The following is a 119,333-nucleotide window of genomic DNA, read 5'->3' as shown; positions in this document are numbered from 1 at the left end:
AGTTTGGTGCATGTAAGTGCTGCTGAAGTGGAGACTTCTGGCTCAGAGTCTGAGAAAAACACTCTTTTTAAGAAAATGGCCTTTAAGTATATGTGTTGTAAAGTTCCATACATTTTTAAGATGGTGAATAGGGTAACTAATAGATATCACAATGAAACATTCCCAGTTGATTACTTACATTAAAACAATTGTTTTTGTATAGCAAGTTTTCTGATATTTTATGTTTGAATATGCAAATAATGCTAACTAGTTTTAACATTTGCTAATTAACTTTAATTTGCATAACAGAAATGTTTTTTTATTTCCGCTACTCTGAAATATGATTCGTTATGGAAGCAAAATAACCCAAAATCTCAAAAGCGCATTAAAATTTCATCCGTTATGCCTCAGCGTGCACAGGCTGGATGTCTGCAGCTCTGCTGAACAACATGTCTTTCAACTTGACTCACACGTTTGCTTCGCATTTAAATTAGTGGTTTCCTCTTTTCTTAGCAGGTCCCGTATGTGTGGTGGAGGTGGAGGAGGAGGAGGAGGTGCTGCCGGGCCCTGATGGGGCCTGATCTCCTGCTCAGACTGCAGAGTGCTCTGGGAGCTGCTCAGTGGAAACACCAGCAACAGGCAGAGAGCTGCAAGGCCCGCCATGTGGGTCATCCACCTGTACACCTACAAATGAAAAGAGAATTTTTTTTTTTAAAAATGATCAAGAAAACATGAAAATTATCTTTTTGTGAGCATTTACTTCAAAGGATTGATTATTTTTAAAGTTTGGTACATGCATGTTGTCTCCCGGATGCTAACAGGGCTAGTTAGCGAGTTTTAAAGCTCACCATAAGATTAAACAACACAGTAATTGTTTTTCACGTTACAGCTTGTTGTCAATAGTTAATCATTTTCCACTCGTAGCAAACCCAACCTGGTCCTGCTCTAAAAAAAGGCCTCTGAAACCAATAAACTTCCTATTCTACTCACACACATTCACTTTTATACAAAGGTAACATTTAAAACAGATCTTGTCAATTGTGTTTACCTGAGGTCTAAGCGAGGATGTCGTGTGTCTCTGCCGGGTGTTGGTCGTTGCCTCTCTGGCTGACTGAAGTGAGACTGCATCCAAGACAACTGGACTCCCCAGACACCCAACATCTCCACGGGGACACCTGTGAGTACTCTTCCACACAGGCATATATGTTAGGAAGTGGCTCACATAAGTGTTGAGACGGACGAAGCAGTCTTACAAAGGAGGTAAAAATAAAATGATGTGTGAATATTTTTAGCAAAGTTCTGTTCTTGCACAATGTTTTGTAAGAAGTTTGCACTGAAATCTAAAAACACTGGAGAGAGGACAGTCATGTGCTAGTAATGATTATTTAAAGATCTTTTTGAAAGGTTTTGAGCTTTCTAATATAAAAACGACAAACCAAATAGGAGCCTAAATGTTTTTGCAGAGGTCACACAACCTCCTGTAACATGACGTGTTCAGCAGAGGAAATGCTCTGACTTGAGTGCAACAGAGCTCCCTGCTGACACATAAATGTACTGCTTGAAACTCAGGCAAGTGAAAGAGTTCAGGATTTGAGTCCAAGCAACTACTATGCAAAATTATAGGATAATATGTGGATATTTTTTTATTTGAATATGAGAAATAACAGAAAACAGTGACCTGAAGGATTCTTTGGAGAGAAATGTCATTATTTATTTTATTGCCACATTTGGTAACTAGTAGTTTAACTATATTTTGCAGCAGCTTGCTGGTAGTTCAACTACATTCATATTTGTATAGTAATTCAAAAAGTTAAATTACTTTTCTTTTTTGCCTCTTTGCCATGTTAACTACTAAACCTGCAAGCAAAATTATTTTTTTTTACTTCACTGTTGCTTTTCTACTGTAATTGAAAGCTGACATTCTTTGCACTTTACTTTATGGTTTATATTTGCATATATTATATAAAAGTGGGGATTTAAGCAATAAACTCAGTTAACTGGCATGTAACGTTTTTGTAATATATTTTATCATAATTTCACATTGTCAACCAATCTTTTTCTTACAAAAGGCCTTCGTCAGGGCAAGGGCCTTTGCCCTGACGAAGGCCTTTTAGGCTGAAACGCGTTGGCATGTTTTTGTTAGACTAGCCATGTACTAATAAAGGCGTTTTAATCATTACCCTCTTGAGTGCCTCAGATCTTTCCTTATAGATTTTTTTCTCTGTTGCATACACACAAAAACTGGAACTATGCAAACAATTCTGAAAACTTTCAAGCTCGTCTATCAAAACCAAAACTCCAGACTGCCAAACTCCAAGCACAATTACAGTTGTCACTCAAATAGAAATATTAAATCAAGATTGCAAAACTCTAAATACAAATCTCATTTGTTCACCTTGAAGAAAGAAACTGGTCTTCAGATTGTCACACCCTTGTTACCAATTAGTTTCACTTACTTCTCACTGTCTCTAACTAAATTGGCAAAACACTGACCTCTACCGTGTGCTACAAAGAGCCCAATTTGAGCTCATAGGAAAGACTCGTGTATTGTATTCTATCCCCATACAATGATTGTGTCAATGCAATATTTATATTATATATTCACAGTATTGTACAGCAATTATGACAAGTTTAATGCTGTATGTACCATTAAATCCAATAACATTTAAAAAAGGTGAAAAAGGAAACAATTTATATACAATTTTATACATTTGAATATATAACATGGCCTCATGGAGCCTATATACAGTATGTAAACAGTATTTAGATGGCTGTGTTCTAAATTTAAGACATAATCATATGACCTGAACTGAACTGAACTGAAGAGGCCTCTTAGATGAGAGGTGAAACGTCGTGACGAAACTGAAACAAGTCCAGTTGCCTACAATATAGCACTTCGAATTACCATGACCTGGATGACTGAGAACCTTCATCAACAATCATATGATAGCTGAGTGTATCATTTTGCTGTAAAGAATCAGTTTTGAGGAGCAAGAACCTGCTTTTGAGTTCAGTGTCTCATTTCACAAGAGATATGTAGAGTACAAAATGGTTAGCTGTTTGAGCTGTTTGAAGAACTGAGCAAGAGATTCAGGAAACATGTTTAAACAACTGGGAAGAACTGTAAATTTATTAATTCACTCTTGTACAAGTTTTCCTGAAACTGCAGGATTATTATGAACAAAAATTGTTTTCTTTTTTAGATGCATAAAAAATGTATTATATTTTACTTTACCCTTTATTTTTTATGTTAATGAATAAACTAGAGATCTACACTGTATACAGTATAGTTATTCACCCTATCAGTCTCAGAGTTGGTGGCTTTGAAACACTTTTCAGTAAGGGCAGTGTGTTCTTTGGGCAAGGACACTAAAGCTGCTGAAGGACTGATTGATAAGAAAGAAAAACAAAGACATGTGCCGAAACTGTTTTGAAAGCTACAATACTCTAGGTCTTGATAGCTACACGCATCTTGTTTCAGGCCACCTGCACCTTTTCGACAAATACAAACTGAAATCTACCTACAATCAGTCAAAGCTGTGAAGACTTCAAAACATTTCCCAATCAGGCAGATTCAGTTTCATCCTGCCCAATCACAGGTCAGAATGAAAAGCATATCTTCATGTTGTCTTTATATACAGCTGTTCAGATGTTTACCCTGGCAGAAGTCTCAATATGCTTCAACTTTTCCCAGGAAGATAAAGTGTAGGTGGGCGCCAGCACACAGCAAGCGTGTTTAGGTAGAAAACATGAGAAGTACTCTTCACTCTGTAGAAACTGAAAGTCTCCAGGCTTTCAAATCATTTACAAAACCACCAAATGCTTCAGTGGAGACACCCTGCAGGAAAAACTAGAAAACTGTGTATTGTGTTTTCCAAGGTAGATTATAAAAAGAAAACATCACTATCTGAGGGAGCAGCTGTATGACATTCAATCAGTGTCCCACTGATCATATCTGCTGCGTCTTGACAGGAATACTTCATTGCTAAATACTCAGTTTTTGGTCAACTTTCAAGTTCTCACAACACTGAACAGGAACTATAAGCACCAGCCAGCTCCACTGTACATACCTTGAAATGTTAACATAATGCATGACAGGATACAATAAAACAACATACTGTATTTAACAAATTTATACCAAAAGGAAGGATGGAGGAAAATGAGTCATTTGTGCACTGAGTTTTAATCAAGTATTTCCTTTGTACAACTAATTTAAAATTTCAAAATAACATTTTGAATTCAGATTTAGAGCCCTTTTTGAAAGACAATAGACAAACGTCCTCAAAAAAACTTTTGGAAAATGTAAATATAGAAAAGAGAATACCGAAGAAATAAAGTCTGAGCAAGTTTAAACTGCAAGCTTGAGCTGCATTTCAAATGCTGATGTGTTGTTGGAAAAAAATAGCTAAAATATATTACATTGTGATGACATTATATTACATTTTCTTAAAAAAAAATCATTATATACACACAGACTACATACACTATTAAAAAGTGGATCTGCCAAAAGAAAAGTCTTAAAACAATACATAGTATGTTGAAATGCTTTTAACATTTTGTTCAATCAGCCTCTTTACATCTGAAGGCACTTAGTTTTGGTACATACATTTTACAGCTTTTAAGGTTGATTCATCCTTGATAGTAACCCACTGAAAATGTAAAAAACTACACTTTCAATTTCATAAAAAGGCTACGACAAAAAGACAATAGTGACCAAACAATTAAGTCTAAAAAAGAATTTACAAAATAGACACCTTAAATTTACAGCCACATAAAATCTCAAGTGAAGTACTTTGTGTTCATTGTCTGTTAAAACAAACATGCAGCTTATTTCTTCTTAAACCAAAGCTTAAAAAAACATAAAAAAAACAAAAAAACTGTCTTGCAAATTTTCAATTACATGTGTTCTTGAGTTTTTTTTTTCCTTTTTGCTTGCGCTATATACATATTTACATTAAAATAGGATTTAACCTTAATATTTGTACCATGTTGTCACTTTACAAACCAGTTCAGTAAAATCAGACAGCAGGCTGTCAACAGTCCATGTGCCTGTGAGCTCCACAATACTGCAGGAAGGATGATTTTTCCCCCCCCCTTTCGTAGCTAATGTCAGACATCACTGAAATCAACATAGTTGATGGAAACTTGATATCTTCTAACAATAAAAAGAACAGTGAAGTGAAAATCACCTCAAGACAAAACCAAAAGCTGTATTCTCAAATACAGTTCTATCAGCTGTTCGGTTTCAGGTTGGTTTGCACAGAAAAGGTTATATACCTATAAAATAAATTGTGTAGCTACACAATTCACCTGCAAACATACAGTGTAATATCAAACTGAAGAACCACAGAGACTCAGGTGTTTGTTGAGCTGTAAACATAGATGGCTTCTGTGTAGGGATAACGTTAACACTGTACCTAGTTTAAGCATAGCTGAATTAACTCGTTCCTGGTGTAACAGTCTCACACTGACATTCCGGTTTCAGGCTCAGTCTATTGTAACTCAACTCATACAGAAGAAACAATAGTAAACTGACAATTTTTGCGACATTCATTGTCAAAGTGGCATTTATGGATTATAGACATGAAGAGGTGCATCTCTAAAAGTGTAAAAAGACTGATATAAACACAGGACATTTTCCAAAAAATGGACAGGGGAACTTTTTGGACAAAACAAACAAAAAAAAAAAAGGTAGGAACATGATGTGATGTCTATGGCTTATACCAAAAACTGTGAAACATTGTTTTTGCTCATATGGAAAATGACTCTGTAACAATCAACAGTGGTTGAAAATTCTACCTCATAGTTACCACACAGAAATAAGTTATTTGTTACATATCTTCATTTATTCCATATCACAATAAAAGGACTACCCCGTGGATATGTTTGGACTTAATTTATGTTAAAATAAAAAAGTGGAAAATGTTTTTAAATATTAAAATAATGTATCTTTTATCACACATTTTGCTCCCTGTGCCACAGCTGCACTAAAAGCTGTGACATAATTGAATTGAACTGTAAATTTGACTGCTTACTGCCAGTCATTCCTGACTGTGTAACATGTCCCATTTTTAGTAAGAGGAAGCAGCAGTTCCACTCATTTGGTCCAGCTCTGACATGTCAGTCATCGGAGTTTCACACTTGTCCTCACTGTTAACAATGCTGTACTGACCAATCTCTGTATCTCTGGAGGTTTGCTTCATTCTGTCCCGCAGAACAGCGTGGATCAGAGCTACAGGGACGGGCGTCATGGCAAATATGATCAGCAGGGCCAAAACAGCCAGAGCCCAGCCAGGGTACTCCAGGTACTCCTCAGAAGCCTGAAAAAATTAAAAAAGAAGTCAATCATTCAAGAACTTAAACAACTAGAACGATTGACTGTTCTGCAGTACATATTCAGTGTGAAGTGAGAGATATTCCTCAGCAATTATTTCTTTCAAGCAGGGAAGTAGGTGTGGAGTAGGTGTTGTGGTAGTTGTTGTTTTAAATGGTGCAAAAGAGCTGTTTGCCTTACTCAAGATGCAACATGTCTTTGGCAGCTCTTGTGGTTCAAATCGTTGCTTTCAGATTTTACTATACTTAACAAACCCCGCAGACAAAAACATGTCAATGCCCAAGGCCATTTTAAAGAGATGTTTTTGTTTTCATGATTAAAACATGTTAAAGGAGTATTATTTCTGTTTAATATTGTTCCACATACCGTCTCATGGTTCCATGCCATATATGTTGGGTGTTTGATGAACATACGAATGATGGTTGCTGCCAGCAGCCCCAGCATAGCAAGCAGGCAGATGTATTTCCACAGGTACTTGTAAATCACACTGGGACGCCAGCCCAGCATTACCTCAATGTCATCAAGGAATCTTCAGAAACACAGAGTGGTCAACTTTCAGAAATGACATATGTTTGTGACAAACACTGATAAGACTGAGAGCAAAACTGATCTGTTGACATTTACATCGGATTTAAGATGAAAATATGGAAGAAGAAAAAAAAGACCTCACCTGTCAGCTCCATATAGCCAAGACACACTGAAGGTCTCAAACACCACCACAATGATGAGGGGCAGAGTGGCAGAGTAATCATCAAACATCGTAACAAAGTAGTTCCCACAGCGCTGGGTGAAGAGCAGACCAAGTAGAAAGCCAATGACGCAGCTGAAAACTGCAACAACATAGAACAAACATGTTAGGATAACACACAACTTATAGAGAGCAGATACAATCAAGCACTGAGGAGAGAAAAACATTTGTGGTTTATCCGGAATAACTGCAGCAGGTAAATGTAATAGTGTAGTACCAGGGTAGTGAAGTAAGGTGTGTATAATGAGTTAATTGCAGAATCAAAATTTTACTGCGTTGGTACACACACCATCTTGTCACAAATCTAGATAACAAACTATCTTGAGTCATGTCAGTAATGAGACTATGAGGCTTGCACAGAGACAAAATGGGTGTTTACTTGTGAGTTTGGTCTTGTTGTTGGCCAGAGTTTTGAAGCGGTCAGTGAGTGGAGCGAGGATGCCCTCCATGGTGCCAAACATGGTGCTGAGTCCTAAGTTGAGCAGCATGAGAAAGAAGAGCGCTGACCAGAAGGGGCTGCCGGGCAGGAGTGACATGGCCTCTGTGAAGGCAATAAAAGCTAGACCTGTGCCTTCCACACCCTGAACGCAAACAGGAGTGCCAGCTTTAGTTTTTATGTACAGCACATCAAATTAAAACAATTCCATTTAAGCAAATTAACAGTCTTTACCTTCTGCATCTCCTTTTCCAGGTCACACTCTGTTAAATTGCCAGGCACCATATTTCCATACTGTTTAAACCAGGCAGTGTAGTCCTCTACTGCCACAGCACTGGGATTAGAATAGTCGAAGCTTGGATTCAGGCTCGTGTCCAGATTCCCACTGTGAAGCTGGTCTGATAATGTCTTCAAATTACTAAGAAAAGAAAAAAAGACAACAGAAAATGTAAGTGAAAACATGCAGTTAATGCAACAAGTTAAAAAAAACAACAAAACGTTATATATTTGTCAAGACAAACATCCCATAGTCTATGCCAATGTGGGGGACAAAGACATATTTACACAACAGAGACTTAAATTTAAAGTCATGATTTATGAGTGTTTTGATGCATAACTCAGTCTTTGCCCTCTACTTAAAACATACCTGACAACACACTCTGTGACCTTTTGTTTGGCCCGGAAGCCGAGCACAGAAAACACCACAAGAGTAGCCAGCACAGATGTGAGGAAGTTTATGGACGACACAGTGAAGGCATCACGGTGACAGTTGTTGTTCTTGGGGTTGTAGGAGGAGTAGGCAATAATGGACCCAAAGCCAAGGCCTAAGGCAAAGAAGACCTGTGTTGCTGCCTGCCGCCACACCTGCACGTCTGCCCAGATTTCCAGCTACAAATGTGTAGAGGGAACAACAAGGGCGTCAGAGAAATATTCATATCTGCAGCCCTTCTCTACACTGCAGACATATTAAGTGCAGATACCTTGGGGTAGAACATGTAGCTGATTCCCTCTAAGGCCCCATCCAGCAGGAGTCCTCGGACAAGGAAGCAGAACAGCACCACATAGGGGAAGATGGAGGAGAAGTACATCACCTACGAAATGAGAAAAAATTATTTAATTAACAAGCTAGCAGTGAAAGCCAGTTATTTGTTTCTATCTGTATGCACAGGTACGCTGGGAGAACCTCTCTTGAGCTGGCTCCCTCTCTTTTTTGCCAAATATTTACAGGAATAAATGCACTACAAATTTCCATTTTTCTTGTTAGTAAGCTGCATCCCCACGGTCTCTTATCCTTAAATTGCTTTGTTACATTCCTTATGCTTAAGTACACTGTCTTTTAGTTTGTTCCCTTCTGAATCCTACTAATTTTGTAGCTATAACAACCAATTTTCCCCACAGAGATAATAACTGACGTTTCATCTAATCTGCTGCTTCTTAAACACTGAACATATGGCCCCTGTAATTGAGATGCCAAGTGCTTAAGGCAGTAATTGCGTGAAACACCTGATGTCAGCCTTAGTGGGATAAAACTTCAACTAAGATGTTAGCTTGAACATAAAACACAGAAAAGAATATTTTCCACATGGTATGTTTGTAGAACTTGTGTGATAGGAAAAACAAAACAACACTGTAGTTTTTTAAAAAAAAGTATGTTTACTTCTTAAAAGTACTGGGGGAAGTTGTGTAATGTGGATTGTGCCATTTGAACTGGGTCAACACCTAAGCCAGACATTCCAGAAACTCCACACGCACAGCAAACACTGAAATCTAAGCCCAACACATGACTGGGATTTGGACTGAGAACTGAGGACCCAGAATGTCCAAACAATGAAACATGCAATGCATTTTTGTGATTACGTTTTTCAGTAAAACGGGGCTTCCTTTTACGTTTTTTTCATTTAATGCTCGGTCTTCTGCTCAGCTGGTCCAAAAGTAAACACTGTTATGTGATGAAATGAACTTAACACCATGGAACATACTTATTTTTCATATCAAACCAACCTTTCCCTTTAAAAATGCATACACATCTGCATGTATGAACCGCCCTACATGAATATCATAATGTATATAACATATTTATGCCATTAATTTAAATCCAATGTTTGAAGTAATAACTCATCTATTAAAAATCTATTTAAAAATGCTTCAGTCCAGTAGTTGCAGTTTATAGCTCCTGATTATCTGACAGTTGTTAAAAATAAGCAAAAAATACCAAATTCTTTTAAAGCCACAGCTTCACTGACAGTAAAATCAACACTGAAAGCCACAACAGATCACAGTTACCTTGACAGAGGTCTTGATACCCTTGAACATTCCCAGGCACACAATGGTCCAGGCCGCCAGCAGACAGCAGACGATGTAAGGGTTGAAAGAACCTGTCTCATCAATCGAGTCTGTGATATCCAAAGCTTTGCGGTACCAGAAATACGATGTGGCGGAGCTCTTTTCACATTCTTTTACTGGTGTAAAGAGGAAAAAAATGATGATTAACTACAACTCATACATTAACAATTAAATAATTGCTCATGTCTTGTCAGTTTTGAACCTTAATGCTGCGTGTTTACCTGTTACATTCCCCTCTTTAGGACACTGCTGCCAAGGTAAAGGGTACTGGAATGAGTTCCCAAGATAGAAAAGACTCCATGCAAGGATCACATTGTAGTACAGAGCCACAAAGAAGCACACCTGAGGACAACAGGATTATCAAGTTAGTAAAAAAATTACATAATGTATTAAAGGATAGATTCAATTGGATAATACACATACAGCACTAAGAATGTGGTTTTCTAGACGGGCAAATGGAAAACAAAAAAATTACTGATTGAAGCAGAATTATAATGGCACCTGAAATGCACCTAACATCATATACTGAACGATCTAATACTATTAGAAGGTGGGTCAATCATTTAACAATCAGTTTCTTACCACACAGCTGGAGTAGCCAATCCCTGCAAGCCTGGGGGAGATGTACTTCCAGACTCCGATGCTGCCCTGTCTGATGGCCTGACCGGCTGCAAGCTCCAGGAAGAACAAGGGAATGCCCACAACCAGCATGAGCAGCACGTACAGGAAGAGAAACGCTCCTGAGGATAAAAGGTGACCAGCACTCAGTTAGTAAAGGAGCTTTGATACTCTGTAGGACGAGAACCGTTCTGATTGCAGGACAAAATGTTCTTTTGAAAATATATTATATCTATGCTTCCTATCCTCCCTAGCAGATTTGTTTTTTTATCAAGAAAATTGCAAACACAGCACCTCAACTGTTCCATAAACTTACAAAAAGCATTATTACATTATGGTTTAAACACCTTCAACTTGTGCCAGTCTGAACCCAAAATTGATTAAATTGTTATGGACTGTGTCTGTATTTTCCCTTGGAGTTTATGTTTCTCCTGGCAACAGACAAACACCAGATGTGGGAACTTTAGAGCAGCAGTGTTCAGTTTAGTTTCAGTGTTAGTTCATAGCGTACAGCTCAGATTCAGAGGCATACATTTGGTAGTTAATGCATTTATATGCATAGTTATAATATTAATGTGGTCTCTTTTTCACCACATGCACGTCCTGTGAGGATGACACTGACTACCCACTCTCATTTGAGTCAATACTGTCTATCCTGCACACACAATATTTGTGTTTGGTCCCACAGGACCCAAACTTGTAGCAGCCATCTAACACAGATGATAATAACAATAACAATAATAATCATCGGTACTCACCTCCTCCATTTTGATGGCACAAATATGGAAATCGCCAGACGTTGCCGAGCCCGACACTGAATCCCACCTGAGCCAAAAAATACTCTATTTTACTGTTCCATCCTGCTCGAGCGGCAGGCTCAGACGAGCCCTGCTGGTTCTCCTCACCAACGTAGCCGTCAATCCTGGACTCTGCAGTTCCTGTCGTGTCATCATCAGTTGGCAAAGGCTGCTTCTCCATCTAAGACAGTAGGGGACAAAAGAAAAAAACTGGTCAAAATGTTAAGCAGTACTTTACCACTGCACTGGTGAAGTAGGACTAAAGACTGTGGCTGATTATCCACGATGGTCAACCCAGCTATGATTTTTGTACAGATTTATGAGGACTTTTCTGCCACTAAACAGTTGTTTTGGGGAAGCTCCAGAGTCATTTGTGGCCTTTATTTGTTGTGTACCACAAATAGACCTCCTGCTCTAACTCCAGCCAGAAATTATAGTATTGTATTTGCTTTGGTGGTGTGCATACTTGCTAACCCTCCCGATTTATCCATGAGACTCCCGTGTTTTATTGCCCTCTCCTGGATTCCTCCCAAGGTCACAATTCTCCTGTATTTCTCCCAATTTATGACAAATTATTGCACCTGTCCCCTCTTTTAGTTATCACAACCTGTCTTGACACTGCACAGCATGTAGACTCACTGTTCTGTTGCGCCTCGTCCAGCTCAATGAGTGAGAAAGAGACGGGGAAATGGAGAATCGGAAGAAATAAGCAAATTTCAGACACCCTGGGAAGACGAATTTGCGGTTCTTATTGAAAAATTTTAAAGAAAGGGACATAGATTTTGTAAAATCTTCCACATCATTTTTTTCCTGCGGATCACTGAGGTTGCACTGACGTCAGTCACTAGCAAGAGGCTGATAAACACAGGCAGTGGCATGCATGGACTCTCTAAGGGTCAGCAGCATAAAATGGATGAAAACTGATGAATATCTGTTTACGCCAGATTCATGCAAGTTCATGCCAGAGGGGCAAATTATTCTGAATATTCTGTAGAGTTAAAAGTAAAAGTATTTAACATAGAAATGCTGTTGCAGTGGCCTTATGTTGGTATGTTAATTCTTCAGAAGTCACCAGAATGCATGAAACAAACTTCAGACAGATTTTTCTCAGGGAAGTTCCCAGTTCCCACACTTTTGTTTTCATTCCACATTCAGCTGCCAATATATTACATACTACTATGTAGTTCTGCAATATATCCTACCTTCATGTGTGTCTTCAAATTCTGCTTTTAATTGTTTTGAAGAGGTGTTCGTTCAACTATATGGCCATTTTGGAGTCTTTCCAATACCGTTTCATGAACGAGGGTAGGACTTGTTGCAGGTTAGCTTTAGCTTGGCAGATGGACACTGGAGCATCTGACAGTAAGCTGCCCAGGTATCACACCAGGTGGTTAATCATTGCACTAATGATATCCCTCTTATAACACAGGTGTAAAATAAACCCTACTGAGACCAAATGGGTCCAATAAACATATATATTTACATTACTTACAGCCCTTGGAGCCTAACACATGTTCATATCATCGTTTTTAACTGATAAAGTCTTCTGCACTCCTACTACACAAGGCAGTGTGAGCTCCAGCATGGCCAAGGCTGGATTAACCCGACCGTCTGTCTTTGTCTGGACTGTAAACAAAGGCACGACCGATAAAAAAAGACAAACTGACCTGTTCACCGGCTAGTGTCATCAACGAAGAGGTAGAAGAAACACCGAGGGAGGCAGGAAATGAAGAATTTGGAGCGAATATTTTTGTTCTTCGGTCCGTTCAGCGGAAACGAGCACGTGCAGCCGCGGCTGGGACCCTCTGTGATGTCAAACAGCGCGAGCTAACTTATTCTGCTGTTTCTGCTCCTCAGATGACACCAAACACACGAGACACTCCGATGGCGATATTTAACTCTACAGACATGTAATATAAATCCGATGCAGGCGATCGGCGTGCTAGTTCCGCCACAGACCGCGCTTTCTCGTGGTTGGTGAATCTGTGGGCTCGTTTCTTCCGCGTGATGCAACACAATGAACCCCACCCCACCTACTACACAATGGTGACTTCAGGGACTGTACGAAATCTGGCCACCCTGTTAGCACGGGCACTAGTACACAAATACAGAGCACACCAGAGGAGTGCAACATGTGGCGACTAATAGTTAGGGCCCGAGCACGAATCTCGATTTTCGTCACATCATCATCATCACTTTACATTTAAATGACTGATTGTTGAAAATAACCAATGATCAAAATTGTTGAATATTAGATTATTGTTTTGCCCAGATTAAATAATAATGATCATTTGCAGCCAACATTTGAAGCTCCAATTAACTTTATTTTGAAAGCTGGCAGTGAATCTAATGGCTCATTGTAATGCAGTGGTGGAAGAGGTTTCAGGTCATTTCTGTGGGCCTATAAGTAAAAAATAAAGTAGTGATACCACACGGTGTAAAAAAGACTCCATCCTGCCAGTATTATCAGCAAAATATACTTGTAGTAGCCTATTATCAAGAAAAATAAGAGTATAATATTCATTACAGTCATAGAAAAGAGGCGTTTGACAATATTTATTTTTTTACAATGCATTTCTTATAACTGGCTTATTACCGGTGTGCTAATTTAATCTACTTGATACACTATTATATTTGACAATAAAGAACTGATAGCCTGATTTTAGCTCTCAATTAAATATGGTGCAGTTAAAAATACAATATCTTTCTCTGAAATATACCTCAAAGTACTTCTGTACAGTACTCAAATATATGTAGTTAGTTGTTTTCCAGCACTGCTGTATTTTTTGTTTTGTTTTGTTTTAATGAAAGGGTTGCCGGGGAAGTTGACATTTTGCGGTCAAACTCGACATTTGCAACTTGTAGCTCAATTTAAATGGTCTGCATGACTGAGTCCCGATGGCTCTCATACACACACACCGGGGGCCTTGAACGCCGCATAACCCTAACACTGATCCTCTTAGGATTTTATTTTCCAACACGTGCGACATGCCAGGTTAAACACGCAGTTCAAAAGCGGAAGTAGATACACCACGAGCCCATAATTAGGCATATGTATGTCAGAACAGGAGCTGTCAAAATAATAAGTTTACCAAAGTTGAAGGAATAAAGTTGAAATCACTTGATCTCCTTTGATTCCACGTTTCTAGTGTCAAACGTTAACACGTGGCATGTGTGCACCTTCTCCACCTCACCTGAGACAGTTTCTTATCAGATAACAACTCTGTTTTAGATCATGTTAGTTTATGGGGAAAAAAAAGGAAAAATCATCGGCTGATGCAACAGTCTCCTCCTGTCATCACCGTTTTCTGGCAGACTAGAACAAAGTGTCGTTTAGTGGCTACAACAGTATTAATGTTCAGTTTATGCAAAAATGTCCTTTTCTTTAGTCCAACAGGATTCACTGTCCATTTATCCGGTCGCACTGACCTGGCACACTGACATTTCTCTGGACCTCACCGCGCGCGCGCGCACACACACACACACACCCACACACACACACACATACACACACACACACACACACACATTGACACACGCTGTATGCCACGTATGCTTGTGTTGGAGTCAAAACACACAAGTCTCCTGCCACGACTTAATCAAACACAACAGTATGCTCCTACGCGCTTGGAAATAATGTCATGCATCTATAATAACGTATAAATACCTTGTGACACAAAAAGCAGAGATCCCTGGAAAATGATCCCAAACGTCCTCAAACTCAAAGTCAAGTGAGGAATGGAAACCCCCGCTTGTCCAGCTTCACCTGACTCCGCCTATCTCCTCTATTGGAGGATAAAATGGGGCCTTGTCTACCTCCTGTTTAGGACTGTTGTGAAATGTGACACCCCACTTTCCCATTTTTTCACCTCCATGTATGGATGCCAGAGATTGCCCCTGTCAGCACTTGCTGAAACTGGTTAGAAAAGTGTTTTCTGTTGTTTTTTATTTTATTTCTTGACATTAAGGCTTAAAAACGCTGATCAAAACCCTTCTCCACACTGCTGGAATAATATTCTGGAAAGTAAATGGTTCATCTTTATTATTCTATTTGTTAAAAAGTCTAAAAGAAAATATTAGGATCAGCCTTTATTCATTAAATGTAAGGTTTAAACTCTCTCCGGGTTGCTAAAAATCAATCACAAATTCCAAGAGAGAGAACACAAAAGACATGACCTCAGCCTTGACATTTTTCCCCAATGTGTCCCAACAGGTGAGAGACTGAGTAAATATTTTTATCTCTAAGGTGGAGTGGTAGAGGGCAGGGCTGTGCAAGGTGACACACCTCTGCTCTGTAAAAGGTTTCAATAGAAGAGAGAGAAAAGTGAGGAGGGAGATACCTGCAGCTCTGCTGAGACACAGGACAGGTTTAACTGTCAGTGGAGACACACATAGACAGCTGTTAACATCCGGAATAAAGTATCAGAAGCCTATCAATCCCGGTAAGTTGAATTAACATCCATTTTTTACTAATCAGAGTCTGTAGTAGTCAGAACTCGTAACATTTAAGACTACTTAAAATACTTGAAGGAATTTGGACATGACCATGAATCAGAACTCAAAGACATGTCAGATATATTTTTTTATATATATTTTTGTATGCTGCTAGTTATGTTTATAGCTATTTCAAGAAATATGTAGCTACTGTTAATTAATGCTTTTTGTCCATTATTGAATTTCAAAAGTCTAATGTGGATTTACTGACGTCCAAAACATCTGTACACTTAACTGAATCATGGTGCATGTCCCTATTGTAACACATTTTTTTGTATTTTGCAAAATTATGACTAAAACATGACCTTTTTTCCTCCCAAGTTGCGTTGTAATATAAATATGACCTATGAAGAGTACATGGAGTACGTTATAAGAATACTGCATGGCTGATACTGGGTGTTATGTAATAGTTATCAATAGGTGGCTGAGGTCTACTTTTCATTACAGTTTTGTAGGACATTAATTCTCAGTATGCTGAATATCTTAAAATATACTTTCACTTTTTCATTTCAGAATATTGTGCACAAATTGCCACGACAATTGCTCTGTCTTACACTTTTATTTTGAAATGCTATACCACATATGAGTACAACACCAATTTGGCACTGACTGTATGAACAAGTAAGATGGTAACAAGTCATTTTGAATGAAACCAGTCTTAACGAAGTGTAATTGACACGTTCGCCCCGTTGATACCAGTGATCCCAGTATTGAAGGGCGCTGAGGAGTTGAATGGTGAGACACACTGTATGGTCGTCAGACTGGTTGGGCGACCTGCTCACGCACATAATCCCAGGTTACTGAAGCAGAGGCTGACGTCAACTCAAACAGGGGAAAAGTAAATTTGATTGATGGTGTTTCTTTAGCAGGCGCTTGCTACGACGTCTTAGTTTAAAGAAAGACTTGAGCAGCAAGTGTCTACATATGAGTGGATCAAGTTCCTTTATAGCTCCACCTAAAATGTTTTCTGATCTCCTCTCCCCAGCTGTGTATTCATAGAAAGCTGTTCTAACTTAAACTTTTTCTCACTCCAGAGCAGCTGACAAGGTGGCCAAAGAATGACAAACATCTCACGATTTCTCGTAAATGTAAGTCTTCTCAACTCTTTTCCTCAAATTTATTTTAAGATGCATTTTTCCTCACTTCCTCACTGTTTTCACTTCTCTCTCTCCTTGTTTCTCAGCACCTGCTGACGTTCTCACTCCAGGACGGGGATGTGCAGGGTGTGGAGGAGGCCCAGGCACGTCTCTCCTTCCTGGCACAGAACAAGAAGCTGTGGAGCCAACAGATGTACCTGGATGTCGGAGAAGAAGCTATTCATCTCAGAGACATAAAGAGCCAGGTGAGAACAGATACATGTCAACAGAGATTGTAGGATGTGAACGGAAGTAAACAAAGATGTGATTTATGCCATCCATAATGACCTTATATTCATCTATCTATTCAGGACGAGCTGGAGAGATACTCTTTCAAATCCATCTACCGCTGCGATGCCGTGAACACAGAAAAACACTTCCCATCCCTCCTCCTGCTGGTCTGCCAAAGTTCAGAGCAAAAGAAGCCAGACATCCACTTCTTTAACTGCGAGACTGTGAAGGTGAGTAATAACAATAGAATGAACATCCCATTGACAAATCATCAGACTGGTTCCAGTTTTACAAGTGATGCCACTTCCATATTCCTATTCTTTCAGGCTGAGGAAATCTGTGAGGACATCTCACATGCAGTGTCTGATACCTCTAAAAGAAAGAATAAGGAGCTCCCCGAAGTCTTGAGGTACAGTGAAAGTCATGGTCACAAACTCCAAAATACAATCTGTTAAAAATAAGTAAAATGATGCTCATTAAAACTGAAGTATCTATTTGATGTTAGTTCTTCCTGAAATTCTAGCTTTTAAGTGCTCAATTTCCAGGTCATAATGGAGGAAACTGTGTTTCTATTGTGTGTGTTTGTGCTCATATTGTATCAGAGGAGGACGGCCTTATAATAGCAGACAATAAGCTAAACAAAAAGACAGACACAGATAATACAGTTTGCCTTTCTCCTCTTTTATTGCCATTATGTATAATTTTTCCACTGAATCAAAGCAGCCGTCATCCACCTGCCTGAGAGGGAGGGAGGGAGGGAGAGAGACAGAGAGGACAGTGTAAACAGCTGAGAGAGGGAGAGAAAGACTCGTTTTACCGGTTTCCACATAACTTAGGAAGGTGTGACAGAGATAACACAGCCATTGTGACAGAAAGGCAGAGAGAGAGCAGAGGAGGGACGACGGCGGCGGCAGTGTGCAGGCTCAAGATCGGGCCCCTGACAGGATTACCTGATTTTAAGATACACTTCTATTTAAAGGACGTGTGAAGGACAGACATATGTGGTAAGACAGACAGACAGACAGACAGGAAAAGGGAAAGATAATGCTTCAATTAAACAATGGTTTTAGTCAGAACTATTTGCATTTAGCTTCAGGGACCGCAAGAGTTGGAGAAGATACAAAAGTTTTCACCGACAGTGATTCACATCTTTGTATTTTGCTTTTAAAAACTGTCTTGTTGCTTGCTGAGAATTTCAATTTAAGTCTATTGTTATGTGAAATCCAGGGTGTAGTCATGAGAAAGCACAGTCAGACTGTTTACTATACTTTCACAGTGGAATAAGGGCTGCAGGATTGAATTTCAGAGGCATCAAATTAAGTCTGTTGATAGAGGACTGTCTTGTCTCGCTGGATCAAAGATGTCCTCCAACGCTAGAATGAGGATGTCTGTAATAAAATGTCTTGTTTATGAATGCATGTTTGACTTCTTTAAGGGTGTTAATGCTGCCAACATCAACAGGAAGAACATGACCCTGAGAACAAATGTTGTGAGTGTACCAGGGTTTGAATGTCTCTTCTTGTTCCTTCAGGCTCCCTCAGAGTGGGGGAGAGATGATTGACCCCTATGAAATCCCGAGCCCCCCGATCCAACATGCTCCAAACCCGCCACCAGCCAACCCTCCACCTTACCCAGGACTCAGAGGTAAGAAAAAAGACTTAATTCACATGATGGGAAAGTTAGAAGAGGGGAAAGAGAGAAGTAAGAGGTATGTAGGAGCACAGAGATTGCTTTGTGTGTGTAAGAGGGGTGGGTTTCAAGGGTAAAGGGAGCAGGAAATGCAGCAAAGACCAGGACCATGAGTGAAAATGGATTACCTGAATCCTCTCGTCTTGTCTGCAACAGCGAACGGCTTGAACGGCGGGCCTGACATCTCCTTCCTGCGAGCGGAGAGAGAAGTGGTATGTCACCTCGTCACCTATTTTTGAGTTCCTGTTCGGTCATCTCTGGCCGCAATTCATATTACGAGCAGCATGACTGCTGGGTAACTGGGTTCTCTCTCCCTCAGGGGATCCTCAATCACTGTTTCGACGACATCGAGAACTTCATGGGCAAGCTGCAGCAGACAGCAGAGGCCGCAACGGTGCTGAACCAGAGGAAGAAGAAGAAGAAGAAAAGTAAAAAGCAAAGTGCTGAAGGTAAGAAGAGAGGCTGTTGAAGAGTATGTCTTCAAGTTAACAAAACACAGCTGTAGGCCTGCAACAATGATTTCTTTTGTCACAATTAATTGATTAATCATCCAGTCTATACTGCCCTTGTAACTGCAGAAAGGCTAATGTTGAGAAAAATTTTTTTAAGCTGACTGGGGAAACTGTAACCTCACTTTATGTATTTTTGTATTGTGGTCCTACTATTTTACCACAAGAACGTAATTTTATAAACCTTCGGGAAAAAAAACATTAATTTACACCTTCATATGTTTAAATCAGTGATTAAAAAGTAGCTTAAAGAGTTAAAAACTGGTCCAACAGTTACTGCTACTCTGCTAAGCTAGCTTGGCTTTTAAGCGGGACTAGTTTAGCTATTTGTATTCTTCATGACTGGATTTAGCTTCTTCCTTATTTATGTGGGATGATAAATTGATTGACCCAGATGTTAGTGACAACGAAAAGCAGCAAATCCTTACATCAAAGAAGCAGGAACCAGCAATTGTTCGACATGTTTTTTTGAAAAATGAAATGATTAATCGTTTATCAAACTAGTAGCCAATTAATTTAATTTAAATTGACCAATCAACTAATCAACTAATCAATGCAGCTATATCTAGGTCCTGATAAGACTGTTGGTGACTTGTTTCCTTTCCATGCCACTATTTCAGAGGATATACTCACTGCAAAAGCCCGCCCGCCACCAGAGGAGGAGTTCATCGATATTTTCCAGAAATTCAAATATTGCTTCAGCCTGCTGGTGTGTATTCAGTCAGATCACATTTTATTTGTTATAGTTATTTTACTGTGCTCCATAGTTAGTTCCCCTATTTGTTTCTTTACAGGCCCGTCTGAAATCATCCATCTCCAACCCTTCATCAGAGGAGCTTGTTCACCACGTATTCAAACCTTTGGATATGGTGAGTGAGCGAGCGTTATAACATCTACGTTTCCGTCAGCATGGCTTGTGGAGGCAACGCCTGTTGTTGCTATTGCTGTAAACACACAGCCTCGTCTTTTATAGCAGCACAGATAAAAAGCACGAGTCGGACATGACGAACATCTTAAAATAAATCTAGTGTCCTTGTGTTAACGATGTCACATCAGTTGTTATTTCAATGAGTTACCTAAAGGTAATGGTTTAAACCTAGGATTATAGCGAGTGATGTTTGTCCCTGAGCTGAGCTGAGTGTGTGTCATGTCAAAATAATGGAATCGTCAGTGTAGTTGAGTAAGTCAGTATTTACACAAGGTAGTTCCCTGTGTATCAGCCTGATTGAAACTCCAAACATTTGATAAATGCAGCATTTGTATGATCTGGTTCGAATGTCAGTGTTTGTATGCGGGCATGGGTTCTTCTCGGTCTAGAAGACGTTTGGTTTGGATTTGGGTTTGACTTGTTGTCCCCTGACTGCTGCTTTGAATTACGAAGCTATAAAAAATGATTCTTATGTTACTTTATTTAAAATCATATGCATTCAGATTTATAAAATATGATAAAATATTAGTTCTAAAAACATTTATCTACTACAATAATGTAGTCTTCACTCTAAACTATTACAGAAAATGAAAGAATTCAAAAATAAACAGCATTTGATTAATTTCAAATAAAATGTAAAGCATCAGACATGGAATTTCAGGTGTGTCAGGTTGATGTTTGATGCCTGGCCTCCTCTATTCAGACATGAATCAGTCCTCACTAACAGAATCAAAGGGTGGAATGGGTGTGTTTGATTTGTGCATATTGACACGCCTGAATGGAATCACACGACCTCATATCTCTGGGTCTTTGTGCGTCACTTTTTGTGTGTGGGTGTCTGCACTTTGATCGTCAGTGCGCTAACAGAAGAAAAAAATGTGTTTAGCTGAATTCCTAATGTGCACAAACTGCTATCAGCAGGAATCTCCTCAACTTTCTAACACACCAGTGATTGTTAGACCTTCAGTATCATGCCAGTTGTTGCAGACTGAGTGCACTGGTTTTGTCTTACGGTATCTGTATGTGTGTACAGATGGTGAAGACAACTGGGGGACCAGCTATGGGAGCCTCAGTGTCCAGCCCTGCCATGACCAACTCTGCCATCACCCTGCTACAAGACAATCTGAGTGAGGAGGAGAGGCAGCTGTGGACGTCTCTGGGTCCCAACTGGACACTCCCACGGTCAGTACCGACAACACTGGATCAGACAGTGTAATGGCGGTATTTTTCAAAGAAACACGAGATACATTTGTCAAGAATAATAATCAAGTGTTACTTTATTTTGCCTGGCTTCTCCTGATCTTTATACTTGTATATACACTCATGGTGTAATTAAGGTGTTTTTGTCTTCTTATCTTACTGGACTCATTTTTTCTGACAGTGGTGGAAAGTATCTAAGTACATTTACTGTACAAGTACTGTACTTAAGTACATTATTTAGGTTCTTGTCCTACATTATTCTGCTACTTTCTATTTCTACTCATTTCAGAGGCAAATATACTACAAATATTTGACGACTTTAGTTACAAATTACTTTACTAATAATTCAAAAAATAATCAAAAATTCAATTATGATATTATATTATAAAGGTAAGACTTTTAATTAAGTACGGATTTAAATGCATGGCTACTGGTAACACTTTACAAAAAGAGACTTTTGAGTCATTTTGAGTAGTTATGTGGAACAAATGAGGAACTAACTGCTAATCTCATATGTGATTCTTCACATCTCTGAAGCTGCATGAGAACATAAAACTTACAGTGAAATTTTATTTGATTAATTGTTTTTTAAAGATCTGCTCCAAACCATAAAGTTTTAATGGGGAATTTTAGTGAAATAAATCTTTCCACCCAGCCAACAATATAAATAGTGTGGCCACATTCACCATGTCCTGTATTTTAGAGAGATTTCTCAGGCATGAAAATGGTCCAGTGTGAAAATATTTAGTAACACCACAGAATAGTGGCTACTGGCAGCTTTTAAACCAAACTGTCAGCTTTGGTATTAACTTCCCAGAACTAGATGGAACCCTGTTTGAAAGTCATCATAGTTGTGGTCACACTGTAAAGTTGAGCCCAAGTTCAATGAGGACTAATGTAAGTGACTCTTTGTGCTTTCTCAGCTCTCAGCTCAGAGGGCCCGTAGCGCCATACACCCCAGTGTTCTTGGATGGTTGGAAGCCGGAAGCATTGAGGGCGGACGGGCAGGTTTGGGAGGATCCAGTTGAGTCAGAGCACAAACATGAGGACCTCCGTGTAAAACAGGAGGTATGGAATACCTGCATGTGATTTGGGCTAGACACTCACTCCTTTGTGTGTCAGATGATCCGTCAATCTTCAGGGCTCCATGGTTAGGGTGTCTTTTTCAAGTTGGAGAGGTGTTTTGCAGATGAAATGACTTGCAATTCAAGCATCAGAAAAGGAGGATTTCTTTACTCATCTTTACTCTGTTAGTTGCCTAATTTTCTTTTGAAAGCTTCCTCATAAAAGAGGAAATTCTCAAAACTCAAACTTTGAGTCTTTTATTTTGGTAACCACCCACATCCCCTCTGTATGATGACACCTTACCCATTTTGTTGATAGCTGTGTGAGCTGTAAAGTCATGAATGTCTATCTTTTCTCGCATTGCAGCAACAACCACCTCAGCCAGTCGGACCTCCCTCCCACATCAGTGATGAAACGTAGGTCACCTTTAACAAGCAAACCACTTAGCCCCAACAATTTACCCCTGACTGTGTGAATAACAGTGTCTGTCTCCTTTTTCCTTCAGAGATAGCAGCTCACTCCCACCAGAGTCTGAGAGACTCTACAGCTGCTCATACGACTTCATAGCCAGGAACAGCACTGAGCTTTCAGTGCAGCAGGGGGAGACACTCGAGGTAATGAAAATCACACAGCTCTCATGGTGCATTCAGGAACCCACGGTGAAGCGTGTATAAAAGTGTACGTCATGTATCATTTGCATAATGATGTCTCCTACGTCTGACAGGTGATCGAATCATCCAAGCGCTGGTGGAAGGTCCGTAATCGCTTCAACCAGATCGGGTTTGTACCCTTCAACATCCTGGAACCTGTGACTCACATAGACAGCCCCGTCACCAACAGACCCCCCAGTGTAAGACACAAAAACACACACACACAGGCACACACACACGCACAACTCTTACAAGCACAAAAGTATTATCTCACCTGCAGGAGTACCTGAGTTAATTCCAGTGTTGTCTTCTCTCCGCTCCACCAGGCTCCAGCTCCGCCGCCCCTCGCCAAGACTTTCTCCACAATCCCGCCCAGCCCTCCTGCTCCACACCAGGCCCACTCTCCCTACCCCTCCCCCTCCCAGCAGCGCCCGCACAGCTTACCAGCATACAACCAACATATACCATCTCGAGATGACACAGATAATAAAGGTACTGAACAATATGTTTGTGTAAGGTGTATGGGTGTGTCCTATAAATGCTGTTATAAGATGGGTTGAATATATGGAGCTTTAAAGTCCAAGACTGTTTCTGGAACAGTCATTGTGTATGTGTGAGTCAGAGAAGACAAATATTGGATGGACAGGAGTGGAGATGATGCCTGAATTCCCTAATTAAGTGGTATTTTCTTAAAAATGAAAAAGATCATTTGTTTTTTGTTCATGTTACTGAAGGGATCTGTCCAAAACAGTTAAAGAATGAGAAAACTGAGCTTAAATTAGTTTATTTAACATAGAAAATAACCAAATCTCTCCAAATAAATGATAAAAGTTGGCAAAAGCCGCTAGATGTTCCAAAGAAAATGTTCTTAAGACTTAAAGGTCTGTCAATGTGTAATGTCACCACAGCCGGCCTATTAAGAAAGTGACATAAGCAAAAATAAAAAGATTAACAAAAAAAAAATAGTACTAAAAAAAAAAAACTACACATAAACTAGTACTTAATTATGTATTATGTAAGTAAAATTCACATGAATATAGTGTACAGTGTTTACAGGTAAAAGTCTTGCATTAAAAATGTTACTCATATATATGTATATAGAAAACAGAAAATAGAAATAATAAAGTAGAGTAACTAAACTTCAGTAAATGTATTTAGTTACTTTCCACCACTGACTTCTGCTGTGGGAATGAAATGCTTGTCTTTAGTTTTTCCCTCTCAGTCATGTAGCTAAGTTACCATTTGGTCATGTAAAGGCTTAAATGTTAAAATTCTTTCTGTCACTGTGAATCTTTTCAGTCATGTTGGTGAATGACGAGCTGCTCCACAGGCTGACAAACGGAAAGGCCAATCTGAACAAACCTCTGGTCATCCCTCGCTCCTCGGAGACCTCTGTTCCTCTGGACTACCACTCTCCTCCAGACGAGGTGGCCGAGTGGCTCCGAGGGAAGGGCTTCAGTGAACCGTGAGTGACGAAACAACTGCTGACTTCAGACCTGTTTACACACCGGGAGTGCTGCCCGTACAATGTCATGCATTTTTTAAAAGGTCCTTCCTTTAACACTGATAGCTTAAAAGGAAAAAGGTTTCCTTTATCAGTGTACATTTCCTGGTTATGCTTGGATAGATAATATTGTTATGGGACGCTTAGAAAACGCTCAAAACTCGTTGAGAAGCTCAACGAGTTTTGATTGTCTAGATTCTGACTCTGAGGTCTTTTTGTATGTTTTGTCCCTCAGGACGGTGACATGTTTGGGAGTGCTGACAGGTGCCCAGCTCTTTTCCCTCAACAAGGAGGAGCTACGAGCTGTGATTCCAGATGAGGGCGCCAGAGTGTACAGCCAGCTCACAGTGCAGAAAGCACTGCTGGAGGTAATTTAAAGGAAAATTACAGCCACTTTATAGCCTGACCTTATTTCCCAGTTTTATCGGCTTATCAGTGACAAAGGTATTGAGTAAGCACAAAACAAATATCAGTCAATATTTGAGTGTGGGGAAGAATCAGGAAAAGTGTAGAACAACTTTTCTCAGCAAGCACAGACAGACAAAATGGTGAATAATAAATAAGCTTGCAAATTTTAAGCTTAATTGGTGTTGCTGAGTGTTTTTTCATGTTAATCATATCAAACCTCTTTTGGCAGTTGATTTCAGAGTCATGAACTCACAGTAAAATGCATCCAGGCTTCTTGGGAGAAGAGTGCATCAATTATGGTTTTTAGATATGTTATTCTAAATTGGAAAATGAACTATTGACATGACTTTCATATAAATCTTTCATGAGAAAAGAATCCTTGGCATAATTTACTGATCACCAAAGACAGAATTTACTTTCAGAAACTTTGAATAAGGTCTTTGCTAAGAAGCTGTTTCATCAAAGAAGAGGTCTGTAGCCAGTCTTGTAGGCCACATCAACACCACATGGACCTAATTTGGTTCTTCTTTCACCAGGATGCCCGCAGAGCCACAGAGTTGGAGGCTGTCATGGAGAAACAGAAAATGAAGGTTGATCTGAAACTGGAGAGCAGCACATTGTGAGCAGCAGGCATTAAACATGAAGAGTGTCAGATGAAGGATTGAGTTCTTCTGGTGGTGTCGTCACTGAATAATTAATTAAATTCACACGAGAGCAAACGTGACAGCGACTCGACTCTCCATCATGCTACATAAGTGTCATTATGATGTAATTACTTCATCTTAAAACTGAAGTATTTGGCAGCGAATCAGAACTTTAGGATTTTACTCGAAGCAGATGCTGTTCAAATGAAATATATTCACACTGAAGTACACTATTTGTAATGTGTGTTGTTGATGTTCATGTTAATAGTTTTCTGTCTCATTTCTGCCGTGTATACTTACTGTATTTATCTTTGTAAAATACTTCATCCATGATAAACATGACATGACCTTGGCAAGAAAGACCAGCAGACAATAAAGATTAAAATGGTGGGATTTTTTATTTTATTTGAGACTTTAAAGAAAGATTTCCAGCAAGACATAAACAGATGACTTCACACACGAGGTCAAAGCAATGCATCCATAAAAATCTGTTTTCAATTATAAATCTATTCACAAGGGAATTTGTCCAAATTGGGCTAAAATCAAGATAGAAACAAATTATGAGACAAGATTCAGCCACCAAATTACAGATGTAGGTATTATAATACACTCTACTACTGATCAATAACTAATCCCCCAATCCAATCTTCTCATATATCTGGATGCTAGAAAATTGAATCCATACGATATTTCAATGACACTCTGGCTCGGCTGCATTAAATGGTGCAGAACCACGGGGTCAAGGCAAAGGACTGTGAAACATTAATAAAAAAAAAATGCATGGAGTGCTGCTTGGGTGTAGAAAAACTGTAGACTGTGAAACATTATCTTATTTTAAATGGACAGACAGGTGAGGGAGACAGGAGGATGTTGTGCGTCTTGATTGATGGGAGTGTGGTCTTCAGTTGTCCCCCATGACCCTGTTGTCTCCCCGGCGAGAGTCCGACCTGCCATTCATTCCGTCCCGCCTATCTTGCTCCCGTCACCTGTCTCTGGATGGGAGTTCTTGGTCCCTGGACAACCTGGGGGACGGGACAGTAGGAGATACAGAAAAAAGTAGAAAGCAAGAGTGTATAAAGAACCAAATAAAACACTCCAACAGTATGAAGGAGTTTATTTAGATTCTGTATATGACAACAAGAGAGTGAAATATCCTGCATATCTACTAAAAACAATGAGATTATGTAGTTGAATAACTTCAAGCTTCTGCCAAAATTTACACAGAAGATTGGAAGGTTGGAGCTGTTTCTGTGTAGTTACATACTGTGTGGGCTTTGTGTGAACTGTGTAAGTTCTTTTCATGCATTTACTTGTGTCTGGAGGTTTGCTCACGGCTGTGACGGCGTCCTCGGCTGCTTCCTTGGATGACCTGGGTGATGAGACAATATAAGATTATGAGGGGAGTAACAAGTACGAGCGTACAGAAGAAAGAAGAATGCATGACATATACTACCAACTTTGAGTCCAACATCCTGCTTATCAATCTGCTAAAACCAAAGACCCTTGCAAAAAACTTCTGCTTCTGTCAAAATATAGACAGAATATGAGATGTGTCGCCAATTAAAGGTGCAATATGTGAGATTTTTAGTTTACAAAAATCTAGAAAAAACCAAACTGATCAACAAAATGATCAAAAGAAACAAGAGTTTTGGCGTTATTTGCAGAGGTGTCTACTTAAGTTAGCATGCTAACCAGCTAGCCCCGGGCTGTCCTGTCTTGAAATACCATTCTGAGCTCCCATTCTAGACCACTGCTGCTAACTGCAGTGGTCGTTAGCTAGTTAGCTCAGTTTGCCATGCGGCTAGCGGTTACTATAATATGTTTGCCCCGTATTTGTTTGGAGTATGAATTCAAAAGGTTGCCAATTCTTTTTTCTTCTTTCTTTAAAGTGAAGTTTTACTGCTATGTGACATGATTAAATATGAAAAAGCTGCCTTTCAAAATAAAAGTCAAGGACATGCCAGTATAAACTGTGCAAATGCACACAAGGGGAACTTAAAGTCACCCTGACCATTGCAATACAGGCCTCTCAATACAATAGCTTACAGTAATTACATGCTGTGTGGGTGTCGTGTGAACTGTGTAAGCTGTTTTCCTGCATTTACTTGGGTTTGGAGCGGTGATGGCGTCCTCGGCTGCGAGAGCGGGATCGGCTGCGATCCCTCCTCCTCCTCTCCCTGGAGCGTGAGCGAGAACGCGAGCGGCTCCTGCTGCGGTCACGAGAACGGGACCTGATAAAAAACAGAAAATAACATATAATAACATATAAATTATAACTCACATCAAATAGTCCCTTTATTCAGAAAAGAATGGTTGATTTAAATGTAGATAGATAGAGCAGCTTTCTTACCTGCTATGCTCTCTGCTCCGTGATCTGCTCCTGTGAGATAAGTGGATGCCAAAACCATTTGTTTAAACAGTGAACACACATTGTTTTTCCAACAGATGAACTTTTATAAATGTCTGCACTCACCTCTTCCTCTTCTTTTCCTCTTTCTCCTTCTCTTCTCCTCTCTTAAGTTGCTCCTGGTCCATTTTCTCCTGCTTGTCGACCACAGTTTTCTGATCAAATAAAAATGCACTACCTAATTAGAAGTGAAGCTCTTTATCCTCATCCTAAAGATCCTACATATATTTATATTTCATTTAGGCTTGTTGTAGTCATAGCTTTAACATGCTCACGGTGGGAAGAGTTGGCGCCTACCTTAAGTTGGTCCAGCTTGTCTCTGATCTGGATGAAGCCCAGGTGAAGGTGAAAGTGTATAGAGTGAGCACAACTCTAATGTGAGTCAATATTTGAGTGTGCAGAGAGATAAGTAAAAGTGTAGGACAACTTTTTAAAGCAAGCAAAGACAAAACTGAGAGTGTAATTGACGTCTGAAGTTGCAAAATGGATGCTTTATTGATCATGGTGGGAATCTTTTCAACATAAATCATATGTAGTAAAAAAACAAAGCAAGTTATGAATGTCAAACCTCTCATCATTTCAGAATAAAACACTCACAGTAAAATGCATCCAGGTTTCTTTGCAGAAAAGTGCAGCAATAATATTTTAGATGTTATTTTATTTATTATTTTATCTATTTTATTTTAACCAGAATTGAGGAATTGGAAAGATGATTTTGCATAATTTATTATAAATCTTTCTATAAATGCTACCTGGTGACTGGGAAAACAATCATTTGCATTATATCCTATGTCAGCAAATATGACCTCAAATAGTTGAGGAAAGTTCTCAATATGTTTAATATGGAAATAATGGCAGTATAAAGTGTCTAGAAAAGAGCAATACTGCATTAAAGTATAAAAATATATAAATATAATCCATAGAGCAATATTCAAGTGGGCATACTGTATTATCTTTAAGGTGCACTATGTACTTTTGCAGAAGAGATTTTAATCAGAAGAGAAAGATCTTCATTGACTGATTTTTACATTTTTTTTATGCCTAAACAAACTAAATAAACAAACTCTTCATTTTCATGACTGAATAAACTGAATAAACAAACTGACCTTAAAGGACAACACAGTTTCATATTGTTTTACTTTGTTTATATGTGGCGGACCCTGCCAGCTTTCTAGCTTCAAACAGTGTTCTGGGGTCCTTATTTTCCTCTGAGAACAGCTTGTTTATTCAGTTATGGAAAAAATAATATTTCTGAGTGTGTGTCATTACCTCATTTATTGTAAATATTAAAATTCTGAGTTTGAATTTCTTCTCCAAAACTACAGTGCCCCTTTAATTTAACTCACCCAAAAAGTAACACTGATTTGACCCTCTATCATGCAACATAAGGGTCCAACTTAAATTAAATGTATTTATCTTTGTAAAAAATATATATATAATCTAATAATTCAACCATGATAAACATGACATGACCTTGGCAAGAAAGACCAGCAGACAATAAAGATTAAAATGGTGGGATTTTTTATTTTATTTGAGACTTTAAAGAAAGATTTCCAGCAGAACATAAACAGATGACTTCACACATGAGGTCAAAGCAATGCATCCATTAAAATCTGTTTTCAATTATAAATCTATTCACAAGGGAATTTGTCCAAATTGGGCTAAAATTTGAATTTCGTGACTTGACTAATAAAAGGTATGTACAGTTATAGCACTGAATGTCAGATGTATCACTTCTGAACCTTCTGCTTCACGTGCCGACACTATCTTTGCAGTTACCATTTATTTTCTTTATTTTAAATAAAAGAAATCAAGATAGAAACAAATTATGAGACAAGATACTTCAAACAAGCACTCACTTATACTGGCCAAACTCTCAATCAATAGAGTCCCTTCACTACTGTCAACATAAAATAAAACTTGATTAAAGAAAAAAGTGGACGAGAGAAATACGTTTTATACTAATTCTCGCAACTTTAAAACCTTTTGGTTTTGAACTGTGTTCCTAAAACTTTAGCTGGGCTTTATCAAACTAAGTAAATGTGGACATTCAAGAACTGCACTCTGTACGACAACAAATGTCGATTACCAGGAGAGAAGAATCTTTAGGAGATTTTTTAAAAAAAAGAAGAACTTGATAGGACGAAAGGTTTTCAGACCATGACAATCAGTAGGCCCAAAACATATTTACAGACAGATTCTGTATCAAAAGACCAGTAATCAATAAAAGAATATGGATTAGTTACATTTACGCTTCAGTCCAGCAGACCATCAGTTTACTTTCTCTGGTAGAATCATTATAGGGTAGTTTATAACAAGACATGAGATGTATTGGATACAGACGGCCACCAAATTACAGATGTAGGTATTACAATACGCTCCACTACTGATCAATAACTAATCCCCCCATCCAATACAATCTTCTCATATATCTGGATGCTAGAAAAATTTAATCCATACAATATTTCAGGTACACTCTGGCTCGGCTGCATCAACTGTAAAAGCAAAAAAAGGAGGCAGGCGGGAGAACAAAGGGGTCAAGGCAAAGGACTGTGGAACATTATGTTATTATAAATGGACAGACAGGTGAGGGAGACAGGAGGAGGTTGTGTGTCGTGATTGATGGGAGTGTGGTCTTCAGAGGTCCCCTGCGTCCCTGTCATCTCCCCGGCGGGAGTCTGACCTGCCGTTCATACCGTCCCTTCTGTCTCGCTCCCGTGACCTGTCTCTGGAGGAGCGCTCTCGGTCCCTGGACGACCTGGGGGACGAGATAGAGTGAGATAATCAGAGAAGTAACACATGTATGAGCAGACAGAAGAAAGTAGAAAGCAAGAGATATACTACCAACTTACAGTACAATATATTGCTTATCTTGAAAACCAAAGACCCTTGCAAAAAACTTAGGGCTTCTGCCAAAATACAAACAGAATATGAGATGTGTCACCAGTTAAAGTGAAGTTCGACTGCTGAGTTATATAATCAAATATGAAAAAGCTGCACTCATGACAAATGTGTTGGATCCGTTCCTTGGTAGTTACATACTGTGTGGGTGTTGTGTGAACTGTGTAAGCTGTTTTCCTGCATTTACTTGTGTTTGGAGCTCTGCTCGTGGCTGTGACGGTGTCCTCGGCTGCGAGAGCGGGATCGGCTGCGATGCCGCCTCCTCCTCTCCCTAGAGCGTGAGCGAGAACGGCGCCTTTCTCGTGATGCGGAGCGTGAGCGTCTCCTTCTGCGGTCACGAGAACGGGACCTGATAAAAACAGAATGAGATACATCAGTTATAATTTATATCAGATAGTCCCTTTAATCAGAAATACTAGTTGATTTAAAATGTAGATCGATGGGAGCATCTTTCTTACCTTCTATGCTCTCTGCTCCGTGATCTGGTCCTGTGACATAAATGGATGCCAAAACCATTAGTTTGACGATAAACAAAGCTATTCCACAGATAAACTTCCATTACTGTCACCGGGATTTTAAACGTTAGACTCACCTCTTCTTCATCCTTTCCTCTTTCTCCCTCTCTTCTCGTCTCTTTAGTCGCTCCTGGTTCCTTTTTTCCTGCTTGTCGACCACAGTTTTCTGAACAAATAAAAACGTAGAATCCAATTAAAAATGAAATTATCTTTATTAAAATTTTAAAGACAGTTTATGACCTACTCCTCCTACCTTTAATTGGTCCAGTTTCTCTCTGATCTGGATGAAGCCCAGGTGAAGTTTCCCGCCAAAATGGTCGGCCAAACGACGGTCATTGTCATGGAGACCGAGGTAAGCAGAGCACACCTCACACACCCGAAGCTTCTGCTGCTGGAAGCTGGAAGCCGGCATGGAGTTTCTGTACTCTTCCTGAGAGGAGAAAAGAAAAAAGGGGTCATTAAAGCATGATAGGAGGGAATCATTAATATAAGAAAATCACCACACCACATTAAGCTGGAAGCACCGCCATAATACCCCTTCCTTACCTCTGCATCCTTCTTCCTAGTGCGGACCTTCTCCACCTCCTGCAAGACCTTCTGTGCCTCATCAACGTTGCCCTCGGCTCCAAGCTGCTCAGCCTTGGCCAGGAGCTTCCCGATTTCCTCATTCAACTCGTGAACCTTCTCTGCCTGCAACACAGCACAAAAAAAACACAACTTACATCTGATATGTCTGTCACAAAACTATTGATGTGTATGATGCGGCTCATACAATCCAAATATGTGTACGTAATACACAGATATCACTATGCCTGTGTTTAAAAAAAAACTTTTGTCACTCACCTTTGCTGCCACCTCAGCACTGATCTCTTCTTGGGTCTCAGCCAGGCGTTTCTTGGCTAGTTCTGTCCTCCGGTCACAGTCGGCGATGAATGACTCCAGGTGATCGACCGCCTTTAGGAGTGAGAACATTTGTTAGCAGTTAAACCAACTCTGTAGATTTGTGTACATGTTTACAACAAGCCATGGGGCGCTTGAGTAACTGTACTTTACAGTTAATTTAGTTGTAGCCTTACCCTACACCAACAGTTAATCTTGAGTTTTATTATCGTGACTGACAACTCTATGTTCTGCACACCTGTGTTACTTAGTCTGAAATCACTTACGTCAAGCTCAAAGAACAGATCTCTCTCCTTAGAGGCAATTTCATAATCTGCCCGCAGTGCCAGGTCATGGATCTTCGTGCACTCTCCCAGGTCCATACGCTGTCACGAAAACACAAGCAGACGTGACTCAAACTGCACAAATTCAAAAATGAATGAACTTATATTGATATACTGTGAAAAATAGACACTGGAATAGTTTCTAGCTGGTCAAGCCAAGCCTTGTGGGACACTTACAGTTCCAGACAGGATGTCATGCGGACAGCAGTTTAGAAGATGACTTTTGCAGACTCGCTCATCAGTGAACTTGACCCTCTGTCGCGTCTCATCCCCTGAAACAGTCCAAAAAAACAACCAGTGAGAAAGACCTCACATACTTGTGAGCAGGGGCGAGGTCTCCAGTGCTTTAATATACATTACTATAAATACACTACAATCACGTGTTACTATGACTGGATTCAAGCATTTTGTGCCCGCCTAAATGAATGAAAACCAACTTTTATTTTTATGATTGTCAAAGTTTTGCATATACTTTATTGGTGTGACATAAAAAAATAAAAGTGCCTCTGATGGACTATGTTCTTAGAAGTAAAACTTAGATGTGTGCATGTATGTGGTACTTCCTCTTGTTCTTGGTGCTTACCTTACCAAACCTCAATAAAAAAAAGTGACGATGTCAAAGCCTCACCTCAGTTTAACTTGTGAGAAGGCTTAATGTCCACTCTGTTAATGTGGAGCATGAGATTATGCAAATGGGGCACACAACTGTTAAATAACTAAATTCTTGTTGCCTCAATTTACCAGTGTGAACAGAACTAACTTGTGTTCATTACATTTCAATACACTTGGCTATACAGAAAAGACTGCTATCAAGACTGTGATAAGAAATGTAAACGGTTCAGACAAATGTTCCAGCCAAACCTTTTACAAATATGAAACACAAATTGAAACAAAAAACACAAAAGAAATCCAAGAAAAAAATGTAGGTTATACACACTGCGATCTGCACCACATACTGTACCCTTCTGCATCTTCAAGACCTCAGCAGCAGAATTTTAAACCCGCTGTAGAAAAGTATAAATGGGAACAGTTTTCTTGCCCATACCTGTAGTAAGAAGTTGGGAGTCATACACAAGTCAGATTGTAAATGATGTGTGCAAAGGTTTTGTTTCGATGACTGCTAAAATTGCCTTCTGAAAACAGACGTCTAATGGACAACTGCTCGTTTGGATTCAGCGCGACCAGACGTCTTAGCTCAAGCTGCATATCACTACTCCAAATTGCAATTCTATTGCCACTGAAGATATACCCATTTGTGTGATTACAAAAAGGCTACAATAACTTCCGGAAGGCAAACAAATTGTTTGGATATTCATCATAACAGCTTTAAAAATTATGTGTGACTCACGGCTCGATGAACATGAGGCTTTTCTGCAACTCCTTTGCAGATTGATGTAGGCTGGCATAGATACACTGAACCTTAATGAATAAAATAAAGGGGCCACAATTGTTCAGTTTGTATGCAACAAATGTATGGGAAGAATTTGATATCAATCTCATCACACATACACCCACAAACTCACAACATAAATGTACTCTAACTGTACAGATCGAATTATCAACTTGGTAAAAGATAATCCACAGGGCTGTAATTCTATTCAATCAACCTCTGATTTGTAAAATGGCAGGGCAGCAATAAGCTGTCAATTTCTGCTCATCACAATCAGACTTGACAGCTGATTTACCTGCTAATGTTTGTATCCATACGGCTGAAGGAAAATCACTAAAACTGTATTTAAGCAGGTGAAAAACCTCCATACAGCAGTAATTATATTATCAGTATGATATTCATTGTCCAATTCATTTAAAAGGCTTATATATTTATTTAAATACCTAGCATAAATGCTTGTACAGTTTGTTCTACATCCAGGAACAACCAATCAAAATAAAATTCTGACCTATAATTAAATCAGATTGTTCAGTACAATTTAAGGTAACATTACTTGTGCATTTCTATTTTGCGCTACTTAATACTTCTACTAAATTTCTGAGGCAAATATAGTACTTGTTTCTCACTATATTTATCTGGAAGCTGCAGTTACACGTGACCTCCTTGACCTAGTTACATAAATAATTCAACAGTATAAAGTGGCTCGAACAAACCCCACCTTGAACCAGCTACAACATTATTATTATTGGTAATAACAATGCAAAAATCCAAGTAACACTGACAGGAGCCACTCTGTCACATAAGAGTTTTTACTTTTGATACTTTCAATATATTTTGATGATCGTACCTGGATGTTTACATTAATAACATCAAGAAAAGGGTAAATAACTTTTTATTTAACTTAATTATTTTAACTTTAAAAAGGACATGGGTGCTTAAATCAAGAGTTATTAAGCTTTACTAGGTTAAATGGTTGTTATTATCCCTTTGCTTTTGCCACAGGCACTTCTCACATTATGATGTTAGCAATAAATTGGGTAATTCATCAGTTAAATAGCCAGATCCATGAAGCCTACTGTTAATTCAGCAGTGAACATGTGACCGAGTAGAGTTATCAATCTCAGTAGTTTTAGTTGAATATTTGCCAGAGACGTGTATATTGTTAAATATAGCTCAATGCTAGGTAGCATGGCGCCTCAAGCTTCCATAAGTTCACAATAAACAGTAGCGTTAGCTTACGTTAGCTTTGCTAACAGCTAGGATTTCGGTTGACGCTAAAAGTGTTAAAGCCGAAACTAAAACGTGGCGGCTCCTCACGTTAAAATGAGCCGAAATGGATACAAACATTAAGTCCTTAAATTAATCCGTATAGGCTGCTGCACTCTTATGTTACTGTATTTTACACAGCCCTCTGCAGTAACGTTACATCCATTCATGCAGGTCTGTCCATCACACACCAACACAAGCCAGCCTCAGCAGTGGCTCCATCTTGGCTAGCTAGCTAGCTCAGCTAGCATGCTACGGCAACTCACCATCCCTAGCTGTTCCCATTAGCTGGTCGAGCAAAGCTCTCATTTGAGCTTGGGCAGACATTGTTGTTGAACTCCAGTCGATAGCGCTATAAAAAAATGAGCAACTGAAAGAAACTCCTTAGTGTTTTTGTTAGGTTAATTGATTATTTATTCGTCCAAGCATCACCGCTCGCAGCTTTTCTCAATTTCGTGGACGAGCCAGTTTCCGTTTTATATCAGGGAAATGACGACAGGGCCTGTTGTTTGAAAGTTCCGTTTAGGGAGGGTCACTGGTGTGACAATGACCAATCGTAGCGCTTGAGAACAAGCGGGTTAGCCAATCACAGCGGGTTGAGCCGAACTGTGTATTCCGTGGACTGTGGTGCCCTGAGCTTAGCCTCTCAGGCAGTAGCTATACCAGTATGTCGAGCACTGGTAGCTCCCCTAACTAGTTATATTTAGGTTTCAGTTAAAGACGGCTACTGCTGGTGATAGTGTCATAGTTGGATGTGTCAACCTCGTTTACGCCGTAAATTCGTCAACATAGGCAGAGAGAAAGCGCTACCCGGAAGACAAACTTAAGGCAATGAGCCTCTCGACAATAGTGGGCTTGCCTTTGATTTGTTTACGTAGCTGAGGTTGACAGGCACTGACAGGCCTACTACCGTCAGTTAGCAGTACCAGCGACCACTTTGGACGAGAGTGGACAGTGAAGTAAGAAACTTTTCTCTAGTTGGTGTAAATTCTTCATTTAACTTCAAGTGACGAGACTTCCGGGGTAACTTTACCCCGTGTTCCTGCTCTTGAAGGGCCTGGCTTTGTTCAACAAGTTAGCGACTTAACCAGGTGTTAACCGTGAACTTTGTAAAGCTGGCTAATAATGTTAGCTATCCGACATTGAACTGCTCGGATTAAGCCTTCTTCGAGGGCTGCTTAGCTAACACTACACGGTAATTTCACGGTTTTTTAATAACTCTGACACGAGATATGCTGCTAACGTACACACCTACTTTTAAGAGTAATAAACCTTTGGCTAGGGAGCCAATAACAGGATATGTTTGCCCGGGGGATGATTGTTCATTATGGGTTTGTTGTTTTTGTGCTGAGAAATCTCTGGAGTCAGTGCTGGCACGTCTGAATAGGCTCAGACCCACAAAGGTTGATGCAGCAGAAATAGCTGGACTGATTGACACTGCTGCCTTCAGTATTTTTTCATGTGCTATATCTGTGAATGCCAGAGAGTTTTGTCTGTTATCACTGCTGGCTACTTTGACACATGCAGGTTTGTAGTTGATTCCACACTGGGACAGATACAGGAGAAACCTGTAAGCAATGATGGGAGTATTCACTGTGTGTGATCAAATCAATCTCAATCAATATATTGAGGTTTTACTGTATGCTTCCCCCCCATGTGAGTAGATCTGTGGGCCGGTGATGCATTGAGGCGACCATGGAGACCACAGGCAGTGCCACCGAGGGCGACCCACTGAAGAGGGGAGAGGATGGTGCAGAGACGGGAACAGCGCCGTCAGCAACAGAGCTGAAGAAGAAGAGTTGCAAGGAAGTCTTGGGGTTTGCCAAATTGACACATTGGCGTACCGCAGTCTTCTTCCTCTCCTTGTTCCTGTGCCTCACCATAGTGTTTGCCTTCTCCTTCATCATCCCCTGTCCTGTCAGACCACAGTATCTCTCCTCCTGGAACAGGACTTTCACTGATGCAGGTGTGTAAAATTGTGGGCTTTTGACCGCTTGATAGTGTTTTAAATGCAGAACTAACCACTATGCTCTCTTTATTTACCACAGTAACCTATGACTTCTTGGCTATTGAAGATACAAGCAAGGACAAGGTGATGGATGTCCTGTTTGTTTTCAAAGACACAGAAGGCAGTCAGAACAATACGTGTGCTGGTGCAGGTATAAAGTGTTCTCCAATTTTGATAAAAAGGAAACGAGAGTTGGATTGCTCTGTATTGTATGTTTGTTCTGTGTAATTCAGCCACACACTGTGTGTTTTTTTTCCAGGTCTGCCCTCGCCATGTGTGTTTGTGTCAGCAGTGGATGGGACAGGTGGAGAGACGCTGTGGGAGCGTCCACTGGATCCTGAGTACCACTGGGCCCAGTGTGGTCTGGACGAAGAAACAAGCAGAAACTGGGACTGTCTGCTGTCCCATTCTGACCAGCTCACAGCCGTTGACAAATACACTGGTTAGTGACTCTGTCTATGTATTGTTTATGGTACAAATGACATAAATTTACTTTAAAAAAAAAAAAAGTATATTTCTATGCAACCTTTACAAATCTATGCATTCATACCATCAAAAACAACTTCTACATCGAGAGTAAGTCATTTTAGGGCTGCCAAAAGCAATTATTTTCATTGTTGATTAATCTTGACATTTATTTTCTCAATAAATCCATTAGTTTATGAGTCTTTAAAATATCAGAAAATGGTGAAAAATGTCAATCAGTCTTTCCCAAAGCCCAAGATGATCATATATATTTTTTTTTTAGTCTACAACCCAAAGATACTCAGTTTACTTTCATAGAGTAGTAAAGAAGCCAGGAAATAATCACAGTTATAAAGCTGGAATCAGAAAACAACGCTGAACACCTGAGTTGTTTTGTCTCTTGTCTATTCATTCTTTATTCTCTAGACAGGCATAACATATTTAAGCCCTGTGTAGAAGTTTTTGTGATTATACTTTACTGGTAATAAGAAAGTTGTGGTTTGCTCACTGAACAAAATTCTAACACCGATGATCCTTAAGATGCAGTTAAAAGCTCAGAGAAAAATTAGTCAGTGGGCCTTGAGTTAAGAGTTTTTATATGTACAATTTTTTTAACGCTACTTATTAAGATGTATTGTATTAAGTGTTTGTCTTCTGGGTGTGGTTTTCAAACAGGAATTACAGGTTTCTACTACACCCATACTTTTTGTTTGTTACCCCAAAGTAAAGAATGAACTTTAATGCTTAGAAAAAAGCTGTAGTTTTTGTTATAAAATTAGATCAACTCAGTCAGATTGAGAGTTCCTGTGTCATGTGTGTGTGTACAGGTGACATCAGGTGGCAGCAGCCTCAGCCTTCTGGTCTGCGCAGCACTGTGCCTGTTCTCAGTGTCCCAGATCTGGATGGGGACGAGGTCAGCGATGTGGCTCTGGTGGCGTCTGACAACACACAGGTAAACATCAGTGATGTTATTTCGCACTGCTGCTGCATTCATTTCCTTGCTTTGCTCATGTCTTACAGGGTGGGGATCGAGTCCTGTTTTTTAAAATTTTTTTCCTCTATAATATCTGGCTGTAACAGGACACAAATATGCAAATAATGAGCACTGGCAATGAAATCTCCCATTAATGTTTCAGCAAAATAGAATTCACCTCATTTTAATGTCTGCCATCACATTTGCAGACTCAGCTGGTATTCCTCTCAGGGAAGACGGGTGTCCAGATCGGTTCTACAGTGGTTCTTGACTCTCCAGAGATGACCAATCATCTTCTCCATTGCACTAAAGCAGGTTCTCACTATGTACTACTCCAAAAAGGTTTGTATCTAAAACCAGATATCGGTGGGGGGAAAACCAGAGGGGCCTAAGTGACGTTTGACCAACTTAAATGGAGAGCTTAAACAAAAACTGAACACAGTAGTTCCTACATTTTTGGAAAGGAAATTCAGTCTTTGATATTAAAACTTCTTAAACATGTGGACGACAGTACACCTGAACAAACTTACTTGGAAAAAAACAACATTTTTATTACATCACATTACAACTGCACTTGCGTCCTTCTGACCCCAAATAGTTGTGTTCTGTGTTAGGTCTTTTGGTTTTTGATTATTAATTTTGGATTGGCTAAGAATTCTCAAGAACACCACGAGCTTCCATTTGATATATATATATACATATATATATATATATATATATATATATATATATAACTCATTGTAGCCCAAATGTCACTTACACCCCTCTGCCTATCTGCAGCCAGACCAGCTAAGTCTTTCTTAACAGAGCAGTGCAGCACTGAATCAAAGTAGTTAAGAAGTGTCTGAAATTAGAAGCAGGTCAGCTGCTAAAAGAGAAAACAGCCCGAGGATATAAAGAATTTTAAAAGCTGCTATTATGTATGTAGAAACCAATGGGATTTGTCTTAAAACTGTCCTCAGGGCGTGTGCTACTTTTGTCAGGAATTGTTCTTATGTAGAAAATGGTGACACTTGATCAGAGACTAGAGAACATCTCATCATGAACTTTTGGTGTAGCTTAGTAGTCCGCTATTAAAATATAAATAAAAGTTTAGACACACTGTTTTACACTGATGTATACACTTGGTTGTACTGTCCTCTTGATGGCAGCAGTGAGTAATGTTGTGCTCCTTCACAGACACTGGCTTGTATGGACTGGCACTGTGGAGGATTGCTGCCAAGGCTAAAGCAGGTGTGGAGGCAGGCCTCAAGAAAGACAAACACTGGGAGAAAAATGCCGATCCAACGTCTGGCCTCGTAACTGTCTACGAGTAAGAAGCGGCCCACGTTCACCTGTTGATGAAAACTTCAGCAACACACATTTCTCCTAAGCCGCCTGTCCTCATTGTGCCTGCAGCTAGAGACTTTGGCTAGTATTTATTTTTCACATTGCAGGTCTGACTCCATGAGAAAAGTGCTAAGAGCAGGAGAAACAGATGAACCACCCAACCTGCTGCTTGTGATGGCGAAGGAGGTGGCGTTAGTCGACGGAAAGAATTTGCAGCTACTGTGGAGGTTCAATACAAGCTCAGTCCTCAGGTAACCCTTCTGTTTGTTTTAATACTGCATGTAAAAATTAGTTGTAGATAAAACAATGACTTGATTAAGAGACAAAGAAAAAATAATTTGGCAACCATTTTGAGCAAAAATGCCAAAAATAATACACTAGTTCTGGCTTCTCAAATGTGAATCTTAATAGTAATCTGGTCCAGTTGGAATATGTTGTCAGCTTGCTTTTTTTTTTGCTGGGAATTAAATTATGCCGCGATGAGTCATTTTTATTGATCAGCAACCCTTTAAGAACCCAATATAGTTACATTATGGTCATTATTGTTATTATTATTGAGGCCATATACTGTCATTATAAGTGTTCTCCTCTGGGTTCTCATTCGTTCAGTGAGCCCTCCTTTGGTCACTTTAACAAAGACGAAGTACTTGACGTCGTGGTCGAGGAGGATATTGGCAACCACACAAAGAGGGTATGTTGACCCTTAACCTTTCTTACACTCAGTCCAGCATCTCTCACTGGTGATGGATTTGAAACATATATTAACCGGACCTCTGTCTGTCTTGTATGTAGGTTATAATTCTTGATGGGAAGTCCGGTGGCGTGCTGTGGGAAGTCAACCTCTTGGCTGCTCCTAACTCGCCGAGACCCGCTTCAATACACACCACCAACTACTTCTCGATCTTCATGTTTTGGGGCATGATGCCTTCAGAGACCAACTCCTCTGTGAGTGCTCCGCCTTTATTAAAAGATGTGTGTTAACAGATTCCTCATAAAATGCTAATCGGACTCAAATGTTTCCTTCCAGGTACCGTTAATTAGTGACCGACGCTCTTACCTGCTCCATCCTCTCTACTCTAAAGTTCTCCTTGAGTCGACCACCTCCATGGAACACATCATAACATTTAAAGGTGCTTTTTGCTCTTCGATGTCCTATGTTTCAACAAAATGATCATTTAGAGCTATTTGTGTGACCTGTATTGCTGTGTTTATCTTAGCCACTCTGTTGGAGCGTGGACGCCATGCCGCCTACATCATGCTGTCAGGTCCTGAGAAGGAGGGAGCTGAAGGCACTGTGGTCCTCAGCAAGCGAAAGCTGAAGCAGGACGTCCCGTACAGCAACGTGCTCCGTATCGGCACAGGCGGCGGTTCAGAGAGCAACGACGACATCAAAGAGGCCTTCAACCGTCTCCGCTTCAGCGACTGGTGAAAGGACCAACTGTAATATGCACAGTACATTGATTTGTGGCGTAGCTAAACTCTAAAAACCAAAGTGTGTACACTAGCTATCACTTTCCAACTGCTGACAACCAAAAAAATCTTTTACGTTTAGAGACATGACAGAGTTCTTCCATTAATCTCCATTGGACAAACCGGGCATTAACTGTTTTCAGACTTAACTGCAGCATGAGTTTGATCTCACCTAGTGTCCAAAGAGCTGCTGTTCTCTGACAATCACGTAGTTCAGATGGTTGTTCTCCTGCTGATAAACCCAAATTGAAGACCTTCCTTGCTGTATTTCTAGCACTTTCATGTATCAATGCAATGCTCCTTTTTTAATTGCAGAGGCTGGATTATTATTTAGATCTATGCAACTTAATGTCGCACTGGGCTTTAAAGGCAGCAGCTGGTGTATTTCAAACTATAGTAGCCTTAAAGGAACGTTAACACAGTCATAGGGCTTTGTTTCTTTTGGTACTATTCCTCAAACTGAACAGCAAAACAGACGTACCTTAAGGTGTACTATGTGGTTACATTTTTGTTACGTGTTCTGTGGTATTGGTATGGCAGTGTTTTAGTCAGTGGTACTGTTGGCAATAATCAAAACATGTGTGTCTCGTACGTACTCAATCCAAGATGCTGTAACTAGTGATGCTCTTGAACGCACACTGACTTAACCTTTAAGGCACTCAATGCTGGGTCTCAAAGGTTTTCCATAATATTGAGTTGTTGCTGTGGGTTTACGGCTCCTATTTTAAAAGCTGTTCTGTCAGATTAGTTCATTCAGTGAAAATGAGGTTCTTGTCTTTGCTGTACATTAATATATTGAACCTGTGGGACGTGCCTTTGTTCGAGCTCTTATCTTTTTTTTCTGACTTGATATGTTTTGAATTTGAGCAATATTAAACTATTTTAAAATAACTGCGTTTTTGTTTAGTCTTCATGATGTCTCACTATAGGAGCAAATACAATGAAGGTAAACGATACCTGCTGGGGCAGCTTTATAATCGTAGCGACTGAGGATGAAGCCCTCTTTGCATAACCAAAGAAACTGAGTTATCTTCGATCAGCGTACAGTCGATTTCATGAGGGACATCGTCTGAGGATGATTTCTTTTGCCTGTTTACTCGCAGTGGAATTCAGGAACAGAGCGAGAATTGTGCGATTTGTTAAGCAGTTTTAGACGCTTTCAATTATTTCACACTGGAACAAGCTGAACTACAGCAAAGCATCCCCAGGGAAACTACTTGGTAGAAACCTGACAGTCTTACCCAAAAGTCACATGCCAGAAAACCAAAAATAAAATAAAATAGCCCACTGTTCATGGACAAGTTCAACGAATGTCAGCTTTGAATTACAGTTGAAAATCATTATCAAAATTAAAAATAGAAAAGCATTCATTTACTTTTATGCCTTTTATGTGTTGCTTTAAAACTGTTGCATCAGGCAGTGAAACCCTGCCCAGTCATCTCCTGTAACAGAGAACAGAGAGGTTTGTTAATCAGTTACATGAAATCACGTTTTTGCTGCCCTCTTGTGCTGTAGACACTAGTTTAATGCATTGCAACACAGCACCGCAGCCATGCGCACTATGTCCTGTCTGTCCATGGATGTATCGACTCCAGTCACGTATCACAGGGCTGTACAGTACACTTTACTCGCTCAATCATTACCGCGCGTTGTTTGGTCACCATGACGCACAGCTGCTGTCGGGCCCTGCCCTCCTGAATAACCACGGGAAAGGAAAGTCGCTCCATGTAGGGAAATAATTGGAGCATGAAACACGAAGCCCGGCGCACCTGACGTTTTTAAGAAAACGTTGCACGGCAGGAAAAACAGGCGCTGAGACGTGGCTGGAGGGGAGGCGCGGAAACAGGACGCTGCGGGGTCGGGATGAGGATACAGGATGGAGCACCTGATCGGAAAAGAGAGACTCATGTGGAGCAACACGGCCCAGCTTTTTACCACTTTTAGAGTCAGTCCTGACCTGTTACCCAGCTTAACAAATGCCATTATGATCGCGCAGCAGCCACGCTGATAAGGACTGCGCTCTCCGACGTGACTCGCACAGTATCGCCTCCGTGTCCTCACATGACCGGACAGCTGCAATTCCTAGACAGAGTTTCTGATCTGGACAAAAATGAACTGAACACACGAGTTCAAGACACGTGGAGCACAAAAACACAAACTCCGAGAAAAAACACCTGAAATACCTTAAAACAGAAAACTCAGTCCAAAACATCTGTAAATGAGTAACAGGCAGAATACTTCCGCCTGTGGAGAAAAGTTCACATCTGTAAGGAACATGATATTAAAGCGCTTATAAGACAAAGAGACGCCTCTTCCTCTGGAGTTTTATTTAAACTTCCACATCACCTGAGCCTTCATATCACTCTCTCTCTCACACACACACACGCACACACACATTCACACACAGACACATACGTGCGTCTGTCATCTCAATGTGACCTGCAGCCGCCATACCGCCCTGATCGGACCGCACGGCAACATCTCCGAGCTGGAGCGCGCGCGTGTGGCGCACGCTGCTTATCAGAGGAGCGACTGAGTCTCACCGCCCCGCGCAAAAGTCACTTTGAGCTCGAGCCAGCTGACTGCCACTGAAGGTAACGTTAAAACTGCATTATTCCTTCAAGCTTCTTTCTCTCGAGAGACAAACAAACGTGTGTTTTAAACGCATCCTGAGGGATTAGTTATCCAAAAAAAAAAAAAATTAAAAAATGCTCAGCTTCCGTCTGAAAGATGACACTAATGTGATCGTGCTCGTGGATTACTTTAACCCATTAACTCAAACTGTATTTCACTTTGTAATAGAAATGAATCACCTTGGTTGATCGAGTGTTTCGTGTGTGTATGAAAAAGAAAGAGAAACTGGGTTATGTTAGGAGGAAATGCTCGAGCAGGCCTGGCAGGCAAGGATATTGATAAGCTGTCTGCCAATATCCTTCGATCATGGCGTTTTCGGACATTAAACCTCTCATTAGAAGCTTGTTTGATAGTCGACGGGTAATATGTCGTGTTTTGTACGATGGTTTTGGTCTTTGGGAGGAGAAGTCGGAGAAAATGTTGCATTTCTAGAAACATCTTGAAGGTGCCGCATGCAGCACCCCGAAATCTCCCAAAAATAGTCCTCGGCTGAGGCTGCAGTCGGTGCACAGCCTCCAGCTGAACAGCTCTCATATGAGTCAGTACATGAGCTGCACTGTACAGGACACAGATATAGGTGCGTTTATCTGTCTGACACATGAAGGGTTAATGTAGTCGAAGTGTTTTTCTTTTCGCCTTCATCCTAAAATGCCCATTGATCGTGTGATCGTCTTGACAGACGTGAAGATGGCTGAGGACATTCAGGCCAAACTTGAGAAGTACCGCACTGCCCCCTTCGATGCCAGATTCCCCAACCAGAACCAGACCAGGAACTGCTGGTCCAACTACCTGGGTGAGACTGCAAGCAGGTCAAGGTCAAAGCAGTCAGCTGTGGATCCGCACATGAAACATTCTTCTTACAGTTCAAATTAGTTAAATAAATCCCCCCTCCTGATTTCTAGAGGGTCACTGACATTCGCCTTGAACCTGGATCGAGGCCATGTGCTTTTTTTAATATTCATTGTTGTTATTGTTTCTCTATTAATAGACTATCACCGCTGCCAGAAAGCTCTGGATGCTAAAGGAGTGGACACGGCCCCATGTGACTGGTACAAAAGGGTCTACAAATCCCTCTGCCCCATTTCCTGGGTAAATTCATTTTTCACATCTCAACTTCTGTTTTTAATCTCCTAAAGTTGTTGCTGGCAGAATACACATGTTTGGTACATCTCCCCTGTGTGGGCTGAGTTTGTTTAGCAGGGGTCACGCAACTTTATAGTTCCTCACATTCCTGTGAGTCTGTGCTCCTTGAGAATCAAAACAACATGAAGAGTTGAGGCCAAAATTAGACATTTGAGATTCTCCACCCAGTGAGAGCACGTCTCGCTTTATGTCCTTAAAAATAAGTTTCCCTCTGATTTCATCCGTGTAGATCCAGAAATGGGACGACCAAAGAGAAGAGGGAACCTTTCCGGGAAAGATCTAGCGATGCCATCTCAAAAGGTGTAATCTTCTCAGCTGAATGTGTGTTGTAGTGGTGGAAGACCACACGGCTCCATCGCCACCTTTTCCAGTGCTGATGCTCTGTCCTAGGAGCACTCTGTAAATGACTGGTCATTCCTTATAAATGTGATGAAATGTAGAATCTGCATTAAAGTGTCTCAGGATGTATTTAAGTATCTTGGTTGTCCCTGTTTTTTTTCTCTTCAATGTTCATCCCCTCAGTATTTATAGATGTGTTGTGTTAATTCATAAGCAGTGTCAAATGAGGCCATGAAAATCTAAACATACAGGCCAGTAGTACAAAGTTAAGATCAGGTCATTCACCCACATGTTGATCTGTTGAGCAGCTCCTCGTGGCCCTGACATGCTTTCACGCTGACAGTCTTAAAAAAAAGGACTACAAATGTAAACAAACAGATTTTGAACATTTTTATTCATTCAAATAAACCTACATCAAATATACATATTTAATCAAGATTAGAAAAATAATTAAATATTTCAAAACACTAAATGTCACACATACAATAATAGCCACCACCCTACAGAGCAGGACTGAGATACAGAGTGATGACTATTGTTGCTGTCGGACGCACTGAAATTAAATACATAAAACTGCATTTCATATACATTTACTCCTGAGTAAGGAGTGTGAAGTAGTTTATATACTGGGGCTCGATGAAGCAGTAAAAACTCCTCCAAACAAAAGTATCTAACATTTAAGGATGATAACAGCAGCTAGCGCTGGAGAGACTTTCCCATGCAACAAGTTAGTACAGTAAATATTGAATGAGTGAAGAGAACGACACCAACTACTAAGTATTATAGTGAAGGTAGAATTAGATAAATCCCTTTTTAAAGATCATTCGTCTCAATTTGAGGTAAAGTTATAGTATTTGCATATTTAGAAGTTGCCTGTTACTGAATCTACTCAACATCTAAACTGGCAAATGTATTTTTTTTGTGTTTTTTTTCTATTTCCAACCAAATTACTAAAACGGCTCAACTGGCTCAAGAAATGTTTGCCTCCGAAACAGTCTTCTTTCTTTAGCAACTTCGATAAAAGGTCACTTGGATTGGACACGTTTTTTTTTCTACCTGGTGCTATGCAGAAAAAATATACAGACCAAATTTTGTGAAGCCAAATATATGAAGGTTCAAGTGTGGAGTGTGAAGCTTCAGTTTTCATTTTATCCAAGTTGAAATGTACAAAAATCTGACTACTGTGCTGTTATTTTAACTCCTTAGTGTATGGAGGACTGAAACTGCCAAAATACATAAAAAATAAAGAAATGACTCAATAAATAAATAAACACGCCATTAAATGCACAAAAAATCTAAAAAAATAAATGCAGGCATCAATGAATTTCAAAAAATGTGATATAAATAAATATTTGTTTTAGTTTGCTTCTGTATTTATTTACCTTTGTATTAATAATATAATTACTTCCCCATTTAATTTTCCACTTTATTTTTCAATTAATTCATTTTCTGGTGAGCTTGAGACCGTCTACTGTGGGAGCAATAGTTGATCAATGCATTCCGATGTTGACAAATCAATAAGTGAAAAGTTAACCCCATGACGTACTCTGGAGGACAGCCCCCTCAATTTCATAAAGAAGCAGAAATGCACAAAGAAATGTAAAAAGAAAATGAGGAAATACATAATTTTCGGAAAGAAATAGGGCGAAAAATGCAAAGGGAAATAATATATAAACAAATATATGAATTTAAAAAATACATTTAATAATGAATAAATAAATGAGATGGACAATTACACAGGAAAGTAAGTAAATACATACATAAATACAAAGGTAAACAAATAGAGAAGCAAATTAAAAACAAATACCAATTTATGGCACATTTTACAAATGAATGCCTACATTTATTTTTTAACTAATTTTTGTGCATTTAATTGCATATTAATGTATTTATTGAGTCATTTATTTATGTATTTTGGCAGCTTCTGTCCACCATATCAGTGTTCCACTTGAGCCATCGATATAAATCTTCCAAAAGTGAAAACCTCTCTGGAAGTACCTTCCCATGTAAAACCATCAGGCTTTGAATATATAGTAGCCAACAGATATAAATTATTATTTGATATAAATTAGTGTCTGCATAGCATTACGACTTGTTGGTGCACTGGTGGGAGTGTCAGTCGGAGAGCTGACTGTCTCGGCTCATCAGTAGAGAAAAGTAGTTAATAAATGTAGCAATGGCCACATCCTGGTGTGAGAGTGTATTCATGTGGCTTTGGAACTTTCTTTTTTTTAGTATTTACAAGCCACAAGCAGCATTTAAATATGCAGCACGAAGTCACAATAGCAGCCACAGATATAGTGTTTAGTACTAGGCACAATAATAGGGCTGATAAAAATACAGCCTCACAGGTTTATCCTGGCACTGTGTGTGGGGACAACCGGGGCAACCTTACAGTACGTGTTCAGGATAACATGGATCTGGGTGGGCGCGTTTTCACAGCAAGGGGAAGGGGAGTAATCCAACCATAAAGTGGAATCCTGTGTGTGTACGTGTGTGTGTGTGTGTGTGTGCAAAGCCATTGTTTTCTGTGCAAGCTCCATCCTCTTCAGTCTAGACCGCGGCTGGGTGGCTCTGCTCTGGGGAGATTTTTCAAAAGTCGCCCACCAAAAAGTGGTATTAAAAAGTCAGCCACGGTTCCTCCCTTTATGTTGTGCTCTCATTGTATGAGCACTGAATCCACGTCTGTCATCACCTGTCTGTCAGTACCTCCTCTTTCCGTGCTTCCCTCCATCAGTCATGCAGGTTTTAGGCCGAAGAGCTGCAATTAGGCGGAACAATTAAGGTAAAAATTAGTGCATTAAAACTGGACTTAATCTGAGCTGCAATGAATCATCGATTAGGTATCAACTATTAAATTAATCCCCAAATATTCTAATAATCAATTAAAGGGTTTTGAGTCATTTTAAAAGAGAAAAAAAAGTAATTCCAGCTTCTTAAATGTGAATGTTTTGACATTTGAGGACGCCATCTTGGGCTTTTGGGAAACACTGATGAATGTTTTTCACCTTTTTCTGACATTTTTTTAAACCAAAAAACTGCAAATTAATCTAAAATTAAAATAATTGTTCCTTGCACCCCATATACTCCATATTTCATCACCTTCGCCAAAGAGGTTATGTTTGTTTGTTGGTTGGTTTGTCCGCAGGATTACACAAAAACTACTGAATGGATTTGTACAAAACTTGGATGGAGAATGGGTCTTTGCCCTGAAAAGACCCCACCAACTGACTGATGAATGACAGTTTCAAACTGTTGTGTGTTAAAAAAGCCACAAATGTCCAGGTGTGTGGAAGAAATCTGTGATCATGTTAGATTCCCTCTCATAAGAACATTTTACTTATGCATTGATGAGGTTACCCACTGTCCTTCACACTTGGCATACCTATGTTAGTAGACTCTGGGTGTCTGTAGGTACAGATAAAGATGAACCTTGAAGAGATTCCAGACTCCCCCAGTGAAGAAAATACATTTCTGATTTAAATTTGTGATCATGTTTGATTCCCTCTGGTTGTTTCCCTGACTCACCTGGATCAGCTGTCTGCTTCTTCTTGTTGTGATGCACTATCTGATTCTCATTGGTCATCTTCACATCCTGATCCTCGACGTAATTACTGCAAAAAAAATGAATGAAAACACAACAAAAACAAGTGAATTCATTGCGTTTGAGGGAAAACTGTGATCAAGGAACGACATAAAATGGAGGGCTGACTGATAACAAAGCTTGAAGCCAGCAGGTCCAGGCCTTGAGACCAAAGATGGGTCTGGAGAGGTAACGAAGGAGAGAGAAGGGGGAGAGAGGAGGCATCACAAGTCAAGCATGTGGTACGGAGGGTGTGGGATGGCTGGGGGACATTTGAGGTCACTGGAGGAATCTTCAATACAGGGATTGACCACAGGGGGGTGCTGACACGAGGCTTTCAGGGGCTCTGTTACTCACTGTTGGTGGTGTCTTCTGCCACGGGGGCTGAAGTGGAGAAGAGCACATCTCTGTTCAAAACAACTCACCAATTTTGGGACATTGCGGTTGAATCTAACCTTCTCAATCCATTAGTTTCTCTGTTTTAGACTCTGAATTGTCTAAAGTCTACATCCTAAAAATCCAGTTACCTGATGACGGTGTTCCTCTCTCGGTGTGCGATGTAGGCGTTGTCTGTGAACAAGATGGTGTGGTAGGGCACCACTGGGTCGCAGGTGGGCAGAATGCCTCGTGCCACATGGCTTACACTGTCCAAGATGCCGTTATACACCAGGAGGTCGTCCACCAGCAGCTGAACACACACACACAGACAAATACATTAGAGTTTGAGTGTGCAAAACTACAACAGCTCACAGCAGATAGAGATGCTTACCCCAAACTCCTTCACTCCTCTGTGTGGTGTCTTTGAGTAGTTCCACAGTTTGATCATGGAAACAGTCACTGGCTGATCAAAGATGACGTACACGCGGTTCACCTACGGGGAAACAATCAGTACACTTAAACAAATGTACTCTCTTCAGAGTGTTGACTGAATTTCACTCTCTCTCATCCTCACCAGTCCAGGGAGCACCGGGGCTAACCACATATGCCTTCCATCATGGGTGCTGCTGACTCCATCTATTAATTTATCCGGAGTCCTCACATCACCACTCACACTGTCCAGGACATTAACACTGTCTGGAAATGCAGCAATGTCTGATGGACATAATGTTGAGGAACAGACGCTAATTGACACCTACAAATAATCCTCCAACAGCTTTTGCTAATTTAGCACCTGGGTCAATTATTTACTATGTGCATCCTCTCTGGATATGATCTAAAAATAGGACCAATTGTGTAGCAGTGAGGACTTTTCAAGGTTGTTTGACTTTTAATGCATCTCCTCTTTAAACATTTTTGTTGGCAATGACTAAGCCTATTTCTACAAATACCTCATGGTATTAGAGAAGGTTTCAATATTCATATCCCAGGATAAGAGACAAAAGGGGGAATAATCAGAATGTATACATAAATTATGAACTGCACAAGAGTGATAAGATTATATGGATATATTCTAGCTTGAGTTTAGGTTAGTGAAGGAAGGATACTGTTGTCGCTGAGAGTGATCTTCTCGTGGTTCTGGTCATAAAATTCGAGGCCGTTGAGGCCGATGTAGTACGGGTCTCCCCAGGTTGTTAACAGCTGCAGCTGAAAAATGACTGACGGATGAAGGTCAAGGAATAAACAACATGTACGGCGCACATCAGACCTGGGCTGTGGCTAAAGTCACTCCCTATTTACAATAGAGTACACTTCATCTACCTTCTGCTTTAGAAATCTAAATTTACTGTGCTCATTGTAGTGATTATCAAACAGGGAGTAGGGAATGATGGAGTGATTTCTAACAGCCCTTATCTTTAAAAACACCAGAACAGATCCTTAATTTGACATGAATTCATGATGGCACACAGGATGTGTGTTCATGCTGACCGTCCCAATCAACATTTGGCAGAATATAAAATCAAAAATGATTTAAAATATTAAAAAATCAAATCTATCCTGGTCAGAGAAACAATATGAAGATGTAAAAATTGGGCTCTGTGTAATTGTGTTGTGCATTTTTCATTAAAAACGGGAATTGGCAGATTGATAAAACATTAAAGAATTGCTGCAGCCTTAACATTGCCTGTTTGAACTGACAACACACACAGCAGTAGTAAACACAACTGTCCACACGTCCATGTCAGAAGGATACATCCACAAGGCATGATGGGAGCTTCATAGTCCATGCTGGCCTGTTCTTGTCTCTTCGAGCTTCCTCTGAATTACAGACAACATCAAAAATGAGGAAATGCGGTTTTCAAACTTTCTCGTGAGATAACAGCTTGTGCTAATTAAATTTCTGGCTCCTACTTGTGGTAGTCCTCTGCACTCTTGTTTTCAGTGGGCGTCTGGAGGAAGTCTATGAAGAGGAGCTCCTGGGCAAAGTCGAAGTGACAGTTGCCTGGTCCTTTCCTGATCAGAAATCCCTCCGATGGGGAGATGGCAACATCGTCCACGAACACATGGATCAGCTTCACCTGGAACGAAGATGTAGAGATTTGTGTGTTTTTGTTGATAGACCTGTACTGTTAAATGTAAAAATGTATCATACCTAATTGTTTCAAAGCTTACTGCTTTATATAAACGGTTCACAATGATTATTTCACAGGACTGAAGTGACAGAAAAGTGTCTCACCCCTCTATAAGAGTCCTCAGGGGACTTGTTGTAATTCCAGATACGGAGTCCAGCGATGGTCTGGGCCTTGTTGAACGTCACATTCAAGGTGTGCGGCTCTCCATAGGAGAAAGGGATCAGCCACATGTGCTGGTCATCAGTGGTGATGTTGTTGCAATCTATAAGTCTGGGTAAAGACAACAGACCCCAATGACTGCACCAAACGAAATAATGATCTGTTCTAAGTATGGATTGTGATATTCGATATTTTTCTTGTGACCAGGGTACTGGAAGTAAGAAATCAAGCACAGTAAGGAAACCCATACAAAGGAGATGGAATATTCACAAAAAGTAAGGTTATTTTACATCAACTGTTGTGTGGTGAAAAAAAAGACTGTCAAATGTCACATATGCTGTCCGACATACTTATCGAGCGTGCGCAGGTCGTGTCCGTACTCAGGCAGGTCGTTGAGGTCTCTGGGGGAGGCAGCCATCATACTGAGGTCTAAAGGCAAACTCTCTCCATCCTTCCCCACCACCTCCATTCCTGTCAGGCCCATGTAGTGGGAGTCCCCCCACGTCATCACCAGCTCTAGTCTAAGGCCTGTCGGAGTGGAAGGAGTCACTTATTTTAAGTATCTAAACAGCAAAAAATAGAACTGAACATGCGAGGAGAGGATGCTGATGGTCTACTCACACTTTCCAGTGTACATCCCAGGAATGAGCTCCATGTTCTCTTCAGACTGGCTCACAGTGGGGTTGAGATGGAGTTTCAGCTAGAACAACACATGAACACATTAAAACTATAATTGCTTTACCCTGTCCTGTTGATGACGTGCAAATAACTAGGGATGAACGAGGACACTATTATACGTGTCCATATCCATACTTTGAAGCTGAAGTAGTTTTAATTTAAGCCTGAAAATGATCTGGGTTGATCAGGCGTTGCTATATTCATTATTTATTAAAAACCTATTTACAGAAAAACCTCAGATTCAAACTTCAGATGAAGATTTTTGATCCCCAGAATAACAAAACTATTTAAAGAACAAGTTTTTTTATAGACATGAATGGATAAACTTTAGTCAGAAAGGCAGAGGAAGATCTGAGAGTTCTTGATGGAACATAAAATAAGAGACAGTTGCTGATATATGAAGGTGCTAGATTGCGTAAGGCTTTGTAGGTAAGTAAAAGGACTTTAAAATCAATTCTAAAAAATAAAGGTAGCCAGTGAATGTAATTACTTTGAGGTCTTCCTCTCGGAAACCGGCCTGGGTGAAGGGTCTTTCCTCTCCCTCTCCATCAGCGGTGCGCGGTCTCTGCAGCTCCTCCTCGTGAACCAGGCCCTCAGGACCCTCACCTTCACCCAGGAAGGTTTCATCGTAACGAGACATAGCCTCCAGGATCTCATCGTCAGTAGTGAACAGGATAGTATCACCAAATTGGTCCAGCCCTGAAGTGACAGCAGATTGAGAAAAAAGGAATAAAATGTATCAAAGGTAACACACAAAGGAGTCAAAATTTGTGAGGTTGTTCTGTTCAGCTACCTCCAGACAGGGTCCCAGAGGCTTTGGCAATCTCGCCCCTGAAGATGCACCTCCCATCCAGCAGCATCTCCACCTCCTTCACCCCTCGGAAGGAGTGAATGCGCGACTTGTTGTAGTTCCACACTCGGATCATGGCCACCTGGTAGGGGGCTCCGAACTCCAGGAAGATGGTGTGGCTACGACCAGGGGTAAAGGGTGCTAACCAAAGATGCATGTCATCCTGGGTACGATTGGCGCCATCAATCAAGTTGGTGACCACGCGTGGATCCTTGCCGTATGCAGGGAGAATGTTGATGTCTGGGGGGTCAGCACGGATATGAGCAGGTTGTAGGGGCTCTCCGCTGGAGCTGAACACCTCCAGGCCGTTGAGGCCCACATAGTGGCGGTCTCCCCAGGTGGACAGGATGTTGATGACCAGTCTTTGGCCCTGGGGCAGCACCGGGATCTCAAACTCCTCCTCCCGCTCCATGGATGGATCATCATCAGGGCCTTCACACAGTGCCCCTCCCTGCGTGCTCAAGGAAGAAAGTGGGCTCCTGGGTGCTGTGGTGGAGTTGACTGGGACTGTGGGTGGACCGCGGCCCTGCCGCTGGAGGAACTCATCAAAAATGTCGCCTTCGAAGCCCATGTTGGAGATTCGTCCACGTTGGCATTGGTTGAACTTTGTGAGGGAGTCCCAGGACTCCATGAGGGTGTCGTCCTGTTGGCTGTGCAGCTTGGACAGAGAGGTGCACTGCCTCCTGCTGCTGCTCACCAGTGACAATGGCTCCTCTGGAGAATACACAAAGATTATCTATTAATACTAGCAATTCACAGGAAAAAAGATAATACTTTTATGAGTGTAAACTGCCTTTACATTTAGCATCACACAAGAAAAAAAACTAGTCTAGTTATACATTTCATCAATTGACCCATTTCAACAAAAAATTCCCTTCCACAGTATCCCTGGGATTTACATTTCAAAGTACAGCCTCTTAAATCATGTTGTTTATTCATCTGTAGTCGGGGAGATTGAGGGATTATAATAGAAGAGGCGGTCAGCTTTATGCAGTGACATCTCCCCCTTTCCACAATCGTATTTAAGTTCACAAAAACATCTGTAGAAATGACGATTCCCATCAAATATCAAAGGGTATACTTTTGATGATGACAAAACTTAATCAGCAACAAAAGGAAAACATACAGGAATCAATTTAAGCTTACATTCTGTTAGGAAACAAACATTTTAATGGCATCACAGATAGGACACACATCTTTTTTTAAATCAAAGAATCTCAAATAAGTTATCATAAATTATAAGGTCTTCCTGCACAAATAAAGGATAAATGAATGGTGGTATCATAACTTTAAAGATGGGAGGTAGTAATCTTTCCTACCTGTATTTGACAGCACAGCAGCTCTGAGGTGCTGCTCCTCTGTCTGCCTGCTGGTGACTGCAGTGTTTCTGAACGAGCTCCTGCGTCCGCTGACGGGCCTGTCTGTCTTTGGCTCACCAAGCTCCTCCAGCAGGTCGCAGCTCATATCCAGAGAGTTTGCTTTCCATTGACTCCCATTCACCGTCCTCTCCACCCCCCTACAAACTCGGCCCGGGTTGCACGGCAGCTCCGGGAGCATTGAGGAGGAGGAGGCTGTCGGAGATTTGGGCTCTGTGGAGTGCTGAGGCACCAGCCAGCGGGGCCTCTCTCTGCTGGCCTCGCAGCCCTCTGGAGCTCCTCTGTTGAGGGGCTGCAGCCACTGGGGGGCCACCCGTGAGGAGGACGGCTGGGTGGTGACTGTCTGTTCCATGGGCGCCGGCTGCTCCACCTGCTGTCTGAGAGAGAGAGGCTCTTCAGAGGCTGACAGATCAAAAGAGTTTCTTTGTGTGGAGGAGCGACGAGCAGAGGATGAAGGAGTGATGGGTGGGAGCAGTGTATGGGATTTCTCCTGCATTTCCATCATGGCCTGGCCTGCTGCATCTAATGGCTGCTGATTCGAACTGTGGTGTCGCTCCACACTCTTCCTGTCCTCATGGCGCTGGGGGCTGGCACCCCGCAAATTGTGTCCTGATGACACGGGACTGGAGAACACAGAGTCTGACACCTGGAAATCTTGGAGGTCGATCGTGGTGCTGTAGTCAAAGACCTGGTTGCCACAGCCCTTCGCCAGCTCACCCTCAAACACCAATGTGCTGTTAAGGTACAGCTTTATATGGCGTGCACCGATGTCAAGGTCCTACAAAAACAAACAGAGTTCCTGTTTAAATCAATATACAACCATGTTCAACAGTTTGCTAGAGCTACAACGATTAGTCGATGAACTGGTTGGTCGATCGGGAGAAAATAAGTTGTCAACTATTTTGATAATAGATTAACTGTTTCAATTATTTTAAAAATATCAAAAATTTGCTGGTTCCAGCTTCTTAAATGTGAGGATTGGCTGCTTTTCGTCATTATTTATGACAGTAAATGAAGAGTTTTGGTTTCAGACAAAAAAAAAACAATTTGAAGACGTCACTTTTTCACACTTTTTCAATGTTTTATAGACAAAATAATTAAGTTAGAAAATAATTGTCTCATAAATCGATGAATGAAAATAATCGTTAGTTGCATCCATACAGTTTGCACGTTATTTGACTTTCGGCACCCAGTTAATTTGAGATTTTAATATCTGACATCTACACAAAATAATTCTACACATTTAATTTGAGATATAAGGCGTCACGTGGTATTAAATAGTAACACAGGAAAATATTAAGCATTTCATATTATGTTTTTGAATACTGAACAATATTTTGAGTGCATAATTATTCAAATTCAAAGCAACACAAGCGGCAAATACATAAAGTCTAAAAAAGTAAAAACTTTGGTGATTCATCTATTTCTTTCATGCACAATAAGTGCTCTCCAAGCTAGCAGTAATTAGCGCTCTCACAGACGCCAAGACATGGCTGCCATGTAGAAATGGCTAAAGCCCAACTCAAATCTGCTCGATCGGCCACACAGTAAACCACTATATACCGAGATTAAACCAGAACATTTCTCCCACCAACAGCTCCTTACCTTCCAGGCTCAAGACATCAAGTGATTCTAGATAAGTGTAGTAACATAAAAAGAGATACAACGGGGTCTTGTACCCCCTCAATGAGCAGCAGTGAGGTGGAGAGGCAGAAGCCCACGTTTCCCCTAACACTAATCCTCCGGGGCTAATCTCTTGCTGTTCCACATTTGGACAGTCTGACTGGCAGCTCAGCCAGCCACTGCTAAAAGAGAGCCACACCCCCGACATAATCACTCCAATACAGTCCTCCCGTATTACACTGACAACACACAAGCATGTTGGATCTATGAACTCTACTGTAGTGCTACGGACGGCTAAATAAATAATCTCTGAACTGGAGAGAGGAATAAATCAAAATATGTGATCTTACAATTCAACTTCTTATTAACTGTGATGGCACATAATAATAAAAAAAAAATTACATTGAGGCTTCTGTTGTAGTTCCAGATTTTGATGCGAGATATTCCAAAATCCGAGGAGCGCTCCGTGTTCCTGATGATGAAGTAGAGCTGGACGGGAGGGTGGAACGGGCACGTCCACATGTGACGCTCTTTGGTGGTCTGTCAACCAAAGATAACAGATGAAATCAGCAAATACTTTGTCCATGGAAATAGTGAGATTGATTCAGAAATGCTGAGAACCACCTTAAACTTGTATGTAAAATAACAGGCCTTTTACACAACAGACGATTGGGATTAATAACATTAATAATAGCTGCATCCTATTTAGGTGTTCAAGCTTCATGATCCTGTTATTGAGCACGCTTGTTTAACGTCATGGCTTACCGGGACAATTAAATAGAAGAGATTTATAATTAACGTCTTTATTTACACCAGAACTTTTCCTGCCAAGGCCCTAATGACACCCAGGCTTGTCACTGCAGGCGTGGCCGCTTTTAAAAACACCTTGGAAAGGGGCGTTGGGCAACAATAGTTTTGCTGGATGACATGTTTTTACTGATGAGTCTTGGTGTGATCGGCCGTTGAGACAGGTTAAAATGTTTGCTGTGAGAACAGGTTTCAATAAAAATGCAGGTTATACACGCACTGTTACTAATTTATGATGTCTACGTTCAGATATGCGTTGCTGAAATCATTCAAACAGAATGCTGAGACAGGCCGCATTGACTCACCTTCACCTTTCCGCTGACAAGTGCCCCCAGATTCCCGGGGTAGTCTGCGTTCCTGATGTCTAAGTCGTGAGGCGACACGTATAGTCTCTTGTTTCTAAGGCAGAAAAACTGCAACTCAGTCAGCCCGACCTGCAACGCGTTCCCCCAGTTTGACAGGATCTCCATGGTAACATACAATGCAGGGGTGACCTCTGCTGAGGAGTGCCTTCTCTGCAACGACAACACAAAACATTCACGAGTGCTTCGGTGTGCTTCTGTCTCAATCACACCATCTGAACCACTAGACGTGTTACTGACTCACCGGCTGCTTGCCATGGTCTGTTTTGACAGACTGAGTGATGTCGTAGCTGGGTCCTGCTTCCAGTTTCTCCAAGGCTTTCAGCAGTTTCTGTTGTTGCCTGAACAGAAGGATGACACCCTCAGCTCTGCTGATTTGTCTAGTGTCCCTGACCTTCATCCTATTAGCAGGGAGTGATTGCTGAGCACAGCAACACTAATAAATAATTCCTCAAGGTCAGAGGGTGTATACACCATAAATCTTTGTTAGTATTAGTGTCTATAAAACAATATCAAGTTTACACTGACACTGCAGGATGTACAGGATTACCAGGTGTGTGTTTAAGAGCCATATTCAGTCAGCATACCCGGGGCCCATGAGGGTGATTCTCTGCATAGCCAAAGTGACACTGTTCTCATCCTTGTCGCGGCTGTTGTGGCGCACTAAGCCATTCATCATCTGGTGTCCCCTGCCCTGGATAAAAAGGAAGCAAAATTAAAGAGTCAGAGAGACATAAGCTTTAGGGGCAGAGTTTACATGTAAGCCAAATCCAGCACACTGTTACTGTATTAAAATCACGAGCACATAAAGGACACGTGTAGTGTCATAGGTGGAGAAAACTGGTACTACTGTCATTTTATTTAACATTTGAGCTTCTATAGAGGTTTTTGACTGAAGCGTTGAATGTCTGTTGTCATATTTTATGATGACATCATCTGACAAAAGCTAGAGGTGGAGTTACAGGGAATGTTTGGATCACACGAGAGGGAAACAAGCCACACACAGCCACCACTGGAATCTCATTCACTCAATAGTGTAATACTAATAATATTAGTGTTGCCTAATCTCTATCTGCAACTGTGCTGAAATCCTGGGTTCAAACAGAAAACAAACAATGTTGATTAGAATCTGAATGTCCACCTTCTGATTAAAGCTTCAAAGCTTAAAACTATTTATTACAGTGCTAGTTAACAGGATGTTTTTAAGAAGTGGTGGTTTAAGTTGAGGAGAGGTGGGACATGCACAGTGTGGGGCAGGCTGACCGTGTTACGGCTGAAGATCTCAGGACTCTGCACAGGGTCATTTTCTCTCTGGATGGCCTGGCGCACCCTGCATGCCATCTCCTCTGTGTCCCGCTCCTCAAGAGAAGCCTTTCTGGCTGCTGACAGGGGCCTCTCCACTCGACTCCTCGGCCCTAAAGCAAGAAGCACAGGTCTTTAAAACAACAGGCATGCACCATGCTTTCCAACAGATCTTTCAACAGAAACATTTCTAAAAAGGGCCTGTATTAAGAGGTTTCTATCAAAATAGCGAAGCTGCCACTTGTATACTGCATACTTTAAATTTCATAGATTGTTTATCATAAATCTCAGTTTAGCAATTTTAAAAAAACATTATAAGACTTACTCTGCCCATCCCAGCTCTCTTTGGAAGGTGGTCTATCTAATGTTTTGCTCTTCACCAACATAGGCTTGGTAGGTATAAAGGTGTCAATGGATTCTTTCCTTTTTGCAGACAGTGAGCGTTCAATCTTACGACCTGGAATAATAGATAAAGGTGAGGAAAATTTTCAGATTACAAGAATATAATGTGATATTGGGAGTTTGTTGGCACAAAAGGACCAATGTCCTTCTGCATCCCAGAGGCTGGCTAGTATACCACTTGAACTGTGCAAAGACTGCTAATGTACTCGCCTACTCTCCATCTGTATAGGTCATTGCTGATGAAGCAGGGTTAGGGATGAGGGAGATGGAATCACTCTGGACAATTAAGACTCACCCTAAAAATCAATACTAAATTTACATATGAAAGTGGACACTAAAGCATACCTTTCAGTGAGGGTCCAAAGTCCAGGACAATGAGGTTTGCTGAGTCCAGATGGCTGTGCGTTCCGCTTGGCCGGGGGTTGGAGGAGGACTTGGAGGAAGAGAGAGGCAGCCCCAGTTCGTCCAGACTCTCAGTACTCTCGTCCCTCTCAATCTGCTCCTCCACCCACTCCTCATCCGACTCCTCCCCCGCTGAACCACGGCTGCTCCGCCGCATGCTAACCTCCAGGCTCCGACGCAGGACCTAGTTTACAAATGTCAGCGTTTACGTATGCATCCGTAAACACAGTCATCAGTGTAAGCACTCACAGGCGCAAAAATGCATGCTGACAGTTTAAGTATCCCCTTGATTTAGGTGACAAACACTGAAAACCGTCATAAATTTACACCCAGGAGCATAAATCAAATTTCGACGATTCACAACATCTCATGCCACCATGACAAGATGAAATGAAACGGCGTACATATTTCTTCTTCCGCTCACCTTCACTTCCTCAAGGTTGAGAAGAACCTTCTCACTGTGCTCCTGATTTGCTTGGCCCCCTTGGCTCTCAGGCCTGGAGCTGAAGGAGCGCGACACCTTGGAGGTGTCCCTCTGGGAGCAGGGACTTCGAGGCGAGCGCGGGCTGGAGCTCTGGATGCAACAAGGTGATTGGGTGAAGGGGAAATGGCAGAGATGGAGAGATGCTAAGTAGCACAGACAGCTGCATCTGACACATAGCCCCTCCCCTGGAAAAAAACACCCACACACACAGGCTTAGTAGGCATTGTCATGTCTTCACTCTACCTCCATGTCTACGCTTTCATAGGGCTCAAAATCCTCAGAGTAGCGCTTTTCTGGGCAGATCAGCAAACTTAGTCCTTCCTCTGTTCGAATTCTGACAGAATCCTGTAAACATGAAAAGAGAGGAACATATAAACATGTGCACTTTCATTGGAAAATATTTATTTTTGATGCACCACAATTAAAGATTTGAATATTAACCAATTAGCAGCCTCTACCTGCACCCATTCTTTCCTCTGGACCTTTCCTGGGGCAGTGTGGCTCCTCTTCCTGTGAGCCTGCTCCAGATTAGGGCTATCTTCAGTTAGCTGGTGGGCGCTTCTACAGACATCTGCAGATGAGTAAGAGCACAGACGGGAACATGAGCAGCTTGCAGCAGACTACTGCCTCAGAGGAGACGGAACGTACAGTCACTTACGCAGATGGTCCAGCGCATAGAGGAAGAGGGAAAAAACTGGCTGCCAGCTACAACTGTCACTATCGTTTATTCACTGAGACTGGGCGTGGGATCATGCCACGCAAACTACAAGCTGAGGAGTGGTGGCTATTAGCTGGTGTTCCATATGGTTCAGGGAATGACAGGAGCAACAAGAATAGAATATGAGATGCCGCCTTCAATTTCAGTGTAAAAATGACTGAATATTTCCTCTTGCACAAAACAGGTGTTTAAAAAATGATGAGATCTTATTTAAGGGGGAGTGTCTGTAGGTTTATTTTGGTCCAGCAGCTGCATACCTGCTGTACGTGCGGGCCTCCAAGCAGGTGAGGAGGTGACAGACTTGTGGTTGGAGCTCTTTGGCTGCTTCCTACTGGCTTCAGCATTGGCTCCGTTGAGATAAATGGAGAAACCTTGCTCAAGCTGCTCCAACTCAATCTCCCTGGGGTCTTTGACTTTAAGGCGCTTTAGGATCCTGAGGAGCAAAGAAAACCGGTGACAACCTTGACAATTATGAATAAACATAGGGCAAGCTGTCTGTCACAGCAGCTTCCCGCTTTCCCACATTTCACAAACTAATCCTGTGCATCTCAAAGCAAGGAACCAATCAGTGCTCCTATTAGGCAGCACTGAAAGTCATGGAGGAGTTGTGCACCTCCTCTGTGAAATCCAATCTGTCTCTCCCCCAGCAGCCTGTGCTCACACTTCACCTGTTTTTGTGCTGGAGGGCGATTAAATATTCATCCAGAGTGTCATCCACAGCAGAGGCAAGCTTCTCTCCTTGGCACGTCTTACTCTCCTTCAAGAACACGAGCATGAGTATACACACGGACACACACACACACACACACGAACACACACGATGCAGAGTCAGAAAAGCATACATCAGCTGTTTAAGAAAAACAGACTGTCACAATACAGCTCATTGTTGCACGGGTATTCACATTCACGGGTGACAATCAATATCCACTTTATTCTGTACATCACAAAATGTATGCAAACAGCTTGCTCCTCTGGTGTTGAGTAAACAAAGCATCAATACAGCACATGCAATGTGAAGACAACATTCAGTCAGTGTCATCCTGAGGTTAAAAGGTGTGATGGGAACACATTCAGGCCATAATAAGAAATTATCATCCCTTTCACATCGTTGCTAATGTTAAATTGTTGGGAGTGCATTAGCATCCATCTGTGAACAGTTTATAATCATACAGCATTTGTCTCATCAGGTTTTCAGGATCATGACAATATCTAGTTAACCCTAAATGCCTGTAGACTTTCAATTTTGAGATGGAGTAGCAGAATAGCGAAATCACGGCTGAAATATATGCATCAACTGAGTCAGATTACTGAGTCAGCATGGGCCGAGATCCCTGTGGAATAACTCCAGCACTTTTATAAAACCATGCCTTGTCAGATTCAGGCTCTTCTTCAAAAGGTGGTCCTGCCCTGTATTCATTAGGTGTGAGCACAACAAAGTGACTGAAACAAGAGCCATTACATCTCACCATAATGTGTCCCTGCATAATACATCTTGCATTAACAATACATGTCACAAATCTATGATGATCACTTAACACGTCATGTAACTGGAGGGTGATAACAAGTGATCGTTTGTTCAAAAGCCAAATTGACAAGATATTTTATTGCAAAAATACATCTGTCAGATCAACCTAAATCTCAAATTGAGGATCGAACAGCAGGGTCTACAATCCTCTCCATATGAAAGTCCATTCATCCTCATTAAAATGTGCCTGCTTCAGTCTTTAAATATTGGCCTTGATTCTCAGCCAGTGCTACATTAAGTGTGTCTTGGAAGGAGCATCAGCTGTTCACATAACACAGCCATTTACAGCCTCATGCCACACAATTTTGTTTGAACGATCATGCAAGACGAGCAAAGAAATCACAAAGCCCTTACTCAGTTTCTACAAGTCAACTAGGCTACAGCATCTGTCAGTGTCAGAAGAGAAGGAAATACATTTGGAGAAAAGAACAGAGAGTACTTGTTAGTGAAACAAAGAGACAGCCGAGGCGCTGATGTAAAATATGGCATGCAATGTTGCGATCAATGCCCAGAAAATCAGAGATCGTCCTGACAATGCCTCATGTATAGAAAGATGACAGATTATGGTGAAGTTAGAAGTACTGACAGAGCAGATGGGTCGTTGAATAAGGCGATATTTGCTTACCTCGTTATCCATCGTGTGGCTGCAGATGATGGCTGTTCACATAACCCCTCTACCAGATTTTAGAGAGGGTCGATGATCCTTGAGAAATATCATTGAGATGTGTGTTGTGTTTTGATCATCGCCACTGCAGACACAGATGACAACCCCAAGGTTACCTGTGACATGATCTTAAATTACCTTGAATACAGTTGGTGTAAAATGTCGCCCCACCCGCTGGACGACTCAGCAGAACAAACACATGATATCCGCTGTTTCCAATCCAAACCTATGCTTATTTTATTCAATTTAACCAGGTTTTCGTTAACACCCATTTAAAACAGCATGACGCCTCGTTAACCCGAGTTAACAGATGTGTGGTAACGGATGCTACATTGACTTGTGTGGCATTAATAGCTAACGCGCAAACCATTTCGGACTATATTAGTGTTACACGGGCAGCTGACGCTGTCTCCCCCAGTGCCCGAGCCCACTGCGCGTTAACGGCTTATCGCACACATTAACTCGTGGGGTTACTGGCAGAGACAGCGTTAGCAAACAGCCAGTTAGCATTGACGCTAATAACAAACTGAAAAGCTAACTAGTTAGCGTTAGCACGTCTCGAGCCAACGTTAAATATCACAAAAACTGGCTTTAGCTGTCATATTTGTGTGCAGCCTTCACTCCGGTTCCAACAAATATTAGAAAAATACTTACTCTCTGCGTGAGATAGTACTTTGTTAGCCATTAGCTTTGAAATTAGCGAGTTTTTCTGTGTTTTCTCATGTGCCCAGTGTTGGTTGGTAACCAGGATAGCTGTCCACCAATGGCGAGAGCCGCATCCGTGTCAGACACGCCCCCAAGCCTGTCCGCTCTCTGCCAGCTGCTCCAACATCCACACAAGCATCCACAATGCTGCAAAAGCCCACTTCAGGACCATTGAAGACATGTAGGTGTGTCATTCAGCATTGCTTAGCACAAAAAAACAAGTAAATACATTTAAGAAAAAAAAAAAGAAGAAGATCTTGGAAGTAATTTGACAGAGATTTTCATGGTCAACAGTCAAAAGTTCAACACTGTTTTTATTTATTATAAATCAATACATTTTATATAAAAAAAGGACAAAGGGGTCTGAAATAAAACCATTGTAGATGTAAACCAAACAGCTCAGGTTATGGCCACCCTCTTACCACACTGGACCCATATTACAGACTCTTGATTAGCCAGAATGTCAAGTTGACACTCATCCACTCATCCCAAAACACGCCTAGGCTATACTTAAGATCAATCTACAGTTTGGAAAAAGTTTTTAAATGGAAATAATGTGGTTGACATCAATCTCTCTGCAAAGCATTGCGAGTATAGCAACTAAGCATGCCATTGGTTTTTTGTGCAATCCGTTACAACCATCACCAGCAGCGGTCGATGTTATTTGTGAAGTGTGCGCACACGTTTTGCGTCTTCTGTCGAGAAATGACCAAGACCTAGCTTTAGCCAATTTGTTGTGTTTACAGACTTCCCTAAAATTAGAAGAATCTGATAAAAAAGCCAGCATCATTGTGTTGTATACACTTAACTGCTTCTTGAAAATAGGTGGACATCAAAATGGTACATGCTAGAGGTCAAAGGGGGAGCGCAGCCAGCTGCTTAAACAAGCTAAGCTGCTCACTGCACTAGTAGCACTCAAAAAACACTCAACGCAGAAGAGAGGGTGGGCCTGTTACTGTGGAAACCAAGTTGGATTTTCAAATGGATGTTACAACTTTGCATCGTTTTTAAAAATAAAATGCCCTTGTGACAGAATTGTAATCCATTACCGTCTGCCATGTAATTGCAGGCAGACACTTGTGAAGGCAAAACAAGTGCAACCAATTTATCCTCACAGCACTGCAAGATAAAAGCATACAATCTAACTAGATTAGTCCAATAAAGATGATTTCACTGACCATGACCCTTATGGTAAATCTTGTGTTTTGGTAGTAAGGAGTTATTCGTAGACCAGTTGCCTAATTTTTCCCTTCTTCTTTATTATTAATTATTTCCTTGTACAAAACATATCAGCAATGTTACCAGGCCAAAAATAAACACTGTCTACGTGATAATTGTGGGTAAATGTTATGGCTTTCTGTTGCCTGTTTTTAAAACCAAGCCTTTACTGAGCTATATCTGCTGGGTTATGGTAGGTAGGTGCAGGTTAAAATGGACCACATGTCCAATTACTAAAAAACACTCATGGGAGGAGAGAAAAGTAAAACAATAACTTAAATAGAAGTGCTTAAAACATAACGGTTCTTAGAGCCCTTTCAGAAACCAAAAAATAAGGTTGCAAAGCAGGAATCCCACCCCAACAGAAAAGGAGAGCGAAATGAACAGCCGTAATGGTAATACTAATATTCATCCAATGATTCACAGATGTACAGTTCACGCGCAGGTCATATCCTTCCCTTCCTTTCAAATATTTCTTGTTTCCCGGTCAGTGGCCCCCCCACGTCTGTGAGCCGCGGCTTCCCTCTGTTTCAAGTCTGTCTGTGCTGGGAGAACACTCTGTCTCAGTACACCTCCCCTCTTCCTCCTTTGTCATCAGTGCCTGTTCCTCCTCTTTTTTCCTGCGCTCCAGCTCCCACTCCACAAAGGTGTCGAAGAGGCTGGGCCACGCCTCGTCCTCGCTGTAGTTGCTCAGGTCAGGCCCGATAGCCTGGGTGAAGTTGAGGAACATGTTCCACGTGTCCCTTGAGATGCCCCGAATACCTGAGGGGTTCTCCCCCAGGAAGTCCAGCCAGTGCTCCAAGATCGCAGGCATGTCCTGGGTGAAAACCAGGCGCCATAGGGCGATGGCGATTTCGCGCTGCAACGAGCGCTGGCCCTCCTCAGCGTCCAGGCCAAACTGGAAGGTGAAGCGGTACAAGTCCTTGAAGTTCTCCTCTCCCTGGGCGTCCACCAGCATGCAGGGGAAACGTGAGCAGATACCCTCGAGGCTGTCTGCCTGGATGGCCTTGCAGCCCTCAACAAACTCCTTCCTGGTGACACAAAGTAAACAGAACCGGACATCAGAATAAAACTCAACTAATTCGGTAAGGATAGTGAGGGCCTAAATTTCACGAGTATACTCTTCAACAAAGCAAAATTAACAGCACCACAGCTAATTAATAGCTAATAGATACAAATTACAAATCGCTTTTTGCAGTTTAAAAGGGGAATTGTGGTATTTTTAAACCCCTGGGCCATATATTTACATTTTTGGATGTATAAATGATTCGTACTTAAAAGTTTCGGAATCGGTCAAGTAGATCTTCTCAACTGGCAGCCACGACACAGCTGCAATGGCTGCTAATGTATTTCTTAGGGGCAACTCCGACCATCACAGTTACATCCACTAAAACCTGAGGTTGTTATTGCGTGTCTGACAACATTATAGAAAAGAATCCTCCAGAGATGGACCTTTTGGTTTACTTGTAAGATCCCCATCTAGATTGTCAAAATCTGTCAATAAGTCAGCCGTGACTTGACTTTGAAATTTATTCTTGCCGGCAGTTCCTCTAGGTAAACTCCAAACCCCTCTCCCCAAGTCATCTTCCTGGAAAAACTCACTTCTCGCAAGATTTCAGAGTGAGACTTGTGTTTCTGGTTATAAGAAGGATCTTCCTCTTTAACAAAACGGTCGATCTCCGTAGGAATTGTTTCTGTAATGTTGTCAGACATATAGAATAACAACCTAACAACAAGAAGTTTCAGTGGACCTAACTTTGATGGTCAGAGTTGCCCCAATGCAGCCATTGCAGCTGTGTCGGTGCTGCCAGTTGATCTACTGGGCAGATTCCCAAACTTTTGTAAAGTATGCACGATTTACATACCAAAACATGTAACTGGCTGGGTTTAAAAATACCACAATTACCATTTAGGGAATACATTTAAAAAGTGTACTTAAAACTGTTCATTCATTCAATGAGACATTGACAAACATCATTTCACTTCAGCACTTTGGGCCTCAACCCGGGCAGATATACAACATAATAGGCTTTCAAAGTCAAATGTAATATAAACAGCTTCAGTAAGCATCAGGTGACAATGAAACATGTTGGTAACCAGAGTGCGGTGTTGTCCAAAGCCTGTGGATAGAAAAGTGCTGAGTTAAAAATCAGAGAGGGGGAGCAGCGACAAGCGACCCGGCCAGCGGGCAGCCCTATTCATCTCCGACACTGACTGCAGAGTGGGAGTGCACAGCAGGATCCATTTCCTGTGTGCCCCCTACCTGACAGTGGGAAACGGGTGCGTGTGAATGTGTGTTTGTGTGTGTTTAGTTGAGCAGCTGGGTGTTTGAGGTGGGAGCGATGGACCACAGACTAGAAGGTTAAACAGGCAGGAAGTTGCTTCTGTGGCTAGAGGTTTAGTTATAAAGACATCAAGCTAGTTATTAGTGGTGGATGATATTTAGTAAGCAGTATTTTGGGATTAACTGTCTGAAACATATGATCAATAACCAAAACAAGACAAAATATTATTTGATAAAAAAGGTGATTTGTCAGTTAACTGCAAGTGCCATTAATTACAGCTACAATATACTTTCTCCTTAGATGTGGCCAATTTAAAAATGACTGACTTGCAACTGTACATAGTGCCGGTCATGTGCCATCAGTCCGTCCTTACAATATGCAGGGAGTTGCCCGTACACTGCCTATAATAAAAGGAATAATGCCAATGTACTTTCGAAATGTGTTTCTGGCTGATACCTTTGCATTCAAACACACTTTGTGGCAGGAAGTTTTGGACCGCCTCACTTAATCCCATGCATGAACAAGATACTCAAGTTCAATCATAGCTCTCAGCCAAAGGCAACACTTAAGAGGCGTGGCGTTCCAGTTAAATGTCACTCGAAGTGAAACACGAAGTGCATTGAGGAGTTTTTGAGTGAATGGTGTTACAATAAACAAAAAGGGTCTGACATGGATCAGGCTGTAACCAATAATCAAAAATGCCTCGATTGACCCCAATCTCACAGTTTTACTTGAGAATCCCGGGTAATGTTTTCACTTCAGCCAACATAGTTGACAGCATGTTACAGGGAAGAGAAGGATGAGTGTCATGGAGCAGGTTTCCAGGTCTTTTTACATGACATAATGTTAAAGATTTGAGGAGGGGATTTTTTGGGGGAAGATTTTCACCTTCATTGGATAGACTGACAGCGAAGGTGAAAAACAGAAAACATGAGAAAAGAGACATGTAGGAGATGCAACAGAGGAATGGGCCACCAGGACACTTTTACCCCTTTTCCACAAGTTCTCTTCTGGTTTGTGAAAAAAATAGCAGGTTTGCCTGGACCTGAAATGCTAACCGGGTGTGTCATATTAGACAGGCTGCTGTACATTGTGTAATGTCCTCTGTTAATGACACATCCTTGATTACAATGGTTCCACTCAAAACTGGTGGGAATGTGGGCTGGTTCACTAGATAAATCTCATGTTCCAGGAATCCTGACAGAATGTTTCAAGAACCAGAGCTAATTTGTTGGAACAGGCCCCATTGAGAAATGGCAAATGTAATACCAAAATATATGCAATGTTTTATGCAAGTGACTTAAAGTAGTCTGTGTTCCATGAGTGTTTGTAGATACAGGGTCTTACTGGGTAATTAAATCAGGGGAGGCACTAATGACACTATACTCTTTCGTCAACTCATACTACTGTGCAGTAGTTATGCTCGTTTATCCTGATCAACAAATACCAGACAACAACACACCTCATTCCCCAAAACTCCACCTTACCTTGTAAACTTGCACATGGTAGCTGCTTGAAACTTCCAGGCAAGAACAAGCACACGAAACTCTGCTGGGTCCACACACAGGTCATTACAAAACCTCTCCATGCCTTCCTCCAAGATGGCGTCTTCGTGTTCATCTTTGTAGCAGCAGAACAGCTCATCAATGCGCAGCATAGACAGCCCATCTCCATCCAGACACTCGTCCTTGCGTGGTTCCCCCATCACTGCAGGGATGACCGGTGTCTCCACTGTAACCTCCAACGCCTTGGTGCCATTCGACAGCTCGCTGGTGGCTTTGCTACATGGGGCGCTGGGCTCTTCCTTGTGGCCCCCACCAGCACTGCCTCCTTTCTTGTGGTGGGACTTGGAGCCGCTCTCCTTGTCTCCACTCTTGCTGCCGAGTGAGGACGTTGGATTCTTACACTTGGTGACACACTGGCCCATGTCGTTCTCCCTGGTCCCTCGTCTGGCTTTCCTCCGCACCTTCAATCCCCGTCCGAACCGCCTAGACGCCTCTGCTGTGACCTGGCGAGACGTCTCAACATACCCTCAGGCCTGAGGTGGAAAACAATTTGAAAAATGTTAATCGGCATGGAGTGGAGATCACAATCAAAAGATCCACATTTGTGTGGCTGTTGGTAGGAGAAAATCTGGGATTTTTTAACACTGAGGGTCAAGAAGTTAAGCTACCTGTGCCAAAGCTGCCACGATCCAGGTCTTGCACTGCCAGACTTTAAACCCCTAAAAAGTGATTATGAGAGAAAACAACAGTCTGTTTGAATACATACACACATGGCAGATAATTATAGAAACCTTTACAAATACATTAAGAAAAACATGCCTGGTAACAACAGAAACCTACTATGGTAGAACGGCTTTTGTTTTTCACAGAGCCACTACATAACTTTTAGTTTCTTTACTCCCTTTAGCTTTATCCTGTCACATTTAATTTCATGATAACCCTTTACTGTATCCACATAAAAAGCTTGTGTACAACTGTGTGTTTATCTTTGCTTGGTGTCAGGAGTTAAAATATAGTGTCAGACATTTGACAGGAGTTTTACCATGTTCTACAATGAGCAGTGAATGCAGTGTTGCTGCCATACTACATCCCTGGGAGCAGATGAAAACAAAGCAATCACAGACACGATTCATTTGCTAAAATAGCAACCATGGACCAAGACTGTGGAGTTACTTTGCTGAAAAATGACACAGAAAAGATCTTGCAGTTTTCATTGGCAATCATTGTGTGTAATTGACTTTAGCGTGATTGTTCCCAATCTTTGGTAGCAAGAAGTCAATGTAAAGCACATTCCTCTTTGAGATTAAGAAACACTAAGGGAAACAGGATTACTTGGTCATCTGCGCCCCTTTACAGATTTTTTTGAGAGAGGACATAAACGCATGGAAAAGATAAAGGATGTCCAGCTCATAAGGAACATCGCTGTAGGGAACTCTTACTTGTGGCTGGCAAGTAAAATCTCTAATAATGAGGATGAAAACGTATGTGCAGAACATGCAAAAAGCAGGAAGTGACATGTGATGCTTTCATGGAGAGGAGGGAGAAAATCTGCTTACTGACTGAACAGCGGCAATCAAACTAACGCAACGCAAATACAAGCAATATCTCTTTTCTAATTACCCAATTAATCTCAAAGTACCTTATTTAATTTTTGTGTTAATGCGATGAATCATTCCTCCATCACATCCGCACATAAAATGCAAGACTCGGTCAGGTGTTAAATAACTAATAAAGTAGCTGGTCGGGGGAAATTACTTACAGACGGTCCCTCAGATGGCATTGGCCACAGACCAAAGTGTCGTCCTATTCTGCTCCATCATTGTGACCTTGACATCCGCAATGCTGAAAAGACACATTATCTTGTCATCATAAGCAGAAAGTGATAGCTCATCATACCCAAACCTGCAGGACTATTTTTGTCAACATGCAATGAATATGGTAATTAGAGTACAATAAAACTGTTCTCCTTATTGCAGGATTATTCCACTACTGATTAATAGCTACAAAGAACATTATGTACGGAGACTATACTGTATAGTGTGGACAAGACTTTATATCTTTGGTGCTGGGCTTGAAAATCTCTGATAGGTGTCCAGTGAGAGACCTCTCACAGGGGCACAGCTAGGCTTTGTTGTGAGTTGAAGCTCATGGGCTCTGTTGTCAAATCCACAACTTACTTCTGAAACAAACTTTTACTTTGTGTTGTGATCAGTGATTGTCAAGCCACGATTCTTGGTCTCACATTAGCTAATACAGTGTATACGTGCATATAATCATCATCGGGGCAAATCAAACTGTACTGATCACTGCACTGGGCATGTTGAGGCAAATGTCTCACTAGCCAATCCAGGCTTACTTCACCCAACATCTGATGGACGTCTACAGGTCTGCTTATTAATCAGAATTTTGAATCATCATCCTCAACAAGCTAGCATGCTGCGTTAGCCGAACACTTCAGTATACAGTAATTACTTTATCTAACATAGATTATTACTGCTGAAACTACCAGATAACAAAGTTGAGCTAGAAGACAAATGCGTGATAGCTGCCAACACTGTTGTCAAAGCACATCCTCAGTTAAATTACGTAGCTGACCTTAAGTAACGTTATTTTTTTTACCAAGTTATGTTCATTGGGAAGTGCCGAGCACAAACAGGATCAAGTGAGCTTAACAGGACACGCACACCACCCAAAAATGTCAGCGTTTCTATGTCAATTCACACCTGGCAAATTAAACCATTTACTATTTCAGGTAGTGCTCGTTATGAAGCAGTTATCGATTAACGAGACATCACCGCCGCCGGGCCATTTACATTAAAACTGCCTGGCCCTGACGACGTCGCCATAGCTAGCTAGCATCAGCTCGGTTAACTAAAAGTTAGCTATCGGCTAAGCTAGGTCTTTCGATTAAGACACCGAGAAATACCACGATTATCCCCGGAAAGAAACTTACCTTTCTGGGAGATTCTATTGTGTGGAATTGGATGTACATCACTTCGGGAATGCCAGCACAAATGAAGTAGTTGGTAAGTTGGCCAGGGTTAGGGTATACGATCAGAAGCGAACTGAGGCAAACTCGTCGCGTTAACTCAGATTGCTATAGCTAACTAGTTAGCCGCCAGCTGACAAAAACTTCCACATCAATATCGAATTATATTCCGCTTTTTTAAAAGGAAATAAGTAAAGAGCTGGCATCCAGCGTGTGCCTTTGAATCCGTTTTCAATTATGCTCGCTCTTTGGAGAGAGTTAAAAGACCATCTCGGACTAAAGCAGCCAATTTCTTTGTGCTTCCCCCTTTTAGTCATTGAGTGTAGCTACATTGTGGGCATTTTCCTGCATCACTTCCTCTCTGCTTACAAGCAACCAACAGCTGATCCTCCTCTCAGCGATGGCAACGATACTATAAATTTTTTAATTGTAACACAATTCTGTGCTTACGAAAACAAACTTACACCCACATGTAAAAAAAATAAATACTGAAGGATGTGTTTATAATGACATATTACCGAGACAATTGAGAGAATAATATTGAATGCTGGAAAATGTGTCAAAACCCTTTATAACTTATCCGAAATTCCTTATACTTGTAATAATATACATTTTATTAACAGAAATGTTGTTTCCACTTTGAATAGGTAAGACATCTCCAACTTTGTGAACGACGAAAATTAGAGACACTCGTTTAAATGTGTCTTTTTTAAATTCCTTCTTTGCGACCTCCCTGTTTAGAAGCCAGCTTGGGAAACACGTCATCATCAGGCGACAAATGTGTTTCTGCTGTCCTAGCAAGCTACTGCCAAACTACCCTCAGACACAGTCGGTAGGTCAAGTTCTGCAATATTAACGTAAATTGTCAAACATAATGAGCGATAGCGCTGATGTAAGGTGTTAATTTAAATGGCACTCAACTCGACAGTGATCTCTTTTCTTTAACAGCAGGCAGGCCTACATTATTAGAGCTGTCAGGAGAAGGCTCAAGCAGAGCTAGCTTCATGTTGACAAGTGATGAAGTGTTGCCTCATGCTCTCCGTTTGGGAAACGAGAATAAATTCAATGGCGCTAATAGCATTATACTTATTAGAAGACTTACTTTAATCGGAACACGTATCAGATTGGATTAATACCTCAGTCAGTCATGTAACAGTTACTTAAGGCTGTGTTTGGATAAAAGCCCTGTGTTGGTTTTAGTGACATCTAGTGTTAAATGATGGAAACAATTTGATAACAATTTGCTCAAGGTCCCAGGTGACTGCCTGTGAACAGGGCTTGATAATTTAAATAAATAGCATATTTGTTGGGACATTTGCACAGCTAAGATACATCTCCAATTAAGGCAGGTCTTGCATTATTAACTATTCTTGTGGGGATCTCTTTGTCATTTTATTTTAGATTGTTTTGTCACATGATGTATACAAATTAAAAAAATAAGTTTTGTTTAATCAAATCACCACGAACCGTTAAACTCTGGTGTGTTTTGGTGTTATTCCAGCATAGTACTGGTTAGTTTCTTAGTCTCTTGGCAAATAATGACACTCCCACATTTAGTGTGCTGTTTTCATAATAATTAATGGGAACTTTAGAGCACCCTACCAGATTAATTAGACTCTGGGAACACTAGAAAGGCTTTTTTTCTATTCTCCGGTTACTTTGTCATTCATGAAAGTGATTTCCAGGTAAATTAGTATCAAACTAGGGGGCCTGTTGTGTGATACAGTGTCCTCAAGTACAGACCGATTAATTAACAAGGCTGTGAGCATTATACACAGTATGAACACGTTTTGTGATGACATTGTTCTCTTCTATCCAATTTAAAACCCGTTTATTGTGAAGTTAAACTTCTGTTTTGGAGCCCCGATGACGGCCTCCACTCACAGGACGGTGTTGTCGCTGTACATGCGGGTGTTTCGCATCGCCCGAACCTGGCAGGCACAGAGCGGGGTAACGAGTGAAACGGAGACTGAGAGAAAGTACATACTTCAGGAGGCCCGCACTCTCTTCAGACAGAACCAGCAGGTGTGAACAACAATGCACTTTTACACACCCACTGAAATGAAAAAGCAGTAGTTTTATAGCTGTTTATATGACTAATCCTTTCTTCTGTGTGCTTCTTCTCAGCTCGCAGATCAAGAATCAATAAAGAGGTGTATAGAAGAATGTGAAGCAAGGATAGAAATAGGTAAGAGGGATGCCACAGGTTTCCTTACATAAGTCTTGAATAAGTCTTATCTTATTTGGATGAGGACCACAGTAACAACACAGTAAGACTGTAAAATGATGTGATAGATACTGTATTGCCACAGTATTTGTAACTGAGTGACTAAACAAGTTCAGCTGACAGTCTTCAGTGTTTCAGCATGAGTAAGATGACGAGTAAACATTGACTGAGTGGTTTGCCAAAGAATGATCCGTTTTAGCCGCAGTAAAAGCAGAACCATCAGCATGAGCAGGGTTTATATTATCATCAGTTACTAAACTGGCTGTTATGAATAGCTCACATAAGTTCAGAAAAGTATTATGCTCTTGCATGCTTGATGATTTGTTTTTTTTGTTTTCATATATGAGTATTTTATTTGCGAGCAAAGAGCAGGGTTTGTACAAAGTCTTAATAAATGCTTAATTTTTAAACAGTTTTCGAGGTGAGAATATGCTTGAATATAATCCTTGAAACATGCTTGATTTTCAACATAATCTGGTGTTTCATCGCCACAATCATTCACGTAAATCAAAAGTCTTTTAATAAAGACGAGACATGATCTGATGATGAAATTAGCAAAAATTAAATACTCATGATCAAAACATGCAATCAAAGTGAATATAAACAGCTGGTAGAAGGAAGTAGGAAGAGTGATATTTCGTAGCCACTGCTTTTGTAGTTTTTATATAATGTCAACTATCAACACTGACATTCATTTTTCTCACAGGTCTACATTACAGGAACCCATATCCAAGGGCTGTAAGTAATAACCATAATTTATACAGATTAGATTGTTTTTCTCTGTGTTGTTGACAACTTTTATTCACATATTTTGTTTTCTGAACATCCCCATAGACCTACCTACCACCACTGGGACTGGCGACTCAGAAAGGCAGGAAGCTGCGAACACAGCAGCGCCTGAGGAAGCAGGCCAAGCCAATTTACTTACAGTCACAAGATGAGACTTGATGCTCGATATCCCCGCTCCTCGCCAAGAGTTCAAGTTACCAAGGACAGGAAACTAGAGTGTAGTCACATGCTGATCTCATGGGCTGAGTAGTTTGTGAGGCGCTCGATGATGCTTGAATATCCGTCATTCAGGAAAAAGCCATTTTTTTCATCGGCATTGTTTTTTGTTTTTTTTTACTGTGAACTGCGTAAACATGAGTCATAACCGTAGGTTTGAGAGTGGCCTGTAATATAAGATCAAGTTGTATTTTGTATTTATTTTTCTGTTTAAAAATGTTGTTATAAACTCTTCACACGTTCTTTCTGTATCAAATAGAATGTGAAAATACATGTTCGTGTTAAAATTGTGTAAGAATACAAATACACTTTCATTTCAGTGAAGTCCGACAGTAAAGTCTTAGATTCTAGTCAAAAATTTGTGGTCTTCTCTCTTCTCCAGAATGCACCTCGTTTTAGAAACCTTCTGATGTTGACCCTATTCCTCAGCTTTTCCATGTAGGTAGCCTGTTTTGTTAATGTTGAAAATGTGAAATGAACCCCAGAAATGTTGGTGACAGCACAGAGGAAGTTGGGAAACAAGTCATTTTTCACTTACGCAAGACTTTAATCCATTGTAGTGTACGCAGATGGTGTACTTCCTATGAAGTTCTGAAAAATTAAAGAGGCCAAAAGACTCACAGGAGGAGGGCCGTTTACAGCTTAGTATATGCAATAATGACAGCATGTTCGGAGGTCAATAGGTTTATACTGTGTATATGTCTTTTTTTGTGCAATTACAAAGTTTTATCAAATATAATGAAGGTGATTTATAAAGTGCTTTTCAGGAACGCACTGAAACAGAAAAAGAAACGGGATAAAAAATGTAAATGAAAAATGGGTTAAAGGTGAGAAATATCATTTAAAGTGCGATACGATAAAAAAAAGTCGACTTTTCCGTCTATTCAATATGTTTGTTTTAAAAGAGAAAAATGCTTTAGGGTGAATCTAAAAGGCTTCTTTATTTGATCAGTCTGACATGTTTTTGTTAAGGACAGGTTTAAAAATAAAAAAGGTATCTACTTCATCAAGCTCTTAGGAGGCTGCATTAAAATAATAATAAACAATAAAAATAAAAGCAATATACATATAATATGCAGTATTTATAATATATAAAATAACTATCCATGATTTTGTCATTGAAGAGATATTCTACACTTAAATTCTAAACATCTCATATTTGAACATTCGGTCTATCTTACAATAGATCTGTTGTGTTTTCTTCAGGTAGTGAAGAAACAATAAATAGCCTGCTTTTTGAAATGACATGCATACATGTTCAAGGACATGTTAACATGAATGACACAGATATGATGGGTTTGTAGCGTTTGCAAATTAAAAGTTTAAACTAATATAAGGTGCCAAAGACTTTAAGCAGTGTTTTGAAAGTCACTTTTCTATAGATGCTATTAAGAATACAAGATTATTCTTGAACTAACAGACCTAACAGGCTCTCCATTGTGCAGAATCTAATGTTAAGCCGGATTGGTTTATTGGATTAGTAGAAATTAAATGTTTTAAGCTCAGTTTTCAGTTATTTTGGATGGTAATTTAAAAAACTGTATTACTCTTTGTGTGTGAAATAGTGCCATTATACTCCAATATTTCTGGAGATGCATTTTAAATCTAATTACAAGAAGAATATCTGTTTTGCTTAGTATGCATTTTGTCTTTTCCGCTGTTTCTCCAGAATAATGACACCCGTGTGGTGAAAGTTTGGTTTGTACATTACTGTCAATTCTACTTCCACAGAAGAGAAAGAAAGTTTTTTTTGTGAACCTGTTGACTCATTCAGATATTAATGGTCACTGACAGATGGGGTTGAGAATTCGCTTTCAGTGTGACTCATTACAATTTACTGAATGCTGAGCTCAGTGTTCGCTGGTACAGACTACTGACCATTTACTCATACTTCTGTAATGTACAAAACTGCCGTTAGGTTAATCATTTAATTATTCTCTCTTTGTTTGACCACAAACCACATTCATTTGTCATTTTGCGTATACTCCTGTTTGTTTTTTTTACTGATGGCAGGTAGTAGCACGTGTATTATAAACGGGGACTTACTCGTATGTGCAGTAAATGTGTGCGTTGAACATATAAGACGTACAGTTAAATTAATATTTCAAGAGAAACAATTAAGAGGCTGAAATTCACATGCTCTTACAGTAAAAAATTTTTTCCATACATTAATCATTATTGAAACAATCAAAGAGCAACTTCATCATAAGGGTTAAACCAGCTTGCAAGAATGATAGGTTTTAATAATGTGGTTCATTTCAGTGAGTCGGCCACAGTACAAATGTACTTGAAAAGCCCTCTGTAGCTGATGTATTCTGTGGGGACTGAAGTATATTTTATGTTCTGCTCCACTTTCCAGCAGAGAGTGGAAAATCAAAAATGTGGATCAGCAAACACGACTTCTGATAATCTCAGAGGGTCACGTATTTACAGTTCAGTATTGTTGATACAGCGCTGTATATCACTGAGCCGTAACACCCCAGAGCTCATAACGTAGACTTTATCAGAACATTGCATTTCACACTCTGGATAGAGTCACCTTGGCAGGCACAGTCTCCTCTATTCGAGGACTTTTTGGGGCCATTTTCTTTGTCCTCCGGCACCACATTGGCCTGCATAGACCATATGATGGAGCCCAGTGGACACATAGTGAAGGAAAAAGTGCATGTTTTACTGGGTGACGTCAGTCCAGGGGCTGACACACTAGACTCCAGCCTCAAGCTGTGGTGTCTTCAGAAGTGAACAGTGTCCTGGTAAAAACGAATGGTCCCTGACACTAACATGTCCTATATTGAGGTTAGTATGTCCTCAGACAGATCCTACACAACGCTACAGAACCTAATGAGTGACGCACACAGAAAATAAGGTTTGTAAAGGAACACTTGAGGCTGACTGTAAAGTAATCTCCTGAAGACAAGGGGTCAGACTAGGAAACTAAGTGGGAAGACGAGCCTGCAGCAACATCAGAATAAGCTAAACTAGGTTGTCTACAAAAGTAGACCTATAAACCAGTATGACGAAAGAGTAATTCTGGACATCAACTGTTTCTGCCTGACTAACTGTCTGATTGATGTCTTAACTGACATCAAGACTGACTGGATAAACTCACTTATTCATGTGCATCTCTGATGAATACAAGCTGTAGGTGATTTGTTCATTTTTAAAAGGGTGGTGGCCAAAACACTAACCCAACTAAAGACTAACTCTAACCTTATAGTAAAAACTATGTCAGTAGTCATGTCTCCTCTAAAAGGCTGGGTTTGAGGGTCTATTTTTAGCAGATGCTACTGAGTGATCATAGAAATATTATAGGAACACTACAGGCAGCAGTGTGTCTCTATGATCCTCTCGCCCTTCCAGAAGTGACACTACTCTATAGGATAAAATATAGTATAGAATTAAGTATTTATAGTTCGTCGTTTAGGGAATATTGCCAATGCTCATCACAATTTTCCAGAGCCCATAGTGACGTCTTCAAATTGCTACTTTTGTTCAACAAATAGTCCAAAACCCAAAGACTCTCACACTCAAAAGAAAATCAGCAAATCCTCACATTTAAGAAGCAGGAACAAGAAATATTTTGGACATCTTTGCTTTGAAATGACTAAAACGATTAATCAATTGTCAAAACAGTTAGCAATTAATTTTTCTTTTGTTCGATTAAATGATTAATTGGCTAAATGTTACAGTTCTACCTTGCATTTTCTCTGCTACCAGGCAGGTAACAAGGGGGGGTGGCTTCCTCCCTCATGTATTCCTGAATATAAGCATCTGGACTGAGTAAACATATATATGACTTTGAGTTTGACTGACCAAAACATTTTAAAAAGATTAAATACAGCCATGGGTTTCAGAATAAAAATTGTTAGATGATCAAGTGAACTTTGGGCAAATAAAGATGTAAGAAATGGTTAAAACCTTACACTCTTTAGCCACCAGGGGTCAGCCCATACTCAGTACTGAGGCCTCATGTAGTTCAGTGAGTTCATCCCTCAGGATCATGACCCAACTTTACTAGAATGAGTGGACCACAGGCTTTGATGTGCATCTGCCATACCTGTGGCAAATCATTTCAGGTGACACAAACCTGACAGTGTACAAACGATGTCTCTTGATTAGGAGGCAAAACAAACAGCTAATGAACCTCTTCATATAAACTCAAAAAAGTCATCTGAGTCCTCACATTTATTACCACACCAGACTTAAAAAATAATTGTCTGATTCACGGTAAACACACTGTTAAATTGCGGGGTGCTTGCTGCTCTCTCTGTTCTCTTTCTGGAGACTACATTACCTCAGTGATAAATGACTGTCCTCAGTATAATTGACTGCTGATGGGAGAGCAGCGGCAGCAGTAGCCGGCTGTTTTAACATTAATGGCGCGTAGTGACTCACTCTATGCATTCATATAGAGCATATCTGTTGAACAATGACTCTTCTTTTTTTACAGAGTCATTCTTAAGGGGATATTTCATTCATTTAAACAACTCAGTGCTGGTCCGATACATATGACTGAGCTGATAACGGTGCACATTGCTTCTCTCAGTAAGCTGAAAATAACTAAATATGGGCAAGAGACAATGCTCACATGCATATCTGCTCTTAGATATGCAAACAGAACCTTTATGAATACTGTATCTGCAGCTGATTTACTTAAATCTGCACACAAAAAAACTGATTCAGATTGGTAGGTTGAAGACAATATACTGTAAGGTCATTTGTGTTTTCCCCCGGCTCTAAACATCAGCATGTTAGCATTGTCATTGTGAGCATTTTAACATGTTTAACCTTTATTTTCAAGACTGACTCTATGAAACAAAGGGTGCTGCAGTGACAACTATAAGCAGAAATCTGTTACTTTCCACAGGCTGTCACCTACTTCTGTGGATGATGTCACTCTGGCAAAGATGGCGGAGCGGTTGTTAAACATAGTGTTGAAGCCTGCTGTTTATTTGAACGGGAAATGTGCCAGCTGGTGAACTGTGATCCGACTGCTTATGCTATTGATTTTGATACATGAAACAGTGTGATGACTCTGTTTTGAACAGACTTAATTGGCAACACAGCAGCAGAGTGTGGAGCGCATCTCCCAACAGTGTAAATGTGACAGTTTGGTTTTTTTTGTAATACCACACTATACAGGTGGATAAATTACACAATATGTGAATTACACATTTGCAGGTACAAGTTGCATTAGGAAAAATGGATGCGTAAAAATACACAAAATCAGCTCTTGTTCCCAATATTCATCTTTGGTTCTGGCTAAGCGCTAACATGCACCCCATTTGAAGTGGGTGCACAAGCTTGACCATGTGTCGAGGGTGTAAATAAAGTCTTTTTTTAAATCAATTCAGGATGTCTTGGCTTCTGAAGACTTGATTACGTCAGACGAGCTGTACGGAGCCATATTATGGTTGTTGTTGTTTTTTACGTTTTAAAACAAGTCCCCATCTACTTCAGTTGTTTAGGAGAATGCTGCAACGCTGTTTTGCTGTGAAGCTCCAAAAATGTTTTGTGGAAACCTGACTTTCCATCAGCATGAGGGTGAATAAATAATGACTGATTTTTATATTTGAGTGAACTTATCCTTTAATCTGGTGTCTGCTCTATACTTTTGGACTGAGCGCACATTTAAAAATAACTCAACCAGCTCATAAAATACTTGCTATACGCTATGTGTTGTTCAAATACTTTCAGATTTAATTTACAACCAGATGGGTAGGAGTTTCCTCTCTGAACCGTATTAAACAATCTTCATAGTTGTTGTATTTTTATGTATTTTGTTCCTTACTGCTGCAATGAGCTATACTCCCCACGGGGATCATTAAAGTCTCATTTCATCCTTAAAGTGGACTTTATGTAGAGATACTGTTTGTTTGTTTCAGGCATTATGGTGAGAAGTTTCATCTCAGGGGCATTTTCTCTTCTTTCCCAGGCCAAAAAGTTATTTAAATCAATCAATAATGATAATAATGATAATAATAAACTTTCACATAAAGGGTTGAAAAAATGCATCCCTAAAGTTTGTTGGAAACGTTTACATTTTTTCATTACATTTATATCTTTAGCATTATTTTTGTAACATGTAGACTAACATGTTTATCTATATCAAGAATTGTTTTCTAACCCTAAAACATTGTTTCAACCATGAAGCAAAATTTTAAATCTTGCCTGTCTGTAAATAAACTTTCAAAATAAAAGTCTCACAGCAGGCATGTGACCCATTTCTGCTGTGATGTCACATTAAAACTGGATCATGGAAAAAAAGGTGGTTCTTTTTAAAGATTGTCTGGTGTTAATATAGATATTTGGAGATTCACCTGAGAGCAGTGTCATTATGGCAATGATAAATAAGCTTCAGTACAAGAAGAATACAACGGCTCCACAAAGAGGAAAGTGATCCATCATACAGCCCCTTTAAGCCCTTCACTCGGTGTGCATTATTTAGGGGTTTCAGAGAGACCCCGGGGGAAATATGGTGGAAGAAACAGTGGGAGCAGGAAGAAGGAAAAGGATAGGGTAAAGAATAATGCAGGAGTTAGACATCTAATGTTGTACTAACGGATCTACAAGGAGGTAATTAGATGCTTGTAAATGGGGAAATCCAGCTCCTAGTCTTACCTGCTCAACCTGCTTTTATGCATTGATGCAGGTCACATTATTGTCTGTCCTGGTTGTAGCATCATTAAATAAATATCAAGCTTGTTTTCACTTTATAAGGCAGTCAAAACACACAAGATATGGGAAATCATAGAGCTACTGTAAAGGCACGTAATCTTTGATGAAGATAAAAGAAAAATTCAACTGACATTAACATACTAAAAGCTATTCATTTCTATTTCATTCTATTCTAGTACAATAAATCACTTTTAACAATGCCACAGCCATAATGTTTCAGCGGCTGCTGCTGTAGTGCAGCTATGACCTTTACGACCTTTCATGCTTTCTATGAAGGTCATGTCTACAATGCATTATAAGCACATTCATAAGACATTACAATGTCAAGGCGCCATAAAACTCTTTATGAATGTTTATTTAAAAAAGTAAAGTGACAACACTTTATGAGGTAGTTAGCAATTGTATGATACTATCTACTAACACATTTATGAGGACATATGAGCTGTATTTCCTGGTTGCCAGTAAAGTGTAGACAAAAACAATTGCAATGATTATCAAAGCCTTGTCAAGTGTGGTATTTTCCTGAACACGCAACTTCACATTAGAATTAAAATAGACAATGGCACCATCACAATAAACACACTGTCCAATTATACAAGACAGAGGTAGTGTTGGGCAAATCTCCCAGGACAGGTGTGAATGTGCAACAGACAGTGAAGCAGTGTTGCTGTGAGTGAGCATGAGAGCTCAGCCAACCTACACTGGATTTATAAAAGTTGAAATAAAAAATAACAGTCTCTTTACAAACCAAAATCAGTGCAATCTCAGTTTATCCGACAGTAAAGACAGGTTGCAAAGCTTTTTTAACAATTATGAACAACATATAATATGTAATAATTCTGCATTAAAATGTCTAAAAACAACTAGACCTTTGTTATTACCTCATCCGTGAACATTTTTTGCCTGAGTCACATCTGATAGATTGTCATCAGCAGTGGTGGCTGTTTAATGGTGTATTCACAACCAACATAGTAAGTTTGACCTTGGGATCATTTGTGTTTATTTGTGTTACTCACAGGAATGATTATTTTCCCCAGTCAGCCAGAATACTTGACTGTAAATAAGCTGTAAGCTAGCAAGCTACAGCACGCACTGAGGGTGTGTGTGTCTGTGTGTTTGCAATCAGGTCAATCACTGCACTCAGCACTCACCAGAGACTAAGGTTGTCTTTCTTCTTTTTCCCCTCTCCTCTCTGTAACTTTTCATTCATGAAGTAAGGCGCATTTCCCTTCCAGCTCCAGTCAGCACTCAACAATACAGTACATGAACACCAGACAATGGTGGTCACCTCCGTGGATTGCTGTTGCAGTCAGGTTGATAAACAGGGGTGAAGATAAATCCGCTTAAGTTTAAAAGTAATCTCTGAGCTCTTCTGCTGTCAGTAAACGGCTCTGAATCAGATAACAACTGGATGTGACTGTGATGTGGTTATTCCCCCAGAAGGTCTGGCTCTGCACCCAACTTTCTTTCTTTCTGTCTTTATAACTGGCTAAAGTTACGGTTGTTATAATGTGCTGTGTAACCCAGGAGTCTGGAGGTAAGTATGAGGCATTATAAGTGCTTATCTTAATACATTATGTCCACCACTTATAATACTTTATAAACCTTGTTATAAGTGGTCATGCGTTATTCTAAACATGTATAACATTTTATAAAGCCTTGTATCTGCATTATCATGTCCTATTAATATGCTTGTAATGCATTACAGACATGGCCTTCATAGAGAGTGTTGATCATAAAAGCAGCCCTTTGTTGCATATTTGATTTAAACGATGTTAGTTCCTGATTAGATTGGTGCTCCAGTGATTCAATTATGAGCAATCATCCTCATCAGAGTCATGGTATATATTAATTTCAAAGGCAATCAAGCATTTTCTGAAGCCTCTAAGATTTGAACACATCTCAGTGGGCCTGCAATTTTTCCTGTGATTGAACAATTTCTATGAAATATCTCAACTCTGCACAGATGACACACTTATCCTAAATACACCACACCTATTAATGGAAACAGTTTTCAGTATGTACATGATTTACCAGAAGTAAGCAGTAACTTTAAAAAAAAAGATTCCTGTAGCTCATCTTGAGGTACATATTTTAAAGGAGAGTGTTTGGAACGGGGCGATGATCAATGAGAGAGGAGAAAATGACAAAACATATCAAACAACGATTAGATATTTTTGTTTTAAGTGACATATTTGATGTGACATAATATAGGCAATGAAAGGATGAAATGTTCTTTCATGACTAAACGCTTAATTGCCCTTTCATGTCGCCGCAGACATTTGTCTCATCTCCGGCTCTCTCGCTCTCTCCCGTCCCACTTGCTCTTTGTCTTTCTCTCGGCTTTTGTTTGGACTATACGTTTCACATTGTCTCAGCTCACAGAGTAGCAACTCTGAGATTGGAGGAGGAGGACCACTGCGTGTGGGTTGACTGGAGTAGTGTGGTGAGTATTGCTCAGCGCCTGCAGTATGGAGAGCCCAGACGAGTGCTGATGCATGCTTGGTTAAACTGTGTCCACTGGGACGCTACATGGAAAGTGTGTGAAGTGTACGCAAGTGTGTCGGAGAGCCAAAGCGAGGTCAGGGTCGATGGGGAGACGGTTCAACTTATTCTATATTTTGAAAACATCATTGAAAATCCCACCTTTGTCCTCTGGATTCCTACAGTTTCATTTTAAAATCACTTCACATGCTGAGGCAGAACTTCTATAGCTGAATGAGATAATACAGAAAACTGAGGACCACTAGTTGCTGAGAGTCATTACTGTGTCCGACACAGATAGAGCACAAAGCCTGAGAGTGCTTTATATTATTTGCCAACCGGAGTCATGTGCCCACAAATGTGAGCCAGTGCCCTGTAGAGGTGTTTAACAATGACTGAAAGTCCTGAGGTCCAACTCTAGTGTTGGGTCACAGGGTTACTGTTCCTGGGTAACTCGAAGAAGCCATCAAATATTTAGCTGGCCTCCTTTTCATGATCACAGTATGTAAACAAACATATTATCTGTGTGATTGACACACGATCTTTTGGCCTGGCACGACAGTGAAAGCCTAGACAGCTCTTTAGTGTAAAAGGAAAAGAGGGTCACAGAGGAGGATTAATTATCAAATTAATTTCCGCGAGATTTGATTAGAGCACTGGGAATACTGCACTACAGCAGGCACACTTCGATGGACACAGTTTGGTTCTTGTGAGGTAAGCAAACTTCAGTACAATATGATTTGTTTCAAGAGATAAATGAGCATGTGAAAGACAAATCAGTTTAAATGCAGCACATTGTATTCTATTGTTTTTTGGGGCACCCTATTTGCTGAGGAATGCACCCTCAGTGTTTCATTATCTGGTCCATTATTTAGCTTCCCTTCACTCCTTATGATATATTACTCACAGGGAGGCATTAAATGAAGGTTAGATGCATTTGCGCAATTTACTACAATGTAATGTCAATGAAATTAAAGTGATCAAACACAGTAATTGTTTCCTTTAATTGTGGTAGATGCATGAAGGTGAATGGAAAACTCATTAAAGGGGCCAGATGAATAATGGAGGAGGGTGTGTTGGTGTTGTGCTAGCTTAGTTTACATCTTCGCTGGATGGAGCACTGTTGTGGCTCCTTGGGGGGAGTAGGGGGTGAGGGCTCGGGGCAGGTGGGGCGGTCAGAGACAAAGCGAGGAGGCAGCAGGAGGAGGCTGGCAGGGCAGTGAGCCAGAGTGTCTCAGCACCGCGCAGAGTGAAAGTGAGGAGATGGCTCCGCTGAAAGGCTCGGCCAGCGCCAGCCTCATCAGGCAAAAATGGAAAAAGGTTAGCCGGTGGCAGCCATGACAGGAAACACAACCTTCCTCATTGTAGTTGGTGGAAAAAAACCTGTAAGTGGGAATCGCTTCATGCAATTCGATAGGCTGCCTGCAAATTTAATGCACAATTTGATTTCTAAATGTTACACGTTTTGTCATGAACGCTCAAATTCCACAGTAGGTGAACTGCATTTTTTTTCTTACACTAAAGCGCTAATTGTATGATTCACATGATGTGTGAAGATGATAGCTGATTACTGATACGTCCTCACGTGGCACGAAGGCAAACTGTGCTTCACACCTTTAGGCAGAGGATATATAGTAGAGTGTACCGTGTGGTGAAAGTGACAAATGAAGCCGACTGGTCGTAGGTGGATGCAGGTGCTGGGTTTCAGGTGACCGGTGTTGCATGGTCAGCGTGGTAACCAGAGCTGGAATCTCCTTAGAGTCCAGGCTCCGCAGAATCTGTCCGATATGTCATGCATCCAGAATGGGAAATGACATGCAAAGACTGTTACACACAGGTGCATGAACATTCAGACGGCACATGCACACTCACACACCAATTTAACGTGAGCCATGCTCAGTGCTGCGGTTCCTCTGAAGCAGCCATGCATCCTCCTCCGAGGTGTCAGGGAGTGGCTGGAAGTGAAAATTAATAATCACAGGTCTCAAAGTGTGATCTTCTTACATATGCCTTGTTACGAGGGGCAAGGCAGTGATGTGCTAATTTTAGACTGTATCTAAATAGCTGTTGGTAAATCACTTGTCACATTAGCAATTCTAACGACTAGAATCAGAGTAAAGACTTTACAAGTGTTGGGTGAAATGAGAATGCAAACTAATTTTGTGGCTTAAAACATTAAATCATTTTAGAGAAACAGGGAGAAATATTTCAAGTATCAGTGATGACACCGTTTGCTGTACATGCCTAAAGACTTTTCATTACCTCACCAACAATACTTCAGCTGGAAGTGTGGAGGACGCATGACATATTCATTAGTCATTCTCCTCGACAGAAGCATACTCACTTCCATTGCTTATTTCTCTTGTCATCTTTGTGTTTTAGGGTGTTACATACACAAAAGCCTTTCACTCTGTCATCGCTGTGTTTTTGTGTCTGTTCACAAAGAAATGGGAGTCTCGTTTGTTGTTCTTCACTTGCAGAGTGATCCATTTTAAACCGAGAGAGGGCCAACGGGTGCAAACTAAGAGAATGATGTTGGCTGAGATGAGGTTGAGCCAGGGCTTTAGGTTGGTTCAGAACCAGTGCTGGTGCGGCAGGTAACCGGGTCAGAAACAAAGCACTCAGAGTGGCAGATGATTCATTTTGAGTGTGATTGCACAGCACTGAAAGAGCAGACAAAGAGAGCGTGGTTGAGAAAACACTCAGCATGAGTAGGAAGACTGACAATTCACGGCTCGGCATTTAAACCAGAATCAGATTCATTTTCATTGTACTGTGGAGGTTAGTGCTCCATATAGCCAAAATACATACTTTCACAACATATTATTGAGGTCATATAGTTTTTTAATAATAACAAATCAATTATAAACAGGAAAAAACTCACTGACTTGTTGATGTTGCCTGCAGTGTGAAAACTAAGTAAGGGTTTTTCTGTGCAACTATAAACGCCTGAAACAAAATTAGGGCCTCCCACACAGTGCAAAGGAGCAAATTAAGACTTATTATAGACAGGCGAATAAATAAAGCACTCAGCATAGATTCTTACACTTTCAGTGTTTAAAAAGCACTGTGCATTCAATTCACATACATGTCATTAAGCAGAGGTTCATCTGTTGAGGGAACAGAAGCTCATGACCAATAATGTAACGGCCTATGCTTAAAGGTCCGATTGGTAAAATAATTGATTGTTGAGTTTCATTCCAAACTCTTTGGAAATGGGAAGGTTGGGAATAAGACTCAACAATCAACTATCTTACAAACTGCAGCTTAAATGTAAAAAGGCACATAAAAAAAATTAATAAAAGAGCATGGAAATCAATTGTTCGCAGCAGAAAAAAACTTTTTCTACATTTCTTTCACTCACTTCCAAAGCTAGAATGGTAGCTAGTAGAGTGAATATCTCTACCAAGGCCCAACTGTCTCCTTTCATTCAACCAAGCCTGATTCAATATGGAATGAAACATATTTAAGTCCGCTAGATCAAGACTTTTTTTTAATTCACTACTTAAATATGCCTGATTTTTTCAGGATCCATGCATTATACCTTGATAAATCAACAAATGTGGAACAACACCTTATGTATCTCGCAAAGAAAGTGTGAAAAAAATTCTGGAGTTAGTTAATGGGGTCCATTCTGGGCTGAGATCCATCCTTCATCCAAGTTTTGTGGAGATCTGTTCAGGAGTTTTTGTGTAATCCTGCTGACAAAGCAGCAGTGTTGCTCAAACCACTTTTGTACACAAGGGCTGCCAGAATCAACACAAATCAATGGTCCTTGTAGCTGCTTTAAACTAGCACAAAAATCCTGGACAAAATTACCTCCCGTCATTATGAGAACCTTCATCAACAGTTGGTAGAAAAAAGATAAAGAAGCTTTTTTCATTTTATTGCAACTTTAATAGACTGGTAGAAATTCTCAGAGAGGAGATTTTGTACTGGATGTTTGCCTGTGTGGGCAGGTCAGTGGTGATCCTTCCTGTCACTTCACATCACTCTTAAGACTGCCTTTAAGATGTCTGAGAAGGCATGTCCTCTCGAAGGTCACCGCTTTGTGTAAATGGCAGTAAAAATGTTGCTAATGACAAATAAATGAGATAAATTCTTAAAAAAAAAAACAACTTTGATTTTGAATTACTATCGTAGAGTTTTAATCAATGTGATTTGTGGTGTTTTATCTTAGTTATGGAAAACATCTTTGTTGCTCATTGTCGCTCAGTGTTTTTTCACAGCATCCCCACAAAGATCAGTTGTCAATCACAGTGTCTCAACACATTCCTGACTGTCATTTAATGAACTGATCGAAGGTTGAACCACTAATGAGACTTATTAATCAGCAACAGACAGGAATAAAAAGCATTTCCATCAAAATGTCAAAGAATATGACTTCAAGTTAGTGTATAGCCACACAAATCCAGCCGGTCCACACAGGTCATAGGGATGCCAGGCTGACCTAGATACTATAAATAACACCGGCTGCAGTTAATTAGTGAAGTAATAAGATTAGATAGCCTGACTGGAAAGAAATGGACAAGAGCTGGAGTAAAGGAGGTCTAATCCTCTTCAGCAGCTGTGAGCCTAATGACAGATCCATACACAACAATAATGTAGTTTTGACTCATTCAGCCGAAAAAAAGGTTGATTGTATGACATAAGTGTGAATTTTAATTAAGCAGCATTTCGATAATGAACCATGGTGACAATATAAAGTCGTGACAGCCATTGCAAATCTTGGATTTTAGAGCTGATCTTTGGCTGAAATTGAGCTAAAGTGCCCTTTTTATAACTGGCAGGCTGAAACACATCAGTGTTATAGCGACAGTATTCAGCCTTACATGCATTTTGATAAGGCGTCTGCTTGAAATGGTATTTAGCTGTTGGCTGAGGTTACCGGCATCCATAAAAAGACAACAGGCGTCAAGGGAGCAGATGGCAAATGTGGGCAATCTGCAATCAAAAACAGAACAATAAAGAGCTGGGAATTTTTACCTGTGCTTTCTAAGCCGACAAGGTCTCGTCTGCTTAGTTCTTGTTTCATGTCTATTCCACCACTGCTGTCTTTGCTATAATTCCCTGTTTCAGCTATATATTTTAATCCATCAGGATATTAAAGGTACAAATAAATCCTTCCTGGCTGCCTCTAACTCTTTGAGTCAAACCCCCACACTGAAATGGAGGATAACTGTGATTCAGACATGTAGACTGGTAGCATTTGACCCAGCTTTGATTGAACACCAGGGTGACTGCAGAAGAAGGAACTCCACACTGACCCTGCAAAATACTTCATGTCCTGTTGTACTTTGGGACTCTCACTTCTTTGACAGTGCAGTAGTTACTTTGCTCGACAGCCGCACGCTCAGCAGTGCTGAAGTCCATTAAAGCACAGAGCACTTTATCATTCCTCTGGGAGAATACATGAACAAACAAGAAGTGACGCCCCATTTTGGATTTTTTTTTCAAAAGAAGGAAGGAACCTGGGAGGAAATGACAACTGTCTGACACAGTTAAGCGAGGCTGGTCGATTGCCCAACTTAGTGAAAGTGCTAAACGAATCCAAAAGCTCCCAACCAGCAGCAGACGAGACGTTATTCTCATTTTCTCGGGTTTCCATCACCAAGAGGTTGGCAATGAAACAGGAACAAACCATGTTATATAAATAGTATGAGGCTTTATTTTCACAAATGATGTGCATGAAACTTCCACTTAACACAATTTGTTTATGTGTAATTAATTTATACTCATGCTATGGTTAATATATAGAAAACTAGCCTGTAAACAGTTTGCATGATATAATCGGATGCAGAACATTATAAATCTTTTCCACTTCTCCTAAAATTACAGTGCTCTTATGCAAAGCCAAGTCTGATAGGACAGAACACAAACCTTCACTATGATAAACCTTTTACATCAGGCAGGTGAAAAGACCATAAAGTTTGGATAATTATGCATTCTCTTAAAGGTTATAGGGAGGAAAGTGAGAAAATGGACAGCATCTTATTAAAGTTCCCAACTCCCTGTGGACATGCCTTTTTCTATTGTAACCAAACGTACCAGTGTTGAAGTAATAATTGCTCTTGCCAGAGCGCTACAGTTCACATTGTGTGTGTGTGTGTGTGTGATTAGAGCCAACGTCCCACTCCTGCAGATCATCTTAACACAGCTCCAATTACACAGGAGTTGATTAGATGTTCCCTGTAGAAAAGGCCGGGAGGGAACACAGGGGACCCAGACAGACAAATGGAGCACAAAAATTGACCTCAGATTATTGTAAGAGCAAACAGTATTACTGATTGTAAGGTCTTTTTTAATCCTCAGATAGATAGGTACTAGCCAAACATACCATTATATTAAATGTAGACATTATCGGTAATAATGTTATCAAATTATCAAATTCTGATAAAATAGCTCTCAACATTCTCTCAAAAAAAGTAAAATTTATTCAAGAAATGAGTCAAGTAAATAATCCAAGTGTATCTACTAACAAAGGTAAGATTTCAGAGTAGGGAATAACATTAAAAAAAATAAAAAAACAAAAAAACATATCAAATAGCAGCTCCTGTCAAGACTAAACAGGTAGTTACTAACATTTGCTAATGTTTGAGCACTTAAGAGACCTGAATGCTTGCAGCTCTGTGAAGCTGTACTAAGGCACGCGGTGCTTTGAGTTAAATGTCCCTATGCTAACATAATCACAGTGGCAATGCTAAGATATTGTTTAATAGGTGTAATGTTTACCTTGATCGCCTTGTTGGTTTATTGCGTTGGCATGCTGAAATTAACTATTTATCACTAAATACAAAATATAGTTAAAGCTGCTCTAAGTGTTGTCCCCATCCTCCTCTCTATGTCACCACACTTGCATGCACTTTAGTGTTTTTCATCACTTTTTTTTAAAATCCCTTCTAATCCCACAATGGGGAAATTCTCTTTTTCACTCACATTACACACATACAGTGTTATAGAGGAGATGAGTGAAGGCAATGCCCAGGATGTGAACTAGCATTCTCCATTACTAGTCCACATCACACTTTTTCTGGTCCAAGTAGGACTTGAACTGGCCACCTTTGAGTCCCCAAGCCAAGTCCCTATGGACTGAGATATTGCCGCCACTTGCCGTGTTTGGTAACAGTGTTGGGCAAGTTATTTTCAAAATGCAATATACTACATATTGCTAGTTACGTTCATTTTAAAGTAATATATTACGCTACAATATTACTGTCTGTGTAGAGTAATGCATTAGCTATTACACTACTTTTTCGTAACTTTCAACAAAATGCCCAAATAACCTATATAGAACAATTAAATAGCCTAGATCTTTTTAAATAAACGAATGGCCTTGGACACAGGGATGAGCTCATTTAAAAAAAGGGGGGGAAAGCAATAGTTGTGAAGAATTTTCAGTCATGATGGAGGTGTGATTGTTTATATTGTTTAATGGCCAGATAAAGCAACATTGACATCATGTCGGTCATCAGACACTTTTTCATCCAACCAAGCATCGACCATAAAAAAGAATCCCTCAGAATGAACAAGTAAGAGCAGCTGTCTAGAGCAGCAGATTTTGCTAAAATCAACAGCCATGCAGAGGGTAATACATCACGGAGGTGTTAAAGCTACCAAAATATCTACAGACAGAGGTCTCAAGAGACCATGATGCAATGCAACCAAAAGACATTTTGTGTTCAGTAAGGGGTGCTACTCGCAGCTTTTCTCAGCTGAAAAATCTCAGCCGAATGCAGCGAGTTCACACCCAGTCACTGGAGGTTTCTGAGAGACACTCTGAGACATGTAGGAAAACAATAATCGAGAAATTGTGGGTATATCAATGATATAAATTATGAACTGAAAATAAATCGATTTTTTGAGTATCGGAAGGGCTATATATCACAATGACTACTTTTGTTGAAACAAACACCTGCACGACTCTGTGCTCAAGTGCCTTGTACACCGTTTGAGGCTGATCTATAAAAAAGATTGTTAATAAGACATAAATGACTACTCTTGAGACAGCCAGTGGAGCGAGCAGTCCAGGGTGACTGTTGGGAAAAGGTCGCATGTCCCGGGAGTGTCACCGCTCTGCTGGTGCCCTGCCTTGGAGTCTCACTGTGACACCAGCTCAGCAGGCCCTGACACTAAGCCAGGCTGACAGCACCATACACTGTCGGCTCTCCTCCGCACTACCTCACTTACTTAGAAAACTGCTATGTCTTGGTTAAAGAAACAAATCGGTTTGGTTCAAAGGGAGTTTTGAGTGAAGACACTTTCAGCTTGGAGTTTTGCTTTTTCCTTCAATTTGATGTCTTTGTGTTCTGTAGCAGTTGAAAAGAGTTGGTCCACATTGCATCTGTACAGGGGGCAAAATGGACGAAAGCAATTGAGTCAGCTCATGAAACAATTTCCAGAATTTAAGTTAGCTCCAAAAACATAGGGGGTAGCATATAATCAGAGTGCCCTTTGCTAGCTATCCTTTGCTGTAGCTAGATACCGTTAGCTATCAGAGAGTCTAGAGACCGAATATTTTCACATTTTACTTGATGAATTGAGGATTTATTTCAACCAAACCAGAGGTAATTGTGGAAATACAAGTTTTATGAAGTGCGTTTTTACGATAAGTTAACAAGGCAATTAAGCTCATGTTAGTTCAGTAAGAGAGAAACTTGAATTCAGAAGGTGTCTGGTTGTATTTTTCTGTTTGATAAGGAAATGTTTTCCTTTATTACACTGAAAGCTATAAAAGCTTGTGAAAGGTAGTACAAAGTAGTATTACGAGACAGGACGGGCCAGGGCTAGCTGGTTAGCATGCTGGTAGACGTCTCCGATGTAACATCAACGCTTTTCTTTCTTCACATTCTGTTGATGATGCTTGTTCATTTTTTGAATGTTTTAAACTAAAATTCTGGCGATATCTTACACAATGCTCCTTTAATAACAGAAATATAGACCAATAGAAATAGTTGTTTTCATTTTACCTCCTGTTTTGACTATGTCTGTAAAGGCCTTCCTGTATTGATCTCTATAGATTACAATACTACCATAAGACTGTGAGGGAACACAGCTGTGACATTATTTCATATTGATTAAGTGATTGATTAATGGGTTGGATTTTGGTATGTTTCCCCTCCAAATCCCTCTGCGCATGGACAAAATCAATCATCAATAAGATTTAACTGCTCTTTAACCCCAGCTTCAAAATAATTGAGGAACTCAGCCTAAAGGTCAAATTTGAGCCATCCATTATGGGTACAACATTGGGGTAAATTTAGTTTCTCCTAAAAATACTATGCTCAATATTTTATCACTCTGTTATGCCAACGCTTCCAGCAATAAAGGTTTTAATGAAACCTGCAAGTCTTCTGCTCATACAGATATACAGAAACCCTCCCTGTGGGGTCTTCAGTGGGGGGTGCAAACTGGTGAAACACAATCCAGGAGGATAGAGTGGTCGGAGGTGATAAAGCAGCCGAAGCGATGATGCTCAGAGGACAGTCAGAGGCCGGTGATCAGGATGCCACCGTGGCTTCTCCATGCCACCACACCCGCCTTCCTCACCAGCCAATTACAGTAATTAGAGGATCGTTTCCAGTCGCTGAAAGATGAAACGCTCAATTTCCTGGCTGCTAAGATAGCTCTTGCTGGACATGTTTCAGCATCGGCATGAAAAGTGTAATTGTTAATAAAAAGTGTGCAAAAAGCATACAAGAAAAAATGCATGCTCTCTTATATTAATATGATTTGAAATTGAATGTAATTTGTTGATTATGGTGAACAAGGGACAGTCTTGTTATAGTGTTTTTCACACTACAATTCCCAGAGGAAAAACACAGGGTATGCAGAGGTTTAGTTGAGAAAACTGTTTTATTTGCTTATCCAGTCATAATAACTATCACTGCTTATGCTAATGAGCCTGTTTCTCTCCTGGGTATTAGTTTTTGTTGCTGCAAGAAGGTCAAATGCATCAGTTTCACTGTAAGCTGAATCACTATTATGTTAACAGAATAGAAAATTACTGACTGTTTACTCGCATAAAGTCATCATAATTGATAGTGATCCACTTTGTGAATTAAAATCAAAAGCAAGCTCTATCTGTCATGCATTAATGGTCAGGTCACTGAGGTTACTGTACTGTGCTTTTGGCACAGCCACTTGAGCTCTTGTGTGTGGTGAATGAGCCAAAAATAAAGTAAGTCCTCAAAAATGAGAGCTTGAAGCATCTCTATTTGGGATCTTCCTGTCCTCTAATGTTATTGCCTTGCAGAGCTCTGATGCAACACAGTGAATTAACCTGCAGCGTTGTGCTTTGGTCGGAGTGGGCTGCAGCTCAGAAGCGCCCCAACACAAAAACTGACAGAGAGAGATATTCATATGTAAAAACAGGGTTGTGGGCTCAGTGACATAACTGCTGTGTGCTAACACTTTAAAATTCTCTGTACAACAAAATTATAAAGTATCCTGGCATCGCCAGACCAACTGTCAAATGCGAATCAGTCTGTAACCACTCAGTTCATGTTCATTCTTGTAATGTCATCAACCCACCTCTACAACTACTTGCAAGCTAGCATCCGTCCATGTAACCACAGACGCACTCGGCATAAAGTCACCAGTTAGCATGGTCAATCATTAAATTGAAACACTGGAGTAGTGCAGTAGTACATCTGCCTTACAAAAGTAGGAACAAACAATTAAGTTAGGCCTTGGGTTGCTTATTTCTTGCCTCAAATTTGTGTGGATTGCTGGTGAAATATGTAAAAGCAACTACTTTATACAACAATACCCTACTACCCATGCTCAAACCCCATTGGCTCACAGAACATTATATCAAACCATAGATTGTATATAAAGTCAATGCATCACCCCCACCCCATTAGATAAACAGTTGTGATTGCCTGAAACGTGCCAAGTCGAATGGAAATCTGTCGGAACAGAAGGAGGGCCAGACGCATCGGCTATAACAAATAAAACATGAGCTTGCAGATTCGTTTGGCTAATTAAAAGGTCTAACTTTGGCAAATATTAGCATTGCAACAGAAATAGAATTTACGTTTATCATAAATTCCATTTCCAAAGAAAGATTACATATCTTCTCTATTAGTGAAAATAGTAAAACTAACTATTGGATAAGAGCAATTTTGAAAACATTTCTTTAACGATAGTTACATATTACAGAACTGTGGCAGACAAATACAGATATTAGATTGAGAGACTAAAAATTGATATAGCAATAATAAATTGAATGTTGAGACCAATATCTGAGTCATGGCGAGTTATGTGTTAAGAATTAACTTGGGAAAAAAATCACATCAATTTGTCAGATATGCAATAGGATGCGAGAGTTTAGAAGGGGTGAGATGGAGTTACAGGTGAGACAAAACCTCAGAGGGTGTCCTCTGTTCCTAGTCTTACTGACGTGTGTATTGTCGGCTTAATAAGAGCCTCTCCCCATCAGTGTAATAGAGAAGAGTGGTGACTGTCAGTTACTTTGCACCTCTTCTTTCATGCGTCTGCAGGTCTGAACCTAATGGTGACATGAGGGCTCATCGCTGTAATGAGAGCCCCCCATCCCCGTGTCTCTGGAGTTGGATAATGTTATGAGCGTACAGCTTTAGGCTTTAATGCCAGAGGATTAGATGCACTGAGACTAAATGTTACATAAGTTTGGGTCGTCCATCTCTGAAGTCTCCACTGTAATGAAACTATCGTCCATTGAGCATGAGAAGCCCCAATTTAAAAGAAAATACTTATTTTGTCTATTCTTTACTCTGGTTGCTTTAAAGGTCCAGTGGTGTATGATTTTAGGGTATTTAGGGGCAGAAATAATTTGATATAGGCAAAAATAGAATGTAATACTCATTATTGTGATTATATTAGTTTATAATCACTTAAAACTAAGAATCATTGTGTCTTCCTTTCCTTAGAATAAGCCTTTGTATCTTCAGATAGACTGAATCTTGTCCATGTCTGTCACATTGACTGCTAGGACGGGAAAAGGCTGCAAAACCGTGAATTCAACAAATGCTAGAAAGTCTGAATTTTACAAGATCACAAACAGAACACAATGTTACAATTAGCAGATACCATTCTGACTTCTTGAGTACCACAGTTTGTATTCTCTCTCCCAACACCGTGATACCCACAACTAAAAGGAGGGCTGACTTTTAATGCTTTCACACAGCCTCAGTCTATTTCTCACTTCTCGTCCACACGCCCACAGTGAGAGCTGTTAAAGAGGGACAGTAACTCAAAAAGCTTAATCTCACACAGAGCTGTAGTGAATCCCTCTGTGTTACCTTGGGTCAGTGACACCCAAATGCACACACACACACAGATACATCAGAATTTCACTGACAATTGACAAAATGTTCTAGGGAACTTCACCCTTGTAAACAGTAGCAGTCCCAAAAAAAATTGCTGAACATCATCCCCATCCCCTGCCATCCCTTCAAATCCGGCCTCTCTCAAGGGAACAATAGGAGAAATGTTTGGCCTTTGGAGCCAGTGAGCGGGGCCATTGAGCGCCTTGCTGCGGGATCGGATGCAGTGAATTAGTGTAAAGCCTCAGCGGAGAATAAAGCTGACGCAACGGCACTGCTGTGGCCTTGCTATCAGCTCCTGCCACGCAACGCTGGGCCCCACCTGGAAACTCCAGTGTTGGGAACAACTGATTCCACCTTGCCCATGCTGAGGGATATATTTTAATATAGAATATGCAGATATGGATGTGCATGCAAAGGTTGAGGTGCACTTGAAGGATAAGGGATGGGATTCATGGGAAAGTTGAGCCAAGAGTTTTCAGAAGGTTTAGTTGACAATCAAGAACACTGGATACATGTCAAACTTCTAATATCCTCTAGTGGTGGTATGTTTCAGTGGATTATCTACAAATCAGATGAACCATGCTGAAAATTCCTCTAGTTGGTCAAAGACCCTTGATAGCAATATCAGATAATGAACCCCGAAAGACAAATAATTAGCAAACCTAACATCATTGCCGATTGCCACACAAATCTGACACTCTGAATGTCTGAGTGTCCTTGAACACACCAACAGGTACGATTTTCAAAAAGTCCCTTGCTTGCAACTGCATAATAACAAAACACAATGTAACTGTAACAATAAAATTAGAGGGCAGTTGCATGACTATCCAAGTTTGATTTCCAATATCATTCATATACAGTAGATTATACTATATATAAGGTATATATTATACCTTTAATGGTTTGAAATGTGTAAAACCACCAGCATGGTCCTGTACTGTAAATAAAAACAGTCCATGGTCCTGGCATGTCCTCTTTACTCCAGCTCTCATGTGTAAAGAGAAGCTTCTCAGCCCCGTCTTATGAATGGCATCTTGCAGCCCTTTTCAGAATGGCCCCAAGCTAAAGGGGCAAGTGGCATTCCACCATATGCCTGCACAAAACCACCATATGCCCCACTGGTTAATTCATTTTTCCAAGGCCACAGGGCTATTTTTCAGCATCTCGACATACCAGTGATACCACAACACACTCTTGAACCTTCGTTCAACCTCCAGTGCTGCGTGGCATTTCAATTAGCTGATTCCAAAATCTCTTTGCCATTTAGTGATAAATCTGCTGTTTCTGTCTCGTGTCTATTCTAGTGACATTACAGACCAGTGTGTGTAGGCGTGAAAGTGACTGTGCCTGGGTGTGTGAAAGAGCATACGGAGAGTAAAGATAGGTCTTCATGAGTGTGTATGTCAGCGAGACAGAGACAAGAGAGCGAGTAAGGCAGACAGTGTGAGCGAGAAAGCAAGAGAGAGTAGAGATCGATGCTTGGAAATAATGGGGTCTATGATGCCACTGAGAAAAAGGGTCAGCTCCTGGTAAATTTGGGGTAAAATCAGGGCTCTGCTGTGTGGAACTGACAGATGGAGGATGGGTTCCCAGGGAGCCGGACCTGCTACAAATAGCTCTGCGTGTGCACACTCTCCTGTGCGTTCGTACATGCACAACATGAATAAAGCTCAGAACAAGAACACAAGTTCTAACACAGATGTACACACACTTAAAAATAAGTACATGGAATATTCCACACTGATGCTTTCAGACAACACATGTAGGCTTTAATTAACATTCAGCTTATGCGATGGACAACGAGACACACATATGATTATACCCCTTTCACACTGGACAAAAACCCTACTAACACCCACGAACATCTGGCTTTTGTCTTCAGTAGGAATTAGTACAATCAGCATTCATTCCCATGTTAAATGACTCTGCAGTAGTCACGGCTATTTATCGGCTCCAGCCCCAGATGGCAGTGATGGAAACATGACACCTGGGTGGACACACTAATGTGTGCGATGCAATCATGTTCGTTGAAGTTAAGGATGCTGCCAAGTAAAGAGTTCGTCTTCTATTCGTCTTCCTTCAAACAGCACTCAAACATTGTTCAGGCAGCGTATATAGCCACCATTGTCACTGGCCTCCAGAGGGTATCATGTTATTTCCAGGGGTTAGTAAAAACAAAGGAAAAAACAATGGAAAATGTATTTTTTCAGACAAAACTATTGTTTTTGTCTACTACTACTGCGACTGTAGTTATGTCTGAAAAAATATACATATAAGAGAGTACTATAAACTTGTCATCTTGGTTCTCATGTCTCTATACTACGTGACAAGATGTGATCTGGTTCTTGTCCTGTTTGCACCTGGTTTCGTCCCCTCCTTGGCACTAACTCTGAGGAATCCACAGAAACTGCCTAATCACATTGCAGTTTAGTGATCAAGGTTAAAGGAACACAGAAACGAGGTAACACATACAGTAGCTCTGACGATTGGCCTGCTGCCCTGTCCTCGTTCTGCCATAAAAGTGAGCTAATTTGCAAGAAACGCAGGGGATTGAACAACTTTGAAGAATATAAAGCAGTTTAATGAGGACTGCATGTCTTGTCTGTATGTCCATTCATCCATATTCTTTGTTCTAAAGATGGACAAGGCTTTATTCGTAATGAAAACACCCTCCATTAGTCTTTTATCGGATGAGTGACAAGCAGTCCTACATACAGGTGGTCGTGCCCGCGGAAAATAAATGAACTGGGTGTTCTTTTTTTTTTTTTTGCTGTGTGAATCTAGCTCTAAAAATATCAGCTATAGAAACAGAGAGAGGGAGTCCGAGAGTGCCTGAAGGTATAATCTGTTCAGCAGAGAGGTTTAATTTGTGTCACGAGTGTCAACATCTGTTATAATGAACTTGCCAAGCTTGTCACACGGGAAAGAGGAGGGACTGCAGGAACATCAGGTGAGCGGTCATCTCTCAGTCCATTACCTCATTTAGTCGTAACATTGTGTTAGAGCTCACTGTGACTTACATAAAAACAATGAACCTAATTTCCCCCATAGACATCAAGCACTTTCTGTGGCTAAATTAAAAGCACCTGAATGGTTCAAAGCCGGAAATGAATTGATCGTGAACAATCTTGCCTGCTACTTAATTGGCTTTAACACCTCAAAGAGATTATGCCAGTGCTTGGCAACATGTTTCACATTTGCTCACACTAAAGCAAATGTTATTGAAAAAATCTTATTAAATCATCCCACAGTAGGTATTTCAATGCACAATAGTTTTTCCACAAATAAAAAACATGGGATTCAGATTTTGTTCTTCTCTGCATTTTGTAAAAGATGTTCAATGTGACACAATAAAAGCCTAAAGCTGTTTTTCATTACTTCTATTTGCTGGTGTTGAAGAAGGGCAGAGTATGTGCATACATTTTGCAGAGATTGTCGTTACTTGACAATGCATATCTGCACTAATAATGTATATTGCACTGACACTGTACATTTGCATTTATACTGAACTGATGCTATATATTTGCATAATGTACATCTTCTGTGGGTTGTCTTATAATTCTTATATTGTTTCTTATATGTTATATAATATTATACATATTGCCATTTGGATTATTACTACTGATGCAATATTGGTAAGGAAGCATTACAATGTTATAGCTAGTTGAGCTCACTCTAATGACTTAATGTACTGTCATTTAAGCTACCATAATGTTTTCTATGTAAAATATTAATCTGTAATATAACTAGTTTTTGCAGCTGTAAGATGAATGTGGTTCATCCATCTAATATATGGTGGAAGAGAAGTAGAACACCTCCTTAAAAGACAATTCTCCAGTATGTTCAGTAAGTAAGTACAGTACTTGAGTAAATGTACTTCCACAAGTTCTAAAGGGGGGCAATAGCGTTTGATCACCACAGGGTTGGTCAGAAGCAGAGTTCAGGGTCAGCATAGGGATAGGTGGCTGCAGGGACACTGGATCCTGAGCCGATTACTTTCCTCACCCCCAGGGCATCAGCGAAAAAGGCAGACGGGAGCTTTTCTCAGTGTGCTGTCAAGGTGAGGACATCCTGAACCATAGACACCCAACTGCCACCCGCAGTGTTGCCCCGCATAGCACATTAGGTAATGAAACTCTTGTGAAAAGCTAGGATACAAGTTTCGGGCAGGGTAAAAACTATATAAAGGGTTTCAGTGTGTATGGAAACATTTTTATACTGCCTTTATACCTATATTTAGCTGTCAAAAAAAGTGACTCACTGCCTTCAAAATTAAATTCTAACTCAAAACCAGCAGCAGTCAAAATGAGAGGCATGCATTCCTTTTAATGCAGATGTTATTCACTGAAAAACAACTATGCATCTCACTTTAACAACATAACAAGACAATATTCTTAAAGAGCTGATGTTTATATGTATTAACAGTAAAAGCTACTGAGTTGTGCTGAGTGGCATCATAAGTGGAAAATTACATTTGTTCAGTTTTTAGTGGTCCAAAATGTAAAATGTCGAACAAAAGTTTGAGTGTGCTTATGTTGCTGTCACACACACCCTTGTGTCATCCCATTTAACAAAGTGTAGCCAGTCTGACAGTAAAAACTTCATTGATCCAAACAACTAGTTATTGTATAATGAAGCTTCAAAAGCTTATGCAACTGTGGCTAAGAATAGGTCCTGTTATGCCTCACAGAGTGATAAATTATTACAATCTGCAGAGCCAACGCTTGTCTCAATGATCAACTTTTACTTTTAATAAATATGTCAAAGCTTTCACAGATTAGCATTAGCACTAAGAGACAATAAAGTAAATACTAGCTGAGTGTTGGTGACTATACATTATGAAACATGGTAAACAAGGATTTCAGGACCACTCTTATGCTAAGGTTTGTAAAGGTAAATAAATTAATCAGATGTGGTGTGGTCCAACCTATCTGACGTTTCTGCTGTGCTGATTTTATGTACAATACATCCTCATACCAAATGACAGAATAGGTCGATGGCCAGCGACTGCCAAATTAAGTCAGACCACTGTTCCCAAAACAACATGACTGTTGCAGCGCCCCAGCAATAGGCATACCGGACCTTTGATGTACACTTGCAGTTTGGTTAGGTTTAGGCAAGAAAACTACTTGGTTAGGTTTAGGAAAACATTGAGGTTTGGCTTAAAATAACTACGTTACTTCTGTAAATTCAGTTACAAACGCCCCAGCGTTACATGTGTAACTTACATTACGTTATGTACATGACGTAACATACTGTACAACTGTAGAACAAAGAAGGTTTTACCATGTCCATTTACCGAAAACATAAAGGGAAACAACTGGTCATTGCAGTTTAAAGTAATTTGAGCATTAATTTAAACCAGTGGTTGAACTGTTGACTGTTGTATGTTTCATGTGTCCTGATATAATTTCAATGAACACCTACATGCCAATCAGAGACATTGCCTGTTATTCCTCGGTAACGTCAATACCTAATTCACAGCAGATTGGATGAATACACTGTACAAGTGTCGGCAGTTGATGGGTAATGAGAATGACGTTATTACGGGTAGGCAGAATGGCCATCTGATTGAACCGCCATCATTGTCCATCTCCTGGACTTGAAGTAAGCACCAGTCGCCCTGAGTGAGGCGGAGGGAGAGAGAGGGATGTTGAGTGCAGCTGTAGGAGTCATTACATAAAAGCATTAACGGTCTCTGTCCTCACATGCAGTCGTGGCTCCTGTGACTGTGAAAGTGTAGTAGGTGTTATGGAATGTCCTACTATGATGGTGTTTTTTTGAACAAACCCAAGCTTGGAAGTGTCAAACCTAGCTGGAAATCAACTGTGGCTCTGGCAAACTAACAGGCAAGGGATTTTTTTAATTTCCTGTTACTTCTTGGGAGTGGCAGGCAATAACTAGTATCAGAGCATGCAGTGATTTTGCGTTGACCTTAATGTCACATGACCTCATAAGTACTCAGTAGTCATTACTACATTTTTACATTAGTAGTCAGTACATTCTTTCAAATTGGCCTTCATTTTGTTTTCAACTACACACCTGTAAAGTTTAATGACTGCATCCTGCATGTTTGTGATGCTAGAGAGCTGACAAAATCTGTCCACAAAGTACTCAAAACCACTTCTATGGTAGTTCCTGCTCCAATAGGTGTCTTCAGGACCATATTTTACACATATTTCTTCATAACCTCGGGAAATCTATATAGGAAATGTGTTTTAGTCTCATCCCCACAAATTCTTTAATAACCCTTACAAATGTGATGTAGTGACCAAATGTGTGCTTGGTCTGCTTCAGGCTACATAGGTCATCAGTCCCAACTTCATGATCATGCTTAGCGCTGACATGTACAGGGTTGGGTTGTAACAGATTACATGTACTTCGGACAGTGTTATGAGATTACAAAAAATGATTGATGATGATGAACTATAATAATCCTCGATTAGACTTGAAAAAAATATGAAATAAGATTATAGTCACAGTGTCAAGGATTACTTGATTACACTTTTAATGAAGTCTTTAAAACATGGCCGCTTCAAAATTCTGAAACTTTCTCATGAATTTGAATAGGCCAAATATGTTCTTCTGTACATCAAAGTAAGTTGCTCCTCAGTTTTGTTATTGGTGACTTTAACTAATGTTTGTTTTTGTTTTTTAACTATGATCATGGAATTTCGATTTATTCTTATTTACACTGAAAATGGAAGAACAGTTCTCCATTTGTGTTACAAGAGCAAAGTCCTCCATGTCGCCTGAAATTATGCCACATACATTACGTAACGTAAGTTACTCAGATAAAATAAATAAGTTTGTCATTGAAGTAACTCAGTATTTTCAACCCAAACCACATTGTTTTCCTGAACCTAACGAAGTAGTTTTTTTGCCTAAAACTAACCAAACTTTGACCATATGACAAAGGTCGTGTGATGCTGTTATGCTGCAGCGGTTGTGTTGTTGTGAGGACAGTGATATATGTCAATTTCGGAGATGCTGACAATCTACCTATTCAGTAGCTAAGGTATTAGGATGTGTTGGAAAAAAATGAAGAGTGGACAAACTGCAATTAAGGCTTTATGCTTATACCCTGGACAATTTTATTTTCCACACTGTCCTCTAACACTCACATGCACGCTCCACCACCGCCGCCACGCTAAACAACAACCAGCTGGACCCAAGAACAAGAAGGCCTTTTCACAACTATTACAGCCAGCTTGAGTACAGTAATATCACATTCCTAATCCCTGCTGACAAGAAATGAAGTTGCAAAAATGAAATGAACAGGAATGGCTCCAAAGCCTGAAATAGCTGCATCAGACAGGAGTCTCGGAGAATAATGTAATTGGGGTGCTTAGTGACAAGCCGAGCAGGGAGGGAGGGAGAGAGGGGGAAAGTTCAGAGCTCTTCCGGGCTTCCACACAATATACTAAGACACATTAGTGTGAGACAAAAGGATTTGTCACGATGAGCTTTAAAGAGGCAGAGGAAGGTCCAGTGGCCATATGTAGCTGTGGTTTTCAAGTATCAAAATGACAGAGGGTGGTTTTCATTTATTAAATAATTCAGTATGAATTAATCCAGCCATCTTTATAAGGTGAAATAAATGAGTGCGATGTGGGTGTCATATGAGTTTTTTTCTGTCACATCCTACCTATTAGGCTAATATATCATTTTCAGAAGCTCCCTAAACAAATCTCTAAATTAGGAAAAAAACATGCTGATTTAATTAACTTCAAGTACGTCTAATGCAGCATATACTTCATTTGTACTGTATGTCCCTTTGTGTGTCAAAATCCTTTCGATGATATTTCTTGATTATGATGGAGAGAGATTGAGCTGTCAGCAGCAATAAGTCAATAGAGCTCCTGTGCAGTGTCTGCCTCAGGCAGGCGTCACTGTGAAAGATGAAATGCCACAATCACTATTACCAGAAAGATTTTGAAAAGTTTATTCTGAGGATCCTTCTGATTAATGCAAATTACACCTTACTGCCAACAACTGGCAGGAGCTGAGAGATCTGACTATCTCTCACTAACTCTTTTCTTAACTTTCTCTGCTTAGCTGCTGTTTTAATACCTCAGTGTGCTACTTTTTTCTTCCATTTCCACATTAAAGTCTGTATTTTAAATGAAAATGAAATATGACCCTGTGTTTGTGACTTTCTTTCAGTGACACTGTGGCAAAGGGTTGCATGATTTCATTTGTGATCGGGTCATTTTTGCAAATCAAAATATAATATTTGAGTTTATATTTAATGATGTAGAATTTGGATGGATTGGGAAATGCTGTGAAATGGCTGGATTAGGAGGATTTTCTTTAAACCTTTACTGAGTGGAGCCAATCAAGCACATCTCCATTTATGGTGTATTAACCTGAGTTAGTTTAAAGTTCTCATTAAACGGCTAATGGAGTGCTTTTTGTTTCTGCATTGTCACGTGTTTCCTGTAGAAACAGGCAGCAGCCAATAGCGAGAAATGTAGGTTATGCATTCAGCAGTTAGCGCTTACTTTATCAACAAAGCTATTGGTATCTGTCAACCAGGAGAGTCCATAAGTCACCTCGGTACTGTAACTGGTGGCCACTTCCGGAGATGTTCATCGAGAAGCTGCTGATTATCAGTATGTCTGTCAGCAGTTACTTTAGCAACAAGTAAAGCTATCTGTCCGGAGTTGCTCGAGGCAGAGCAGCCTGAGGGAAGCAGAGGAAAAAACAACAAATATTTTCTCTATTAAACATGACTCAGTTTCACCCAAATTACTGAATTAAGTTATAAAGTTATGCTTTTGTACAGTGATCTTACAAAACTACATACTACAAACTACAAAACAGCTTTTTTGCCACTATTGGGCCTGATACTGGCTCATGGGTGAGATATGGAGCAAGACATATGTGAAAACAACACTTAAATTCACCAGCAAAATAAAATTTAGAGCTTTAGAGATTAGTTGTCAATTAATCACCAACTATTTTGTTAATTCATTAATCGGTTTGAATAGTTGTTTAAGAAAAAATAAATCTAAATGCTCTGATTCCAGATTCTTGAATGGTGAACATTTCTCACCATTTTCTGACAATTTACAGACCACACAACTAATCAATAGTTCAAGAAAATAATCAACAGATTAATCAACAATGAAAATAAGTGTCGGTTTTAATCCTAATAAAAAAGTATCCTCAAGATTGAATATTAAATCTCAATATAACTCTGTTTTCATTTTTACAACACAGTCTTAGTACTGCCAAGGCCTTTAGTTGACCAACAGCCCTCCTCCTTCTTCTCTCTCTCTCTCTTTCTCTCTCTGTCTCTCTCTTTGCTTCAACTTGTATTGGTCTGAAAATAGTGAAAATGTGTTATACCTGTAGCCATGGAAGCGGCAGTGGATCCCACTTAGACATCTCCCTGGGAGGCAAAACCCTCTCATTTAGACACACACATGCAAAGGATATGTGAGCTGCCACCTGTGATTATGGTGCAGTTACATAACGAGGTTTACAGTCTAGATGTGTGAACCTTGTGATCTACTGTTCTCCAGGCTCGCAGCGCCACTGCGTCGAAGCCTTACATTATGCAGGAGCCAGTACAGTACCTGTTGCCGACACAGACCGAGAGGCACTTTAAAAGGACGCTTTGAGCTCCATTAGTTGACGTCCTTGGCCGAACACAATGGCCTGGTGATGATCACACACAGGCTATTGCAAATCACCCTCAGAAGTCTGAAATCAGAGGCTGCAAGGGAGCGCGAATAGGATCACAGAAAGAGACTGAAAGAAAAAAGGAGAGAGAGAGAGAGAGAGAGAGAGAGAGAGAGAGAGAGAGAGAGGGTTCCTGCACTGATGAATCATTAGTGATAAAGCTGGGGCTGAGCCAGTACGGCTGTATTTAGAAACTTCTCACTCTTTCAACCCCCTCCCTTACTAATTGTCATCTCTTTTAGCATTTGACTGATGACTGGCTCTCTGAAAAGACGTGAGAAAAGGGGAGCCGGCACTCAGCTCTGAGGATAATGTCACACTTTGAAGCTGTCAAGGGTAACGGCCATGCACTCAACAGCCGTGACGGCCGAGGAAAAGCTATAGCTTGCTGCCCAAAAACAACTAGTGGCAAAAAAAACAGAGACAGTGAAGAATTTGTCAGAGATGCAGGCCCAATGACACATCAAGAGTCCTGTGTAGGCTGTAGCCATAGAGCAACATCCAGAGGGTTCAAATCTGCTGGAGGTTCGAGGGTGCTCCCCCCCAAGAAAACAATCAAAATTCTAAAATTTCTAAAATCTTTACAAATTCACCTCATATTTTATTTCCTAGCTAATGCACCAAAAGTCTGCTTGCTGGTTAACATAGCGGGATGATAACTGTTCATAAAGTTATAATTTTTATAACTCTTTACAGAAACTATCACAATCAATAGTGATATAGTCTATGTAATTCATATTACATTCTAGTTTTTCAGTTTTTAATACATTTGAAAGTAGTAACATACAGAGACAGTCTTCTACTGGGGAACAAACCGCACGTACAACTGCAGTGCATGATGATGTATTTTTGTCTGCTAACCCGGAAGTTAGCATCCCCCTAGTTCTCTCGACAAAAAGCCTATGAGATTTTTAAATTGGATTTTGGATTACTGCCAAAAATAAGCTCTATGGCAAACACAAGCATATGATACTTACATGGTCCTCAGCAAGATAATCTTCACAGATGAAAACCATTTCTGTGATTTTCGAAGTGTAAATTAAATTTTGCTAGAAGTAAAAAGATAATGTTGGACTATAAACAGACAATGTGGTCGCATGCCCAATAAATAAATAAATATATATATATATATATATATATATATATATATATATATATATATTGGGAGGGGATATAACTATGTTTTCCTAGAAGACTGTATACCTAGAACAGAATTACAGAATATGATGACACAAGAGAGCTGACTAACAGAATGATTGGCACACTTCAATTTCAATCCCTCTGACATGGGGGTCCTGGTGTGGTGAGACTGCCGTATTGTCAGACGCACGAGCACACGCATGCATCCTCGGGTCAAATGCTGTTGATTAGTTGTTGGTGACAAGTGTGAAAGGCATCACTCTGCACTGAGACACAGCACCCGGCAGCATGGTATATCGATACACACTGCATAACATGCATAGAAACTTTCATTACAGAAAGACTATCGCAGGTCAAAAAGATGCATGAAGATTTGCCCCGGTCATGAAGCAGCTGTTCAGCAGTCAGTCTTTCCACCTGATGAAGTACAGGGGAATTTGCTTTAGTTTCAACAAATTACCTCCCATTTTATCCGCTCTTTTCCATGAAGGTAAATGGTGGGATAACAGGATTTATCTTATCGTGAAAGCAGAGCAGATGGGCAACAAAAGGCAGCAAACTCAGGGCTGTTAATTTCATGTGGGAAGCCTTTGTGAAAGCCTTTCATCTTCATAATGTTGCTTTCATTTACTTTTGATTAGCATCTGATCAAATACAATGGTGGATTGTCTGCCGGAGTTTTTCTGAATGATACGTCTGTGCATCAAGTTGCTGTCAACTGGTAGTGCCATGATGTGGGAGGGAGGGAGAGAGATAACCAAGAGAGAGAGAGAGAGAGAGAAAGAGAGGAGGGGAGGGGAGGAGAAAAGAGAGAGGGAGGGAGGGAGGCTGCAAATGGCAGTTTTCTGTGACACCATGGGAGGGAGAGAGGGAGGGAGAGACAGGGAGGAGAGAGGGAGGGAGAGAGCAAAGAAATAGTCAGAGGGAGAGAGAGTATGAGAGTGTGTGTGTGTGAGAGAGAGAGAGAGAGAGCGAGAGAGAGGGAGAGAGAGAGAGAGAGAGAGGGAGAGAGAACAGCAGTCCAAATAGATCAGATTGCAAAAGATTGATAGAGAGAGCTGTTCAGTTAATAAGCAGTGTATTGTACAGTTTTATGGGAAATGTGAAGGACAGACTTCATGTCAACGAAGGTGAAGGATGAGCAGAAGACCAGCTGAAGAAATTGCCTTAGAAGATGGAGATACAAAAAGCTGAATTTTCACTGGGATAATCCTCGTTTCGCACCTGTTCTGCCCGTCCGGCGCTGTCTGACTGACTTGGCCCCAAGGTTTCTGGTGCGATTCAGCCTGGTCAGAACTGCGTTTCGTCTGCGCTCGCAACAGCACCTGAAAAAAAGAAGAGGAAGAAGAGAGAGACAAAAGATCAAGCCATGATGAAGAAATTCAAAGAGGGTCTGTGCCTTGTGCTCAAGATGATGGAGTGGTTTTCTCCAGTATTAGAGTAACACACAAAGAAGGAGCAGCTGCGGCAGCAGATGCAGAGAATGAATCAGTTTGGTTAACAGGGACTCTGGGAGACAAGATACCACCTTTTACCTCTGCAGCCTGGGGGGAGGACAGAAATAAAGGTAAGAGAAGGACAGAAAACTTCACCTCAAACTTGCAGTCTGTATGTTACATCAATATTTGTCAGATGTCACTGGTCAGTGGTGTTATAAAAGTGGCAATGGATGGCAATGTCTAAGCATTCCCTTTGGAGCAGCAACCATCATTCTGTTAAAATTCAATCAGACATGTAATGCAATCAATTTATGTATCATGTTTTCATTAGTTACAATCAAATATGATGACTTTACTTGAGTTTATCTTTTTATCTTTTTATTCGAGCACATGATGTCCCCTAACTGGGAGAAAATGTATAAAAACTGCTAAAATTCACTTACTATTCATCTAATCGAATGTAAGCACCACAAATTAAAAGTGAAAGTCGTTGCTTTAGTCTTGTTGTTTCATTTTAAATTCAATGTGCTGTTTGTTCAGAGTCAAAACACATATTTACAAGTGCAAAGTAGCTTTACCACAGCAGAAAAGCTTTTTCTATAGATTTTTCCACCCTTAGGATCTCATGCAGGGTTGATCACCTTTAGCCTTTAGCTTAGATTTTAAAGTGGCCAAGAAGGCCCTGTTTGTCGATACCAGGATGTGATATGGACAGGCTCCCAAAGAGTTAAAACAACAACAACAACAACAACAACAACAACAACAACAACAAGTGAAATGTAGCTAAAAGGCAGACGAAAACCAACCTTAAAAGTAATCTGCTTAAATAAGAGCAAGAGTATATAAACACATTGCTGTATATTGTGTGACAATACTCAAATATTCAGTCTACAGGAATTTAATTGGTGAAAATCAACTGACACTTAATGATAGATTAATAATTAAAGCCTTCTTTAAAGGTGCACTATGTAGTTTTGGGGTAGTTACTCAGAAAAGAAACATCTTCATTGATTGATTTTCATGATGATTGATTGACTTATACTGAAACTAAATATACCAAATAAAGAAACAATTTCATAATGTTTTACTTTCTTTATATTTGCAGGACCCTTCTGAGTAGCCACATTCTAGCTTCAAACAGTGTTCTGGGGACCTTATTTCCCCCTGAGGACAGCTTGTTTATTCAGTTATGGAAAGATAGATAAATATATTTCTGAGTTTTGTATTATTACCTTATTAGTATTGTACATACCTTTCTGAATTTGAATTTCTTTCCCTAAACTACATAGTGCACCTTTGAGTAAAAAAATGTCAAAATAATTCTGGAGAGTTGCTGCTTCTCCATCATGAACTAAATAGTTGTGGGCTTTTTGACCATGAGTCAAGAGAGACATGAGACAAAATAAGCAATTTTAGGACACCACTTCATACCTGGTAAACTGTGATGAGAATTTACCATTGCTTTTTTATACTTAATAGACAGAACTTTAATCAATTGGTTTGTTTAAAATTAATCAATTAATAGACTATAATAATCTTTAGTTTTAGGCCTAGATAAGATTGTAACCGGTGGAATCACTAATTCAGTCAATGTAAACAAACACTCATTTCTGCTTAACACTGTTTAACCTCAACAAATACCGTAATAACAAATCCACTGGATACCACTTGAGCACTTTTTTGGCACCTAATTTCCTGGGAGTATTATATCAGATAACCAACTGTGGCATCTGACAATACCGGACAGACACGAGCAGATATTAATGGATAAATGCGTTGCTTCAGGTAATGCACTTTTCTATCGGCGTATCCTCTGATGTCAGAGTACAAAAGAGACAGAGGATGAAGAGAACGAAGATTATGCAGCGTTGCCTCACAGTTCAATGACCTCATCCTGCTTTTCATCTCAGCTTAGCTCAGTTTGATTCACTTTTATTATTCAAAGGGGATATTTAACATGCAGTAGAGAAACCTGACAACAAATAACACGTTCACAAAAAAGACACATGGACTATTGCTTATTGTCCTATATGACTTCATGTGTAACTTCTATCAGTAATGTATTAAAAGTAATATATCTAAGCTTATGTGCTCTAACCAACAGGTGTCACTTAACATTGGAAATTACAGAGTTCAGGTTTAATATGGGTGATTCAGCCTTTGTGAATGGGTACAAGTAATTAAAAAAACTGCACAAATAAAGATCAAAAAAGCCCACATGTGGGAATGATCAATCAATGGGAACCAGGTGTCTGAACGGTGAAAAAGCTACAGGTGCAGCTAGCAAAAAAAAAAAAGAAAATACAGATTCTGTTCTCCTTGCATAGAAAATAGCAGCTGTTATAACGATGTGAGAAGGTGACTCAGTTCTTTATGAACACTTCTCTCTACAAGCACCTGAGATGGCATCACACCGAGTCTAACGGCCTCCGGGAGTTACAGCCTTTGAAATATTGCCACTTATTGCATTACATTTGAAAACAACAACAACAAAAAGCTGTGAACTGGTTTGTATAACATACTGTCAATCAGACAACATCTCTGCATGGTAAAGTGGTGTTACTTTCTATAGGAAAATACCTGCAGGTCACTTGAGACGAGATGAGTTCCGCGTGGTGAGCTATAGGAAAATACAATGACACCTGAGCCTCGGCTCTTCCTTCACAATGGCCTTGGGAGGTGGGCCATGATCGTAGTGGTTAGGCTCAGTTTCCCGCATGCATGTCTTGAGATGAAGTACCCTCTCCTGCTCCACCTTATTGTTCCTCCCAATCCCTTCCATTATTTTGCACATCCAATTATTCATTCTATTCATCCTAATCAGCTGCAAGCTTATCATCCCCCCTGGTCACCTCTCTCGACTCCCAAAGAACACACACAGCGAGATGAGGTCACAAAAGGTTGTTCGCGAAATTATTGGCTGGAGTGAACATCACCTCGTGTCCTGCCCTATGAATCAAAGATGCACTGATGGCCTCCCTCTGTGCTGTATTCTCAGGCTGCTTGTAGTACAAGGTGTGCACGGTCATTCCCTGGGAAGTAACAACCAGTATTAAAGGCACACTAAATGACTGTGAACAAAAAAAGTCAACCCATCACCAGAATTCAAAACACAGGACTGGAACCTGCTATCACTTCCACGCTGATTAACACACCAATACAGTGGTTAACACTAGAAAACAAATCTACATACCTGCTGCAGTAGGTAATGCTTGTCATGATAATTATGTTATAGACTTATCATATATATCTTATCTTAATAACCTGCCCTCGAAAGTGGCAAAATGTTTATTGAAATGCAATTTTGGTTAACAGAGCCTGAGAGTTCATTTTATTTATTCTTTCAGTTGTGTGGGTTGTTTTTTATTTAGGATATTTTAAAATTGTTCCCACTTTAATTCCAATATCCAATAATTCCAATCATAAGAATTATGAGCTCATTGCTATTTATAATGGTGAACTTGCCAAATTATGGTAATATATGATCTTTATATCAGTGACACAAAATGGTCTGAAAATGAAAATCTTATTATTTATCACAATTATATCTGGGAAAATATATCATTCAACAAAAGTAGTTACTGTGACAAGCTTAGAGTAAGCTTATACTGTATTTAGTTGTTTTTTGATTGTTCCTTCCTTGATTTGTGGATAAAAGCAGGTTCTAATCTTATGTTTTTGAAGTCTGAGTGTGGTGTTAGTCACTGAATTAAACTGGAAGAAATAAAAAGAAACAGACTGTGCCATTAAAAGTTAATTTACAGTGGTATAAACAGCACTAAAGCAGGCGATATTTACCAAAATATGCTTATTTTTACTGCTATCTACAACCAAGTACATGTGAATATATTCTACCTGTATGTCTAAACAACTATTGATTGCCCCTTTAACTTCTAATTTATTTAAATTAAGGCAATTAAAAATTTAAGCTATTCAGCTCTCACTGGCAGTTACTTCACCTTATGTCAAAACTTTTTGGCATACTAAAGACCTGTGTCAAGTCAATTTCAAAGACCTGGTGGCAAAGATGAATTTTTAAGCACCACATGCACAACCTCTCAGAGGGACAATCTGATTTAAAGAGCTACGTCAAAGCCTTCCACATGGGTTGAGAGACTCTGAGGCACTTATCTAATGACTCCTAGGCACAGGGAGGGTTTTTACTTTCATTTGACCAATTCACTGGACACCTGACACTGTACAACTACAGTATGATATGGAGACTGCGCACCGTGTAGGGCTGCTCAGGTCATGTGTGCAGTATAGAGACCAAGATGTATTATGTATAATGCTAAGATGACGTTCAGGCTCAAGATTCATCTCAATTATATAACACAGTCCGTGTGGTTACTATACCATACAGCCAAGCCCACCTGCTACTACATGGATGACCCGAGGATCACAGACATTCTCAATTCCGCTGTATGTGTAAAAATCAAGCACGAATTACAATTAGAAAAGATGAGATAATCTGGTTTGGTTGACAGATTTACATAATCGAGAGTAGTGGTAGGGTTACTAATTTAAGAATTAACAGCTGGGCTCTTTTGGGAATGTAGTATGATATTGTCAAAAGGCACTTTTGGAAGTATAAAAATAGAACATAACATCTTGCTACAGTATGTTTTCCTGATTCAGGAATGTGTTTGACCCCTAAGGGACAATTTTAAGATTGTGCATGAGGTAATCTGGCTCCAGATCATGAGAACTTCCACCTAAAAGAGGGTGAGTGAGGATGGCTTTATTGTGAGTGTGTGGCAGACTGCAGGCCACCAGGGATTTGGGAGCGCACATGAGTGAACTTTCATGTCTTCAGGGCCCGAATCAGGCAGGCAGACACAGAACGGATGTGGCCAGGCGATAAAAGCTGTCTGCGCCCAGAGGGGCCTCAGTTTAGCCCCCATGAGTAAAAACCCCTTGACCCTGAGGTTCAACATCCGACGCAGTAGCCAGGTTATCTGTCGCCTATCCAAGAGTATCATTTGATATATTGCAGATTCATTTCACACCAGACTAACATTTTGACACATACAGTATGAGTACATTATCAAGTGTGGTATATGCTTAATCTTGTAATATTCTTGTAAACTAAAGTTCCGGTATGTAATTACAATGAATAAGTAATACAGGGCACTGCACGGGGGAAAAATCTACTACCTACTTGTACAGTATGGAGCACCATGGGAAGGTGGTGTAAATTTAACACATCCCCACAACATGATTAATAATACTGCAAATTGTACAGAATGGGGTCAAATAAATAGAGGCCTCTTCTCTCTGTCCCTGCACACAGCATCTGGAATTGCATGTCCGTGGAATCAGTGGCACACATACAAATCCCAGAGGAGTGTTTAAATACACACACGCATACCCCTCTACTGCCCTAACAAAAGTATTGTACTGAAAGGACAATGGCAAACTTTGAACAGAGAGAAGAGGACAGCTTGTCAGGGCATGCTGCTGATAAACTATAAATCAGCCAAGACATGCTGAAAGCTAACAAGTGATAGCACTAATTGGCCTAAAATATGACTAGACTAGACTTGATATGAGTAGCATCTCACACAATGGTCAATTTTATAATTGTGTAACAATAAACATCTGGTAGATGATGACTTAGTTTGTCTGCACTGCCAAACTCCTTTATAATTTGAAAGAGAAAAGCACAGGAAATGGCACATGACACAAGTGGATCTGCTCTGCTACGAGGCCAGCTCTTCACTCACCGAGCAGACATCAAAAGACATGAGGACCCTTCAGTGAGGGCCAATTGGATTTTGAGTCGTGATGTTTACAGAGAGCAAGATGGCAAGGAGAAGGAGTGTGAAGTAACTGAAGTCACATCTAAATGTTATACTAGGAAAAATGTTCTCATGAACCTTAACAATGTTGAACATACTGTAAAACTGTACAGTTAACACAATTATAATAATTGCTTTTGATTCCTGAATATTTTTTCACTAGATGAAGGAGAACAAACTTGGCTGGACTCCAGTAAGAGTGACTGTTACTGCATTAGATCATGGAAAACTTACAATAAACAAATGTCACATTAATAGAGGAATAGCCTTCTTTTGGGGGCTGGTACAGTAGCAAAACTATTTCTTTGTGTGTTACTGACGGAACACTAAAAGCCTTCATGGTTAAGTCTTTGGTGATGTTTCATACACAGGTATGGTGTAAGTTGACCATCATGTCACAGAAAGACACTCACATTGTTCTCTCCTGACTCTCTCTGCAGGGACTGGATTAAAGCACAAGGCTCCCACCCAGCTCCCTGTCTACTACTCATGGAGCTTAGCCAGTGATCAAGCTGTGAGGGGCCTCAATCGCACACTGGGACTCCAGGCCTGCCCTTCTGCTCCGACCCTGCAGCTGGAGGTGTTGACGGGAGTATGAGCGTGGGAAGGATCAATCGCTACAGCATTGTGTCATCCGAAGAAGAGGGCCTCCGCCTCACTACCATGCATGGCATGAACGGCTTTGGCAATGGCAAGATTCACACACGCCGCAAGTGCCGCAACCGCTTCGTCAAAAAAAATGGCCAGTGCAATGTGCAGTTTGCCAATATGGACGAAAAGTCGCAGCGCTACATGGCCGACATCTTCACCACTTGTGTTGATATTCGCTGGCGATGGATGCTGGTAGTCTTCACTCTTGTGTTTGTTGTCTCCTGGCTAGCCTTTGGCTTAGCCTTTTGGGTCATTGCTTTGCTGCACGGAGATCTGGATAACCCAGCCGGAGATGACAACTTTACTCCATGTGTCCTACAGGTCAATGGATTTGTGGCTGCCTTTCTATTCTCCATTGAAACACAGTCTACTATAGGTTATGGCTACCGCTGCGTGACCGAGGAGTGCCCAGTGGCTGTCTTTATGGTAGTCTTCCAGTCCATAGTGGGCTGCATCATTGACTGCTTTATGATTGGCGCCATCATGGCCAAGATGGCAAGGCCCAAGAAGCGAGCACAAACTCTGCTGTTTAGCCACAACGCTGTCATTGCCATGCGGGATGGAAAGCTGTGCCTCATGTGGAGAGTAGGGAACCTTCGCAAGAGCCACATTGTAGAAGCCCATGTCAGGGCACAGCTCATCAAACCTCGGATCACTGATGAGGGGGAATATATTCCTCTAGACCAGATAGACATTAATGTGGGCTTTGATAAAGGCCTGGACAGGATTTTCTTGGTTTCACCCATCACAATTCTCCATGAGATAGATGAGGAGAGTCCCCTTTTTGGGATCGGCAAACAGGACTTGGAGACAGCTGACTTTGAAATTGTCGTCATCTTGGAGGGGATGGTTGAAGCAACTGCCATGACCACGCAGGCTCGCAGCTCCTACCTGGCCTCTGAGATCCTATGGGGTCACCGTTTCGAGCCAGTCTTGTTTGAGGAGAAGAACCTGTACAAGGTGGATTACTCTCACTTTCACAAAACCTACGAGGTGCCGTCCACCCCCCGCTGCAGTGCCAAGGACATGGTGGAGAACAAGTTCCTAGTACCCAGTTCTAACTCCTTCTGCTACGAGAATGAGCTCGCCTTCCTAAGCCGCGATGACGAGGAGGAGGATGTAAGCGGTGGGAGCAGGGCACTGGCGAACCTCAGTCCGGACCGGAACAGCCGACATGAGTTTGAACGCTTACAAGCCACCAGGGCACTGGATCAAAGGTCATATCGTAGAGAGTCAGAAATATGACCTCTACCCAGGGTCACTTTCAATAACTTTATCCAAGAGTAAAAATGCAGAACAATGCAAAGTGCCATAGGAAAAGCTGACTACTGTGAAAGATTGGAAAAGAAATAAGACAGTAAAAGGGACTTTACTGGAAGGAATGGGGAAAAGCAAAAGTACACAGCTTAGAAAATTGTGGTAAGGAATGTCTATAATCAAGGAAAAGGCTAGAGAAAGACCTTCTTCCTTATGGAAACTTGAATCTTTTTTCACATGGTCATTTTGAGTTAAGAGTGTTCAATGATAGTGCATCAAAATACTATTATGACAGAACCTTATAATCGAATCTTAGGTGTAAATACATTGCTTAGGTAAGTTATGTTTTGTGTGCAGTATCAGTTTCCAAAAACACCTCTAAAAACTACAAGTTGCTATTTCAACTTGTTCTTGGGCACAAATAATAGTGTTACAAGGCTTCTCTTAAGCTTTCCTCGCATTGCTGTAATTTGCTGGACCTGCGTTCAGTGACACATTGAAAATTCGTTCACAGCAGCATCCAGATGCAATGAGCCATGATAAAACATCTGACCTGTGAGCCACTGAGAACAACATAATTCAACACTTTCATTTTAGTATTGGTGTGATCCCAATATCTACCGACACAGGGAGAGAAGGCAAAATGAATTGCACTATGAAGAACATAAAGGAATATGTTAAATGGAAATGTATAGAGGAATACCTATACTCTCTTAATGCCTCATATTTTAACTCTATCTTACAAACAAACATCCTAAAAGCCACCAACATCATGATTTGGCTGCTCAGGCCAACACATATGATGTCATGTAGAAACGCGGGTAGTCAGGTAAAACAAAACTACAACACAAATGGTGGACAACCGACATAAATACAAATTTTTTAGTTCTCAAAATTACTTTTTTTCCCAGATTGCAATATCCAACTAAATAGAAGCAATTTGTTAACCCACAAAGAAATGCACCTTAAAGTGTATCCTTACTTCCACAACTTTTAGTGTTCTCAAATAAACTAAGTCATTAACAAGTTTTCTTCCATTCCATATGAAAATTAAGACTGTAACAAACTGGCATAAATTGCTCACCCTTAATGTGTTTTTGTCCTCTTTAAAAATGAATCTATGCATATTGTTAAAGGTATCAGGGGAGAGGAAACTAAAACTATTGAGGCATGGTTATGTAATGACATGTCTTCAATCAATGCCTAATGCTAACAGAAAACGCCTGAAATTGAAAAGAAATGCATATACTCAATTTTCAAGAGTGGCTGTTATATTTTAAGAGTTAATCAACAGTTACGTTAAATCTTTAGTCAAAACTTCACATATCTCTAAAATGTTTAAAATGTACACAGGAAGAATGCAAGAAGTATTCCTGATGTATTTGTTTGGCCAGAGAGTACTCCTGTGGTCAAACTGAATTTGCAATGTAAGGTTCGGGTGTTTTTAACCGTGCAACAAGCATCCATTCCAAATGCTAAAAGAACAAGTATCGTAAGGGCAAATGTGTCTACAACAGTTTGCGTTATGCTAATAAGGTTAGAATAGTCCCAATGCATTAGCCAACTTGCAATATCTGGCCCTACATTTCTATTCATTTTACATCAACAGTGGGTAAATATAACTGTTCCAAACAGAGTTAATCTCTGTTTCAAAATCTGTTTACCAGGCTTATAATTATTGTCAGGCGGAAGTATTATTCAAACATTATATTGCAAATGAATCCTTTAAACGGTAAGGCGAATGTGTTCAAGTAAGTTTGGCTAACAACCTGTTATCACTTTCATTGCTGTCCAAACAGATAAACATGAGCAACAGTAAAACAAATAGTTTCCTCCTTTTTTACTCCTCATTGATTCCTCTGGCATTTACAAACATCACATACTGTAGACAGCTCAATGCATTTTAGCAATATGCTAATACAGCGAGTTAAGATACTGGACCAAGGTCCGAATGGAAGCAATAAACACTGAAGCACACCTTTCTGAATGAATTTTAATAAGGATATTCTTAATGATTCTCTTGTAATACACTGAACATGCATATTTATAATTCTTGATTCACAGATAACAAGTGAGAGGCATGGTGTGAGGTGAATAACCTTACATCTTTTTGTTTTTATTGTACGTGTATGCATATGATTTCTCAGATTTGATACCAAAGTAATGGTGTGTAGCTAAGACTTAGGTTTTGAAGTGGTTGTTCCCAAGGTAATCTTCCAAAAACAGCTTTGCCTGATCTTGAAAAACGGATAGTCATATTTCAAAAAGGTGTTTGAGTCTCAAGTTTGCAAACAGTCTCTTTACAGATTTAAATCATTCCTAAAAATCTGTCATATTTCATCAGCCAATTCCTGATCGATCAAACGTTAAAATCAAATAAACAAAACATTTAAGTAGTAGAATCAATCATTTGTAGTAGTTTAAGAGACAAAAGTAAAATGCATGATGTTTTTTTGTTTAGCATGGACAAAGATTATCCCTTGTTTTAGATAGCTAGTCAGAATTTATCATTCAAACCTCAACAATTTTGTGTTGTGTCACAAAATACTTTTTATCAAGTCCAGTTTATCTATTACCTCACTAAAATGTGGATGTTGTGTCCCTATGGAACAATTTAAGTTAGCTTACACATTATGTAAAGAAGGAAAAATATGATATTGTGAAAAACTACAACACGAAAACAAAGAGGAGAACCATGAAATGGTTGTTATTTTGGTCACAATGACTAAT

General features: G+C 40.3%; 9 protein-coding genes across 18 annotated transcripts; 5 read left to right on the top strand and 4 right to left on the bottom strand.

Moving 5' to 3' along the window:
- Positions 1-4,143: 4,143 nt before the first annotated feature.
- On the bottom strand, positions 4,144-14,988 carry LOC141015893 (sodium-dependent neutral amino acid transporter B(0)AT2-like). Of its 2 annotated transcripts, none has more exons than XM_073490114.1 (12): positions 12,923-13,261; positions 11,217-11,436; positions 10,423-10,580; positions 10,062-10,182; positions 9,781-9,956; positions 8,478-8,588; positions 8,144-8,385; positions 7,732-7,915; positions 7,441-7,642; positions 6,984-7,143; positions 6,680-6,842; positions 4,144-6,299 (listed from the first exon to the last, which is right to left on the bottom strand). In XM_073490114.1, the coding sequence occupies exons 1-12, from the start codon at positions 12,941-12,943 to the stop codon at positions 6,051-6,053; spliced, it is 2,007 nt and encodes a 668-aa protein (XP_073346215.1). In that variant the 5' UTR covers positions 12,944-13,261; the 3' UTR covers positions 4,144-6,050. The 2 variants fall into 2 exon arrangements, with proteins under 2 accessions (XP_073346215.1, XP_073346216.1); XM_073490115.1 differs by lacking the exon at positions 12,923-13,261 and adding an exon at positions 14,923-14,988 and having other exon boundaries at positions 4,914-6,299.
- A 1,819-nt stretch (positions 14,989-16,807) lies between these two features.
- On the top strand, positions 16,808-26,055 carry LOC141015834 (epidermal growth factor receptor kinase substrate 8-like protein 1). Its single transcript, XM_073490046.1, has 18 exons — positions 16,808-16,837; positions 16,933-17,091; positions 17,197-17,346; positions 17,443-17,525; positions 18,648-18,760; positions 18,962-19,017; positions 19,125-19,254; positions 19,935-20,023; positions 20,109-20,183; positions 21,276-21,424; positions 22,366-22,510; positions 22,874-22,923; positions 23,013-23,121; positions 23,232-23,357; positions 23,484-23,649; positions 24,457-24,622; positions 24,897-25,029; positions 25,606-26,055. Exons 1-18 carry the CDS (start codon positions 16,808-16,810, stop codon positions 25,690-25,692), a joined length of 2,016 nt encoding a protein of 671 aa, XP_073346147.1. The 3' UTR covers positions 25,693-26,055.
- Positions 26,056-29,624: 3,569 nt separating this feature from the next.
- luc7l (LUC7-like (S. cerevisiae)) lies at positions 29,625-35,902 on the bottom strand. Of its 4 annotated transcripts, none has more exons than XM_073489442.1 (11): positions 35,682-35,881; positions 34,108-34,178; positions 32,937-33,031; positions 32,703-32,801; positions 32,380-32,490; positions 32,083-32,226; positions 31,790-31,966; positions 31,614-31,702; positions 31,480-31,509; positions 31,209-31,370; positions 29,625-30,878 (listed from the first exon to the last, which is right to left on the bottom strand). In XM_073489442.1, the coding sequence occupies exons 2-11, from the start codon at positions 34,163-34,165 to the stop codon at positions 30,758-30,760; spliced, it is 1,086 nt and encodes a 361-aa protein (XP_073345543.1). In that variant the 5' UTR covers positions 34,166-34,178; positions 35,682-35,881; the 3' UTR covers positions 29,625-30,757. The 4 variants fall into 4 exon arrangements, with proteins under 4 accessions (XP_073345543.1, XP_073345544.1, XP_073345542.1 ...); XM_073489443.1 differs by lacking the exon at positions 35,682-35,881 and adding an exon at positions 33,721-33,804; XM_073489441.1 differs by lacking the exon at positions 34,108-34,178 and having other exon boundaries at positions 35,682-35,902.
- A 107-nt stretch (positions 35,903-36,009) lies between these two features.
- Positions 36,010-42,551, top strand: fam234a (family with sequence similarity 234 member A). Of its 3 annotated transcripts, none has more exons than XM_073489539.1 (12): positions 36,010-36,374; positions 37,080-37,381; positions 37,464-37,574; positions 37,683-37,865; positions 38,716-38,840; positions 39,071-39,203; positions 40,041-40,173; positions 40,298-40,441; positions 40,800-40,881; positions 40,983-41,135; positions 41,218-41,320; positions 41,408-42,551. In XM_073489539.1, the coding sequence occupies exons 2-12, from the start codon at positions 37,111-37,113 to the stop codon at positions 41,617-41,619; spliced, it is 1,650 nt and encodes a 549-aa protein (XP_073345640.1). In that variant the 5' UTR covers positions 36,010-36,374; positions 37,080-37,110; the 3' UTR covers positions 41,620-42,551. The 3 variants fall into 3 exon arrangements, with proteins under 3 accessions (XP_073345640.1, XP_073345641.1, XP_073345642.1); XM_073489540.1 differs by having other exon boundaries at positions 36,285-36,374; positions 37,077-37,381; positions 41,408-41,719; XM_073489541.1 differs by lacking the exon at positions 36,010-36,374 and adding an exon at positions 36,536-36,610 and having other exon boundaries at positions 41,408-41,719.
- A 1,559-nt stretch (positions 42,552-44,110) lies between these two features.
- cox6b1 (cytochrome c oxidase subunit 6B1) lies at positions 44,111-45,913 on the top strand. The gene is made up of 4 exons (XM_073489811.1): positions 44,111-44,254; positions 44,974-45,087; positions 45,283-45,383; positions 45,667-45,913. Exons 2-4 carry the CDS (start codon positions 44,982-44,984, stop codon positions 45,718-45,720), a joined length of 261 nt encoding a protein of 86 aa, XP_073345912.1. The 5' UTR covers positions 44,111-44,254; positions 44,974-44,981; the 3' UTR covers positions 45,721-45,913.
- Positions 45,914-46,151: 238 nt separating this feature from the next.
- katnip (katanin interacting protein) lies at positions 46,152-63,946 on the bottom strand. 3 transcript variants are annotated; one of them, XM_073489938.1, is made up of 29 exons: positions 63,876-63,946; positions 63,183-63,306; positions 61,701-61,789; positions 61,290-61,465; positions 60,773-60,885; positions 60,558-60,659; positions 60,255-60,404; positions 59,774-60,014; positions 59,352-59,483; positions 58,988-59,139; positions 58,312-58,418; positions 57,969-58,065; positions 57,668-57,877; positions 56,958-57,095; positions 54,876-55,710; positions 53,500-54,270; positions 53,197-53,405; positions 52,650-52,728; positions 52,379-52,556; positions 51,974-52,139; positions 51,649-51,815; positions 51,491-51,555; positions 50,844-50,954; positions 50,312-50,451; positions 50,129-50,230; positions 49,887-50,047; positions 49,717-49,743; positions 49,305-49,390; positions 46,152-48,537 (listed from the first exon to the last, which is right to left on the bottom strand). In XM_073489938.1, the coding sequence occupies exons 2-29, from the start codon at positions 63,192-63,194 to the stop codon at positions 48,479-48,481; spliced, it is 4,875 nt and encodes a 1,624-aa protein (XP_073346039.1). In that variant the 5' UTR covers positions 63,195-63,306; positions 63,876-63,946; the 3' UTR covers positions 46,152-48,478. The 3 variants fall into 3 exon arrangements, with proteins under 3 accessions (XP_073346039.1, XP_073346040.1, XP_073346038.1); XM_073489939.1 differs by lacking the exon at positions 49,717-49,743; XM_073489937.1 differs by lacking the exons at positions 63,183-63,306; positions 63,876-63,946 and having other exon boundaries at positions 61,701-61,807.
- A 277-nt stretch (positions 63,947-64,223) lies between these two features.
- On the bottom strand, positions 64,224-72,250 carry dcun1d3 (defective in cullin neddylation 1 domain containing 3). Its single transcript, XM_073490015.1, has 5 exons — positions 71,888-72,250; positions 70,694-70,776; positions 69,603-69,653; positions 68,917-69,467; positions 64,224-66,175 (listed from the first exon to the last, which is right to left on the bottom strand). Exons 4-5 carry the CDS (start codon positions 69,354-69,356, stop codon positions 65,632-65,634), a joined length of 984 nt encoding a protein of 327 aa, XP_073346116.1. The 5' UTR covers positions 69,357-69,467; positions 69,603-69,653; positions 70,694-70,776; positions 71,888-72,250; the 3' UTR covers positions 64,224-65,631.
- A 422-nt stretch (positions 72,251-72,672) lies between these two features.
- On the top strand, positions 72,673-75,513 carry lyrm1 (LYR motif containing 1). Of its 2 annotated transcripts, none has more exons than XM_073490013.1 (5): positions 72,673-72,755; positions 73,766-73,948; positions 74,051-74,111; positions 74,857-74,888; positions 74,985-75,513. In XM_073490013.1, the coding sequence occupies exons 1-5, from the start codon at positions 72,702-72,704 to the stop codon at positions 75,096-75,098; spliced, it is 444 nt and encodes a 147-aa protein (XP_073346114.1). In that variant the 5' UTR covers positions 72,673-72,701; the 3' UTR covers positions 75,099-75,513. The 2 variants fall into 2 exon arrangements, with proteins under 2 accessions (XP_073346114.1, XP_073346115.1); XM_073490014.1 differs by having other exon boundaries at positions 72,737-72,755; positions 73,785-73,948.
- Positions 75,514-115,289: 39,776 nt separating this feature from the next.
- On the top strand, positions 115,290-116,591 carry kcnj12a (potassium inwardly rectifying channel subfamily J member 12a). Its single transcript, XM_073489782.1, has one exon. The coding sequence runs from the start codon at positions 115,290-115,292 to the stop codon at positions 116,589-116,591; it is 1,302 nt and encodes a 433-aa protein (XP_073345883.1).
- The last annotated feature ends 2,742 nt before the right edge of the window (positions 116,592-119,333 follow it).

Source organism: Pagrus major, chromosome 20, assembly GCF_040436345.1.
Source record: "Pagrus major chromosome 20, Pma_NU_1.0".
Lineage (NCBI taxonomy): Eukaryota > Metazoa > Chordata > Actinopteri > Spariformes > Sparidae > Pagrus > Pagrus major.
This window is presented reverse-complemented; position numbering and strand designations above follow the sequence as displayed.

Excerpts from the sequence above, each read along its gene's own strand:
- luc7l (XM_073489441.1), bottom strand. The coding sequence starts at position 35,742 with ATGTCTGCCCAAGCTCAAATGAGAGCTTTGCTCGACCAGCTAATGGGA. Across the intron at positions 31,703-31,789 it reads AGAAACTGGACCAATTAAAG|AAAACTGTGGTCGACAAGCA; the intron begins GTAGGAGGAGTA and ends TTATTTGTTCAG. Across the intron at positions 30,879-31,208 it reads GAGCAGAGCTCCAAACACAA|GTCGTCCAGGGACCGAGAGC; the intron begins GTAAATGCAGGA and ends CTCGTCCCCCAG.
- lyrm1 (XM_073490013.1), top strand. The coding sequence starts at position 72,702 with ATGTGTTTCTGCTGTCCTAGCAAGCTACTGCCAAACTACCCTCAGACA. Across the intron at positions 74,112-74,856 it reads TGAAGCAAGGATAGAAATAG|GTCTACATTACAGGAACCCA; the intron begins GTAAGAGGGATG and ends TTTTTCTCACAG. Across the intron at positions 74,889-74,984 it reads GGAACCCATATCCAAGGGCT|ACCTACCTACCACCACTGGG; the intron begins GTAAGTAATAAC and ends ACATCCCCATAG.
- kcnj12a (XM_073489782.1), top strand. The coding sequence starts at position 115,290 with ATGAGCGTGGGAAGGATCAATCGCTACAGCATTGTGTCATCCGAAGAA.
- cox6b1 (XM_073489811.1), top strand. The coding sequence starts at position 44,982 with ATGGCTGAGGACATTCAGGCCAAACTTGAGAAGTACCGCACTGCCCCC. Across the intron at positions 45,088-45,282 it reads CTGCTGGTCCAACTACCTGG|ACTATCACCGCTGCCAGAAA; the intron begins GTGAGACTGCAA and ends CTCTATTAATAG. Across the intron at positions 45,384-45,666 it reads CCCTCTGCCCCATTTCCTGG|ATCCAGAAATGGGACGACCA; the intron begins GTAAATTCATTT and ends TCATCCGTGTAG.
- LOC141015834 (XM_073490046.1), top strand. The coding sequence starts at position 16,808 with ATGACAAACATCTCACGATTTCTCGTAAAT. Across the intron at positions 18,761-18,961 it reads ACCTTACCCAGGACTCAGAG|CGAACGGCTTGAACGGCGGG; the intron begins GTAAGAAAAAAG and ends TGTCTGCAACAG. Across the intron at positions 19,255-19,934 it reads TAAAAAGCAAAGTGCTGAAG|AGGATATACTCACTGCAAAA; the intron begins GTAAGAAGAGAG and ends CCACTATTTCAG.
- katnip (XM_073489937.1), bottom strand. The coding sequence starts at position 61,807 with ATGCTCGTGTTCTTGAAGGAGAGTAAGACGTGCCAAGGAGAGAAGCTT. Across the intron at positions 52,729-53,196 it reads TCCGAGAGGAAGACCTCAAA|CTGAAACTCCATCTCAACCC; the intron begins GTAATTACATTC and ends GTGTTGTTCTAG. Across the intron at positions 50,048-50,128 it reads GAGGAGTGAAGGAGTTTGGG|CTGCTGGTGGACGACCTCCT; the intron begins GTAAGCATCTCT and ends GTGTGTGTTCAG.
- LOC141015893 (XM_073490114.1), bottom strand. The coding sequence starts at position 12,943 with ATGACACTAGCCGGTGAACAG. Across the intron at positions 10,581-11,216 it reads GTGCCATCAAAATGGAGGAG|GAGCGTTTCTCTTCCTGTAC; the intron begins GTGAGTACCGAT and ends TTTTATCCTCAG. Across the intron at positions 10,183-10,422 it reads TTGGCTACTCCAGCTGTGTG|GTGTGCTTCTTTGTGGCTCT; the intron begins GTAAGAAACTGA and ends TGTTGTCCTCAG.
- dcun1d3 (XM_073490015.1), bottom strand. The coding sequence starts at position 69,356 with ATGGGCCAGTGTGTCACCAAGTGTAAGAATCCAACGTCCTCACTCGGC. Across the intron at positions 66,176-68,916 it reads ACCATGTGCAAGTTTACAAG|GAAGGAGTTTGTTGAGGGCT; the intron begins GTAAGGTGGAGT and ends TTGTGTCACCAG.
- fam234a (XM_073489539.1), top strand. The coding sequence starts at position 37,111 with ATGGAGACCACAGGCAGTGCCACCGAGGGCGACCCACTGAAGAGGGGA. Across the intron at positions 37,382-37,463 it reads CAGGACTTTCACTGATGCAG|TAACCTATGACTTCTTGGCT; the intron begins GTGTGTAAAATT and ends TATTTACCACAG. Across the intron at positions 40,442-40,799 it reads AATACAAGCTCAGTCCTCAG|TGAGCCCTCCTTTGGTCACT; the intron begins GTAACCCTTCTG and ends TCATTCGTTCAG.